The 144,179-nt window shown below is 39.2% G+C and overlaps 1 protein-coding gene across 2 annotated transcripts; it reads right to left on the bottom strand.

Annotated features, from left to right (window-relative positions):
• Positions 1-70,173: 70,173 nt before the first annotated feature.
• Positions 70,174-143,609, bottom strand: SEC23A (Sec23 homolog A, coat complex II component). 2 transcript variants are annotated; one of them, XM_030930000.1, is made up of 20 exons: positions 143,386-143,609; positions 135,426-135,667; positions 132,924-132,981; positions 132,315-132,401; positions 131,246-131,482; positions 126,453-126,532; positions 125,278-125,422; positions 114,236-114,394; positions 112,683-112,798; positions 105,502-105,625; positions 103,286-103,366; positions 101,717-101,806; positions 100,162-100,268; positions 93,766-93,919; positions 87,521-87,598; positions 83,736-83,897; positions 81,372-81,458; positions 79,317-79,472; positions 77,624-77,689; positions 70,174-71,595 (listed from the first exon to the last, which is right to left on the bottom strand). In XM_030930000.1, exons 2-20 carry the CDS (start codon positions 135,644-135,646, stop codon positions 71,506-71,508), a joined length of 2,298 nt encoding a protein of 765 aa, XP_030785860.1. In that variant the 5' UTR covers positions 135,647-135,667; positions 143,386-143,609; the 3' UTR covers positions 70,174-71,505. The 2 variants fall into 2 exon arrangements, with proteins under 2 accessions (XP_030785860.1, XP_030785861.1); XM_030930001.1 differs by having other exon boundaries at positions 143,424-143,591.
• Positions 143,610-144,179: the final 570 nt, after the last annotated feature.

The raw sequence follows: 144,179 nt of genomic DNA, 5'->3' as shown, positions 1-144,179 counted from the left end.
TAGAAGAAATTGGAAGTAAAATTTCCTAAAATTGAATTTGTTATTTTGTTTCAAGAGTACTGGTCCAGTTTTTAATAAGGCAAAATTCTTCAAAAGGACATTACACTGACATTTTAGGAGTTATTTCTCTGGGATTATAACTGACCTTAATAATTCTCTTTGCTGTCAATTTTTATAATTAATTTAATTGATCTGCTGGTATGTTAATAATGCAGATATTTTATTATAACAAACTATCCAGTTTCATTGTTTGCTTTTCTTCCTGACCGTTAAAAATAACACAGTGTACATGATTTTTTTTTAATTTGATATGTTTACAAACCAGACTTTCCATACCAATTTTAATAACTTTCTTCTAACTAGAGAGAAAACTGGAAAGTATAGAAAAGCTCTAAAATAACACCATAATTCTACCTTCAAAAGAATCATGAGAAACATTTTCATGTGTCTTTTTCTATTTAATGCATTTTAAGCAGTCATTTAGGCAATTAATCAGCAGATATTTATTGATTGTCTGCTATGTACTAGTCATTATGCTAGGTACTGGCAATGCCACGACGAACAGAACGAAGATGCCTGCCCCCATAGAATTCACATAGTAGTGAAACAAGCAAATATAATAGAGAAGTATAAATACTCTAAAGAGAGAGGATTTCCGCTAAATAGTATCATTTACAGAAATGAGGAACACTAGGAAAGAAAACATTTGAAGTAGCCAAGAGTCTGGTTTTAGGCATGTTCAGTTTACAAGAGCCATTAGGTCCTCTGGATAGTGATCGTACCATATTGTTTCTAATGGTTTGTGGTCTGCTTCACGTGGCATTTTACGTGTATATCCTCATTTGAAAATTCATGTTTCTGTATGGTGATCTTAAAAATCTATCTAGAAATCCACCAAGATTCTGGCACCCAAAATGAACAAAACCAGATCCCTAGACTCTCTTACAGAATGCCGTCTTACAGGCTTATTTCTCCTGGACATGCTACAGGTGCTCTTCTATATTTATTATTTTATTTATTCCTTACAATAGTCTTATGGATTATCCTGGGACAGACATTTGAAGCCCCAATAAGAATAAGGAAACTGAGACTCAAAATGGATGACCTGTTCAAGGTCACATAGCCAGTGAGTGAGGCCTGGAACTCTGGCTCCTATTCAACCACAAACCCAGTTCTTTTTCATTTTACCAGATTTTTGCACTTCACCATGATTTTAAGGTATATACATATAAATTGTTCAGTTCAATAAGCTTATTATGCAACTTGTTTTTTTAAAAATGGAAGTATCACAGTTGGTCATGGAAGCTATAAAAACTCTCCCCATGGCTTTGAGAGTTTTGTTTACTGCTCATTGATCGCCATAACAATGCTACCATAAATAACCCCAGATAGATTGCTATGTATAATCACAGAAGACATCCATATGCATGAGTCACCTGTCAGCTCCCCAATCCCATCATTTCCAGTACCTGTCAACATGTCATCAAGGACTCTGAGTTTATGACACAAACAAAACTTACTGTCTCAGGAAGTTGAAAATCATGCAACACTACACAGATTCGTGATTGAAGAAAACAAAATAAGCAATGCCCACTATTTATGAGGAAAGATGTGTATGCATTTTTCAGAACTGTTCTTTGTCCCACTTCCATAGTGTAAGGATACAGACTCAAAAATAGAAATTCAAATCCACTTTTTACTTGTGGTTGAACAATACCCACTGATTCGCTTCACATCAACCTCAAGACGCAAGGCATGAAATTCTCTCTCTGAATCTTTTACAACAGACTACCAAATGGCAACTTACTGTTATGTGGTGCATGTCAGCCACAGCAATTTTTCAGGGAAGGCTTTGGTCACATGGACAGTATTCGTTTTGATGGGTCCGTATGAACAAGAAGACATTTAGACTGAGAAGGCTGGCCAGGCGCAGTAGCTCATGCCAGTAATTGCAACATTTTGGGATGCTGAAGCAGGAGGGTTACTTGAGGTCAGGAGTTCAAGACCAGCCCTGGCAACACAGCAAGATCCCATCTCTCAAAAAAAATTTAGATGGAGGAGGCTGTCAATAATATGAGGCCAGAAAGGAATCAGAAGTCAGGAAAGACAGGCCAGCTCCAGGTTAGCAAACTGAGCACTATGTAATTACTCAAACCCAGGAACGGGAAAAAGAATGAGATTACTAACAGGCAAGAGCCAGGAATCAATTAACCACAATGAGAAAAAGGCAAGAATACAGTAATCCATGTAGATAATTCACAGGTAGGAGGAAGCAAGTAGTAGAGGTCCCAGCAAGTAAAAGATCTAAAGCCTGGGGAGACAAGTGAGTCAGTCCAAGGCATCAGTAGTCAAGGCACCATGTTGTAAATCTGACTCTGATACAAGATTTGTCTCATTCAAGGGCCTGTTAGATGCTGCCTGCCAAGTCTCAGTGCACAGCTGCAGAGATAAGTGGCCTCACCTGTCTCAGAGACAGCTTCTGTTGGTTCTGAAAAACATACGCCAAAAATAAAAGCTCAAATAAGAGTAAGTTTGCATTTTCTAATTGATCTAGTAAGTATACACGAATAAATGAATGAGTCATTTAAATATAGGCTAATACATAATACACAAAACTGTACTCCTGAGTCTATTTCACTATCCATAGAAAATGACCAATATGGAAAATAATAATAATGATAGTGATAATAGTAAGAACTAACATTGCTATGTGCCAGGCATTTTTTATACAAGAAAATCACAGTAAGAATACTAATGGCTAATTTTATGGAGCACTTTTTAGCCACCAGGCTCTGTTTCTAGGTGCTTTATGTGATGTCTTTTATTGTTCCCAATAATTCTCAGTGAGATACTGTTATCTCCATTTTACAAATGAGGCACAGAGGCATTATGTAGGTTTCTCAAGATCACACAGCTGGTGAGTCTGAATTTGAACTCATTTTCCAACCTCAGCAGCCACCATAGGAATAAGGGCTAACCAGACACCAGATCTTATGATGGATCAAAAAGAAAGGAAAATGGTTGCTCCATGCTCCAAAATATTCCCTGTTTTCAATTCTGATTCCATCTAGCAAACAGTCTAAAATTCTGAAATTTCCTCCACCATCATCGTCTTCATCTGACATCTGAAGATACTGACGGTAGGAAAGTAGCAAATAACTGACATTTACTAAAAGCCTACTTAGGGCCAGATTCTATGCTCAATACTTTATATATGTGATCTCATCAGCAGCGCCTTTGGGGGAACCTTTAGAATGTTCAAACTTCCAGTCAGGTCCCTCCAGAAACAGGGCAGAAGATCAGAGCATCCCTTTACTAGCAGAAATTGTTGCACAAAGTCAGAGGGCAAGCACCAAATCATGTCCACAGGTCACAGCCAGACAGGTGAGTTTCACAGGGGGAGGTAGGTCAGAAATGGAAGGTAAAAACAGGAAGGGAACTTGTGACAGTCTCAATGAACACTACGGAAGATAAATTCACTGGTGTTCATGAGAGTCCTTGGTCTGAGGTATTCAGAAGGCCTAGGCTTAAACAGACAAGTTCTTTGAACTTCTGAAGACTGAGCCAAGCTTCATGTGTGATGAGTGAGTATCAGGCTCACTCAACACTGTCTTTCCAAACAAGGACAAATATAGGGGGGTAGTAACTCCTTTTCCATAATCAGATACTAAAAAAATTATAACAAACCTATATCAAAAACAAAATGAGGAATGAATATTCCCTTGGTCATGAGAGCAGAGGATACTTAAGTGGCTTTCTCCACTTAATCTGTCTACTCTAACCTTTTTCATGAGGGCATCTTACACATTAAGAAAGGACAAGAAAGCAACCAATTAAACATCTGTCACTACTTTCTTTTTAGTGTTTAATTTGAAACAACTTTCCATTTCCTTCTAAATGAGAGTTGATTATTCAAAGGAGAGTTGGCTGCATTGTACATGACTTTGGCTTGGCCCAGACAAGCATTAATCAGCCAATGCATCAACAGTGAAGCCTGCAGCTTCAACAAGATGAAAAAGGAATGTTTTCACCATAGTTCATCAAAGATGTCTGTGTGAGCATTGCACTCACTGACAATAAATTACAAGATTAATGAATATAGCCACCAGGGTGGTGCTCTGGTTGTTACCCCCAAGCTGATTTTCTAACACTGTTAACAAAGGAGCCAAAAATCACATAATGAAACTATCATATCTAATGCCTATATGGCAACAGACACTGCCTGTCAGTGAATGTGGGAAATGCTTCATGTTTTACTTGAATCTTAATTTTTCAGGTCTTCAGTATAAGGGAGGTGACTACCCCAACTGACTTTGTGACTGACATAAATCTGTTTAGATCATTAGCTCTCACTCTCCTTAAGGAGCCCAAGTATTTTTCCATTTCTGCTCCTTTTGCTTACAGGGCACTTTGGCCAGTATTTATAACCCAAGAGGTATTACACCAAATGGTCATTTCCTTCATGGTCATTCACAGTTACTCAAAAAATGTGCCTCTCTCACTTATCTCCCACCATATCCCCTCACATGCCTTGTCTCCAGCCTCATGGAGAAACTCATCTGTCCCCAAATACACCATGCAGCTTTGTGCCTTTGATCATCATATTAGTCGACTGGGGCTGTCATAACAAAATACCATGGGCAGGGAGGCTTAAACAACAAAAGTTTATTTTCCCACAGTTATGGAGACAAAAAGTCCAAGATCAATGTGTTGGAAAATTTGGTTTCTGATAATGGCTCTCTTCCTGGCTGGCAGATGGCCACCTTCTCACTGTGTCTTCATATGACCTTTTCTCTGTGCATGCATGGAGACCGAGAGTTCTGGTGTCTCTTCTTCCTATAAAGACATCAATCTTATCTGATTATAGCGACTCATATGACCTCATTTAACCTTAATTCCCTCCTTAAAGGCCTTATCTCCAAATAGTTATATTGGGGGTCAGACCTTCAACATATGAACCTGGGGAAGGTGACACACAATTCAGTCCGTAACACTTATGCACTACAATGAGCCCAGAAAGCATTTCTCTCTTCTCCACTGAGAGACGATCCATTGAGGCTTCCAGATTTCATCCAAGCATTCTTTTCCGAGAAGACTTCCCCAATCTCAGAATCCCAGTTGGGAATAATCTATTCCCACTGTGGAATTTATTGCATTCTCCTCCATGTTGTTTCTTGTTAGTTGCTTATGTGTCTCCCTCCACTAAGTACTGTGAGTTTCTTAACAACAAGAACTGTTAGACTCATCTTGCATGGCCCATTACACCTAGACAGTCTTCTGTGTCATGGTCACTCACTCATTCTATATCTTCTGTGCCTGCTTCAGTGACTATACACAGCAGCCACTCAATAGATAAGAATAAATGAATTCTCTCCCTCTTTCCACTACTGACATTTTCTCATTTCCCTTCAGTGCCTTTTTTCCCTCTTCTTGAACTCTCTGATATAGTTTGATGTGTATCCCAACTCAAAGCTCATATTGAAATATAATCCCCAATGTTGAAGGTAAGACCTGGTGGGAGGTGATAGCGTCATAAAAGTGGATCCCTCGTGCCTTGGTACTGCCGTGATAGTGACTTCTCATGAGATCTGGTCATTTAAAAATACATAGCACTTGCTCCATCACTGTCTTGCTCCTGCTTTTGCCATATGACGTGCCTGCTCCCCTTTCACCTTCTGCCATGATTGTAAGTTTCCTGAAGCTTCCCCAGAAGCCAAGCAGACCTTGGCACCATGCTTCCTGTAAAGCTTGCAGAACCGTGAGCCAATTAAACTTCTTTTCTTATAAATTAGCCGTTCTCAGGTATCTCTTTACAGCAATGTGAGGATGGACTAATACACGTTCCCTTTTTCCTCTCCCACAATATGAATTAACATTTTTTCAAGCCCCCTAAAAGTAGAGTTTGCTCTCTTCTCTGACTTCATGTCCTGTATTCTTTGCAAACAAACACTGACAGCTTCACCTATGAAGTTGCACTTACATTCCAGCAATCCCAAAGTGTGTCTGCAGCCCAGCCTCCCTGTGGAGCTTCACTCCTGTATGCCCAGAGCCTTGCTTGGCATCTCTTGGATGTCTCACAGGCAGCCTGAACACAACAACCCATCTGAGTTTAACTCACCCCATACCAAATTAGCCTCCCAGTTCTGTAGATTAGACAGCCCCAACATTTCCCTTTCTGCTACTTCCTTTATTGAGCCAGGATGCTACTTTCCAGGACAATGATAACAATGATGGTGGGTGTGAGAGTGGGGTCAAGAAGGTGGATGATGATGTGATTGGTGGTAGTGATGACAACAATAATAGTAACAACTTAATTATTTTTCCCAATTGCAGGCCTAGGCTCATTTCCACCACTCCCCTACATTCTCTTTTGGTTTCCATCATACCAAATCCAATTTCCTCAATTATATGTTATATTCCCTGCTGTGTTTCTTTCTATACACTGATCTCTCAGTCAGCAGAATCATCCTCCATCTTCTGCATCCAGTTGATTCTCACTCATTCTTCAAGACTTAGGGTCAGCCACCACCTACTTTTGGAAGATTTCCAGGATATCCTTTGAGCTCCAATGGCACAGAAAGCATACCTTTGTTACACTAGTGTTAGGATAAAATTTGGAAAGATAAACCAAGTGTTTTCCTTACTGACTGTCCTAATTTTCCTCTTACACAATTGAGACAGTGGTCTCCATTGACCCAGGAAAAGGATCACACACACACACACACACACACATGCACACCATGAACTAAGAAGCCATATAAATAGAAATTGAGTATCATATTGTTTTCCTCAGTCACTAACTTGAATTATTCAGAGCACATGAGAACTTGGGCTCAACTTTTTAAATATAAAACTATATATTGAGTTATACTAGGTATCATTTTCTTACTTACATTAAGTGAGCAGAGAGCATTTCTTCCTGAGTAAACGAAGAAATGAATGAATCTCAACTAAGAGTTATTCTATAGCACTGAGATATTCTTGAGACTGCCATAGCTGCAGTCAATCTCACAGTAGGTTTAAAAGCAATAAAATATCGAATAGAGTTGTAAAGTAGTCAGGTTTGGATTATATCCTTCAGACCAAGCATTATGTACAAATGATTGTGTGATTGTGAGATCTGCAACTGCCACTGCCAACTCACAGGGCTCCTTGAACAGTTTCATCAACATTGCCAAACACTAAAAGATGAAACAGATCACCCTCTTCCAGGACCTGAAATGTTATCAATACGACAACATAGAAATGAGGTTTATTACATTTTAAAGTGGCTGAGTTTAAGTGGATAACAGCAGAATACGAAGAGTTCTTTGTGTACTCTTATAAGAGAAGACACAGGAAACCCTTAACAAATGGGATAAAACACAGCTTCACAAGCAAGAATAAATTTTGATTGAGCAGCTTCTCTCAGTTCAAGAACTGCAGTAGAACTAAGAGCTGAGGTTTGCTGAAAAAATGTCAGTGCAGGCAGACCAGCCCAAGGTAGTGAGGAATGTGGGAGTGATGAGTTCTATTTGACTAAGATTTCAAGGTGACCACTCATCAATGTACACAAACTGCTTGATAAAAATGCTTCTGAAAGAAACCTATTCAATTGTCAAGGTTTTTAGTATGGATGTAAATTATATCCATACCAATGTATTGTGAAAACAACTATTTACTGTCTAATAACTGGGTTTTTAAAATTTAATTCTACAAGTTACATTCAAACTAATGTTTGATTGCATTTAATCTACATTATCTTTCACAGACTGATTTTCTAAGGCAGAAGAAGGCTAATAGCCCATGTTGCAAAGATCAACAGATGACAATTGTGATGACTCGAGCAAGCCATAAAATAACCCTTCTCAGAGAAGAGTGTGCAAATATTCTTGCAGCTTCCATTACATGTGCAAAAAGTAATCATAAGCAGTACATCACCTTCCCACACAAAGGGTAAAGAGAGCTGTATACACACATAACAGAGATAAGTGTAAAACAACAGGAATAATATTCTTACAAAATTTATAGTAAGTCTTGTTGCTTTGTAATTTTAATAAAATTACCTTGAATTACAAACCTTAACACCAAATAACAAAAATTTACATCATGAGGTATAGGTTACCAAGTTACCAAGTACTTTTTTTTTTTTTTTTTTTTTTTTGAGATGGAGTTTCGCTCTGTTGCCAGGCTGGAGTGCAATGAAGTGATCTCGGCTCACTGCAACCTCTGCCGCCCCAGTTCAACCGATTCTCCTTCCTCCGCCTCCTGAGCAGCTGGGATTACAGGAGTAAGCCACCACGCCTGGCTAATTTTGTATTTTTAGTAGAGACGGCGTTTCGTCATGTTGGTCAGGCTGGTCTCAAACTCCTGACCTCACGTGATCCACCTGCCTCGGCCTCCCAAAGTGCTAGGATCCAAATAATTTCATATATGTTATCTCATATATGATGTTTATAACATTACCCAAAGGTATCATCTCTAATTTCAGCCAAAGAAACTAAACTTCAAAAAGGTGAAGTGGCTTGCCCAAGCAGTCATGCAACTGGTAAAGTCTGAGCCAGAGCTTCACCAATAAGTCTTCCAAATTCAGCATCTTTTTCCAACATACCACTGCTACCTCCGTGTATCTATGTCTATCCAACTACATCAACATCCTAGGAGCCCACTTCTTCAATAGGTTTATTGAATATAAATATAATTAAATGCTGGATATTCAAAGATAATCAGGTAAACTCACTCACCCTCCAAAAGCACACAATCTACTGTGAAGACGGTAACACCATCAGCATTATCAAAAAAAATATTCCCATATAAACTCTATGAGTCAGGTAGTATTAATACCACCCTACAGATTAGGAAATTAAGGCAAAAGCAAACTATTATGAATATTGACAAGTAGTAAAAAGAGTAGTTCAGGCCAGGCATGGTGGCTCACTCCTCTAATCCCAGCAGTTTGGAAGGCTGAAGCGGATGGATTACTTGAGGTCAGGAGTTCGAGACCAGCCTGGCCAACATGGTGAAACTCCAGGGGTTTCACTAAAATACAAAAATTATCTGGGCATGGTGGTGGGAGCCTATAATCCCAGCTACTCAGGAGGCTGAGGCAGGAGAATCGCTTGAACCAGAAGGCAGAGGTTAAAGTGAGCTGAGATCAAGTCACTGCACTCCAGCCTGGGCAATAGGGTGAGACTTCATCTTAAATAAATAAATAAATAAATAAATAATAGTTTGGTGCAAAGACAGCAATAAAGAAATGTCAACAAAGTGGGTACTATTTGAGCTGGGCTGTAAAAAAATGCACTGGGCTGTGAAGGGTTGAAAGAAAGACCCTTATGGGCAAAAGACAGCATGAAAAAGGTAGCAAAGCTGAAGAGCTACACTGCCTCCTCAAATACGTTATGTGCTCTTTGGCCTCCCTACCTGTGTGCTATTCCTTTAGCTAGAATTCTCTTTCCTCTTTTCCAACCTAACTACCTGTCGGGGCTTATTGATTAATTAGATATGGTTGGAAAGAAAAATGACCTCAAGGATGACTCCAAAATATTTGAGTTGAATGACAGGAAGGCTAGAACTGCTAGCAACTGAAATGGAAGACAATGGGAGGAGCCATTTGAAGGGGAAGATGAGGGAAGCTGCAAATGGCTGCACCCAAGCATCAAACCAAAGCTGTGCACCTTCCCCACAGGCAGCATCTGCCAAGAGGATTAGAAGTATTTTTCTAATTTGCATAAAAGCAAATGGTATGACAGCTTTAAGAAAAATCACAGTTTGATTTCACACATGTTAAGGGATTTTTTAATATATATCCAAGTAATGTGTCAAGTAAACAGTTTTGAACAAATTTGGAGATCCCTAAACAATTCCAGAAGAGGAAATATAATTTGGGATTTGCCAGCTTAATTATACTACTTAAATCCATAAGACTGAATGAGTTATCAATGGAGTGGGAACAAATACAGGTGAGCTCCAAGGACTGAGGTCTGGAGTATCCAGTGTTAATAAACCAGAGAGTGATGAGGAGAAAGTAACAAAGGAGACCAAGAAAGAATAACCAGTGAAGTAGGAGGAGACTCAAGAAGTGTCCTGGAAAATGAGAGGACTAATGGCAAATGCTACTGATAGAGCGAGTAAGACAAAGACTGAGAGGTGACTCCTGGAGTTAGCAATAGCCCAGTTTTTAGTAACTTTAAGAACAGTTCTCCTGGAAGAGTAAGAAAGAAAGCTTAATTGGATTGGGTTTAAGAGAGAATGGAAGGTGAGGAGTTGGAGACAGGAAGAAAAGACAATTCTTTGAAAGTTTGGCTGTAAAGGAAAGTAGGAAAATGAAGCAGTTGCTGGCAATGGTACTAACTACCATTTATTATGTTTTAAGTTGGGAGACACAACTGCATGCCTGGAAATACTGGAAATTATCGAGTATAGAAAGGGGAAACGATGATGAAGAACAAAGAAGGGAGATTAGTGGAGTAACGTCCTTGAGTAGATAACAAAGGATGGGGTCTGAGGCACAATTGAGATGACTGGTCTCGGCCAAGAGCACAGACACTTCTTTCATAGGGATACGAGAAAAGACAGCGCACAGGGCACCAATGCAGGTAGGCAGGTAGAAGTAGTGATGGGAATTCTGGCATGTCTATTCTTATCTTTTTTCTCAGAGATTTAGGAAGGTAAGTCATCACCTGGGAGGAAGGACTGCAAAATACTGTAAGCATCATTGGCAAAATATTAAAGTCTGACACACACATAAAAAGGAGTAATCAAAAATGAGGCACAAAAGAAACTCCCATTCACTACTGGTGGTCATGAAAATTGGTAAGCTCACTTGGAAATAGTAACATTATTCAGTAAAGGCAAAGATGTGCATACAGTACAACCCAGCAATGCCATTCTTAGGTGTTTATCTTATAGAATTGTCTGTGCATGATCATTGTCCTGTACAAGAATAATAATGGCATGACTGCTCTTACAAAAGGTGCTTTTAAAAAACTTTTTTCAAAGGAATGTTAACCAATCATCAAGACAGTAGTTACCACTGGGAGGAGGGAGGAGGCTGTGATCATGAATGACCATACTGGAAGATTCTGAAGCAACAGCATGTCCTATTTCTTAACCTGGTTGATTTATTAAAGTCTGCATATATGCTTTATGCATTTTATCCTTATTTTTTGTTTTTTTCTCTCATTTTAGCATGCATCAGAAGCATTCTTATTTAAACTTTTTAAATGTTTAATTTCAACATTAAAAAAATTTTAATCCCTTAGTCATGCCACTTAAAGTAACCCAGTTACTTTTGATTTACAGCTGTTTCACTGAATAAATAGTCTGTCAATTCAAGATTCTCTCCTTTCCCTACACCATGCTTCTACTGCAATGATGATAACATTTCCCAAGGGGTTTATATGAAATCCTGACAGCCGGAGAAAGGCATGTGCTCCACATGTCATTACCTATACTCACCAGCATCTACAAAAGTGTAGCTCACCCCACTAGTCACAGGACATCATGCATTTGTGTCTAATATACATGTATGTACTCAGTTCCTGCCTCAACCCCATGCCAATCTCAAAGTCAGTGCACACCAAATCCTCCTCACTGAGACCTGTCCCCTCTTTCAACCACTCAGCCCTCTCAGCACTTTTGTATGACCCGGCAGGCTCAGGGAATTTCAGCCACTTTCTCTGTGCTGCCCTGTTGAGCACAAGGCCTTAGAGAAGCTGCCCTGGCTCATTCGTCATTTGCTCTCCATCTTCTTGCACCCATGCCATGGCAAGCAAGGAACAAATCTTCATGCTCTGGCCTTCTCCCACATATGCCATGTTTCTCTGGCTTCATCCTCTTCACATCCATTCCCTACAAATACCCACATGCTGAGTCACCTCTATTTTCAGGTTGATTTAATACATTTTGTCCTCTGAGTCCATCAGGCTCTGACTTTTAATATTTAACAACAGAAGCTTTGGGGATCTAGAAATTTCTCAAGTGCCTGGTGTTTGTCATTATCTTTAATTTTTTCCAGTTTGCTTCAGGTACTGTGAAGCTCCGTGATTAACCTTATACTTACTTGTGATTGTCATGTCATCCTTACAGAGTGACCTTTTCAACACTACAAAGTCTACTTTGTCTCTTATAATATCCTTTATCTCAAAACCTGTTTTATCTGCTATTGATACAGTTTACTCAACCTTCTTATTTATGCTTTACATGGTATAACTTTCCATCCATTTATTTTCAATTTTTTTTCTTTTTTTTTTTTTGAGATGGAGACTTGCTCTGTCACCCAGGCTGGAGTGCAGTGGTACGATCTCAGCTCATTGCAATCTCTGCCTCCCAGGTTCAAGTGATTCTCCTACCTCAGCCTCCCAAGTAGCTGGGATTACAAGCACCTGCCACCACACATGGCTAATTTTTGTATTTTTGATAGACTACAAGGTTTCACCATGTTGGCCAGGCTGGTCTCAAACTCCTGACCTCATGATTCACCCGCCTTGGCCTCCCAAAGTGCTGGGATTACAGGCGTGAGCCACTGCACCGGGCCAATTTTCAATCTATTTTAATATTGCCCTACAGGTTGCTGAGACGCTGTTTATTTTTTCCAATCTTTGGAAATCTCCGCCCTTCAGCCTGGGTGATTTCATTTTTTAAAAATTTTGCATTAGGTAATAATAAAAATAATATTAATAATAATAAATAATAATAAAATAATAGCAAAATATATACTTATATATAGTAAAATATATAATAAAGTAAATAAAATAAATAATAAAATAAAATTATTAATAATAATAATGTTAGTCTAAGTAACAAACCCAAAGCAGTCACCAACTAAGAAGAGTTAAAGTTCTAATCTCTGTACCCATACACACAGCCTTTATGCAATCTATCGCACACATTTTTATCCAGAACTGTCTGCTAAAAATTCTTTTTGTTATTTTATTTTGTATATATTTTATTTAAGTCTTTTTATTTGTTACTCTTATCAAAATTACTTGGTGAGTTTTTTGTTTTTTCATAAATAGTTTTTTCCAAAATGCTGCTAAACAAACACATCAACCTTTACACAATGAATTAAAATTAAAATCTAATATCTGAATCATTTTTACGAAAGCAGAAATAGCTAAAAATTGAGTCTCAGGTTAAGTGAGAGGTGGAGGAGGGTTATTAATCTGTATAGAATAATTTGTAATCTGATCAGCAGAGTGACTGAACTTTGAAAGATGGTTCTGCCTGATAAGAACTCATGTTTAAAAAAAATAAAAATAAAATAAATTTTTATTTTTTCATTTGAAAGTAAAAAAAAAAAAAAAAAAAAAAGAACTCATGTTGACACAAACATTCTCTTTGTCCTAAAATCTTTTCTCAAAGGCATGTATAAGTGCACTAAAAAAGAATCACCAAGAGAAAGAAAAGTAAGAGCTGAGTTCCAGCCATGAGTTAGAGTACTGACCAGAGGCAGTCAAAGCAGCCCCCAGCCTCTATAAACTCAGCAAAGGATGCACCGTGTCCTGGCTTGGCTGTCCTCAAAAAAGCACGGGGGACAGGACCCGGAGCAGGGCTCAGGAGGAGACAGCCCCTGTGGAGCTGGCATGGGAGAGAGCCCTATTTGTGTGAATGAGGGGCACTCCCTGCCCCTTGAGGAGTCACCACAGGGGAGTTGGTCCTCCACACAGAGGCCACCCCTTCTTTCAGGTTGCCATCCTCAGTTTATGATCCTGTCTCTGCCCTTTCCCCCAGGCCATTTTCCTCCAGACCTTCCACCTCCTGGGACAGAAAATGGAAGGGCTGGTTTCTTCCTCTTGCTCTTCATCATCTGAATCAGACTCATTGTTATAGAATTAAATCAGGGCTTGCACTGGAAAACTGACCAGCACTTTTTCCCCAGAACACTGCAAATATTCTTGACATTTCAAAAAGGGAAAGTAAAGTCTTATAGGATGCTGAAGCCTGAAGACTTCCTTTAATCCAAAAGTATCTTGATCTCCTCCAGGTTTAAACTGGCTTCCAATTCTGGTCAGCTCAGCATCTGCAGGTGTCAGGATCATAGGTCTCCATGCTGTGAGGCTCTGTGCTGAAGATGGTCCCCAGGACAGTGACAGACGTGTCCCCATGCCTCCCCAGCTCTAACCTATACTCCAGGTTGCCCCTGCACCCTGATCCACTAGGCCCAGTGCGCTCACCAAGATTGGGTGATTTCCATCCATCTATCTTAAATTTCTAACTATGACTTCTATCATCTTCAATCTACTGGTTTTTTGTTGTTGTTGTTGGTTTTGTTTTTTTATATATATTTTTAAGTTTTTTGGGTACATAGTAGGTATATATATTTATGGGATACATGATATGTCTTAATAGTGGTATGCAATGTGAAATAATCACCATGGAGAATGGAGTATTCATCCCCTCATTACACTCTTTATTTTAAAATGTACAATTAAGTTATTATTGACTATTGTCACCCTGTTGTGCTATCAAATAGTAGGTCTTATTCATTCTTTCTAACTATTTTTTGTACTTATTAACCATCCCATCTCCCCCTCAGTCCATCGTCTATGCTCTCGATGTCCATCCTCTATTCTCTGTGTCCATGAGTTCAACTGATCTTTAGTTCCCACGAATAAGTGAGAACATGTGATGTTTGTCTTTCTGTGCCTGGCTTATTTCAGTTAACATAATAAACTCCAGTTCCATTCGTGTTGTGGCAAATGACAGAATCTCATTCTTTTTTATGACTGAATAGTACTCCATTGTATATATGTACCACATTTTCTTTATCCATTCATCTGTTGATGGACACTTAGGTTGCTTCCAAATCTTAGCTATTGTGGACAGTGCAATCTACTTTTAAACCCACTCAGTAGATTTTTATTTTAGGTATTGTATTTGTCAGTTCTAAAATTTTAATTTCACTGCATGTTCCCACTTATAAGTAGGAGCTAAACAATGTATACACATTAACATACAGACAGGAATAATAAGTATTGGAGACTCCAAAAGGCAGGACAAGAGAAGGATAAGGAATGAAAAATTACCCTATTGGGTGCAATGTACAGTATTCTGGTGATAGGTACACTAAAAGCCCAGACTTCACTGCTAGACAATATGTCCGTGTAACAAAACTGCACTTGTACTCTCTAAATCTACAAACATTAAAAATAAATAAATAAAATTTTAATTTTGTTCCTTTTTATAATTTCAGTTTGCTATTATACCTTAGCTACTGGTTCATTGTAAAATATTTTTCTTTTATATCTTTGAATGTAGTTATTACTGCTACTTTGAAATTTTTTATTATTATTATACTTTAAGTTATGGGATACATGTGCCAAACGTACAGGTTTCTTACATACGTATACATGCGCCATGGTGGTTTGCTGCATCCATCAACCCTTCTTCTACATTAGGTATTTCTCCTAATGCTATCCCTCCCCTTGCCCCACCACCCCCAACAAGCCCCTGCATGTAATGTTCCCTTCCCTGTGCCCGTATGTTCTCATTGTTCAACTCCCACTTATAAGTGAGTACATGCAGTGTTTTGTTTTCTGTTCCTGTGTTAGTTTGCTGAGAATGATGGATTCTACCTTCATTCATGTCCCTGCAAAGGACATGAACTCATTCTTTTTTATGGCTGCATAGTATTCCATGGTGTATATGTGCCACATTTTCTTTATCCAGTCTAACAATGATGGGCATTTGGGTTGGTTCCAAGTCTTTTCTATTGTGAATAATGCTGCAATAAACATACATGTGCATGTGTATTTATAGCAGAATGATTTATAATCCTTTGGGTATATACCCAGCAATGGGATTGCTGAGTCAAATGGTATTTCTAGTTCTAGATCCTTGAGGAATTGCCACACTGTCTTCCACAATGTTTGAGCTAACTTAGACTCCCACCAATAGTGTAAAAGCATTCCTACTTCTCCACATCCTCTCCAGCATCTGTTGTTTCCTGACTTTGTAATGATCACCATTCTAACTGGCATGAGATGGTATCTCATTGTGGCTTTGATTTGCATTTCTCTAATGAACAGTGATGAGCTTTTCATCATATGTTTGCTAGCTACATAAATGTCTTCTTTTGAGAAGTGTCTGTTCACATCCTTCACCCACTTTTTGATGGTTTTTTTTTTCTTGTAAATTTGTTTAAGTTCTTCATAGATTCTGGATATTAGCCCTTTGTCAGATAGACAGGTTGCAAAATTTTTCTCCCATTCTGCAGGTTGCCTGTTCACTCTGATGATAGTTTCTTTTGCTGTGCAGAAGCTCTTTAGTTTAATTAGATCCCATTTGTCAATTATGGCTTTTGTTACCATTGCTTTTGGTGATTTAGTCATGAAGTCTTTCCCATGCCTATGCCCTGAATGGTATTGCCTAGGTTTTCTTCTAGGGTTTTTATGGTTTTAGGTCTTATCTTTAAATCTTTAATGCATCTTGAGTTGATTTTTGTATAAGGAGTAGGGAAGGGGTCCAGTTTCAGTTTTCTGCATATGGCCAGCCAGTTTTCCCAACACTACTTATTAAATAGGGAATCCTTTCCCCATTGCTTGTTTTTGTCAGATTTGCCAAAGATCAGATGGTTGTAGATGTATGGTGTTATTTCTGAGGTCTCTGTTCTGTTCCATTGGTCTATACATCTATTTTGGTACCAGTACCATGCTCTTTTGGTTACTGTAGCCTTGTAGTATAGTTTGAAGTCAGGTAGTGTGATACCTCCAGCTTTGTTCTTTTTGCTTAGGACTCTCTTGGCTATATGGGCTCCTTTTTGGTTCCATATGAAATTTAAAGTAGTTTTTTCTAATTCTGTGAAGAAAGTCAATGGTAGTTTGATGGGAATAGCACTGAACCTATAAATTACTCTGGGCAGTATGGCCATTTTCACAATATTGATTCTTCCTATCCATGAGCATGGAATGTTTTTTCATTTGTTTGTGTCCTCTCTTATTTCCTTGAGCGGTGGTTTGTAGTTCTCCTTGAAGAGGTCCTTCATATCCCTTATAAGGGGATGGTCTGAGAGACTGTTCATTATGATTTCCATTCTTTTGCATTTGCTGAGGAGTGTTTTACTTCCAATTATGTGGTCAATTTTAGAATAAGTGCTATGATATGCTGAGAAGAATGTATATTCTGTTCATTTGGGTGGAGAGTTCTATAAATGTCTATTAGGTCCACTTGGTCCAGAGCTGACTTCAATATCCTTGTTAATTTTCTGTCTCATTGATCTGTCTAATATTGACAGTGGGGTGTTAAAGCTTCCCACTATTATTGTGTGGAAGTCTAAGTCTCTTTGTAGGTCTCTAAGAACTTGCTTTATGAATCTGGGTGCTCCTGTACTGGGTGCATATATATTTAGGATAGTTAGCTCTTCTTCTTGCATTGATCCCTTTACCATTATGTAATGCCCTTCTTTGTCTCTTTTGATCTTTGTTGGTTTAAAGTCTGTTTTATCAGAGACTAGGATTGCAACCCCTGCTTTTTTTTTTTTTTTTTTTCTCTTTCCATTTGCTTGGTAAATCTTCCTCCATCCCTTTATTTTGAGCCTATGTGTGTCTTTGCATGTGAGATGGGTCTCCTGAATATAGCACACTGATGGGTCTTGACTCTTTACCCAATTTGCCAGTTTGTGTTTTTTAATTGGGTCATTTAGCCTGTTTACATTTGAGGTTAATATTATTATGTGTGAATTTGATCTTGTCATTATGATGCCAGCTGGTTATTTTGCCCATTAGTTAATGCAGTTTCTTCATAGTGCCGACGGTCTTTACATTTTTGGTTGTTTTTGCAGTGGTTGCTACCGGTTTTTCCTTTCCATATTTAGTGCTTCCTTCAGGAGCTCTTGTAAGGCAGGCCTGGTGGTGACAAAATCCATCAGCATTTGCTTGTCTATAAAGGATTTTATTTCTCCTTCACTTATGAAGCTTAGTTTGGCTAGATGTGAAATTCTGGGTTGAAAATTTTTTTCTTTAAGAATGTTGAATATTGGTCCCCACTCTCTTCTGGCTTGTAGGGTTTCTGCAGAGAGATCTGCTGTTAGTCTGATGGGCTTCCCTTTGTGGGTAACCCAACCTTTCTCTCTGGCTGCCCTTAACATTTTTTCCTTCATTTCACCTTGATGAATCTGATGATTATGTGTCTTGTGGTTGCTCTTCTCAAGGAGTATCTTTGTGGTGTTCTCTGTATTTCCTGAATTTGAATGCTGGCCTGCCTTGCTAGGTTGGGGAAGTTCTCCTGGGTAATATCTGGAAGTGTGTTTTCCAAATTGGTTCGATTCTCCCCATCATTTCAAGTACACCAATCAAACATAGGTTTGGTCTTTTCACATAGTCCCATATTTCTTGAAGGCTTTGTTCATTCCTTCATATTCTTTTTTCTCTAATCTTATCTTCACACTATTTTATTAAGTTGATCTTCAATTTCTGATACTCTTTCTTCCACTTGATCAATTCAGCTATTGATACTTGTGTTTGCTTCATGTAGTTCTCATGCTGTGTTTTTCAGCTCCATCAGGTCATTTATGTTCTTCTCTAAATTGGTTATTCTAGTTAGCAATTCCTGTAACCTCTTTTCAAGGTTCTTAGCTTCCTTGCGTTGGGTTAGAACATGCTCCTTTAGCTCAGAGGAGTTTGTTATTACCCACCTTCTGAAGTCTACTTCTGCCAATTCATCAAACTCATTCTCTGTTCAGTTTTGTTTCCTTGCTGGTGAGGAGTTGTGATCCTTTGGAAGAGAAGAGGCATTCTGGTTTTTGGAATTTTCACCGTTTTTGCACTGGTTTTTCCTCATCTTCAGTGGATTTATCTACCTTTGGTCTTTGATGCTGGTGACTTTTGGATGGAGTTTTAGCATGGTCATCCTTTTTGTTGATGTTGATGTTATTGCTTTCTGTTTGTTAGTTTTCCTTCTAACAGTCAGGCCCCTCTGTTGCAGGTCTGCTGTAGTTTGCTGGGGGTCCACTCCAGACCCTGTTTGCCTGGGTATCACCAGCAGAGGCTGCAGAACAGCAAAGATTGCTGCATGCTCCTTCCTTTGGAAACTTCACCCCAGAGGGACACCAGCCTAATGCCAGCCAGAGCTTTTCTGTATGAGGTGTCTGTCAACCGCTACTGGAAGATATCTCCCCATCAGGAGACATGGGGGTCAGGGACCCACTTAAGGAGTCAGTCTGTCCCTTAGCAGAGCTCAAGCACTGTGCTGGGAGATCTGCTTCTCTCTTCAGAGCTGGCAAGCAGGAATGTTTAAGTCTGCTGAAGTTGCGTCCACAGTCACCCCCTCCCCCAGGTGATCTGTCACAGGGAGATGGGAGTTTTATCTATAAGCCCCTGACTAGGGCTGCTGCCTTTCTTTCAGTGATGCCCTGCACAGAGAGGAGGACTCTAGAGAGGCAATCTGGCTACAGCAACTTTGCAATGCTGTGGTGGGCTCTGCCCAGTGCAAACTTCCTGGTGACTTTGTTTACACTGTGAGGGGAAAACCACCTACTCAAGCCTCAGTAATGGCGATCTCCCCTCCCCCACCAAGTTCAAGCATCCCAGGCCAACTTCAGACTGCTGTGCTGGCGAGAATTTCAAGCCAGTGGATCTTAGCTTGCTGGACTCTGTGGGGGTGGGGTCCACTGAGCAAGATCATTTGGCTCCCTGGCCTCATCCCCCTTTTCGGGGGAGTGAATGGTTCTGTCTCATGGTGTTCCAGGTGCCACTGGGGTACAGAAAAAAGCCCCTGAAGCTAGTTCAGTGTCTGCCCAAATGGCCGCCTAGTTTTGTGCTTGAAACCCAGGGCCCTTGTGGTGTAGGCACCCAAGAGAATCTCCTGTCTGTGGGTTGCAAAGGCCGTGGGAAAAGCGTAGTATCTGGGCCAGATAGCACCATCCCTCACAGCAGGGTCTCTCACAGCTTCCCTTGGCTAGGGGAGGGAGTTCCCTGACCCCTTGCAATTCCCGGGTAAGGCAACATCCCACCCTGCTTCTGCTCACCCTCTGTGGGCTACACCCACTGTCTAATCAGTCCCAATGAGATGAACTGGGTACTTCATCTGCCTTCTGAGTTGGTCTCTCTGGGAACTACAGACCAGAGCTATTCCTATTCAACCATCTTGCCCAGGAATCTGAAATTCTTTTTTGTTAAATCCAACATCTGGTTATCTTTGGGTCAGTCTTTTCAGCATGGGTCACATTTTCTTATATCTTCATGTCCAGTAATTTTGGATTATATCTGGATATTGTGAATGATACATTGTGGAAAATCTGGATTCTGTTCTGTTTCTCCAAAGAGGTTCACTTTTGTTTGTTTATATTGGCAAAAAGTTAACAAGGCTGTACTCAAACTCCAAACTCTGAAATCTCAGTTCTGCTCTTTTGGCCTTGGCTGGGTAGCTTGGAGTCTTCCTGGACATGTGTAGTTCAGGGGTCAGTCAGATAGTTGAGCAGTTGATATACAGGACTTGGGGCTCCTTCTTTGTGGCTCTCTTTTCCAGGATTCCTTCCTTACCTTCAGCTGCTGGCTGCCTCAAACCCTGTCCTCAGTAAGGATGTGGGTTTTCTATCCATGTTTTGGTTTCTTAGTATACCATCTGAGACTTCTCTTCAGGCTAAAATCTATAAGAAATTGGAAACCCACCCAGTGCCACTCCCTTTCTCCAAATGTCCATCCATAATTCACATGCATGTGTCTGCTTTGGCTTGCTTTCTAATGCCTTCCGATGGTTGTGTTTTTATTTTATGCAGAGTTTGTAGTTATTTGAAAGAAGGTTATTCTGACAGAAGCTACAGTACCATTACCAGAAGCAGAAACCAACACTTTCCATTAAAATCCAGAAATTTTCTGTCTATTGCCTCTGGTGTTTGTCTGATTTTTAATCCAGTTAGAAGCTCAATGAAATCTATCCTTCTCTCTGTGCTTCCTTGTATCCTTCCTTCCCTGGGGCTATAAGATTCAACCTCACTGTCTAATGTTAATGCTGAAAGTGCTAAAGAAAATAAGAAAAAACATAGATAAATATTTCAAAATATTCTCATGTAAATGTATGTATATTGTGAAGGAGGTACAACATTAAAACAATAATTTGAACAAATTAGGTGGCCAAAGACGCCCTGAAGAAGGACCCATGAGAAGAGGGAGTGCATAGGCAATAAAAACCCCTAGAGCTAACAACAAAGCAAAACAAAACACACACACACGCCCACACCCCTAGGGCTGAGTGATAGGCAGATGCAGGTGAAATCCTTTAGTGAGGTTGGAGCAGGGGAGAAGAGGGAGACATCTGGCAGGTGAAGGAGATGTTCCAAAGACAGCAGAGAACCCCTCAAAATGAGAAATCCCCAAATTTTAGAATAATCATGTGATGGTACTTTAAGACTGATACTTAACAAATGACCTAAATCTAAAAGCTTTGTTTTAGAGACAAGGAAACTGAGTCCCACACTTTGCCTGACTCATAATTTAGTCAAGATGTCTACTCCTCCCAACACAGTGTTGGTTCTGTCATATTATTTTAAGCAACAGCCTGGTGCCTGTTCACACCTTTTTTGCTTATCCACCATGATCAAGTGGGCTTCATCCCTGGGATGCAAGGCTGGTTCAACATACGCAAATCAATAAACGTAATCCAGCATATAAACAGAGCCAAAGACAAAAACCACATGATTATCTCAATAGATGCAGAAAAGGCCTTTGACAAAATTCAATAGCCTTTCATGCTAAAAAACTCTCAATAAATTCGGTATTGATGGAACATATCTCAAAATAATATAATAATAAGAGCTATTTATGACAAATCCACAGCCAATATCATACTGAATGGGAAAAAACTGGAAGCATTCCCTTTGAAAACGGGCACAAGACAGGGATGTCCTCTCTCACCACTCCTATTCAACACAGTGTTAGAAGTTCTGGCCAGGGCAATCAGGCATGAGAAAGAAATAAAGGGTATTCAATTAGGAAATGAGGAAGTCAAATTGTCCCTGTTTGCAGATGACATGACTGTATATTTAGAAAACCTCATCGTCTCAGCCCAAAATCTCCTTAAGCTGATAAGCAACTTCAGCAAAACCTCAGGATACAAAACCAATGTGCAAAAATCACAAGCATTCCTACACACCAAGAACAGACAAACAGAGAGCCAAATCATGAGTAAACTCCCATTCACAATTGCTTCAAATAGAATAAAATACCTAGGAATCCAACTTACAAGGGATGTGAAGGACCTCTTCAAGGAGAACTACAAACCACTGCTCAACAAAATAAAAGAGGACACAAACAAATGGAAGAACATTCCATGCTCATGGATAGGAAGAATCAATATTTTTTTTTTAATAATCAATGTTGTGTGTGATAGCTTTAGGTCTCAGTCATTCAGGTGATGCTTAAACATGATTGAGAATTCTAATATAGAATTTTTTGTTTTCTTCTAAGTATATCTCAGAGTTTAAATCACAGCAGAGTGAATTACAGCTTGTTTACAATTGTGTAGAATACCTAGGCTGGGACTCTCTTTTCTAATTATGATAAAGCCATGTGGCCTCTCCCGGATTGCTTGGCCTAGTGTCCAGGTATCAGTGGCTCACAGGATTTTACCAAGATTAATTTGGATTAGCTCATAAATTGGCTGAAGGAGGTATCTATTAGGTGTTCCTGTCTGTCTGTGTGGCTGCTATTGACAATAATAAAATGATATGAATTTCAGACTCCCCTGTCCCATATTGCCTTCAGATTTTGTCAGTCAGAAACTGCATTCTTTTCTAAGGTATTTTTTATCATCTCAAATAAGAATGACAAGTTGAGACCATCGAATTTAAAAATATTTATTTTAAATTCTGCTTCTATTTCCACAGGTTTATCCTCTCCTCTCAATTTTGGTGTTGTAATAAAAGTTAACATCTTCTGGACAAATCAATATACATCAAGATGAATAGAACAGTCCTTTTACTCAAAAGACAGAATGTGCATCTAATGACAGCAGTGGCCAAGTGAAGAGAGTAAACCATTGTTCACAACCCAAGGTCAAGAGTTGCTATAGTTTCTTTTGAAATGATGCAGCATATCCTTCCGCCTCCTGCCAAACAATAAGAGCCCACTCATTCAAACGGTAAGGTAACAAATAACTCCAAAGTGACCAGTGTAATCAAAGAGCAACCTACCTTTAAAGGAAAATAAATACAAGCATTAGGGCTTGTTTTTACTTTTTTTCTTAAACAAAAAATATAAATGTCAATATTCTTTTAAAATCTATAATATTCACCATGTTATTTTTGGATGCATAACTCAAAGATAATTTAAAAGTTAGCACTTGGAAATAACAAAAATAGCAGACCTCTTTTAGCACAGCAGACATCTTTTAAGCAACCACTATGTGTGCAGCCAAAGAGCAGAAACCGCATTGTGTCTAACTCACTGGGGAATTTAGGGCCTCTTCTAATATTTTAAGAATAATTTATCTTTTTTATTTTTATTTTTTTGAGTTTTTCAGGTTTAGTATTAGAATCCTCACTAAGAATATCTTCTCCAGTCCCCAGACTACTGTTAGTTGCAGTGACAAGCCTGGTGACCTCTATACTATATAATCTAAATTCATGTATACTATTAATAAATATTTTCTAAATGCTGAATTCTAATCGTTTTTAAACAAAACATAAAATGATTTATTATTTCTAAAACACTACCTATGCAAATATACTACAGAATAAATGATATCTGATTAAACAAATTTACAAAATCACTAACAAACTCCACTAGGCTACGAGATAATATTTGGACACTGCCATCAAAATTCCATGCAAGGACCCTTAACCAATACCAGCGGTCAGCGCCCGTGAGCCAGAGCAGGAGGAGAGGTAAGAGACATCTTTTTGACACTTTCACATCCCTTTGACTCTTGGTTAGATTTTTTTTTTTTCCCCTGCCATGTCCCTAGCAGGTATTGGACACTATCCTCCTTAGCCTGGACAAAGTAAATAATCAATACCGGCCCCCTTTAACCTCCAGACAACTTTATCTTAATATAGTTGGTGTATAATATTAATTGGACACACACCAACTTATTTTTTGTGAGTGTCCTATGGCCAATTTCAAAACCTCTTCTCTAAGTATTGAATGTATTCATTCAATGAACAAATATTTGAGTGCCTGCTAGATGTCAGGCAACACAACAAGACAGACCTAGACAAAGAAGGGGATGGGTGTTCCAGACAAAGGAAGGCCTGTGCATAGTTTTCCTAGTGCCAACCAAGAGCATCTTTGGCTGCTGAGTTGCCCGTCACCACTCAGCACAGTAATCCATCTGGGATCTTGGGTGGTCTTACCTCTGTTAATCTCAATCTTTCAGAGACTTTATATCAAGAAAAATAAGATTGTATTGTATAAGTACTTATTTTAGTGGTAGCTTGTGATTCAACCCATCATGGTTAATCTTTGAAAATTAACCCATCAAGCTAATTTTCAAGAAAACATGTGACAACCACATATTATGATAAGTGTCAATCTGATACTATCTGATTTTTACATGACAGTATCAGATTTTTACATGTAAAAAATGCATTTTTGTATATATGCATCAGTGGGGTTAATAGTATAAACAACAAGTAAATAAAGTACAACTGACAGGTAAGAACAGTGGTACCAATATGGCCTGTAAGATAAATTATACTTCCTTTCATTTGGAATTTCTCTTTAGATACTCATACCCTCTGACCAAATTGCTTGAGCAGATAAATTGTCATCACTAAGATACTTGTAATTTGGGCCTTTTGATGCTTCAGTAACAAAACAAAAGTCAGTTTTTCATCTATCATAATTCCTTTTAGTCTTTGTTGAACTAATTCATCTTAAAGCAAAATGAAAGACATAACTGAGAACTATAGTTGGTTAGATTGGAAAAGAACACATTTGCTTGTAGTTTGGCACTGTAATTATACGTGTCTGAGGGTTTTACATTAGAAATAATCCCCAGGAATCTACTTTAAGACATGAATGCATACAAGTATATAGAATGTATTATTAACACATAAATGTAATGTTTTAGGTTTTAAACAAATTAATTTTGTCCCTGCTTTAAAAATATCTTTTCTTATGTATGATGTCACAAAATGACATTAGAAGTACAATATTTAATATTAAAGCTGAAAAATAAAAATCAGGCTGTCCGAAGTTAGTGAGTTACCACAATTGATTGTTCATAGTTACAGATTTAACTCTTTGTTCTACTCTTTCCCCCTTCTCACTACTGCACTTGACTAGTCTTTAAATAAATAAATAAGTGCAGAAACTACCTCAAACTCATTCCTTTAAGGGGAAATAAAAAAGAAAAATATATAATATAATTATATAGTATATGTAAAAAAAACTAAGGCCAGCCTGGCCAACATGGAGAAACCGCGTCTCTACTAAATATACAAAAATTAGCCTGGCATGATGGTGCATGCCTGTAATCCCAGCTACTCCAGAGGCTGATGAATCCAGAAGGCAGAGGTTGCATGAGACGAGATAGAGCCACTGCACTTCAGCCTGGGCAAAAGAACAAGACTCCATCTCAAAAAACAAAAACTAGACAAGAGTGGTATCAAGTAAGAATACCAGCATGCTGGTGGAAAAATAAAGAATGCGACCTTATTTCAGATTGAAACAAAAACATATTTCCAGAGTTCAGCTCTTCCTACTACAGTTTTCTAGAAACAATTGAGAAGGACAGGGGAAGAAGGGAACTTTCTGACATCCTGTGCTCTGTGGTAGGCTCAGGGGACTTATTAGGGAACAAAGCAGACATGTTCCCTGCCCTTATAGACTTTACATGAGAGAGACTGAGAACTGAGAAAATACAGTCTTACAAACAATGATGAAGCCACCAAGTGCCATGAGAGACAACAATGAAAAACTCTGCTTCAGATGAAGACCTACTCACCACCAGTTCCCAAAGATAAGTACACGAAGCCTTTTTGTTGCTAATTTTAATGTTTTTGTTGTTAATTACTATGAAGCGTGACAAAAATAAATGAGATTATGAAAGTTTAAGAAACCTTACATAGATCTTATAAACATTGTCCCTGGGCTGTATTAGTTCCTGACTTGTTTTTTCTCAAATCATAATGAAGCCCTAGTGTTTACTTCATATTAAAAAAAAAAATTGTGAAGAATAATAATCCATTTCAAGGATGGCTTGTGCATATATTTAACCCCAGCGATGGTACCACACAGAATGTATGGCCCTTGGCCTGGCCAGCATGGAAAATATAAATGAGCATATGTAACACAGTTGCAGTACTCAATCTGGTCTCCTAACCACTAGTTTCAGGCTCCATAAAATCAATTCAACAGAGACAGATATTGATCATGAAGACAGCTAAAGCAAAGAGATCAACTCTGTCCATTTCTTCTCATTTTTCCAGCAGTTCCTCAAGGTCAGGGAACATGTCTACTTCATTCTGTAAATCTTCATTAGGCCTAAGACAGGGCCATTCACAAAAGGAGCCCCTCCAGGTACCCTTGAGGGAAGAGAAGGTATTAAAGGATTCAGTGAGTTATGTTCCCTGAAAGTAAACGCAGCCTCTTGAAACAGTGAATACATAAATCTGACTGAGAAAAGATGCATGTGGCTGGGCACAGTGGCTTACACCTGTAATCCCAGCACTTTGGGAAACCCAGGCAGGAAGATAGCTTGAGCTCAGGAGTTTGAGACAGCCTGGGCAACACAGTGAGGCCCCTGTCTCTACAAAAAATAAACAAAATTAACCAGGCATGGTGGTACACGCCTGTAGTCCCAGCTACTCAGGAGAATGAGGTGAGATGATCGCTTAAGTCTGGGAGAGTGAGGCTGCAGTGAGCCACGATCACGCCACTGCACTCCAGCCTAGGCAATAGAGTGAGACACAGAAAGAAGAGAAAAGAGAAGAGGAAAGGAGAGGAGAGGAGAGGAGAAAGAAGAGAAGAGAGGAGAAGAGAAGAGAAGAAGAGAAGAGAAGAGAAGAGAAGAGAAGAGAAGAGAAGAGAAGAGAAGAGAAGAATAGAAAAGAAAAAAGAAAGAAGGGAGAAAGAAAGGAGGGAGGAAGAGAGGGAAGGAGGGAGGGAAAAGAGAGAGGGAGGAAGGAAGGAAGGAAAGAAGGAAGGAAGGAAGGAAGGAAGGAAGGAAGGAAGGAAGGAAGGAAGGAAGGAAGGAAGGAAGGAAGGAAAGAAGGAAGGAAGGAAATGTGAGAACGTGGTGGAGACGAGATAGATGGTGGATTGGGGGATGGCCTGAGAAAGGCCTGGACAACCAGGTCAGGGAGCTGGAACTCTGTAGAAAATAAAGTCATTAAAGGGAACTCCAGATGCACTACTTAACGCTGGAAGGAGGCTACAGGGAGCTTGGAAGGAAAGAGAGACAGAATCTACAGAAACTGTCAGGATGTGATTAAGAAAGAAAGTGGAAAGGGATGATGATGGCAGAAGGTATGATGATAGCTGAGTCATAGTGACTAATGATAAAGAATATAGAAGAGTAGAGGAAAGTAAAGATGACTGCAAGGCTCCCACTCACTTGTCTGAAAGAAGAGTAAAGCCACTGACAAATGGGATCTCATGGAAATCAGGAGGGGAGTTGGTTTGGAGGGACGATGATAAATTTGGTTTTAACCATGTTGAGTTTCAGGTGACACTGAAGATCTTAAATGGAAATATTCAATTGGCAGTTGGTTATTTATTTGGAATTATAATCTGCCTCCTTTTTAAAAAGATTGAATTAGTTTGATTAAATTCAAAACAATACAAGGTACAATTTTTTTTAATGACAGCAATGCAAAAGTCCACTGAAATAATTAGAGGAATAGCCATTACCACATATCAATGAGTTAATTAGGAAACAACTGGAAGCTCAGAGCTGGAGCTCAGGAGAGAGGTAGCTTTAGAACTATAAATGCAGGTGTCATCTGCATACAAATATTTTTAAGAATTCTAGGTCAGTCCCTGTGCTCTTTGAGGGATATCCAAGGGAGAGAATACAGTCATGGCTTCTTAGCTTCAGTTTCTGTTTCTGTTTGGGCCAGTAAAGCCCTTTCCTCTTCCCTCTTTTCTGTTTATCACTAGAGATAGAAACTAAAAACCATGGCTTCAACGCTGCTAAAAGCCTAAAACAAAGCAAAACAGAACAACAACAACAACAAAATATGGTGGGTTGGACAAGCTTGATAGGATGTGTAGGAGGAACAACAGAGGCTCCAGAATGCGATTAAGAAGGTGGTCGGGTGCAACGACTCACACCCATAATCCCAGCACTTTGGGAGGCCAAGGTGGGAGGATCTCGTGAAGCCAGTAAGTAGTTTGAGACAAGCCTGGTTAACTAAAGGAAACTTTGTCTCTACAAAAAAAAAAGAAAAAAGAAAGCAAAAGAGAAATAACTGGAGCCCAGAGGATTTTTCTTGAGGCCACGTTTGCAAAAAAGAGCACTGGGTTTTGTTTGTTTGCTTGTTTGTTTTTAAGACTGAAAATTTTTTGGTAACAGGAAGTATAAAGCTTCCTCCCCAAATCACCCCTTGGCTCTAACAATGGTGCTGAACAAAGGAAGCCCTCTGCCCTCAGGGAGCTAACAGACTAGTCTAGAAAATAAATCATTTTGTAATAGAAGGTAAAAGGTAAGTCAAAGAAGAAAAATAAATTATGTAAGAGAATACTTCAGATGAGATGGGGGACATAATGCAGATTATAAAAATCAAGAAAGGCCATCTAAGTGATGGCTGATCTAAAGCCTGAAGAATGAGTTAGAGGGAAGCCAGAGGAGAGAGATGTGCAGACAGAATGGCATGTGCAAAGGCTCTGGGAAAGAAAAGGTCTTGCCATTCTTGAGGAGCAGGGATAAAAGGGCAGGTGACCGGTTCAGAAAGCAAACAGGACAGGGCACAATACTGGGTTAAATAGGTAGTAGACATTTTACAGATGAGTCCTTTCTGAGGACTCTTAACCTCAGGAAAGTTAAGTAACACACCCAAGCTTACCCAGCTGGAAACTGAAAGCCAGTCCCAGAATCCAGGTCCGTTTGACTCAAAGTCTATACTCCTATCCCCTCCAGCAGACTTCCCAAACCTTCCAGATTTTAAGACTTACTTGAGGTGCTTGTTAATATACAGTTTCCAGGCCCTATCCTAAAACTCTAGAATCAAAATTCCATGAAGAGCAGCATCAGGTAGAGTCCCTCAGGAAAGAGTACATTCAAAGTGGATAATTTGAGAAGAGTTTAATAAAGGGCCTGGGTTAGTCCCTAATACAGGAGGGAAGCCCAATCTCCGAAGTCTTCTGCTTCCCCCACTTAAGAATGTACAAAACATGCACTCACTGAACCAAAGATGATGCCTGTGAGTTCAGTGCCATCATTCTGTCAATTAATTTGGCTTTCACATAAGGGGCTGTTTTGCTAGAATACAGAATTACTACATTATGAAATGCTAATTGTTTTTGTTATCCTGCAAGACTTGTCTGGAATATGAGATGTGAATTAAGATATAATATAATTGTGGCTGCTCTTACCCTATTCAAATGTATTTTTCATCTCCAACAGGCTCAGGTAAATGGCCCTTATTTTTTTAATTTCTAGCATCCTACTCTATCTCCCACCTCTTGCAGCCTAGGGACTCCACCCTAATATTAAAATAATAGTGAGACTTCTTGTTTTAAACAAACATATTAGAACTTCTGCATGCAAATAAGTCTTATCTTTCTAAATAATCACCTTGGGAGGCTCACATGGCTGCATTTTTATACCAGTGAGCTCTCATTAAAATACCGTATTAAGATAAACCCTGAAAGAGAAAAGAAGACTCATCAGAAAAGAATGACATATATCAGCTTGGGAGCTATGTGTAAAGGCAGGGCTATGTTCTGCATTAACGGCCATGGAGAGTTTACAGGTAAGCAGAACCCTTGGTTCTTCTTTACCACCAGCTGGTAAACCCTCCTCTTAGCCTCCTTGCCAGCTGCCCACTCTGATTCAGTCCCATTACCTGATCATGACAGAATGAAATACATTACTGATGGAAGCGTTGCTTAAAAAATGAGGTGAAGAGGAAGGAGGGGGGGGAAGGAGGGAGGGAGGGGGAAGGAAGGAAGGAAGGAAGGAAAGAAGGGAGGGAGGGAGGGAGGGAATCAAGGGGAAATAAATGCCTTTTGGAGAAGTACCTGAAATTCTGGTGTCAATAAGACATTGTTAAGCACTCATGTTGCAGAGTGTGAGTTGTTTATACTTGTAAATACTTGAAGCTGCTGAAGTGTTCAACCACAGTGGGTTGGTTCAATAAATAAATTATGGACTATCCATATGAGATGCAGCAGAGGCCCCTCTTAGGGGCCTGAAGGACCCCCAAGCATAGAAATAAAGGGAAGTCTTGAGTTCCTTCAAAGGAAATTCCAAGCGCCAAGGAAGTCCTAAAAAGTAAATAAGTAACTTGATCAGCAAGAAGATAATAGTAGCTTAAAACAATATGCAAGGAAGTTTGAATCACAGGTTGTTTGGTTCCTCTAAACGAACTGAAGATAACATCTAACATATGTCCCTGAGTTGTTTTTCAGAAACCTGGACCACCACCAAACAGATGCACTGGCACACAGACCTCAGATAAAGTGGAACTGAGAACTGAAGTCTGACCATCATTCTTTGTTCTAAATTTCTTTGTAAGTGGCCTGGAGGAAGTCACACCCACAAGCCAGATCTAATATTCTTTTCTGCTGACCCCAAATTTTTAAAGAAAGCTTCTCTTCCTTAACCAGTTGCAAATCAGAAAACCTTTGAATCTACCTATTACCTGTAAGCCCCCACGTCAAGATATCCTGCCCTTTTAGGCCAAAACCAATGTGTAATAACCATGTATTGATTTATGATTTTGCCTGTAATTTCTGCTTTCCTGAAATTTATCCCTGCCTTTAAAAATCCTCTCTTGTAAGCCATCAGGGAAGTCAGGACTTAAATGTGAGCTTCCGGATTCTCTTTCCTTGGTATCCTGCAAATAAATGCCCTCCTTTCTCAAAGAACTAAAAACAGAACTACCATTTGACCCAGCAATCCCATTACTGGATATATAATATATACTGAAAGGAAAATAAGTTGTTCTACCAAAAAGACACATGCAGTTGTATGTTCATCACAGCACTATTCACAATAGTAAAAATATGGAATAAGCCTAGATGCCCATCAAGAGTGGACTGGATAAAGAAAATGTGGCGTATATACACCATGGAATACTACACAGCCATAAAAAGGAATAAAATCCTGTCCTTTGCAGCGACATGGATGCAGCTAGAGATCATTATCCTAAGTGAATTAACATAGGAACTGAAAATCAAATACATGTTCTCGCTTATAAGTGGGTAGACACTGAGTACACATGGACATAAAGATAGCAACAATAGACACTGGAGACTACTAGAGAGAGGAGGCAGTGAGGGGGTAACACTTGAAAAACTACCTTTTGGATACTATGCTCACTACCTGGGTGACAGGATCACTCATACACCCCTCAGCAACACGCAGTTTGCCCATGTAACAAACTTGCACATATACTTCTTGAATCTAAAGTAAAAGCTGAAAAATAAAAACAATCACACTCCTTTCTCCCACAGCAAATCTCAATGTGGATGTTTGGTCTCACTGTGCTGGGTGAGCAGACCCCAGTTTGGTTTGATAACACATACAATGGAACAGTTTGCCATGATTTAACGTTATGATATAGACCTATCTTCATTGGCATAAAAAATTAAGTGATAAAAGCAAGTTACAGAACTATATATATGTGATCTCATTTTTAAAAGATATATGTGTGTGTGTGTATATGTGTGTGTGTGTGTGTGTGACTGTGTGTGTGTACACAGAGAAAAGGAGAAAGGAGAAAGGGAAAATTCTCGTTAAACATCAAGATGTAAATATATATTTTTGAGAGGGAAAAAATATGGATGATTTCTTTCCTTTTGCTTATTTCTATTTTCTAATTGTTTAACAAGGAATATGACTTACTTGTACAAAAAGTGAAAAAGGCTGCCAAAAAGAATACCGAGCAGCTGTGTCTGAAGATTATCATCCAAGTTAGTACTCAACATTTACTGTTCTATGTCATCTTTTAAAAGCAGGCAATATTATGCCATAGATACAGTGATAAGGTTCATACACAAATCTCTGAAGTCCACATCTAACACTCTTAAAATCATCCGACTTTGCATCTCCAAAATATATTATTTATTAACTGAAAAAAATATATTATTAACTGAAAAATAAATAAATAAATAAATAAAAATGCAGGGAACATACGGAGTATGAAACCAGTTTTTTGCAACAAATGTTTACTTTTTAATGCAGCATAATTTTTAATTCATCTTTTGTACTTCTCACTAACTTATGTGTTCTATCACGTTTTCCCAGGATTGCACCTCTGTAACTGGCTTAGTGATTTAGTCTTGATTTAACATTAATTATATTCAAATATCCATATGCATTTTTTTTAACATTTCTACTGGCCTCTTTTCAAATATTAAAGAAAGATGACCAGGGTAAAAGTGAGCAGTATCAGCACCTAACAGCCAAACTGGTGAATATTTTTTCTCCATTCTTGTTAACAGGAGGTTAACCAAGTAAGTCATAAAGAAAATAAGCCACAATTGAGAGTTTGTTGCTAACAGGCATGTAGGAGGCACATATTCTTATTCATTATTCTATTTTGGATTCAATATTAACTTCTCTTGGATCACAATGCTGCCTCTTTTGTTTCTCCATTAACACGGTGCACCCAATGGAAACATCTGCCCAACACTAATGAGCTATTCACAGGAGAAACAAGAACAGGGTACCAGGAGCCAGAGTAAAACAATTAGAAGGGAAGGGAGACAGTTGGCTCCTGACCTCCATTGAATTGCTTTTAAGAGTCAGAAACAGATTTTTAATTATGTAATCCCTTTGTTCCTCATTTCCTTTAAAATGGAAAGGTCAAATACTCCTCGCAAATGCTGAGGGCCAGAGCTGATATTTTTGTGTCTGTAATGACTGGCTGGACTGAAACCAAAAGAGGCACCCTGTTCAACCGGATGGATGCAAAGCATTTTTTCTTCTTTGTTATTACCCAAGGTTCTGTTTGAAATAATTAGTTAATAACTACTGTCTTTCTCCCTTTTTTAGCTCATTTTTCTTTCCAAACACTATTCTAAGAGAAATTTAGTCTGCCTTTGCTAAGAAAGAGAACTGTTCAAAGGCATACAAATTTGGGATAAACAGAAGCCTAATTAAATTTTGTTTTGTTTTGTTTTTGTTTTTGGCAAGACTTCACTTTGCTCCGAGGTTGCTTTAACCTACTTTTTCTCATATTTTATTAAGTTTGCATTAAATAATGGAAGAGATTTTTCTTCTCACACATTTTCCCTCTTCCCTTTGTTCCTCAGTGCCCACCCCCATAGGAGCCTATACTTAAATCCTTCAGAGCCCAGCTAAGTCCACCTCTTCAAAAGCGACTTCCCCCGTTGTATCAGTTCCCTCTAACTTGCTCTTCTCTGATTTCCCGCATATTTCTCTTTATGTTATTCACCCTAGCACTTGAGCCCACATTATCTCATCTTCCATTGGCAAGAAATCTAATAAATGAACTGATTCAGCTCACATGACAGGAAATAAAAGGAATTAAAGCACCTGTGCCCAGATGTTAAGTCAGTGTCATTGAACTCTCTCCTTCCTTCTCCATATCTTGGCTCTGCTTTCCTTCTGTGCAGTCCCTTTCTCAGACAAGCTCTCCCCAAAAGGAACTTACACAATCCTAGCAGCTGGAGACCCCAGGAAAAGAAGTCCTCTTTCTCAAAGTTCTAGGAGAAATCCCAGGAATGATGGTACAGACCCAGCCCTGAGTTACATGCTCACCTCTGAAACAGGGGTGGAGATCAGCTCCACCCAGAATTCACATTTTGTGAAGAAAAAAGGAGTGGATCCCAGAAAGAATGGCGGGATTCTGGCACCAGATAGAACAATGCTGGATGGACATACACACACCAAAAAAAAAAACAATTTTTTTTTAAGTCCCCTATGACGTAGCACCATTACTGCCCCAGGTTTATGTGTGTACATCTTTCTTTACCTGCCTAGAGAGTAAGTTCCTGAAGATCAGAAACTTTCACTGCTCTCCAGCATCTGGCCCAATGTGAAGTACATCATTAGTGAATGACGTGTTTCAATATCATTCACTTATGATTATGTATATATAACATTCACTAATGATGGGTATATTATTAAGGGTTCTCTAGAAGGACAGAACTAATAGTATATATGTATATATGAGAGAGAGTTTACTAAGAAGAATTGACTCACACAATCATAAGGTAAAATCCCAAGATAGGCCTTCTGCAAATTCAGGAGCAAGGAAGCCAGTGGTGGATCAGTCCAAGTCCCAAAACCTCAAAAGTAGGGAGGCCAACAGTGCAGCCTTCAGTCTGTGGTCAAAGGCCCAAGAGCACCTGGAAAACCACTAGTATAAGTCCAAGAGTCCAAAAGCTGAAGAACCTGGAGTCTGATGTTTGATGGCAGGAAGCATCCAGCACAGGAGAAAGATGAAGGTCAGAAGACTCAGCAAGTCAAGTCCTTCCATCTTCTCCTGCTTTATTCTAGCCGTGTTGGCAGCTGATTAGGATGGTGCCTAGCCGGATTGAGTGTGGATCTGTCTCTGCCAGTCCACTGACTCAAATGTTAATCTCCTTGGGCAACACTATCACAGACACACCCAGGAACAATATTTTGTATCCTTCAATCCGATCAAGTTGACATGAAATATTAAGCATCACAATGTGTTTTATACTGGGCCATATATATATACACACACACACACACACACACACAGCATTCACTAATCGGTGTGTGTGTATATGCATACCTATATATACAATTTTTTTCACTGAATAAGAAAATTCCTCTTGCCAAAAAAAAAAAAAAAGAAGAGAAGCTCAATGTGAACCTTAGTCTCTGTAGGGCTAAGAACACTTTTACAAGCACAGAAGAGGAAATTCCCATCTTTGAGGCCAATAGACAGTGTTTTCAAAGGTGACAAAGGTGACAGGCCCCAGCTGCTCCTGATTCCCTGAAATCTCATATTGTTGGTCACTTCTTATGCTGTGGGGAAAATTCCAAATGTTCTGCTTCCGTTTTGAAGAGCCTAGAGCAGGAATCCGTGACCCTTTTTCTGTCACGGAGCAGATATGTGAGCCATGTGGTCTGTTGCAGCTATTCTACTCTGCTGTTGTAGTTCAGAAAGAGCAGTAGACAATTCTTAAATAAATGAGCATGGCTGAGTGAGTTCCAATAAAATTTTATTTATGGACACTGAAATTTGAATTTCACATCATTTTCATGTGTCATAAAATATTGCCTTTTTTTATTTTCTTTCAATCATTTCAAACTTAGAAACACATTCTTAGCTTGTAGGCGATACAAAAATAAACAGGGATCCAGAATTGGTTCATAGACCATAGTTTGCCTAGAGTATTTCACTTTTTTCTAGAAGTACCTTCTTATGAGTTTACTGGCATAAGATGGAAACAAAAACCAAATTTGGCAAGTTTACATTTTTCATTTTAGGTTAATGTTTTGATAGCTGATAACCAGTTGAAACCTCAGTGTGTATGGTACTTCAGTGTACTGAAGTCTTTCGAATCAGTTCTTAATCTGAGGGCCTGCAAAAACAAACAAACAAACTTTTTATGTATTTATTTATTTATTTATTTATTTATTTTGTTTTGTTTGTTTTTTGTTTTTTGTTTTTTTGAGGTGGAGTCTAGCTCTGTCGCCCAGGCTGGAGTGCAGTGGTGTGATCTTGGCTCACTGCAAGCTCCGCCTCTTGGGTTCACGCCATTCTCCTGCCTCAGCCTCCCGAGTACCTGGGACTACAGGTGCCCGCCACCTTGCCCGGCTAATTTTTTGTATTTTTAGTAGAGACAGGGTTTCACCATGTTAGCCAGGATGGTCTCGATCTCCTGACCTCGTGATCTGCCTGTTTCAGTCTCCCAAAGTGCTGGGATTACAGGTATGAGCCACCGCGCCCGGCCTAAAAACAAACATTTAACTGTGTTCACGGGAGTTTTCTAGAATTGACGCCGTACAAGCTTAATAGCAGGAAAAAAATCTGCAGATTTAAAAGTCTTGTCTCTAACATACTGGTTATTGGATTACCAAGGGATATATGGACAATTTAGCTAACATTTACATTTCCATTTATTCAGCCCCAAATTGATCAAGACACCTAATTCATGGGGAGGAGGGGTTCTAAATTCATATATAAATTCAATCAACATATATTGAATACTTACTATGCTCCAGACATTGGATAGCAGCCACCATGAATATTTTATTTTATTTCACAAAGGAACTGAAGTAGCTAAATAACATTTACGTAATGTTTTAAAATTATCAAATTGTTTTGAGAATTATTGTGTCATTTATTTGTCATTATGTCATTTAATTCTCTTCCTAACTTGGTGAATCAGCCAGAAACATTTACATTTTCATGTAAACCTATTTTACTACAAAGAAACAGAGACCCAGAGAACTTAAGCAACTTGAAGAATCAGAACTTGAACCTGGGTTCTTTGGCACTAAATGCTTTTTCTTTCAATGTTTTCTGCTCACAGAGAGAAACTGTTTCAGGCCCTTTGTGAACATGAAATATCTATAGCATACCTGAAATTTTAAAAACTACACATGAAGACAGATAAAGAGCAGTGAGGCTATCAGTGTCTTTGCAAGAACAGAAGTTTAAACTGAAAATCCTATCTCATGAGGCAAATAGAATTTCCAGAACAGAAAATGGTCCTAATTACTATGCCTCTGGAAAACCCCAACGATGGAAATGCAGGCAGCGTTCCTACAGAAGATACAAATACATTTCCCCATAAAGGTAGATCAGAAATGTTAAAAGAAAAATCTTAGACAAATTCAATTGAGGCCTGGTGTGGTGGCTCATGCCTGTAATCTTAGCACTTTGGGAGGCCCAGATGGGCAGATCACTTGAAGTCAGGGGTTTGAGACTGGCCTGGCCAAAAAGGCAAAACATTGCACCTACTAAAAATAAAAATAAAAATAAATAGCTGGGCTCGTGGTGCACACCTGTAATCCCAGCTACTCGGGAGGCTGAAGCAGGAGAATCTCTTGAACCCAGGAGGTAGAGATTGCAGGGAGCCGAGATCGTGCCAGTGCACTCTAGCCTGGGTGACAGAGCAAGATTCTGTCTCAAAAAACAAAAAAAATGAATCAATTGAAGAAAGTTTAAAATTGAACAAAGTTTAACTGAGCAAAGAGCAATTTGAGAATCTGGCAGCCCCCAAACCAGAGCAGGTTCAGAGGGGCTCCAGTGCAGCCACATGGTGAAAGATTTATGGACAAGAAAAGCAAAAACGGAAGTGAGGTACAGAAACAGCTGGATTGATTACAGTTCTGCATTTGCCTTATTTGAACATGGTTTGAACAGTTAATCACCCTTGATTGGCTGAAATTCAGTGATTGGCACAAGAGCAGGTTACAGTCTGTTTATACATCCAGTTAGGTTGCATTTTACTGTGTATGGAGAAATCTTTAGGCTGAACTTAAAGTATGTAAGGAGGCAGCTTTAGTCCAAATGTAATTTAATAGAAATAACAGATGGTCTCATTCTTGCTTCCACTTTGCCAAGCCTTATCCTCTTTGCTATTGCCACACGCATGCCCACATATCTTTCCCTCCTGAGCTAATGTCTGCCCAATAAATGAGAAGCTATCTAAGCAATGGTGGTGGCCTAAGACTCTAAAACAAAGCGGCTGTTCACAAGGCACATCAATCATCCCAGGTGTGGAACATGAACTATTACAGAGCCCAGTGACCCAGAAGGCACACAGCAAATCAGCATCCTCCCCAGGAAACTCCTACTCTCAAAAATCACCCTCATTCACCAAGCATCCATGGCCTTGCTGGAGCATTCTATCCCCACACAGAACCCTTCTCTTAGCACAAATTTGGCACTTGAGTAAGGCCTGATGCCTTAATTCAGTGCTATTTAACAGTACCCATATATTCACCACATCACTAACTAGAAGGTAATCTTCTGACCATCACTTTCACTTTCTTATATCCCCGCCCCTTTGTTAATATCTACCACAGCAGTAGGCATTGTGAGAGTCTATTGTATCAGTGGCTCAATTCATACAAGTATTCACAAACTGTGTGCTTCCCCCACATTTAGTTGGGGTTCTCTGTGTGACTAGCTTTAATCATAGAATGACAGTGAAAGTGACACTGTGCCAGTTCCCAGCCTAAGACTTGAGATAACCTACAACTTCTGCTTTGAGATCATGGGAATTCTGAGGTACTATGTAACTTGAACTACTCTGCTGGACAGAGAGAGAGGCCCTGCCCTCCCAATGTCCCAATTTAGTCAGTCCCAACTTACCCACAAGAAGTGACCATCAGTAAGATCAGCAGAAGAACTATTCGGCTGAGCCCATATTGCAGAACCGTAAGAAAATTAAGTGGCCGGGCGCAGTGGCTCACGCCTGTAATCCCAGCACTTTGGGAGGCTGAGGCGGGTGGATCACAAGGTCAGGAGATTGAGACCATCCTGGCTAATACAGTAAAACTCCGTCTCTACTAAAAATACAAAAAATTAGCCGGGCGTGGTGGCGGGCACCTGTAGTCCCAGCTACTCCGGAGGCTAAGGCAGGAGAATGGCGTGAACTCGGGAGGCGGAGCTTGCAGTGAGTCGAGATCACGCCACTGCAGTCCAGCCTGGGCGACAGAGCGAGACTCCATCTCAAAAAAAAAAGAAAGAAAGAAAAAATTAAGTTATATATTTTTAAGACACTAAATTTTGGGTTTGTTATGCAACAATGAATAACTGAAACAGGTAGTTGGAAAATGTTTTTTGACTCAATAAATGAATGAATAAAGTTCGTGATTTATTCATTGCTTTTGCTATGAAGCTACCATAGCAAAAAATGTGACATTAAAAACTCATAAAGAGGCCGGGGCAGTCACTCACACCTGTAATCCTAACACTTTGAGGGGCCAAGGCAGGTGGATTACCTGAGGTCAGGAGTTCGAGACCAGCCTGGCCAACATGGCGAAACCCCATCTCTACTAAAACTTAAAAAATTAACTAGGCGTAGTAGTGGGCGCCTGTAGTCCCAGCTACTTGGGAGGCTGAGACCAGAGAATCACTTGAACCCAGGAGGCAGAGGTTGCAGTGAGCCAAGATCATGCCATTGCACTCCAGCCTGGGTGACAAGAGCGAAACTCCGTCTCAAATAACAAAAAACAAACAAACAAACAAAAAACTCATAGAGTGATTGCAAAAAGGAGAGTGCCTGAAAAAAAGAAAAAATAACATTTATTTAGAACTTTCTACGCCCTAGTCACTATACCAAGACATTTTCACATTCACGTTTCATTTTCTCAACAACAACCCAATGGGGTAGATATTATTTTCCTGTGTTTTCTATTGATGAGAAAACTGAAGTTCTGATCAAATTAATTTGGTCAAGTTCAAACAGCTAAAAAGTTTAAGAACTGGATTCAAATACACATATTTGTGTTTACAATAGCCATACTTTTTCCACTCCACTGTACTGCTCCCATAGACATTTGTATCCATTGGGGTATAACTATCAGCCCAAGGTTCATCACTGGTTTTCTTTTTTTTTTTTTTTTTTAAGACAGAGTTCCACTGTTGCCCAGGCTGGAGTGCAATAGCGCTATCTAGGCTCACTGCAACCTCTGCCTACCAGGTTCAAGCAGTTCTTCTGCCTCCCGAGTGGCTGAGGCTACAGGCATGAGCCACCATGCCTGGCTAATTTTTATATTTTTAGTAGATATGGGGTTTCACCATGTTGGCCAGGCTGGTCTCAAACTCCTGCCCTCGGATGATCCACCCACCTTGGCCTCCAAAAGTGCTGGGATTACAGGCATGAGCCACCACCCCCAGTCTCACCATTGGTTTTTCAATGGAATTTTGAGCTTCTTCTCTGACCCCATACACTCAGGTTTTAGCTCCCTATGCATGACATTACGAAGCTGATCCTGCTGCCCCTTTCCTAAAATCCATCCTAACTCCCAGAATGGTTACAAAATTCCAGCAACTTTTCTTGAATGATAGTTGCTTATCTCTTCAGAACAGTCTGGGTGAAAGAAGCCCTTGGAACAAAATCAGACCTGAGACCAGACTCAATGATCCTTCTGGAAGAGATATACCTGTACCAGTAGTGTCCCAGAAGCTTAGAAAAACAAGAGAAAAAGGGCTGTGCCCCAGTCCAATGGCACCTCTTTAAATGCACTCCCATACTCTGGTATACCCATGGTATGCCAGCTCAGTAAGTCTGAGTGTGACAGCAAATAAGTATGCATCTGGAAATGCTCTCCAGTGGATTCTGATGCACAGCCAGGTTTGAAAACCACTATTCTAGTCCATTTAAGAATATAACTAATTAAAGAAAAACTATTAGTCTTTACTCCTCAGACTACATATCACACTGATGGTGTGTGAAAAGGTCATGCATTTTTAAATATGTGGATCATCTATCTTGGCATTTTCAATTCACTAGATGTCATCACCTTCTTCTTTAATGTTGACTTGTATAAAAACAGTTTAATATCACAAAAAATGAGTTTTTAAAATCTCAGCAGTAATCCTAATATTGACATCATTACCCCATATATGACAAGGTAGATTTAGGTTTGGTTCTTTGAACAGATACTATTACACCTTTACTATAACATTTCCAGCTAATATAGTTCAATAGATTTAAGAATATATACCCTGCCTTCATGTTTCTTTACTTTGCTTATTAAATGAAATACATTATGACTTCCAAATCAAAGTGTAATCTGGCTAACATCCTCCCATAAAGTTGCTCCTATGTTTGTACTGGAAGTATCCTTGAGAAATATAAGACAAAACCCACCACTCATGTAGCTACATGATCAATAATCTCCATTCCAGAATCCTAGTAGAATCAACACAAAGCCCAAGGCATTTGGAATTGCACTGAGAAAAAAATTACCGATTGTTTGGCAGATCACATACTCTGGTTTGCTACATGAAAAAGAAGCCATTTGGAAAAGAAATGCACAAACAAAAAATATATTTCTATTCCCCCACCTCCAATCCCCTGAGTCCAAAAGAAACACAGCAACCAGAGAATAAGGCAGCTGTCCTCTGTTCTCCCTTGAGTTCTCCTTCTCTATGTTGCAAACACAATACTCTCCTTCCCAACCCACTCCTCCAAATCTCTGCATCCAGGCAGAGATTACAAATTCGAGAACACAGTGAAGTGATTACTGTGTGTACAGAGGTAGGAGACACTAGAAGGGACTAGTGGCAGCTGGTGGCTTCTGGCTTCTGCCATGGGAACAATGATTGCTGGGGATTGTGGTTTTTTGTTCATTATGATGGTTCACATATCATAGAATCAAGCATTTGAGATAGGTGTCACATTAAACAAATGCCCCCTAAGAACTGGGAAATTTGATTGAAAGCTCAGTGCATTAACCTCCCTTCACATCTCTTAAAAAAAGATACTGCATCAACATATGTTTGTGAAAAACATGGGTAAGGAGGGAATAAGAAAATGTCTTATATACATTGTCTGATGACAAACATGGAGTCTGGCTTCATCTCACATTATTCAGGAAAAAAAATATCAACACAAGTCTATGGGGAAAAATTACAAGTTAAGGAAAGAGAACAATATTTAAGAGAGCAAGAAAAAGAGCTAAACTTTGAAAATAAATGCTTTTTATAATGCAGAAGAAAATTTCCAAACTCTGATTAATTTCTTAGGCATGGTACAAAAAGGCAGAGTTTTTAATAAAGAGAAGGAGAACAAGGAAATGAGATGGTAAAATGATGAAAGATTTTAAGGAAATTAAAAATATTATAGCATGCAGCACAGTTCTGGTAAATGGTTGGGCAGTATCTAGTAAAGCTGATTATATATATGCTCTATTATCCAGCCAACCCTCTAGCAGGTATATTTTCCCTAAGAAACTTTTCAGAGGCATCGAGACATAAATTTCAACAATGCTTATAGCAGCATTGTTTGTAGTAGCCAAAAACCATAGAAAACCCAATTGCTCAACTGTTGAGAGGGTAATATGGTAGTATACACAAATAATGACATGCTGTACAAAAAATGAGCAACGTATAGCTAGTCTCAACACATACAAGTGTCACAAACATAATGACTTGTGAAAGAAGTCAGACCAAAAATTCAAACTCGTTGATTTTATGTATCTAACGTTTAAAAACTAAACAACAGTATTTAGGGATGCACCCTTGGGTTGTCAAGCTGCTAAAAACGAAAAGGTCAGGGGGAGGGAGGAGAACACAGAGGTTGGTTGATCACGGGGAACTCACCTGAGCGCTCCCGGAGCTTGGGATCTGGTCCCTGCTAATCCTCAGAGCCGGTGAACACTGGTCATAGGATAAAGAAGCAGCCAAGTCTGCAGCGGGCAGAGAGGGGAGACAGGAACTGGAGAGGACGCCAGTGGCGGGCAGCGGGGGCGGTGTGCCGGGTGATGTCCACCCGGCAGAGAGGTTTCCTTGTACCCCGGAGCCGAACACAGGAAAATCAGCTGGAAGCCATTGAAATGAATAAGGAGCTGTTGAAGTTGCCAGCTCCCTTGAGTAACTGTGTAAACCTCAGGTCTTCTATTCTCATGGCCAATAGTGCTTTCAGTGGTCAAAACTCAGGCCTCAAGGTAAAGCATGTAAATAGCCTAAGAAGAGCAGTGTTGGTGCCCAGAGGAAAGGAGCCAGTCAGGGCCTTCAGCTACCCAAGGGGACTTGGATTGCATAGAATTTAGCGATCTCACTTTGTAGCGTGTCCTTCAGCAAGTCACTTACTCTCTCTGTGCTCCAACTTTCTCCTCTGAAAAACTAGAGAATCTTAACCGGATCATCTCCAAGATCCTTTCCAATTGAGAAATTCCATCACCTGTGATGATTTGTCTGCACAATGCAATTTGAGAAGGAAACTAGCATTTATGAAACTAGCATTATGATATGTGTCAGATCTTTCACATGTATTGCTATTTCCATTTTAAGTGTAAGAATTATATCAAGTTCAGAGACGTGAAAGAAGTAGTCCAAGATCAATCATCCAGAACCTGGAGGACTCTAGATTCAAACCCACATTTATCAGACTGTAAAACCATTGCTCTTTTCATGATGCCATGTTTTTAGGGACTGTCCATCTAATGGTTCCTTACAAGATAGAGCTGCATATAGAGGGGGAAATGTAACCTACTCTATATGCAGCTATAAAAACAAATAATCTGGATTCTAACCACTTAGCTTCTCCAGGGTCATAATGTGTTAGGAAGGAGTGAATGAGAAAGAATTGTATTGCCTCTCTGGTCTCCCATGTGACTAAGAGATTGCCTGAGATGTGTGTGCAGACTCTCAAGGAAAAAGTTGTATAATTGTCAGGCATTGGACCTTGTTGTCATCTGGGTAAACCAAATCCTGGATATGCAATACAGCTGCTATCTTAGCAACTGGTTCCAGCTTGGGATGTGCTTGTGTCCAGCGGAGCCCACAGCAGCCTTATGAAAGCCCTGCTGAGCCTGTTTCCAGAATCTCCTCCGAGTCCATAAGAAACCGTCCAGAGCTTAGCCCTTCAGCCCCGCTGACAGGCTGGGCCAGTCTCCACCAAGTCCAGGCTCCACCAAGGCCTGGATTCTGGCTCTTTCACTCAGTTCACTCATCTGCCCCTGAGTCTTCCAGAGAAAGAAGTCTGGGGAGAGTCTGGAGCAGACAGCGAAGCAGGGAATCAATGAAGCTCTTGGCCAGCTTGCCGGCAGCCCAAGTCCTGGCATCCCACGGGAGAGGAGAAGGGCCCCTGCCTTTCCAAGCCAAAGGCTCACAAGAGTGAAGGATGGCCTAAAATCCTCACTCTGAAAGCAACTGACCAAGGTCCTCCCACCCAGCCCCAGCCCCATGCACAACTGATAAGACAAATGCTTCCTGTCTTGAGTTCCCCATTTGGGTAGTTGTCCCAGGGGTCTGATCTTCTCCTCAATCTCCCAAGCTTTGAGCAGGTCATTGGGCCCTCATCCCTGAAGTCAGTCACTGGGCTGGATCTATTCTGGCTTTAGGGTTCTGAATGTGTGATGCCTCATCTTCTGCTGAAGGGTTTTTCATGGAGTACTAAAAACTCTTAAAGCAGAACATTTCAGAGTGTGTTCTGTGACTTGCAAATTATTCTGTGAGGAGAATACGATGATGGGGGAGGCATAGAACTAGGTTTCTGTGGTCAGTTAAGTTGTGGAACTACAGTAAGATCCATCCGTCTTTTGGAATTTTGATCTACGTGAACATAGGAAAGGTTCTGAGAAGCTCTTCATTCACAGACACACACACACAAATGGACAAATTGGACTTCAACACAATTAAAAACATTTGTGCTTCAAAGGACAATATTAAGAAAGTAAAAAGACAACCCACAGATTAGGAAAAAAAAATTTGCAAATCATATATCTGATAAGGGTCTAGTATCTGGAAAATATAAAGAACTTCTACAATTTAACAATGACAAAAAATTGATTTTTAAAATAAGCAAATGACTTGAATAGACGTTTCTTCAAAGAATATATATAAATGGACAACAAGCATATGAAAAGATGCTCAACATCACTAATTATTAAGAAATGCAAATCAAAACCAAAAGGAGATACTACCTCACACCCAATAGGATGGCTGCTATCAAAAGCACAGAAAGTAACAAGCATTGGCAATGATACGGAGAAACTGGAACAGAATCTGTGTGCAATACTGATAGGAATGTAAATCAGTGCAATAGCTATAGAAAGCAGTATGACAGTCCTTCAAAATATTAAAAATAGAATTGCCATATGATTCAGCAATTCCACTTCTCAGTATATGCCCAAAAGAATTGCAAGCAGAATCTCAAAGAGATATTTGTACACTCATGTTCATGGCAACATTATTCACCATAGCCAAAGGTAGAAGCAACCCATCTATCTGTCGACAGATGAATAGATAAACAAAATGTGATATGCAATGAAATATTATTCAGCCTTACAGAGGAAGGAAATTCTCATACATGCTACAGCATGGATGAACCTTGATGAAATGCTAAATGAAATAAACAAGCCACAGGAAAAAAAAAAAAAATGAAAAGATCACATGGTGATTACCATCAAAGTCAGAAGAGTGTTGCTCTTAAGAAGAGCAAAATATTGCAGTTGAGAAGAGCAAAGTATTGCAGTTAAGAAGAGCATCCTTGGTGTGAGGCATGTGGGGAGCCTATGGGATGCTGTAATGTTCTGGTTTCTTTTTTTGGAGTCTTGTCCTACTATCCAAGCTGGAGTGCAGTGACACAATCATAGCTCACTGCAGCCTTAAACTCCTGGGTTCAAGAAATCCTCCTGCCTCTGCCTCCCAAGTAGCTGGGACTACCATGCCTGGTTAATTTTTTTTATCTTTTGTAGAGATGGAGTTCTCGCTATATTTCCCAAGCTGTCTTGAACGAAGTCCTGAGCAATCCTCCTGACTCAGCTTCCCAAAGCACTGGGATCATGTGTGTGAGCCACCACTCCCAGCCTGCAGTGTTCTGTTTCTTAACCTGAGGTGATAAACACTTTATTCTCATGATTTCTCAAGGTGTATATTTAGGATTTATACCCTTTTCTTCATGGACATGTGTTTTTATTATTTTTAAAGTTTTATAAACATATTAGCAGAATTAAAATCTAGGTTGAGGAAAAAAACAGGTTTAATAAAGGAAAAAATGAGGATAAACTTGTATACTCATATAGAATATAAAGGAAAAAACTAAAGAGAAAAACAGTGAGAAATAAGATGATGGCCACGAAGGAACGAGAATTAAGAGATGGAAATTTAGGCAACTGATGTTCCCAGAAAAAAAAAGTCCAAAATGAAACAGAAAGGTATAATAGGTACTAAGCTTTATAACTTTATAGAATTTATAACTTTATAGAATTAATTCACTTAACCCTTACAATAACCCTATGAGGAATACCATTTTTAGGTTCTTTATACTAGTGGGAAAACTAAGGTCAAAATTTCCCAAGGCCTTATGACTGGTAAGTGAGAGAAGTAGGTCAGTGGTAGACAGAGGCCTTGAACCCCTCCCTGTCTGTGAGATCCTAAAGTCAGCTCTCTGAGACACTGTATCACACTGTCCCTTACTATTTCCTGTTCCAGATTAAAATATAGTGTGCTGCAATATTCCATGCCAAAGAATGGCAGTAAAATATTTTAAAAGACTTTAGGGGAGACTCACATTTTGATCTAAGAATTGTATATGCAGTTGTCTTAGTCCATTCTGGTTGCTATTATACAATACCATAGACTGGATAGATTATAAACAGCATTTATTGCTCACAGTTCTGGAGACTGGAAAGTCTAAGATCAAAACACCAGCAGATTCAGTGTCTGGTGGGGCCCTGTTTCATCATAGGCAACCTTCTTCTCACTCTAATCACACATAGCAAAAGGGGCAAAAGGGTCTCTCTTGGGCCACTAATCTCATTCACGAGGGCTCCACCCCCATGACCTATTTACCACCCAAAGGCCCCACCTCCTAATACAATCACTTTGTGGGTGACGATTTCAATATATGAAGTTTAGGGGGACATAAACATTCAGACCATAGTAGCAGCCAAGTTGTCTCACCCTTGTGAAAGCAATAAGACAAACTGAGATATCTTAAAAAATATACCCACTCATGTGTAAATCCTTTTTAAGAAGATGTGTGAAGACAAATTTCAATTGATTGAAAAAAGCCCTAAAAGGAGGTGAAAATGAAGAAGGAATGACATTACTCCCAGACCTCCAAAATGACTGGAACAAAGATACATTACATTGTAGGAACAGGTTTTTTTAAAGAAGAAAACTAGGATGAGCCTGGTGGCTCACGCTTGTAATCCCAGCACTTTGGGAAGCTGAAGCAAGTGGATCATTTGAGGCCAGGAGTTCATGACCAGCCTGGACAACATGGTGAAACCCCATCTCCACCAAAAAAAAATAATACAAAAATTAGTTGGGAGTGGTTGTGTGCACCTGTAGTCTCAGCTACTCGTGAGGCTGAGGCAGGAGAATCACTTGAACCGGAGAGGCGGAGGTTGCAGTGAGCTGAGATTGCACCATTGCACTCCAGCCTGGGTGACAAGAGGGAAACTCAGTTTCAAAGAAAAAAAAGAAAAACTAAACTAGAGCAATGTCAAAGCATTCTTAATGGATACAATTTTTTATATTTTTATAATAATCTGGATTTTTTTAAATCTAGGTTTTTACAATTAAAAAAAGTTTACAATAATCTAGACTACATTAACAAAAATGGGTAAATGAGGAACAATGAGCAGCGAGAAGGTGGAAGATAGTGCAAAACATGACTTTACTCTTTAACAACTGGAGAAATGTAAGTTAAAAAGTGCTTTTGGAAACTAAGTACTATAGCAAAATTTAAATGTGTGTTTATCTCCAAAGAAGGACAAATGAGATCCATACTTCAAAACAATAGAAATGCAAAGAACTATCAAAACAAAACTTGAAACAAGATGACAAGTAAGACCAAATGCATTAAAGTCAAAAGGCTGCAGATTGAGTTCAAACTGCTGTTTTTAAGAGACTGATATAACACAAAATGCCATAAATGGGATAAAAGTAAAAGAAAAGGAAAATATATGAAGGATGAAGGCAAACAAAAGAGAAACAGAAAAGAAAACACTAATTTCAAATTAAAATGAATTTAAGGCCAAAAGCTTTACATAGGGCAAATACTATCATTTTATATTAAGCTTCCTTAATATCACAGTAACAGTCCAGTCCTTATATGCTGACTATAATTGTATTGAAACACATACATATTTCTTAAAAATTCAAGGATACATTTTCAGTAACTCAGTCATAATAGGAGATTCTGACAGTCTCCGCCTTGACAAATCCAGTAAGAAAAAACTAAACATGAGACAATGTTTTTAAAAATACATAATAAAATTTAATGAATATATATCAAATTATGTATGCCACAAAGCACCACCTTCTAAAAACCTTCTAAGTAAAAGAAAAAAGTCAAAACTACTGTTACAATCAATTTGGAAATAATCAAAATGAGAACACTGCAGTACATATAAAATGACGAGGGGGCAGAGCAAGATGGCCAAATAGGAACAGCTCCAGTCTCCAACTCCCGGTGTGAGCGACACAGAAGACCGGTGATTTCTGCGTTTTCAACTGAGGTACTGGGGTCATCTCACTGGGGAGTGCCGGACAATCGGTGCTGGTCAGCTGCTGCAGCCTGACCAGCGAGAGCTGAAGCAGGGAGAGGCATTGCCTCACCTGGGAAGCGCAAGGGGGAAGGGAATCCCTTTTCCTAGCCAGGGGAAATGAGACACAAAACACCTGGAAAATCGGGTAATTCCCACCCCAATACTGCGCTTTAAGCAAACGGGCACACCAGGAGATTATACCCACACCTGGCTGGGAGGGTCCCACGGCCACGGAGCCTCCCTCATTGCTAGCACAGCAGTCTGCAATCTAACTGCAAGGCAGCAGCGAGGCTGGGGGAGGGGCACCAGCCATTGCTGAGGCTTAAGTAGGTAAACAAAGCCGCTGGGAAGCTCGAACTGGGTGGAGCTCATAGCAGCTCAAGGAAACCTGCCTGTCTCTGTAGACTCCACCTCTGGGGACAGGGCACAGCTAAAAAAAACAACAGGGAAAGCAGCAGAGGCCTGTGCAGACCCGAACGACTCTGTCTGACAGCTTTGAAGAGAGCAGTGGATCTCCCAACACGGAGGTTGAGATCTGAGAACGGACAGACTGCCAGCTCAAGTGGGTCCCTGACCCCTGAGTAGCCTAACTGGGAGACATCCCCCACTAGGGGCAGTCTGACACCCCACACCTCACAGGGTGGAGTACACCCCTGAGAGGAAGCTCCCAAAGTAAGAATCAGACAGGTACACTCGCTGTTCAGCAATATTCTATCTTCTGCAAGCTCTGCTGCTGATACCCAGGCAAACAGGGTCTGGAGTGGACCTCAAGCAATCTCCAACAGACCTACAGCTGAGGGTCCTGACTATTAGAAGGAAAACTATCAGACAGGAAGAACACCTATACCAAAACCCCATCAGTACGTCACCATCATCAAAGACCAGAGGCAGATAAAACCACAAAGATGGGGAAGAAGCAGGGCAGAAAAGCTGGAAATTCAAAAAATAAGAGCGCATCTCCCCCTGCAAAGGAGTGCAGCTCATTGCCAGCAACGGATCAAAGCTGGTCAGAGAATGACTTTGACGAGATGAGAGAAGAAGGCTTCAGTCCATCAAACTTCTCAGAGCTAAAGGAGGAATTACGTACCCAGCGCAAAGAAACTAAAAATCTTGAAAAAAGAGTGGAAGAATTGATAGCTGGAATAATTAAGGCAGAGAAGGTCATAAATGAAATGACAAAGATGAAAACCATGACACGAGAAATACGTGACAAATCCACACGCTTCAGTAACCGACTTGATCAACTGGAAGAAAGAGTATCAGCAATTGAGGATCAAATGAATGAAATGAAGCAAGAAGAGAAACCAAAAGAAAAAAGAAGAAAAAGAAATGAACAATGCCTGCAAGAAGTATGGGATTATGTAAAAAGACCAAATCTACATCTGATTGGGGTGCCTGAAAGTGAGGGGGAAAATGGAACCAAGTTGGAAAACACTCTTCAGGATATCATCCAGGAGAACTTCCCCAACCTAGTAGGGCAGGCCAACATTCAAATTCAGGAAATACAGAGAACGCCACAAAGATACTCCTCGAGAAGAGCAACTCCAAGACACATAATTGCCAGATTCACCAAAGTTGAAATGAAGGAAAAAATCTTAAGGGCAGCCAGAGAGAAAGGTCGGGTTACCCACAAAGGGAAGCCCATCAGACTAACAGCAGACCTCTCGGCAGAAACTCTACAAGCCAGAAGAGAGTGGGGGCCAATATTCAACGTTCTAAAAGAAAAGAATTTTCAACCCAGAATTTCATATCCAGCCAAACTAAGTTTCATCAGTGAAGGAGAAATAAAATCCTTTACAGATAAGCAAATGCTTAGAGATTTTGTCACCTCCAGGCCTGCCGTACAAGAGACCCTGAAGGAAGCCCTAAACATGGAAAGGAACAAGCGCTACCAGCCATTGCAAAAATATGCCAAAATATAAAGACCATCGAGGCTAGGAAGAAACTGCATCAACTAACGAGCAAAAAAACCAATTAATATCATAATGGCAGGATCAAGTTCACACATAACAATATTAACCTTAAATGTTAATGGACTAAATGCTCCAATTAAAAGACACAGACTGGCAAACTGGATAAAGAGTCAAGACCCATCAGTCTGCTGTATTCAGGAGACCCATCTCACATGCAGAGACACACATAGGCTCAAAATAAAGGGATGGAGGAAGATTTACCAAGCAAATGGAGAACAAAAAAAAGCAGGGGTTGCAATCCTAGTCTCGGATAAAATAGACTTTAAACCATCAAAGATCAAAAGAGACAAAGAAGGCCATTACATAATGGTAAAGGGATCAATTCAACAGGAAGAGCTAACTCTCCTAAATATATATGCACCCAATACAGGAGCACCCAGATTCATAAAGCAAGTCCTTAGAGACTTACAAAGAGACTTAGACTCCCATACAATAATAATGGGAGACTTCAACACTCCACTGTCAACATTAGACAGATCAACGAGACAGAAAGTTAACAAGGATATCCAGGAATTGAACTCATCTCTGCACCAAGCAGACCTAATAGACATCTACAGAACTCTCCACCCCAAATCAATACAATATACATTCTTCTCAGCACCACATCTCACTTGTTCCAAAATTGACCACATAATTGGAAGTAAAGCACTCCTTAGCAAATGTAAAAGAACAGAAATTATAACAAACTGTCTCTCAGACCACAGTGCAATCAAACTAGAACTCAGGACTAAGAAACTCAATCAAAACCGCTCAACTACATGGAAACTGAACAACCTGCTCCTGAATGACTACTGGGTACATAACAAAATGAAGGCAGAAATAAAGATGTTCTTTGAAACCAATGAGAACAAAGATACAACATACCAGAATCTCTGGGACACATTTAAAGCAGTGTGTAGAGGGAAATTTATAGCACTAAATGCCCACAAGAGAAAGCAGGAAAGACCTAAAATTGACACTCTAACATCAAAATTAAAAGAACTAGAGAAGCAAGAGCAATCACATTCAAAAGCTAGCAGAAGGCAAGAAATAACTAAGATCAGAGCAGAACTGAAGGAGATAGAGACACAAAAAACCCTCCAAAAAATCAATGAATCCAGGAGTTGGTTTTTTGAAAAAATCAACAAAATTGACAGACCGCTGGCAAGACTAATAAAAAAGAAAAGAGAGAAGAATCAAATAGACGCAATAAAAAATGATAAAGGGGATATCACCACGGACCCCACAGAAATACAAACTACCATCAGAGAATACTATAAACACCTCTATGCAAATCAACTAGAAAATCTAGAAGAAATGGATAATTTCCTGGACACTTACACTCTCCCAAGACTAAACCAGGAAGAAGTTGAATCCCTGAATAGACCAATAGCAGGCTCTGAAATTGAGGCTATAATTAATAGCCTACCAACCAAAAAAAGCCCAGGACCAGATGGATTCACAGCTGAATTCTACCAGAGGTACAAAGAGGAGCTGGTACCATTCCTTCTGAAACTATTCCAATCAATAGAAAAAGAGGGAATCCTCCCTAACTCATTTTATGAGGCCAACATCATCCTGATACCAAAGCCTGGCAGAGACACAACAAAAAAAAGAGAATTTTAGACCAATATCCCTGATGAACATCAATGCAAAAATCCTCAATAAAATACTGGCAAACCGGATTCAGCAGCACATCAAAAAGCTTATCCACCATGATCAAGTGGGCTTCATCCCTGGGATGCAAGGCTGGTTCAACATTCACAAATCAGTAAACGTAATCCAGCATATAAACAGAACCAAAGACAAGAACCACATGATTATCTCAATAGATGCAGAAAAGGCTTTTGACAAAATTCAACAGCCCTTCATGCTAAAAACGCTCAGTAAATTCGGTATTGATGGAACGTACCTCAAAATAATAAGAGCTATTTATGACAAACCCACAGCTAATATCATACTGAAGGGGCAAAAACTGGAAAAATTCCCCTTGAAAACTGGGACAAGACAGGGATGCCCTCTCTCACCACTCCTATTCAACATAGTCTTGGAAGTTCTGGCTAGGGCAATCAGGCAAGAGAAAGAAATCAAGGGTATCCAGTTAGGAAAAGAAGAAGTCAAATTGTCCCTGTTTGCAGATGACATGATTGTATATTTAGAAAACCCCATTGTCTCAGCCCAAAATCTCCTTAAGATGATAAGCAACTTCAGCAAAGTCTCAGGATACAAAATTAATGTGCAAAAATCACAAGCATTCTTATACACCAGTAACAGACAAACAGAGAGCCAAATCAGGAATGAACTTCCATTCACAATTGCTTCAAAGAGAATAAAATACCTAGGAATCCAACTTACAAGGGATGTCAAGGACCTCTTCAAGGAGAACTACAAACCACTGCTCAGTGAAATAAAAGAGGACACTAACAAATGGAAGAACATACCATGCTCATGGATAGGAAGAATCAATATCGTGAAAATGGCCATACTGCCCAAGGTTATTTATAGATTCAATGCCATCCCCATCAAGCTACCAATGAGTTTCTTCACAGAACCAGAAAAAACGGCTTTAAAGTTCATATGGAACCAAAAAAGAGCCCGCATCGCCAAGACAATTCTAAGTCAAAAGAACAAAGCTGGGCATCAAGCTACCTGACTTCAAACTATACTACAAGGCCACAGTAACCAAAACAGCATGGTACTGGTACCAAAACAGAGATATAGACCAATGGAACAGAACAGAGTCCTCAGAAATAATACCACACATCTACAGCCATCTGATCTTTGACAAACCTGAGAGAAACAAGAAATGGGGAAAGGATTCCCTATTTAATAAATGGTGCTGGGAAAATTGGCTAGCCATAAGTAGAAAGCTGAAACTGGATCCTTTCCTTACTCCTTATATGAAAATTAATTCAAGATGGATTAGAGACTTAAATGTTAGACCTAATACCATAAAAACCCTAGAAGAAAACCTAGGTAGTACCATTCAGGACATAGGCATGGGCAAGGACTTCATGTCTAAAACACCAAGAGCAACAGCAGCAAAAGCCAAAATTGACAAATGGGATATGATTAAACTAAAGAGCTTCTGCACAGCAAAAGAAACTACCATCAGAGTGAACAGGCAACCTACAGAATGGGAGAAAATTTTTGCAATCTACTCATCTGACAAGGGGCTAATATCCAGAATCTACAAAGAACTCAAACAAATTTACAAGAAAAAAACAAACAACCCCATCAAAAAGTGGGCAAAGGATATGAACAGACATTTCTCAAAAGAAGACATTCAGGCAGCCAACAGACACATGAAAAAATGCTCATCATCACTGGCCATCAGAGAAATGCAAATCAAAACCACAATGAGATACCATCTCACACCAGTTAGAATGGCAATCATTAAAAAGTCAGGCAACAACAGGTGCTGGAGAGGATGTGGAGAAATAGGAACACTTTTACACTGTTGGTGGGATTGTAAACTAGTTCAACCATTATGGAAAACAGTATGGCGATTCCTCAAGGATCTAGAACTAGATGTACCATATGACCCAGCCATCCCACTACAGGGTATATACCCAAAGGATTATAAATCATGCTGCTATAAAGACACATGCACACGTATGTTTATTGCGGCACTATTCACAATAGCAAAGACTTGGAATCAACCCAAATGTCCATCTGTGACAGACTGGATTAAGAAAATGTGGCACATACACACTGTGGAATATTATGCAGCCATAAAAAAGGATGAGTTTGCGCCCTTTGTAGGGACATGGATGCAGCTGGAAACCATCATTCTTAGCAAACTATCGCAAGAACAGAAAACCAAACACTGCATGTTCTCACTCATAGGTGGGAATTGAACAATGAGATCACTTGGACTCGGGAAGGGGAACATCACACACCGGGGCCTATCATGGGGAGGGGGGAGGGGGGAGGGATTGCATTGGGAGTTATACCTGATATAAATGATGAATTGAGGGGTGCTGACGAGTTGATGGGTGCAGCACGCCAACATGGCACTAGTATACATATGTAACAAACCTGCACGTTATGCACATGTACCCTAGAACTTAAAGCATAATTTAAAAAAAAAAAATGACATGATATTACCAATGAGGCACTCAGGGAAAAAAATTATAAGCACTTTAAATATTAAGCAATTTTAAGTGTCAAAATAATGAACTGAGAACTTACAAGAAAATAGTGAGGCCAGGTACAGTGGTGCATGTCTATAGTCCTAGCTACTCAGGAAGATGACGTGAGCCCAGGAGTTTGAAGGAGTGTGAAGGAGTTTGAAGCTATAAGACTCCATGACTGTGCCTGTGAATAACCATGGCACTCCAGCCTGGGAAACACTGCAAGATTCTGTTTCTAAAAACAAATAAAAGCAATAAAACCAGTCAAGGGTAAGCACAAGAAAGGAATTAATGAATAGTAAAAGAAGAAAGTAATGAATAAGAAAATAGAAAAATATTAAAACTGATGTATAACCCCCAAAGATGGTTCTTTGAAAGAACTGATAAAAGAGACAAACTTCTGTTCAATCTAATTAGGAAGCAGACAGAAAGTACTCAGAGAAGAGTACTGGATTCACATCGGAAATCCAGATACGAAAACTTTTTTAAATGAAAGATTAAAACTTTTAAAACTCTGGATCAAACAATGAAGTACTATTTCACACCACTTAGCCTAGCAAAAATTATAAAACTCTAACAATAACAAAGGCTGTGCATATGTAGTTGAATAGCTAGGCTAGACCACAGCAAACTGCTTTGGTTCTGAGGATAAGCAAGCCTAGAGACGTCAATTAGTCCAAAGTTGCTTTTATTTTAGGCTACTATGCAAACAGCAAATACACAGTGTGGAGGATGTCTATCTGAGATGCAGGTGGGTGGATGTGGCTCCCTGTTACTTCCCTTGCATTTCATGGTGGCACACTGGAACTTCAGTCCATCAGGTCAGAGGACCATAGAATAGAGGGGTCCCTGATTCTTTATATCCCCAAACACATTAATACCCAGAAATAACTTTTTTTCACTCAAAAAGCCAAAGTGCCTATGCCTAGTGTTCAAACTCCATGACTTGACATCCTTGATGTGGCAGCTCTGGGGCAATGCCCATTGTCTGCACTGCAGGATCCAAGAGTCTTCCATTTGTGTCCTCTCAGAATTTTTAATGCAATGGCTTGGCCATAATATTTCACAAGGTAACCCACTACCCCATCCACTTTTTATTTTTTTAATTCATTTATTCAACAAATATTCGGCAGCCTTTTATGTGCCAAGCAATGTAATAAGTTCTGGGAATACAAAAACTTTGAACAAAAATAACTGCCCTCAGTATGGACAGCACATTCTAGTAGGAAAGACCAATATTGTGGAAAAAAAAAAATGTATAATATTGACTGTGTACAGATAGCCATGATAGTAAGCCATGGGAATTCAGAGAAGCCTTCACTGGGAAGGTACCTTTAAGATTGAGCTTTCTAGCCAAAGAGAGGTGACTCCAAGTGGAGCAGCCTTCTTCTCTCCAGATCCTATCACTTCCACAGGCCTCCTCGGAACATCATCTCTCTTGTCTAAATGACAGGTATTTCCCAGACACCTCCTTGTTGCTTGCATTCAGCCTGACACTCTTCAGGCTTCTCCATTCTGTACATTTCCCTGCTTTATTCTGCCATGTGATGCTCACTGCCTTCAGGAGAAAATCTAAACTTCTTCACCTTATTGATATGGTTTGGATGTTGTCCCGTCTAAATCCCATGTTGAATTGTAATCCCCAGTGTTGGAGGTGGGGCCTAGAGGGAGGTGATTCGGTCACAAGAGTGGATCCCTCATGGCTTGGTGCTATCTTCGTGACAGTGAGTGAGTTCTCACGAGATCTGGTTATTTAAAAGTGTTTGGCACTTCCTCCTCCCTGCTTGCTCTGGTTTTCACCATGTGAGGCACTCGCTGCCTCTTTGCTTTCCACCATGAGTACAAGCTCTCTGAGGCCCTCACCAGAAGCCAAGCAGATGTCAGTGCCATATTTCCTGTGCAGCCGAAGAACTGCAAGCCAATCAAACCTCTTTTCTTTATAAATTACCCAGCCCCAGGTATTTCCTTAGAGCAACACAAGAACAGCCTAACACATCTGACTTACATGGGTCTTCAAGATCTGGCCTGTGTTTACCTCACCAGTATCATTTACTGAATTTTCCCAGTGTATTTAATTGGGAGATACAGAAATTACTCAACTAAGATCACTGCCTAGACTCTTGCAAGTGAATTGCTTGCTAGATTTTCTTGAAGCTACCAACATTCTCTTTGCAACCCATGCCTGATATAGGACCAGAGCCTGGGAAAGTGCTATACACTTTCAGTGATGGTGATGATGCAGTTGGGAATGAGGTGCTGGAAGTAGACTATAGGTCCATTAAAAATAAATGAATCAGGGCCGAGCGCGGTGGCTCATGCCTGTAATCCCAGCACTTTGGGAGGCCGAGATGGGTGGATCACTTGAAGCCAGGAGTCGAGACCAGCCTGGCCAGCATGACGAAACCCCATCTCTACCAAAAATACAAAAAAAAAAAAAAATTAGCCTGGCGTGGTGGTGCATGCCTGTAATCCCAACTGAGGTACGAGAGGCCGAGGCACGAAAATCATTTGAACACAGGAGACAGAGTTTGCAGTGAGCCAAGATAGCACCACTGCACTCCAGCCTGGGTGACAGAGTAAGACTCTGTCTCAAAAAAAAAAAAAAAGAAAAAAGAAAAAAAAAAGAAATCAGGAGCTTCAAAAGAGAGAGAGAGGAAAGTAGGAAATGGTTAATAGAAAAAGAGGGAGATTTGGAACATGTCTGAGGCCTTGTGCCTCAACCTAGTATCAAAATGCCTGGTGGAGGAAATAAATAGTAGAGATTCCAGTTAAATGAAAATCTCCAACCAAAAGGAGCTTGTATTTTTCTTCCTGCCTGGAGTTCTATTACACCAACAGACAGCTATACAAGTAGATAGTAGCAGGGAGAAGGCCTAAGAGAACACCTGCTCACCCTCACTCACATGTACCAGAGTATGGCTGGGGAAGTGGGAAGAGCTTCAAGAGGTTTCAAAACCCTTAGCAAAGGGTCCAGAAGGTGTCTGAAAATTACAAGACAAAACATTGAGCTTAACCCAATTGAGCAGTGGTGTACAGCACACAGCCAGTGGCCCAAGGGCAGACCAGATGAGTTTTGGAAGACCAGCAGGGTCACTGTGAGCAGATGTGGAACCTAGCCAGCAGGAGGCCATGGCTGGCCACTCCTGGAGCACCCCCAAGAGAAACAGCCCACAAGATACAGGAGTAATAGATAGTGAGGAAAAGGCTGATGGCCAAAGGCAATAGCCTTCCGGCCAAAAGCCAGTGATGACCAAATGCCTCTTCCTTAATCTTAGACCACATGAAAGCTCCACAAGCATTTGATCACTCTCAGGGAAAGGGGCAGAAAAGGGGCACAGATATTAGAGCAAACCACTTGGGTTTACATCTCATGTCTGCCAGTAAGTGCTATGTGACCTTGAGCAAGTTTTTTAAACAATCTGTGCCTTAGTTTCCTCATTGACAAAATGGTAATAACAACGGCACCTATCTCATGGGTTATCCTTTGCACGCAGAACCATGCCTTGTACAGGATAAGCACTCAATTCATGTTGCCAGGTAGTAATAAAAACGTTATTAGACATTATTAGTAAAGACATATTAGTAATAAAGACATTATTAATGCACGTGGTGATGTATTTGTATACAATCTGTACAGTGCAATCTGTGGGTGTTACTACTTACCATTTGTGCAACCTGTCATAAGGTCTTTGAGCCTTAGTTTCCTGGTATGTAAAATGTAGATAATAATGTGGATGTAGGGGTATCAGGGTCAGGCATGGTGGCTCACACCTGTAGTCCCAGTGCTTTGGGAGGCCAAAGCAGGGGGATCACTTGAGCCCAGGAGTTCAAGACCAGCCTGGGCAACAAAGTGAGACCTTGTCTCTGCAAAAATAATAATTATAATGTGGAGTACCTGATAGAAAATGAAGGGTTGGAAAATAATGCCTCTCGTTGGAATGATGACAACCAGCACTTACAGGGCATATATTAAGTGCCAAGCAGTGTTCTAAATATACTATAGGTACTCAATTGTTCAATCTTCATACAACGCTATGAAGTAGGTGCTATGATTTTCCCCATCTTGCAGCTAAAGAAGCAGTCTCAGAGAAGTTAAGAAATGTGCCCAGTGTGACTCGTCTGGGAAATGGTAAAGCTGCGCTTTGAATCTGTGCAGTGTTCCAGAATCTGCGCTCCTGTACATTTCACCCTGCCATTCCTCTGTTGTTTGCGTTTGTACTTAAAGTCAACATCAGTGGAGTCTTTTCCCCTAAAAGATATGGACTCTATCTGTTTTTCCTTCTTCGCTAGATGAAAATATATTTGATTGTACTAAAAAAAGAAAATGTCTGAATCTAAACTCTGCTGGATTACCTCTACTGGAAATAGCAAATACTCAGACATAGATACTTAGAAATAGCTGAGACACCACTATTTCTAACGTTTACCAAGCTGTTTATCCCCACGGAATAAGCTCTCCGCTCAGATAAGTAATTCATTCAAGCATGGAAACTGAGTAAAAGAGAATTTTTAACATTTTAGAATCTTCCACTAGATATCACTTTCTGACATAAATTCCTCTGAGTATGGGTCTAGTACTTTTGCTGGATCAAAAGTATTACCATACTTTAAATCTATACTTAGGTTGTGACCAAAATGAAAATGTGGCCAAAATATTAAATATTCTGCAAGAAATAGGTTAAAAATGTGGTCACAGGTGAAGATGCTAGGATGAGGTGACCTCAAAATCCCACCCAACCTTTCTTGTTATGCTATAGAATCCATAATTGCTGCCTTTAAAAAAGTTGACTTACTGAGCATATAAAGAATTTCATTTATTTATAATTTTTTACGGAAACTCAGACTTTGAAAGTCTTTCATGCATGGTGTGCAGCTACAGTCATTTGTCAATTTTGTATCCTTTCGGCAAACTATGTTTTACTTTTGGGGTCCAATTATTTCAGACATGAGCAAGGATTACCTTTTAAAATCAAGGACTAAAGCATGGGTGTTGATAGAAAAAAATCACATAAAGAATTATTAATAGAAAAGTTCAGAATTTAAAGTGGAGAAAAATACTAAAAGCCTTGAGTTTCCTATTACTGAAGGAGCTACTGCCTCCCTGCGGTGATGAAGTGTCAATGCCGTCAAACTACATTTGTCTCTTGATTGAAGTTTAGTTTATCCTTAGCATTTTCTGACATGAAAAGCTTTCCTCTATCTGCTTAGTTTATCCTTCTCGAATTTCTTTCTTTGGTCATTCTCTTATTTGTTCAAAGAAGCTCTAATAATATTTTTAAAAACAGAGTAAATTAAAATGTTCACTCAGTTCAAAAGCTATTTCAGCAATCCTACAAATAAGTAGAAAGTGAAAATAATAGGGAGAAATGTAATATCTCCCAATAGAACAGAAAAGCGCAGAATAATTTGTGCCTCCCAACACAAATTTTCACAACCCTTCTAAAATTTAATAGTAAAGAACACTTGGCTAGAAATAAAATTGTAATATTAATTTTTTTAGATCACAAGATTCAAAAATGAGGGACAATATATGCAATGTATAAGTCATCTAACACATGGAAAAATCTTTCATTGATTATTTGAAATGAAATTACAATTTTCTTTCCAGGGAGTGTTTTGGGAAGATAATTGATTAAATCCCATATGCTTCTCTCCCTGCAGATATCTGAGTGGTAGGTTAGTTCTAACTTTCTAGAATCATGAGCAAGTGCTATTTTTAGTACAAGGTACTACTCCATAAGTCATATTTATCCCTAGTCTATCAGCAGGTATGTAACCTACATACTATTGCATATAACATTATTGAATGATAATATCCCTGAGCTATTTTTTTAGCCGCAACTGCCAAATAATACTTACTGATGTTATGCAAGATGTTATAAAGTTGTGCAAAGGAGTGTCCATGTTTGACTCAGACTCCAGGCGAGTAGGGAATTTCTTCACTAGAACACCCTTCCTGTGGCTACAGCCCACAAAAAAATCCCCACACTGCAGACTGGACCCAGCAGGTAGAAAGAACATGAACACACAACACTGCAGAAAGCTGTAGTAGCATCTCATTATTTTTATTGACAAAAATAGTAGACAGATGGCCTCATTCAGCATTTTGGAGACAAGCATAGCCTTTCATCAGAATCCATTGATAAGGATTCAGCTCTTAAGGTCTCTCTCTCTCTCTCTCTCTCTCTCTCTCTCTCTCTCTCTCTCTTCACAGGTTCTCACTCTGCTGCCCAGGCTACAGTGCAGTGGCATGATCATAGCTCTCTTCAGCTTTAAACACATGGGCTAAATCGATCTTCCGCCTCAGCCTTCCAAGTAGCTGAGACAACAGGCATGCACCACCATTCCTGGCTCAGCTGCTAAGGTTTATTTGGGGGCGGGTTTTAAATAAATCCTGTGAATAAGACTAAAGGTCTGGGTAAGAACTGTATATCCCAGAGCCAACACTGTGGGGCAAGCATTGAGTGGGTGGGGCCTAGGAGAAACTCTCCATGTGCTGGGGAAAGAATACCTCAGAGGACAGAATCATTCCCAAGACATACTGATTAGCAAGTATCCCTGAGAGAAGAACCAGAGAATGACAGTGGAATTCTCCATGTGTGTATCATTTATACTTCTCTTGTGGATAAATGTATAACAAGTGGCTTGGACTAAGATGCCAAGATAACAGATAGCAAATTCCAAGTGAGCTATAAGATGACCGTGGAGAAAAGTAGATGAGGTGGTGCATGTTTCCACCTAGCACAGGACCTGGCCATTGTTAAACGGGGTTATGTCTATGGCTTAGAGTGACCTTTAAGTCTATTAGATAAAAGTGACCCAAAATCAGTCTGCTAGAGTCTTTACCAAGTAGTTGGGGAGACTGGAAACTACACACATTGAGCAAGTTTAAAGGGACAGTTGGAGACAAAAATACAATAGTTTTCAGAATTTTAGCCCATGATCCCTGCTCCTTCAACACACTATTTAAAAGAGTATGGAGTGAGTTACAGGTAACTCCATTACTTATTGACATTAAGGTCTTCTGGCCTCAGAAACCTATACATTAGTAATCTGACTGGATATTATTAGAAAGACACCTAAATCGGGTGAACTTTATCCATCCTGAGTGGACAGATAAGGTAACATAGTGCATCTTCTGGAATCTATCCCAGTGTGGCACCCATCTCACTTATTATTTGTTTTCTCAATATTTAATCCCTATTTTTTGCAACACAGATCAAAAAGTAAATCCTCATGGTCACTGCGATCTTTCTTTCATAAGTAAGTTTCAGTCATCTCAAATAATGGAAACTTATTATACCAAATGAACACATTTGGGAGTAAGGGGGAAAGGATTCCAAAAATGGCCATGTTTCAAGATGCAGGGCAGTCTAGAAACTACCTCCCAGCATAGTTAATGAACCTTCATCCTAATGTTCCACCATCAGGACACCTCTTCCACCCCTTGTCTGTTCTTAGTCATTTTTTCTCTCATTACAGAATGGCTGCTGCTATCTGAGTCTTTCAACTTTTCAAGGAGGAGAGTATAATTAGTCTAGGTAATTATCATTATTCTTACTAAGGAAACTTTTTCCTATCAAGTCATTTCATAGGTTCAGCAACCAGTCTATGGATTAGGTGCCCTTAGGAAACTTGATCCCACCCCTTTGCTTAAGGAAGAGACGAAGGCTGGCTCCTTAATCCAGCAGAGAGATGCAAGCAGGAGGACGTGGACATGCTGATTGACATGACTAGTATACTAATATTAAGGATTAGGGTTTTCTACTCCGTACAGACAACTTTAGACTTTATTGATCAACAGATCTTATCTGCTATGGGAACAGATCCAAATTTAACACATAGCGTAGCTACATTATTATTAAGCACATTTTGTGATCATGTCCTTCTTAATAAATAAAAGTAAGCTCTGAAACATGTTTAAACATGTTTCTATTTGACAATCACAGCTTCAATGATCTATTTAATCATAAGAAATCCCCAAATCACTCCATAGAGCTATTATTTTGTAGAAAGTCTTGCAGAAAGGTGAGGATTTTCAACCCAGTTATCTATCCTTCAACAGATACAGGCAGATTCTTAAGTGTTACAGATAGCTAATGATATCGACTTAAAACGAAAAGGTGCAGATGGGGAAGCAGATGTAGCTGTCACCGTATATATAGGCTGAGTACGCACAGCAGGTGCACTGAATGTTCTTGCCAAAGAACCTGCAATAATAAAACATTAGCTCCCTGAAACCGTGCTGGACTTTAGACTCCAAATGGAAAATAATCATTAGAGTCGTTTACAACAAGCCATGTCAGAAGTGTGTATGGTACTCAATAAGTAAATATAATTCAAAAGGCCCAATGTAAATATACAATAAGATAAGAAGAGTCACCACACAACAAACACAAAAATAGAAGTCTGTTGGTCCAAAGTCTGCTCAGAGGCTGTCGCATTTACTTCTCTAACTCCAGGCACAGCGATGTCTATCTACACCATAATAGTTATCTAATCAATTAACAAACATACCTAATTAAGAACATTGCATAACATGCCTTGGCAATGTATTTTATAGTCCTAAAAAGTGGGAGACATCATCCTTAAAATAATTAAAGACTTTTTTTTTTTTTTTTTTTTTGAGATGGAGTCTCACTCTGTCGCCCAGGCTAGAGTGCAGTGGTGCAATCTTGGCTCACTGCAACCTCCACCTCCTGGGTTCAAGCAATTCTCCTGCCTCAGCCTCCTGAGGAGCTGGGATTACAGGCATGCACCACCACGCCCAGCTAATTTTTGTATTTTCAGTAGAGACAGGGTTTCACCATGTTGGCCAGACTGGTCTCAAACTCCTGACCTCAAACGATCCAACTGCCTCGGCCTCCCAAAGTGCTAGGATTACACTTTGGGAGTAAACTGAGCCACCATGCCCGGCCGAAAGACAATTAGTAATCAAGCCATTTCACAATTTATTACTCAGAATCTTGTTTTCTCAACATTCCTATTAAAATAAAGAACCTAACTCTGGGTTTGCATCAAAATCCTGAATTCAATAACATTCTCTTCAGTTACATGATATTGTACTACCATTAATATTTCAGCAACCTGATGGCCTTTTTAATAGAAATACTTCCTTGCTGAAAAAGATATACTTGATAAATCAGTAGGCTTAATGTTCTCATTAAAAATAGAATTTTAGAATTAAAACATTGCAGGAGGCCATACAGGATGGCATAATCTGTGCTGGACAGAGAAGGATTGTGTCTGACTCTGTGCTCCCTAACTACCTTATTAGTATTTAGTAAGTAATTAAAGAAGAGCAATTTCATCTATTCTCATAACTTCAACTATTATTCTATGCTTATGGCTCCCAAAACTGAGTCTCCTGAGTCCAAAATGCACATTTCCAACTGACTGCTGGACTTCTTCCTATGGGAGTCCCAAAACATAATGCTGCTCTTGGCTGACATTGCCATTTAAACTGTGGCCTGCCACAGCAGCAGCACTGGTATCACCTGAGAGCTTGTTAGAATGCAAAACCTCAGACCTACTGGATGGAAATCTGCATTTTATCATTATTCCATGAGGATTCACGTTCAAGTTTGAGAAGCACTGCTCTATGATTCTTTCATCTCTTCTTTACTAATGTTTTCAAACATGCAGAATACTTAACCTATTAGCATCTCACAAGGATTTGATAAAGATTAATTTTAAAACCTCTGCAGATCAAGTTACTTTTAAATTGGCTTGAAGAAAAGGCTCTAAGCCACTAAATAAAGTGAAATGTGATCCTTCCTTATTGGAGGTTCTTTATTCAGTATACTTATCACTTCAAAGGGACATCTTTACTACTACTCATAAGTAATCTCCAGATTTGCTATTCTTAGAAAAAGTTCTAATTTCTACAAAAATTGTTGATTTTGTCGATTTTCCTAATTTGCTAAAACAAACAGTGCAGTACCCAGAACAGGTTAAATGTATACACAGGATCATTCTGTAGATGCTTCACCCTGTACCCTATGAAGGCAGTTGAACAAGATCTCGACCAGAAAAGAAAACAGCAGCTTCCCCAGCACAGCAGGCCACACTTTCCACAGGAAACAGACTCATAACACCAAGCTCTACAATGTACTTTTATCCACTTAAATACATGGTTATTGCAGTTGGAAAATATACAGTTCTGTGGTGAGTGTGTCCACGATGTCCTGCTTGAGAGCATTCTTCTAATCGGCAAACATCTGCTACGTAACTGTCTACCCACTTCCTTTTTTTTTTTTTTCTGAGGCGGAGTCTCGCTCTGTCACCCAGCCTGGAGTGCACTGGCCAGATCTCAGCTCACTGCAAGCTCCGCCTCCCGGGTTCACGCCATTCTCCTGCCTCAGCCTCCCGAGTAGCTGGGACTACAGGCGCTCGCCACCTCGCCCGGCTAGTTTTTTGTATTTTTTTTAGTAGAGACGGGGTTTCAGCGGGTTAGCCAGGATGGTCTTGATCTCCTGACCTCGTGATCCGCCCGTCTCGGCCTCCCAAAGTGCTGGGATTACAGGCTTGAGCCACCGCGCCCGGCCTACCCACTTTCTTTTAATGACAGTATCAAAGACTGCCAGATGGCCTTTTAGGTGAAAGTTCATAGCCCCTCAGATTGTGTTATCGTGTAAAATGGAGTTAAGTATTTCCTCATAAAATTCTGGTCAAAGTTTACTTTGGTATGTCATATACAAATCCTTCCTAACTCAGCAACATTCTTTTCTCTAAAGGTGTAAGTCACTCACAGCATTCAGCAACTTACAGCTGTTGTTTGACTTGTCACTGAAAGTATTTTACAGAGATCAGGTGACCAACAGTGATATTGTGGAGGGATTCTTGAATGAATTGGGTAAAGAAATAGGACCTAATGATTTCAATTGACCCTTTTAACTCCAAAAGTCCAGTTTCCCAAACTGCATTCACGAGTGGTGAATGTATGACTGTTACATCAAGTCTCAGTTGAAATTCATTAGAGGAAAAGTAGATGAATCTTGATCATTAAATAACTAAGCAATTATGCTTCTTAATTGGCCTGGGCAAAAAACTTTGAATAATTTTTAAGACTTTCAAAAAAAAAAAAAAAACACATGTATTTTACACTTATCAGAAGAATTGATATTCAATTTTCTCCTTAGCTTTAGAAATGGATTAATACTTTCAAACTATCACTTTTTTGCTTTTATGAAAGTCTCCATTGATTCGCTTTGTTCATCTCATTAAACATTGTGTTCTACATGGAACTTAATTCAGAGAACCCCCAGTTATACAATGTGGCCTGAACATACATGGATACCCTTACATTTAGAAGGTAAATTAGTAACAATTTTTGAATAATTTCCCCTCTCTTAGAGTTGCAGTTTGTGTCTTGAATACCTATGGCACTACATTTTTTGTAGTGTTTTGAACATTTTGAACTGTTGTTTAAAACTAAAGGATTAACCAAAAAAACCCACAAATCATTCCATCAGTGGTGCAATTTAAGTTTTTCCTGCTGTGAAGTTTTAGATAAGATTAATCGAAGACCAAAATATTTGCAAACAGTACAAATCAGGCTTGAACAATGTAGAGTAAAAACTGAGCTTTAAAATTGCTCCTTGAAAATTAGTACGCAGAAAATGTAGAAAAAGGTAGGCAATAACAAAATGTAAGAAAATAGACACACAGAAAAAAAAAAAACCAGGTCTCAAAGAAAAGCAGCTGAAGATGCTGGTCAGTATAATCCATAGGTAGGGAAGAAAAAAAAAATCAAATATATTTAGTAATGTAACTTCACTGTTCCATACCTTAATATTATTCTGTTCACTGGAAAATAATACATTAAGCCTAGAACAGCAGTTGTTTCAATAGATAAACAAAGAGGAAGAATGAACAGAAGAAAGGAGACTTAATTTCATAAACTATTAAAAAGCAAATAAGAAAAATAGAAACATCTGTAGAATAACTTGACAAAATCCTCAAGATGAACGCAAGTCAAGCATATATACAAAAAGTATATATGCATGTATAGTGGATACATGGGAAATGAAAATAAAAATGTAAAGACGGATGTTAGAAAGGAAATAATCCGGCTGGGCGAGGTATCTCATGCCTGTAATCCTAGAACTTTGGAAGGCTAAGGCAGAAGGATTGCTTGAGGCCAAGAGGTCAAAACCAACCTGGCCAACACAGTGAAACCTCATCTCTATTTTTTTTAATTTTATAAAAGATAAAGGAAATAATCCTAATTGGTCTGCAGTTTGAAAATAACTGAAAAAAATATCATGTTCATTTAAAATAAAAGCAAGTGCAATAAGCCTTGGAATTTAATTTGTAACAGCCAGTAGAGAATGCATTTGCTGGGCCGGGCGCGGTGGCTCAAGCCTGTAATTCCAGCACTTTGGGAGGCCGAGACGGGCGAATCACGAGGTCAGGAGATCGAGACCATCCTGGCGAACACGGTGAAACCCCGTCTCTACTAAAAAAATACAAAAAACTAGCCGGGCGAGGTGGCGGGCGCCTGTAGTCCCAGCTACTCGGGAGGCTGAGGCAGGAGAATGGCGTAAGTCCGGGAGGCAGAGCTTGCAGTGAGCTGAGATCCGGCCACTGCACTCCAGCCCGGGCGACAGAGCAAGACTCCGTCTCCCAAAAAAAAAAAAAATGCATTTGCTTTTGACACTAAATAGATACCAAATACAACACCTAAATTTCATGCTTGGGTACAACTAGAATCCCTCTCCAATACACCTTTTCAGTTGTGTCTTTTATACCGTTTTTCTAGCAGAGAACTGGGGTATAATCTGATATATAGTATACAATGTTACAAGGCCAAAGTGTTTGGATTTTATTGGGAGGGCAAAAGGAAATGACTGAATCGGACTTATATTCAGAAATAGCACTATTGTTGCAGTGTGGAAAGTGAATTGAAAAGAGGAATAGAGACAAGGAGATTGGAGAAAGTAGGCTCGTTAGGAGGCTATTTCACCAAGCCAGGTGAGATATAATGAAGGCCGAATAACAGTAGGATAGAGAACTGGAAATAGATTATGGAAATACTAGAGAGGTTGAATTTTTACAATGTGGTTACCAAAGATGTTGAGAAGAGTAAGAGTTGAAAATGATTCTTTGGTTTCTGGCCTGAGCTAGACAACTAAGTACACTCATTAGATGCAGTCTCTGAGTCTGGGGATATGAGAGGGAAGTCTATCAAGTGGGGAACTAAACAGAGAAATGTCAGCTCAGTTTCGGAATCTGCCAATAAAAGAATAAATTTATCCTGTTACATCTGTGTACATAGATGATGTCTAAGATCATTTTTAGAGATTATGCCAATAGAAGTAGTAGATTCAAAAATAAATTCCAAAATAGTTCTGGGTAATATACCAAAGCTACTCGGTGCTGCTATTTAGCAAATATTCTTTATCCATCCTACTGTATTAGTCTGTTTTCACACTGCTATAAAGAACTACCTGAGACTGTATAATTTATGGAGAAAAAAGGTTTAATTGACTCACAGTTCCACAGGTTTAACAGGAAGCATGACTGGGAAGCCTCAGGAAACTTAGTCATGGCAGAAGGCAAAGGGGAAGCAAGCACGTCTTACCACGACAGAGCAGGAGAGCGAGCGAGCAAAGGCGGAAGTGCCACACACTTTTAAACGATCAGATCTCACGAGAACCAACTATTATGAAAACAGCAAGGGGAAAATCTGCCCCCGTGATCCAGTCACCTCCCACCAGGCCCCTCCTCCAATTTGACATGAGATTTGGGCAGGGACACAACCCAAACCATATCATCCACGTTCTTTAAAAGAGTGCTGTGGTCTAAGCGTTTGGGTTCCCTCAAAGTTCCTATGTTGAAACCTAATCTCCAATATGACATTTAAGAGGTGGTGAAACGGGAAAATTTCCCTTAACCCCCTGGCAGGGTGTACGATGAGGGTGTGGCTCGCTTCTTCAGTTCCCCAATGCTCAAACCTCTAGGGGGAGCATGCAGAAAGGCAGGTGTGGGGCTCCCACCCCACAGCAGTGTTTAGGGGTGAATGTTCACAGCTGAAGCCCCACTGGGCATGTGTTACAGTACGCTCTTTCAGTTTAGGCGTCTGTAGGCGGCTTGTGTCAGGTCAATTAGACCACCTGCCTTATCGCAAGGACAGAGGGCTTTCTGTATCCCAGGGTTTCTTGCCTTGGTATACTGGGAGAATCAGATCCCACGTGGGCTTGAAGAATGAGTGCAAGGTTTTATTGAGTGAAAGTTCTCAGCAGATGGATGGGGAGCCAGAAGGGAGATGGAGTGGGAAGGTGGTTTTCCCCTGGAGTCAGGCAGCTCAGCAGCCCGGGCACTCCTTCGGAGCCCCAGCCCAACTCCCTGTCCTTCCACTGGTTGGCCTGCCGGTGTCTACTGGAGTCTCCAGTTGTGCTCTTCTGCCGACCTGCGCCTGTCGACGTCCTGCTGTTTTTGTGTTCTTCCGCCAATGTGTTCCTCCTGATGTCCGGCCGCTTGTGTGTGCCCGCTAGGGTCTCCAGGTTGTTAAAAGCACAGGATGGGGGCATGGTGGGCCAGGGTGATCTTGGGAAGTGCAACATTTGGGCAGGAAAACAGAAATGCCTGTCTTCACCCAGGTCTGTGGGCACAGGCCTAGAGGTGAAGCCCTAACCAAGGACCATGTCCTTCCCTTCCTAGCACTTCTCTGCCTCCCTCCCAGATCAGTGGGGCCTTTAGGAAGTGATTAGAGAATGAGGGGTACACCCTCATGGATGGGATTAGTGCTTTTACAAAAGGTGCCTGTGGAAGCTTGTTCATCTCCCTTCCTTCCACCATGTGAGGACACATAGAAGGTGCCATCTAGAAAGCAGAGAGCCATCACCAGACACCAACTCTACTTGATTGTGGACTTCCCAGCCTCCAGAACTGTGAGAAATAAACTTCCATTGGTTGTAAAATACCCAGTCTAAGGTATTTTGTTCTAGCAGCCCAAATGAACTAAGACAGGGCTAAACATTCAACAGTCTATGTAAGTAGATAATTTAGAAACAGATAAATTATACACAAAAATGATCCCAGGTGATTGCTTTTAAATGGTAAGCTAAAAGGGTATGATGATATATTTGTTCATCCTTATCCCTAAATTCAGCTGTAATTGATTTAGAAGTAGAGGACAGTTTAGGGCTGAGTACCAAGACAAGAAACAATGGCACAACACCATTCTTAAAGGATATAACTTAAGAGAACAGGCAAATTAAACAGGTGTCATCATTATAATGTCTTTCCTCAATTCAAAATATGTGAACTTGGCTGGGTGCAGTGGCTCACACCTGTAATCCTAGCACTTTGGGAGGCCTAGGCAGGTGGATCGCCTGAGGTCAGGAGTTCAAGACCAGCCTGGCCAATATGGTGAAACCCCATCTCTACTGAAAATACAAAACTTAGCCTGGCGTGGTGGCAGGCGCCTATAATCCCAGTTACTCAGGAAGCTGAGGCAGGAGAATAGCTTGAACCCAGAAGGTGGAGGTTGCAGTAAGCCGAGACTGTGCCACTGCACTCCAGCCTGGGCAACAGAGCAAGACTCTGTCTCGAACAACAACAACAAAAAACTACATGAACTTCTATCTCCCTTTTTAAAAACACACTAGCCTTATGACAAAAATGAGTAACTATTGGGAGTGATAAAAAATACTCTAAGATTGATTGTGGTGATGTGATTACATAACTTCATGAAAATATTCAAAATTATTGAATTGTGTACTTTAAGTAGGTGACGTGTATGATGTGTGAATTATATCTTAAAGTTGTTTTTTTTTAAAGGAGTAGCTTTTAAATCTAATGATTTTAAATACTCTAATTTCACATTAGGCTTCTCAGGTTTTACTAGATTTCAAAATAGCCAGAAAAACAGTGAAAAGTATATTTTATTGGCATTTAGGCCTAGCACAGTTCAATTCAAATAAAATATAACAATGCAATTTATTTAAGCTAATTGAATACAACATATAAACAATTTTTTCTTAAGTTTCTGTTTTACCATCATATGATTGTGTTCATGCAAGTACAATCATTAAAACTGTCCTCCTAAGCATATATCATAGCACCACCTTTTATTTGCAGTGGTGTATGTACTTGATATGTAAATTTCATTGTCAAAACATATCTGGCTTTATCAATGTAAACATATTTGCTACAAGTAAACTTTAAAGGTAAAAGTGAATACCAATGAATAAATCAAAATAGAACTGAGCATCACATGATATAATTAAGCAAACATTATATAATACTGTTATCAATAAGAACCACAACTTAATAAATTTCACAAAAAGGAAGCAAAAACAAAAAGTAATGTGTAAACTGCCAAAGTAGTGTTAAAATACTGAAGGATATAATACAAAATTTACCTCAGAAAAACAAGGGAAAAACAACAAAACTATGCTGTGAAATCTAAATTTGGTTTAGTAGTTACAACAGTCATTTTACTGCAAAGGCTTACTAAAATGCACTCCAACAAAACCATTTATTTTCTATCTCCCTTTAAAAAAAAAACTGTTGTGTTTAGTCACATAGGTTGGATATTTTGTGGAAATTTCACATTTATTGTCAGCTGCGGGATTGTTACCCAAAAAAAACTTTCATCTCTAAAGTATCTTTCCAAATAACCAAAAACATTATCATCATGAAAATTACCATTATAAAATCAAATAATTCCTAAACAAATCATAAAAATAAATCTGCCTTACCCTAGTAAGTACATAAAAAGTGTATACATAAGTGCTGAAAATTACAGAAAAATATTCAATGAATAAGCAAAAAATGTACACATTTATCATTACTAATGTTTTTTAGTTTTCTGGCTAAAATTAACGAACAAGTTTTTAAAAGGTGAGCAAGGAAATTCAGTGCCACTTTGGGTCTGTCTGCATTATACAAATAAATTACATCTGTAGTACAAGGCAGACTCTATTTTTATTAAACATAATTAAGTTATAAAGACCTCAAATTTCTAGAACCAGTTATAACACTGTGGTAAGCAAAATAAATTTGTTCTTATTGCTCTCATTATAATTCCAGCTTAATCTACAAATGTGAATATTTTCCCTATGTTGTCTCAAACCATACTAATACAAAAAAATATAGAGCAATATCTGTTGGTTTCCACAGATAAATGGAAAAAGGAAAAAATGAAATTTGAATATTATTTCATCTTCTTAAGTGTCTTTAACATGTTTAGCACTTCAAGCAGCACTGGACACAGCAAGTTTCTTCAAGTGATCCATAAACACTTGTAAACTAACATCATCTGTAAGAATAGGTGCTCCAGACTCCTACAGGAAAAAAAGTATTTGTTATGATTAAAACATAGGGTGATACCATGGAATTTACACACAAATGTTTAAAATAGACAAGGAAATCCTTTGAAATAGAACAATGCCTATGCTCCTATTAAATAAAAAGAATCTAACTGGCCTCCGTCCCTGGTTCCTGGGAGGGAGACTCTACATCCTTAGAATTCCCTGATAATAGGAGTGTCTTTATTCATAGGCTGATGGGATCACATATGAGTTTATGCTATGAGATGAGATGAATCAGGATGGTGGCTAGTCACCACAAAGACTAACAATGTAATTAGAGGCTTGGGGCTTTAAAAGAAAGCCTGACCTCCAGACCCTTTCTCCCTGGTATTTTAACAGAAATTCCAGCTGGAAGGAAGCAAACTCATAATATCATTTTAAAAATAAACTATGCTTCTCAACTTTTCAGGTCATTTTAATTGATTTCTGTAGGTTCCAAGTAATTAACAAGAGTTAGGGAAAATTCCTATTATCCATTTTAATAAAAACTGTGTTGACAGAATGATCCTGGTAACCCAATCCATTAACAATGAAATTTTACTTCAGCAAGAGAAGGTATTTCTAGAAGATTTTTTATCTGAATTTTATATTTTTCTTCTTATACTCAAGTTCTTATTAATTATAAATATTCAGAGTCTAAAACAGGGAAATTAAGTAATTTCAGCAAATGAATGGCAAATGTGAGACGAGAACTTACAGCTCCTGTGATTCTAGTCTGGCATAGCCACAAACATGCCATAACCTCTCCTGAATAAAGGGAAATCAATTTTATCATGTTTATTCAAAAGAACTTGAAAGATCTGATAATGAAGGGAGGCAATCCCTTACTGGGATTAAGGGCATAGAGTCTGGAGCCAGAATGCCTAGGCTCAAATTCTGGCTCTGCCACTTCCTACCCATATGACTGAAGAAGTTACTTAAACTATGTCTTGGTTTCCCCACGTGTAAGACAAGGATAACAGGACCTGTCTTACACAGGTTGTTGTAATGATTAAATGAATTAAACTCTAGAAAGCAAACAGAACAATACCTATAGTATACACAGTAGACATACAACACGTTTTAGCTATTTTTATTGGTCCTTCTGTTGAAAAATCTGCAACAATGAAATACTTTAATCTAGAATTACAAGTCTCAAAACTGTAACCTAAACCAATAACAACCTCATGGCTCTTACTTTTTCTTTCTGTTACTATGCCTGATTTTTTCATTTTACAGTGTTTTCCATCTCAAGTCACGCAATCTCAGAGCCATTTCTCCAAGTCAAGACAAAATATGTGGATTTCCTAATTTACATAACACAGAGCTCCTACTTGAAATTATAAATACCAATGCTCAATTCAATTTTATAAAAATTAGCAGTTAGCTGATCTCAAATTTTCAAATGGACCCTTTTTCTATTCAAAATATATCCAAGATTAAGCAGAAAGGTACAAGCTTTATATTATTCAGTATACGAAGTACTACAGCAACAGAGGCCTCCAGCACCGTCACAGAAGTGTTGCAGTGGCGCCCTCTTACGGCCGTTCATGGATAATACTTATCATAGGGTCCTCGATTTCTGACCCCCTAAAAATCCTGTGAGCTATTAGAGTCCATTAATTTTTAGTAAAATGCTTGTTTACTAAGTTATTTCCCTTAAATGCAATCAGCAAATTAACTTAATGATTAAAAATTCAGAATCTGGAGTCAGACAGACCTTGGCTAAAATCTAGACCCTGCCACAGTTTAGCTACATGATCTTGCATAAAATACTTAATCTATATGAGTCTCAATTTCCTCTCATGAAATATAGGATTACTAGTATCCACCTTATAAAAGTTAAATGAGAGTACACTAAAAGCATAGTGACTAAAATGTAGTAGATTCAGTTTATTAGATATCATGATTATTAAAATGTTAACATCATTACTCATAAAAATCTTAAGAAAGACCTGAGCACTCTTATTTATGCCTGTAATGCCCCTACTTCCAGGCAGTAACAATTACACTTCATAGTTTAAAATAGGTTTCCTTTCCCATGTTAAATATAAGAAGTGACTTTTTTTCCATTGATAACAGTGAAAACTAATCGCTAATATTTACTGAGTATTACTGTCCATTTCAAGCACCTTTTATTAAACTCTATAGACAAGGAAGTGAAAACAAAGAGAAGTCAAGTAACTTGCAGAGTCTGCATTTTCCATTACCAGCCTTCCACCCTTCCAAGATTAGTCTCCTTTACTTGTTATAACCTCCCCACCTTTTAGAACTTTTGGACCTTGGATTCAATTTATTTATCTATATTACAAAAACTCCTCAACTCCTAACCACCTCCATAGATTTCCAATATTCTAATCTCTGCTCTCTCCTGTCCAGATCTATTGTATTCAATATATGCTATGTTTAAGGTGCTATGGAAAATCAAAAATGAAAATGACAGTTATTGCCTCAAGTAATGAATAATCTAACAGGAGCAATGCCATAAGAAATGGAGGGGGGAAAAGGGATGACAGGACAGGGATATTACACAAATTCAATCATGCAATTGTAGGATGGTGCTATGGTTTGAATATCCGTCCCTTCCAAAACTCATTTTGAAAATCCCCAATGTGGCAGTATAAAGGCAGGGCCTTTAAGAGGTGACTGGGTCATAAGGCCCTCATGAAACAATTAAAATCTATTCATGGATTTTCCCAGGCCCGGTGGCTCACACCTGTAATCCCAGCACTCCGGGAGGCCAAAGTGGGCAGATCACGAGGTCGGGAGATCGAGACTATCCTGGCCAACACGGTGAAACCCCGTCTCTACTAAAAATACACAAAAAAATTAGCTGGTATTGTGGTGTGCACCTGTCGTCCCAGCTACTCAGGAGGCTGAGGCAGGAGAATCACTTGAACCCAGAAGGCGGAGGTTGCAGTGAGCCAAGATCACGTCACTGCACTCCAGCCTGGCAACAGAGCAAGACTCCGTCTCAGAAAACAAAACAAATCAAAACAAACAAACGAAAAACATTATGGAAGCATGCTCTAGAAATTTTTAGTAAATAAAATGGGCCCTCACCACTGCTGCAAAAGTCTTTTATTAATCTTCAGTTGATTTTTGTATTCTTTACAACTGTTTTTAAACTTTTCTAGTTTTTTTGGTCCTTAACTCCAGCCTTTTTCACTCCTAAATAATCTCATATTATTGAAAAGAAACAGGCAATTATCCAATGTGAGTTTTCACTCCAGCTAAAAAACCTTTCTGTCTTCACTCTTCTTACCTTTTGCTTTTGCAGAAATAAGTGTCCTGCCTCCTTACCAATGCTTAACCTCCATATAGTGCTTATGATCATATTCTCTCCTGAAGATCTTAAATATCTGTTCTTTTGTGTCTTTCCTATACTGGTTCTTTATGCTTGGTCTCCAAATAAGTTCTATACCCTTACTGTAATAACAATCATCTGCCTATCCTACTGCTTATTCTCAGGTTAAATCTGCAAAAGAATCATTCATACTTTCAACCTCCGCTTCTTTGCCACCCACTAATTCCTTATAAATTTGTCTTCTTACTCAACCACCATACTAAAGCCGCTTACAGAAGGCCACAAATAACCTATCCATCAAATCCAAGCACCTTTTCTCACTCTGTATCCCCCTTCAACTGTCTGCAGCATGTCTGTTACCTCCTTCTTCTTCCTTCTATAGAGTCACCTTTTATGACACACTATTCTTTTCATTCTGCCTCTCTGATAATTCACTAAACACTCCTACCACTTGTACTCCCCTGAAGTTTTTTGTCTCATCTCTCCTTTACCTCTTTACTCTCTCTTTAGACAAGCATTTACTGTGATGACTTCAAGTATCACCTTTCTCATCCTTGCCCTGACCATCAAACCCAAATTGCCAACAGCCTACTCAACATGGCCATAATCAATATGGTCATTTTATTGTGGCTCAATAAGGCCTTCTAGATAGTACCTCAAACTCATTGTCTAAACCAAACAATTTCTCTCCACTATCTCATTTATTGACACATGTTCTCCTGGTCACTCAGGCTCAAAACCCCAAAATACCCTGTTTCCCCTCACCTATTTTTTAAAAATTCAAGACTACTACATTAAAGTTGAGAGAGAAGTACAATAAACACCCACAGAGCATACCTAAATCCTAAATTAACTGTTAACATTTTGCCACATATGCTTTATGTTTCTACACTATTTTTCCTTTTTTCTTCTTTTTGTTGAATAACTTCTGGAAATTGAAGCCATCATGACATTTTATCCCTAAATACTTCAATATGTATCTCCTAAGCATCAAGAAGAATCTCCCACATAACCACACCATTATCACTCTCAAGAAATTTAATAATTCTGTACTAGTTATCTGATATATGATCTATATTCAAATCTCACAAATCATCCCAATTATATTCTTTATAGCTATTCTCTCCCTCTAATCCAGGATCCAATCAGAATTCAGATTTTGTGCATAGTTGCCATGCCCTGGAATAATTACTTTCCTGCAACTTCTAATCAAGTCCTATTGAGTCTACTTTTGAAATATCTCCCAAATCTATTCCTTTCACCATCTTGTCTTTATTCCCTCTCACTTGGATTATTTTCATAAATATACTTTCAATCTACAGATTGCTTCCATTTAATCAATGGTATAGATTCAACTATACTATCTAAGACTCAAATCTGCCCCTCTGTCCACCTTCAATGACTCTCCATTACTTACCAAATAAATACTCAACTTCTCACTCCTCAACCTGACATTCAAGATCCTCCACAATTTAGTTGTACAACACATTTCCGTTTTATGTTCTTCTAGTCAGCTCTACATGTAGTCTTTTATCTCAGCCCATACTATTCTCTACCTAGATTTCCCTTCCTCATGCAATTTCCAATTACCGAAATAACCATTCTTTAAATGAAATGTTTCTTTTTTCTGAGCTCTTTTCTGATTACATACCCTCTTCCTGCTACCACCATGTGACCTCCTTCCATCTTCCTCTTCTAACCTTTTAATGCTTGATAGTTTTTTTGGGGTGGAGTCTCGCTCTGTTGCCCAGGCTGGAGTGCAGTGGCGCGATCTCGGCTCACTGCAAGCTCCTTCTCCCGGGTTCCCGCCATTCTCCCGCCTCAGCCTCCCGAGTAGCTGGGACTACAGGCGCCCGCCACCACGCCCGGCTAATTTTTTGTATTTTTAGTAGAGACAGGGTTTCACCGTGTCAGCCAGGATGGTCTCGATCTCCTGACCTCGTGATCTGCCCATCTCGGCCTCCCAAAGTGCTGGGATTACAGGCTTGAGCCACCGCACCCGGCCAGTACTTGATAGCTTTCTAAGGACAAATATCCCATTCTGCCTTGTCATTTACACAGGTATGTATCTTATCTCTAATATTAGACTACAAGCTCTTCAAAGGCATGGTTAATAACTGCACCCTAAAGAGCCAATACAAAGTCCTAAACATACTGGACATTCAATAAATGCTGATATATTATACCAAGAGGTTAATACTTTTTTTTTTTAAGAGATGGAGTCTTGCTATGTTGCCCAGGTTGGTCTCAAACTCCTGGCCTCAAGTGATCCTCCTGCCTCAGCCTCTCGAGCAGCTGGGATTACAGGCATAAGCCACCACACCCAGCAGGACTTTTACCAAATTAAACTATACCAATAATGATTTGCAGGGTTCCTGCCCCTCCTGCTCAACTATGATTCCTGGCCTCTCTTGGCTTATTGTGGCCTTTTGTGGTTCACAACCTAGCATTAAACTTGAGTCACCACTTCCTGTCTTATACACTTTATTGCTTTTTGTCTCAAGGGTATAGTGCTAAACTTGGAGTCTATTTGATAGGATCACTTTTTTCTATGGTGTCACCAAATATTAATTCTGTTTCCTACTCTCATTTTTACATTACTTTTCCAACAGAAATCATTACTAAATACACAGGGAAAAAAATGTAGCTTTCACTAAAATAGCAAACAATAAATACACAAAGAAATAATTTCCAAGACCTGCTATTTAAACTTACCTGCCCCCAGGCATACATATTATTATGAGTCTGTGAAGGGTTGACTTTTGAAAGGAGGAAACGGGCCTTAAAAGCAAAGAAGAAATAACATTATCCACAGAAAATTTCAGTCAATATCAGCTGAATAATTATATCATGCAAAATCAATTTTATTTAGTACGTGTTGGTAAAATTAATTTTATTAAATTAATTTTTAAAAGATTAAACTTTGAAATGTATAGGTCACTATGTGTTACAAATAAATAATAAATGCACCTCTTCTCTCCAAATCACACATCCAAAATAACAAATACATTGTTGAATCCAAAACTCAGCATATAAAAATTATGTGTGCAACAATTATGACAAGGTTAGTGTGAAATTACAAAATATTCGGTCAGAAGTTCAAAATCCCAAATAATGATAAAAATAAAAGCCACAAAAATCTGTGTGTTCTTTTGCTTAAAATAATGACCCTTACGCTTTCTTAAACCACAGGTGATTCTATGAGACAAGTGATCCAACATTTCATCCTTCTACCCACTATGGCTTATCATCAAGAAAATAATAACCAGAGTAAAAAAGGAAATATAAGTGAGATGTCAATGAAAGAACCAGTAAGATTTTTAATTCGTAATGGAAGCACATAGACAGAAACATCTTTTGAAGTTTAGTATCATACAAAATCTTTTTCTACTCTCTAAGGAATCAGTTTAACCTAACAGTGAAGAGCACTGGCCCTGGAGTACCGGACTCAAATCCCACTCCTGCATTTACTGTGTTTCCTTGGCCATAAGTAACCTAGATCTCAGCTTTATTATCTGTTAAATGAAAATAACACTAGAATTCTTATGCGGATCAAATGAGGTAACGCACGCAGAAGTACTTTTGTAAATTCTCAATACAAAATAACTCATGTAAATACAAAATACTCATGTAAAACTAATAATTATCATTTCTGAGTAACAGTTATTGATATTTGCTACCTATTTTATAATACCGTACTAGGCATTAGGGAATACAAAGCATAGTCCCTGCCTTCAAAGAGCAAGTAAAACAAATGAATAACAACTTACAATTAATTTATTATAACTCTTTTAAGAATTACAAAAGAGAAGTAAGAAGTATTTTATGAGAGTATGTTAAGAAACCTAACTTAGAATTCTGAAGGTCTCAAAGCAACTGTGTAGGTATGTACATGTATCTAATGTATATGTATCCTCATAATCCTAAAAACCACAAAACCTTTTCATAATACCACAGTGTTTTCCTATTACATAAAATTTTCTTTTCTAGAAAACTGGAATGATAGAATGAAGACAATGGAAAAATGTAAGTTACCACAAATGTCATATCCATAGACTTTAAGAGTAAATAAAGAGCTTTAAGAAAAGTATATTATTTTCCAAGCTGCTCACATCTTCTTGTTCAGCCAAAGCTAGTGTATCACCATAATGCCATCCTGGCCCTGTTCAGGAAGTTAGGCTAGAGACAGGAGATGATGGAAACTGCCAAGTTTAGGCAACTAGTCAATAATCTTACTGCCTTGCTCTCAAAAGCTAATGCAAAAAGTAAGCACTAATACCTTCCCCTCCTATCTCCTTACCTTTCTGTCCGCTTTATGAAGCAATCTATTAAAATCAGAAGGCAAGGAGGTACACCTCACTGCAAACCTAACAACAAACAAACACACAAACAAATTAATACTACTTACCTGGCTGCCTCCATGTTCAGTGTCAATGTATCTTGGCATTGGAAATCTGGAGTGAAGAATTTCCTGTGCATCATCCACTGGGGCTTGCAGAAGGTGGCGGAAATTTTCATATTCAGGCATGTCCTGGTATCCTGACTTCCGCCACTGTGCTATGGTCTAATTTTAAAACAATTAAAGAAGTTACTTTAAATTTCTTGCCCATCCAAAAATCTTGAGATTTTTCCAAAGACAGTAATCTTTAGAAACTAAGAAAATTATAGACCATTATTCCATTTACCTCAACTTTTTAAAAGTTAAAAACATTAATTTCAGTAGAGAAAATATTCTTAATAAATATAAAATTAGAGTATTTCTTCTCCTTTAAAAGTAAAATGAAAGAATACATAGGTAAGTCAGAAAATTTTTAAAACACTATGCTTATCAAATGAATGTTAGTTAAAAGCTATCTACCTAAGCTTATGATGCGTGACAGCAATTTAATCAATCCATTTATTAAGGTAAGTAGCTCTAAAAACCATGTAACTAAATCATCTAAAATCTTATGCCTGGTTTATTTTCTAAGTTAGCTGAATCAGTCAACACATTCTTCTATAGCTTTATACCTCTGTATAAAACGATCATGTGCATTGCTGATTTCTCCTTTAACAAACTACTTGAAAAAGTAAAAATCACCATAAAACAAACAAAAAGCAAAAAAAAAAAAAAGCTCTGTCAGTATTACAGGTTTTTTTATTTTTTAACAGAGGCAACGAAGTTAAAACAGGTAAGGGCATTAGAAACTGGTATCAACTAAAAATAATTTACAATAATAAAAATAATTAAATCTTTTAAAAGTCCTGGGTAGGTCAGGCGTGATGGCTCACGCCTATAATCCCAGTACTTCGGGAGCCTGAGGCGGGCAGAACACCTGAGGTCAGGAGTTCGAGACCAGCCTGGCCAACATGGTGAAAACCTGTCTCTACTAAAAGTGCAAAAATTATCTGCGCATGGTGGCGTGCGCCTGTAATCCCAGCTACCCAGGAAGCTGAGGCAGGAGAATCGCTGGAACCCAGGAGGCAGAGGCTGCAGTCAGCCAAGATAGCTCCACTGCACTCCAGCCTGGGTGAAAGAGCAAGCCTCAGTCTCAAAAAAAAAAAAAAAAAAAAAAGTCCTGGGTAGTACTACTTAAAAGAATATTTTGAGCAATGCCTTTATTATTACAGTACAAATCTTTTTTAAAATTTTTTTTGTAGAGAGGGGGTCTCACTATGATGCCCAGGTTAGTCCTGAACTCCTGGGCTCAAGTAATCCTCCTGCCTTGGCCTCCCAAAGGGCTGGAATTAGAGGCATGAGCCACCACACCCAGCCACAGGGCAAATCTAAATTCATTTACAATTAAAGCAACTGAAAAAATTAATCTACAGAAGTTACTAAAATACTAGACTAGAAGTTTGAGAGCAGACCTGTGAAAAAAGAACATCTGTATCTTCCAAAGCATCCAAAGGAAGCACTTAACAATTGGCTGAATGAATAACTGAAGGAATGAATCAAGGTCTGCTAAATATCTGGATTAAAGCTTAATAGCTACTAAAATCTTCTGCTCTCTGTAATCATTTACCATTCCAATTAAGTGAAGTTACAAATTTTAATTAACATATGCTTTAAGTGAGTTTTCAAGATCATGCAGAACACTTAATAATAACTTATAATGATTGCATAATATAAAAGGAAAGCCTGCCCACTGACGAAGACTGACTTTTCCCCTCTTAATGTCTTCAGGTAAAAGCCAAAAGTGCCCTTTGTCTATGTACAGTCAGTGTTCTTACTTTCACAACACTATGCTTTGTGCAAAATCCAATCGTGTGTGGATGAATGAATAAAATAATCACATGTGGGTAAATTGCAATTGAAGCCTAAAACCTTATAGTAGGCAGAATAATATTTTATATATACTTCATAAAAATGAAAATCAAAGTTTATCATAGATGAAACACTAGCCATACAATAAGAGGGAAGAAAACTTTTCTAAGTAAAAAGACTTTACATGCATAGCTTTAAATGCTATTGAAATCTTACCTCACCATGATAAATCAAAATCTGGAAGAATGTGTCCATGAGAAGAATACGATCTGCAAGAATGCTACTGCTATCAAGAAGAACCGGCTAACATAAAGAAAACAATGAGAAATGAGGAAAAAGGAAAAATAAACTACTTAACAGTATAAAATAGATGTTTCCAGGTTATTTTCCAAGTTTCCTTTTTCTTTTTCTTTTTTTTTTTTTGTAGACAGGGTCTTGCTCTGTCATCTAGGCTGGTGTGCAGTGGCATGGTCTCAGCTCACTGCAGCCTCAAACGCCCAGGCTCCAGCAATCCTCCCACCTCAGACCCCCGAGTAGCTGGGACTACAGGTGTGTAACACCACGTCCAGCTAACTTTTTCATTTTTTTTTTTTGTAGAGACAGGGTCTCACTGTGCTTCCTAGGCTGGTCTCAAATTCCTGGATTCAAGTGATCCTCCTGCCTCAGCCTCCCAAAGGCTGAGATTATAGGCTCAGCACTAAATTTGAAATTTAGGCCACTACACATGGCCTAAACTTCAAATTTATATTTTATTACTTAACATCTCTTGCTATTATGAATTCTTATAGTATACTTTAATTTTTTAAGGAATCTCTTTAATCTGAGGTAAAAAAGTCAAGAAGAATTCAAGGATAACTCCTAAGCCTAATGGGGAAAGGCCTGGGATAGAGCAAATTTGGAGCACATGGGAAAATAATTCTGCATATGAAATGAAAGGGAGTAGTCTGAACTGATGACATGAATTTAGGTCTCACATGCACAAAGATGTTAATTAAAGCAATGGGATTAGACTACATCACTGAGAGAGAAGGAAGACAGGGAAAGCCAGAAGATTGATCCCTTAAGCATGTCAACACTCAGAAGTCTGAAAGGGTAAAACTAGGAAAAGACTGAGAAGGAATGGTGAGTGAGTTAAGAGGAAAACCAGGAAGGTATAGTAGGTGTCACAGAAGCCTAGGGCAAAAGGTTTTCAAGGACTGAGTACTAGTGAGGACTAGGTAAATACTGTTGAGAGCTCTGGTGAGATGTAGGACATTGCTGGTCTTTAAAAGAGCCATTTCAATATAATGTTAGGGACAAAAGTCTTACTTACATAGGTTGAGAAGACAATGTGAGATGAGAAAGTATAAACAACAAATAACTTTTTTGAGTTCAACTCTCACCAGGAGCAGAGAAATGGGGTGGTAGTTATAGAAAGCATGGGTCATGGTGGGCGGGTTTTGTCCGTTTTTTGTAAACATGAGTGTTGTTATGGTTTCTATGCTATTTAATAAGAATGATCCAGATGGACAGAAAGTAATGATATAGGACAGAAAGAAGATAACTCCAAAAGCAAACCCCTAAGAAAATGAAGCTGATAGGATTCATGGATTAAATGAAAAGGTTGAAATTAATGGGAGCAGGCACTAGGGATAGTGGGATTCCAACTTTCTTCTAAACACTATTCTACATTTTTCAGATGTCTACAATGTATGTGTATTGCTCAGAAGAAAAAAAAAAAGTTATTTCTAAAACATTCCTGATTCAAAGAATATGAGGCCAAAATACATACAGCCAAACCAACATATTAAAAGTATATATTTTCCTAGAAAAATAGAAACTATTTGACAAATTACAAAAAAAATATTGTTAACGAAATAAAACATTTTGCCCATTATTTTACAAAACCGTGAATAATAGTATCATGAGGGATCATTAATCAATAGGTATTTTAAATATTCTCTTTATATTGACCTTACTATTTTCAAATTCAGTAACTACATACTTACAAGTAGTAAAACAGACCATTTTAACTATAGAATGGAAAAATGGCTCATTTGCTGACAGTTTAAAATAAGTGGAACAGTCTGCTAAGAAGGTTAAATGGATAACTTTATCAATCTTCTAAGCATATGTCTTTACAGTCAACTATTTTTTATGTTCTCAAAAAAACAAAGGAAAATGAGATTAAAACAAATGACTTTGTTTAGACAGAATGTCATAACTGTCATAGATATTAAATTCTGGAATAAGCTACAGTCTACAGAATCATAATCACTTCTGGATATTGTTAAAGACACAAAGAATAATCATATGCTTTGGAGGATCTGATCAACCAAATGGCTGGACAAAATGATCTAAAAGTCTCTTCCATCTCATTAAAAAAAAAAAAATTTAAGGATCTTCTAATACAGCCTACGTGGTATCTAGCATATAGTAAATATTCATAAATATTTTAAGTGAATATATAAATAGGTTGAGATGTCCATTCATTTAAATTCTCATATTTAGTAACTATATCTATTTTTTTAGTTGTTTTCACTTTTTTAATGCCACACATTGCAATAACAAGACCAATTTATTTTTTTCTGTCCCTCTTACCTCTGGTGGTCCACTAAAAGAATATGCATACAGGATAGGCTGAATCATAATTAGAGACTGGGTCAGATCCTGACGCATAAAATGGTGACGATAATATGAACTCTCATCAGGACTATTGTTAAAAACTTGCAGGAAAGAAGATCTTCTTAAATGAAACATAAACTGTAAGATAAACATGTGAGATAGTTGTTACTAATTTTAATATTACAACAGGTGTTTACTATTAGCAAAAACATTTGATTACAAACTATTAACAACATAACAAAACATGTTATTACAAGAATTTATATCCCTCAGAAAGGAATCCTATTCACGAAATTTATCAACAGCCTAAAAATAAAATTCTGGCCGGGAGCAGTGGCTCATGCCTGTAATCCCAGCACTTTGGGAGGCCAAGGCAGGTGGATCACCTGAGGTCAGGAGTTCGAAACCAGCCTGACTAACATGGAGAAACCCCATCTCTCCTAAAAATACAAAAAATTAGCCAGGTGTGGTGACGCATGCCTGTAATCCTAGGTACTCAGGAGGCTGAGGCAGGAGAACTGCTTGAACCCAGGAGGTGGAGGTTGCAGTGAGCTGAGATTGCACCATTGCACTCCAGCCTAGGCAACAAGAGCAAAACTCCATCTCAAAAATAAATAAATAAATAAATAAAATTCTACAAGAAAAAAATTAAAGTAAGAAAGAAAAAAAAATTTTAAGTTAAAGTAAGAAAAGGATGGCTGGGCATGGTGGCTCACACCTGTAATCCCAACACTCTGGGATGGCTTGAGGCCCAGGAGTTGGAGACCAGTTTAGGCAGCATAACAAGACCTTGTCTGTATTTAAAAGAAAAAAAAAAAGACAAAAGCGCCTTGCTCAAATCTAAGTTATTCAGAGGCTGGTGCCAGGTTCTTTGTTTTTAATCCTCCCCACTCTGACGATATCTTTGGGCTTTTTTATTACTACTCATTACCAACACCAAAAGATTCTAAGAAGATATAAAAATAAATTACAGATTTTCTACTTTTTATATGACTGATACGATTTGACTGTGTCACCACCCAAATCTCACCTTGAATTGTCAATTCAAGTTTACTTGTCAAGGCAGGGCCAGGTGGAGAGAAGTGAATCATGTCGGGGGGCAGTTTCCCCCATACTGTTCTTGTGGTAGTAAGTCTCAGGAGATCTGATGGTTTTATAAATGGGAGTTCCCCCGCACATGCTCTCTTGCCTGCTGCATTGTTAAGATGTGTCTTGCTTCCCCTTAGCTTTCCACCATGACTGTGAGTCCTCCCCAGCCACGTGGAACTGTGAGTCAATTAAACCTCTTGGCCAGGCATGGTGGCTCACGCTTGTAATCCTAGCACTCTGGGAGACTGAGGCAGGTGGATCACCTGAGGTTGGGAGTTCAAGACCAGCCTGGCCAACATGGTGAAACCCCATCTCTACTAAAATTACAAAAAAAGATTAGCCAGATGTGGTGGCACGCGCCTGTAACCCAGCTACTCGGGAGGCTGAGGCACAAGAATTCCTTGAACCAGGGAGGCAGAGGCTGCAGTGAGCTGAGATGGCATCACTGCACTCCAGCCTAGGTGACAGAGTGAGACTCTGTCTCAAAAATAAATAAATAAATAAATAAACAAACCTCTTTCCTTTATAAATTACCCAGTCCCAGGTATGTCTATTAGCAGCATGAGAACTAATACAATGACTTAAAAATTGTACTGGGAAGGGTCTACACTGATATAAAACACACACACACACACACCCATATAATTTCTTAATATTTAACGTTTTCCCTATACCTAAGAAACATTCTCCAGATTTTGTTTCACTGCTTCTTTCTCCTTTCACTTTCTTCCCCTCCACCTACTCCTTACATGAAAGAAATCAAAAAGAGTCTGAGTTAGACCTGAATAATGGATAGCTACATTGGGTCTTTGATAAAACTGATTAAGATCAGCCAGAAAGTATTCCCACTTGTCTTTAGACACTTCTCTTAAATTCCTCCAACCCTCAGGTCCCAAGTGCCTATATGTTGCTCCTGTCTGGGACTCACTCAACAGTTTTCTCCCAACATGTCACTCACTGAAATTCTCATTCCTATTTTGTTTTCAGGATCCATAATTCATTGAGAGGCTCTTGCATCCCTTACTACTTCAGTCATTCCTGTTTACTCACAGAAATGACTAATTGGTAAATGTTAGGTAATATTTTGGGGATGAAGACTTCCCTTAAATTTGGTCTATGCCATCTTTTAGAAGACTATCAGACTTTGAAAACCCAAGACAAAAGGTATTCCAGGGTCCTCTGCTTCCTATTTCCAGGAAAGGGAGAAAGATGGAAATGTCCAGATCTCTCTGAAGATCTAAAAGCCCAACAAGAAGGCTTGAGGCAGGGAGAGAAGAGAAAGAAAGGAAAGTGTGGAGATACTTAGTCAAATACTTAGGCTAATGTCCTCAATCATTTTCCTATTAGCTTCTGCTACAAAAATGACAAAACAAAGAATTTTACATGCCTTAAGACAAGCAGACCTTGCCTTTTCCTGGTTCTCCAAAATCTCACCAGAGGTTTTAGGGAAGTCTCCCCTCTATAAGCATGGAGTTTCTGGGTTATAGATTAATCAACAATAAAGGATCCTCAAAACAAAAAAACAAAAAACCAAAAAACAGAGCAGCTCTGAAAAAGAAAGCTGATGCTTTAAACAAAGTTCTCATGGGCAAAAATACGAATTTCCACATCTCAATATTAATCATCCTTCCAAGTTAAGCTAAAAGGCCACCTCCTCCTTCAAAAGATATATAAAATCATCCATTTAGAAGGATTCCTTTAAGTTTCCTTTAAATTCTGTATATCTCTCATAGCATTTCTCAGTTTCTGTTCTGTGCTGTTTATGTGTATTTCACATCTCGCCCTTTAGACTAAAAGCTCCTTGCAAGAGGGATCCATCTCAGTCACCTGTATCCTCCTAAAGTTCCTTGCACATAGTACTGTGAACATAGAGACTTAAAAATATCTATCAAATCAACAGGAAGATGGAGGGAGAGATTCCACTGCTCCAGGTGGAAAATATTCTGTAAGGTAAATCAAATTAGTTTCTTTTCTATTTATCTAGTCTGGCCCCATAAAATTGTTCTCAGGTGATGGTACTATACTGTAAGACTAGCTAACTGGTAAAATTACCTCAGATGAAGTCCTTCTGGTACCACTATAATTAGGTCCCCTTATGTCAAATGGAAAACTAACCAGCCTGACACCTAATTCTGTCCACTGCAGGGTTCCAGTGTAAGTCTCTATTCACCACAAATAAATGACTATGTGCAAGGCCAATATAAAAATACTATATACTTTTCACCAACTACTCACAGCACAATATTAATTTCTTAGCTATCTCAAACTTACCTAACAAAAAGAATAACTCAATAAAATAGGTACTATGAAAAGAGTAATAAAAAAGGAAAAATGAGGCTCAATGCTACTGGCCACACAAGAAAAGAATATGGGTCTGGCTGGGTGTGGCAATCTTAGCACTCTGGGAGGCCAAAACAGAAGGACTCCTTGAGGCTAAGAGTTCAAGACCAGGCTGAGCAACATAGCAGGAAACCATCCCTACCAAAAAAAATTAGCTGGGCATGGTGGTACACACCTGTAGTCCTGACTACTCAGGTAAGCCCCAGAGTTCCAGGTTACAGTGAGCTATGATGGAGCCACTACACTTCAGCTTGGGTGACACAGTGACAGCCTGTCTCTAAAAAAGAAAAAAAAAAAGAAAAGAAAAGAATACGAATCTTTTACCTACTTACCTGTGGATAAAGGGAGAAAGTTTCTGAAAATCTGAAGGAACTTGGGTCATCTTTATGATATTCTCCAAATTTCTGACACTAAATAAAATAAAATGTGTTAGTAATTTATTTCCTGGAATAAGAGCTAACACTGTTGCCTATAAATATTCTATTTACAAGAAGTTACCAATCATCAGGAAGCAGATACTTGATAAAGGATAAAATCATAGTATTACTTATAGACTTACCAAGAGACAAAACCAAAGAAAAAACATTAAATTTCAGAAACAAACACCACATTGTCCCAATGTAATTAATAACTCACCTTAAAATATTTGGATATTTTTTAACTAAGTGTCTCTCACAACAAATAAAGAGCTCTTAGATAACAACAAAAAAGCTCAACATGTGCCCTGAAACACCAAAAAGGCTGGCACAGTGACTGACGCCTGTAATTCCAGCACTTTGGGAAGCCAAGGCAGGAGGACTGTTTGTCCCTAGGAGTTCGAGATCAGCCTGAACAAAATAGCAAGACTTCCATCTCTATTTAAAAAAAAAAAAAAAACATTTGGCGAGGCGCAGTGGCTCACACCTGTAATCCCAGCACTTCGGGTGGCCGAGGCAGGCGGATCACAGGGTCAGGAGTCCAAGACCAGCCTGGCCAACATGGTGAAACCCTGTCTCTACTAAAAATACAAAAATAAGCCAGGCATGGTGGTGCACGCCTGTAATCCCAGCTACTTGGGAGGCTGAGGCAAGAGAACTGCTTGAATCCGGGAGGCAGAGGTTGTAGTGAGCCAAGATCGCACCACTGGACTCCAGCCTGGGTGGCAGAGCAAGATTCTATCTCAAAAAAAAAAAAGTTTTGAGCCAGGTGTAGTGACTCATGCCTATAATCTGAGCACTTTGGGAGGCCAACACAGGAGGATCACTTGAGCCCAGGAGTTTGACACCATCTTGGGGAACACAATGAGATCCTGTCTCTACAAAAAATTTTAAAAATTAGCCAGGCATGGTTGCATATGACTATAGTCCCAGCTACTCAAGAGGCTGTGGTAGAAGGATTGCTTGAGCCTAGGCGGTTGAGGCTACTCTGTAAGCCATGATCGTGCCAACGCAAGCCAGCTTGGGAGACAGAGCAAGATCCTATCTCGAAAAAGAAAAAAACAGTTTTTTTGAACATCTGTAAAATGCTCTAGTATCAACTACTTGAGTCATGAGGAGCAGTCCTTATTTACAATCCAACCAAAACACTAATACCAATGGGAAATAGACTGAAGCATAAAGAAGGTATATCCAAGACCCACTATTTGAGTTATTCAGAAGTAATAAAACTGGGCAGATAAAACAACAGTAATATGATTTTCTTGAGGAAAATAACATCCCTTACAAAAAGGCTAATTCCTTCTCTAATTCAGTAATTATTTATGCATAAAGGCAGCCACATAAAAGGACCCTAGAGGTCAGTGCCTAACCTCTATAAGAAAATGGTCATGACAAAAGTGGTATCTGTAAAAACAGCAAAACTAAAGTGCTTCATCCCATTGGTGCAGCAAGAGAAAACCTGGCTTGCAGGGAAAGTCTCAGTAGTCTTAAGACAGAAGATTTCCTGAGCCAAGTCTGAATAGATGAAATGTTTACCCATGATGGCTAGCAATGCAGCTAAAGGGAGAATACAATTAGTGGTTGAGGAGTAAACCCAAGGTTTCAAAGATGAATCAGCCATTAATTTTAAGTCGTGAAACAGAAAAGGCCAGGAGTCAAAAAGGAAGCCAGGAGCAGTGGCACAGGCCTGTAGTTCCTGCTCCTCGGGAGGCTGAGGTGGGAGGATCACTTGAGCCCAGGAGTTCAAGTCCAGCCTGGGTAAGTAATATGGCAAGACCCCATCTGAAAGGAAGGAAAGGAAGGAAAGGAAGGAAAGGAAGGAAAGGAAGGAAAGGAAGGAAAGGAAGGAAAGGAAGGAAGGAAGGAAGGAAGGAGAACAGATCCCTGAAGCTGGATGCACAATGGATCTGAACAAGAGACTGAGAATAGAGGCAGTAAATCATGTGTGGATACCAATATGTTATGTGATAAATGACTTAGGTGATAACGCACTTTGGTTTCAGTAGCTATTCTAGGAGACTCATTTTCTTGTACTGATAACTTCACTGCTGAATTTTTAGCTATTACAACAACAGCAACACAAATAGAGAAAACATAAATACTGTTTAGGTATTAAAACTTTTATAAGTTTTTTCCTAATAAAAAATCTAGGAAATCATACTAACAAATTTCTTTGCCTCAATTTAGCATAGTAATATAAGTGTTTTCTTTTCCTTGATGACTTACTAGAGTAACTTCAATTAAAAAGAAACATCATTTTTTGTGTACTGTTTTGGAGACAGTGTGCATTAGAGAGCCAAATTGGTGCTGGCACCATATCTGTTTTGGACATCTTTAACATGACAGATAAACCCTTGCTTCCTTCAGTCATTATCATAAAATGGGGTCACAAGACTCATCTGGTCTCTAGCCCCAACTGCCCTGCTGCTGTTGTAAATGCTGCAAATTGCAGAATGTGTAAATTAGAAGTAAAGTACGTTGTGAGGTTTATGTAATTTTGTACTTTTTGCAGTCGTCTCGTTTAATTAATTACTAGGCCCCTCTGTTTTACATTAGTGTTTATGTTTTACAAACATGTCAAACAGTGTGGCAATTTTTGAAACTGAGGTGTGAGACAAAGTCATGGAATCAACCTAAATGCCCACCAATAGATTGGATAAAGAAAATGTGGTACATATACACTACGAAATACTCTGCAGACATAACAAGGAACAAGATTAGCTGGGTGTGGTGGTTCATACCTGTAATCCCAGCACTTGGGAGCCCAAGACAGGCAGATCACTCAAGGCCAAGAGTTCAACACCAGTCTGGCCAAAATGGTGAAACACTGTCTCTACTAAAAGTACAAAAAAAAAAATCACCTGGGTGTGGTGGCGCACACCTGTTATCCCAGCTACTTGGGAGGCTGAGGCAGGAGGATTGCTTGAACCTGGAGGAGGAGGTTGCAGTGAGCCGAGATCGTCCCACTGCACTCCAACCTGGGTGACAGGGCGAGACTACGTCTCAAAAAAAAAAAAAAATGGAGCCAGATCATGTCCTTTGCAGGGACACAGATGTTGGAAACCATTATCCTCAGCAAACTAACACAGGAATAGAAAAGCAAACACCACATGCTCTCACTTACAAGTGGGAGCTGACTGATGAGAACACATGGACACATGAGGGGCAACGACACACATTGGGCACCTGTGGGGAGTGAGGGGAGGGAGAGCATTGGGAAGAATAGCTAATAGATGCTGGCCTATAATACCTGGGTGATGGGATATCTATGCAGTAAACCACCATGGCACAGGTTTACCTATATAAAAAACCTGCACATGCTGCACGTGTATGCCTGAACTTAAAAGTTGAAAAAAAAAAAAAATCTTGAAGTTGAGGTGTGAGATAAAAGATATAAAAGAAAATAATTCTAGACATAAATCTCCAGAGAATCCTGATAATTCTGAAGAATTACAATCATCTGAGTCATTTCAGTGTACTCATGCAACAAGGGAAACACACAAAAAATCCACCTTAACAAGAAAATCAGTGGGTTTTACAGGGGACAGTAATGCAAGTTGTACTATTCAATTTTGTGTCATATGTGACAACCTACAAATTCAGCAATGCCTCTGGCAAAATGGAAAAAGCCCTTTACTACAAATCACAGCCATTTGACTAGCAAAAGGTGATAACTACACCAAGCAGCTTTTAGAATCTCTAAACAAAAAGCATTTGTTGAGACAAAGTCACAATTAGTGAAAAAAACTAAGGAAGCAAGCTATTTCAGAGCACAACTTATTATCTAGAAAAGGAAAAGTCACACAGTTGTTGAGAAAAGAATATTGCCAATACGTAAAATCATAGTAAGTGAAAATGCTCGGACAAGATGCTGTCTGAGGCCAGATGCAGTGGCTCACGCCTGTAATCCCAGCACTTTGGGAGGCCAAGGCAGGTGGACCACCTGAGGTCAGGAGTTCAAGACCAGCCTAGCCAACATGGTGAAATCCATCTCTACTAAAAATACAAAAAATTAGCCAGCATGGTGGTGTGCGCCTGTAATCCCAGCAGCTCCAGAGGCTGAGGCAGGAGAATTGCATGAACCTGGGCGGCAGAGGTGGCAGTGAGCCAAGGTTGCACCATTGCACTCCAGCCTAGACAACAAGAGCCAAACTCCGTCTCAAAAAAAAAAAAAAAAATGTAGTCTGAGAAATTGAAAAGGTCCCATTTAAACCAGTACAATAAGTCAAAGCACTGATGACATGTCACATGATGCTGGAGACATCTGTGTATAATAAGCTGAAAAAAACAGATTCTCTACAGATTGACAAATTAACAGGTTTTACTGATATCTTGTCAGATTTCTAAATAACAGTGTAATTCAAGGAAAATTTCTGCTACAAAGAGAAACTTTTCTGCCGTCCTAAATAAGCAAGGGTCAAAATACATTTAGTGTTATATCTATCTGGAAACAAAAGATTCACCTTGAAGGAACTGTGTTGGCATTTGTGCTAATAGTGTCCCATCAATAGTGGACCCTGTGAGAGATTTAATCTCTCTTGTTCTTAAGGTAATATTGTCATAAATCTGCTTTTCTCAAAGAGGTACCAGTATAAAAAAACTCTTGGAGGTGAAATGAAAAAAGTTATGAATGATGCCACAAAAACAGCTAGCTTTTTAAAACAAATCTAGTTCACTCAAGAATTTTTAAAATTACATGAAAACCTACACCAACAACACAAAAAACACCAGACACAGAAATTCGATAGCTTAGCAAATAGAGTTCTCAACAGGGTATTTAAGCTAAAGAGTGCATAAAGAAGTACCTTCAAACAATTAATAAGCCAGAGGTTGCTGACTAAAAATGGAGCATTAAGAACTGGGCTTAGCTGGGTGTGGTGGCTCATGCTCGTAAAATCTCAATACTCTGGGAGACCAAGGTGGTAGGGGTACTTGAGCATAGCAGTTTGAGACTACCTTGAGCAAAATAGTGAGACCCAGTCTCTACAAAATTTTTTTAAAATTAGCCAGGTATGGTGATGGTGGCTCATGCCTGTAATCCCAACACTTTGAGAGAATGAGGTGGGAGAGTCACTTAAACCCAGGAGTTCGAGACCTCTCTTAGGCAACATAAGGAGACTCCATCTCTACAAAAAATTTCTCAATTTGCCAGGTGTGGTGGTGTGTGTCTGCAGTCCCAGCTACTCAGGAGGCTGAGGTGGGAGGACCACTTGAGCAGGAGAGGTCAAGGCTATGGTGAGCCATGATCATCTCAATGAACTCCAGCCTGGGTGACAAAGTGAGACCCTGTCTCGGAAGAAAAAAAAGAAAAGGAACTAAGCTTAATAAAGTGCTCTATGTCATAATGCAAGTACAGTAATGGTGTTCTGGCATGTTAAAAACCCAAGTAAATCAACGCTACTAATAACTTTATTAGTCTGCGCGTTGGTAATGTAGAACCAGATAATACAGACTTGTCTATATTTTGCATGTTAATAAGTATAATTTTTCTACCCTGGTTCATTTCTTTTTTGACACAGGGTCTCACTCTGTTGCCCAGGTTGGAATGATCACAGCTCACTGCAGCCTCAAACCTCCTGGGCTCAAGTGATCCTCCCACCTCAGTCTCTGGAGTAGGTGTGACTATAGGCACACAGCACCACGCCTGGCTGATTTTTTTGTATTTTTTGTAGAGATGGGGGTTTCGCCATGTTGCCCAGGCTGATCTTGAACTCCTGGTCCAAAGTGCTGGGATTACTGCCATTAGCCACCATTCCTGACCTAATTTCTTTTAAAAGATGCATACATAACAGTTCCATTAAAATGAAAGTAAAAAACTAAAGCCACAGCAATGAAGAAATATGTTAAAAAGCAATAAAAATTGTTACAATAATATAGAATTAAATTTGGAACTAACCTCATTCCAGCCAATAAGAATAGAAAAATAATAGGTTACTAAATTGTCACTCTTAGATTTTAAGGAAAAAAGGCAATCTAGTTTACTGGAAGAGATTACTGAATTCTACTATTCATTACTGTGCTACTGTCTCAGTAATTTGAATAGGATTTTCTCATACAGTATTTCAGATACACTGTTAAGTACTTTGAAAGAGATTATGCAACAAACATTTACTATAAATGAAAGCATACAAATTTAGAAAAGTACAGTGTTTACTTCTTACCAGTCGAATGAGCTGTCTGTCCAGCCACCTAAGCACATCTGGACCTTCTTCTGTTTCTGCTCTATATATTGCTAGTCGGGCCATAAGAATGGCAGCTGCCTCCTGGTCAAAAGATGCAGCAATGTTTTGGATTTGAGTTTGAGCATCTGCCCAGCTAAAGACAGTAAGAAAGCATAGAAATGCTGCTGAATTATTATATCCACAGTGTCATAGTTGGCTACCATACAAATTTAAATTTAAAAGATAAAAGATACAGAAACTAATATTTCTTTTTTTTTTTTTTTTTTTTTTTTTTTTGAGACAGAATCTCACTCTGTCGCCCAGGCTGTAGTGCAATGGTGCGATCTTTGCTCACTGCAACATCTGCCTATTGGGTTCAAGCAATTCTCCTCCTTCAACTTCCCAAGTAGCTGGGATTACAGCGCCTGCCACCCATTCCAGTTAATTTTTTTGTATTTTTAGTGAGGCAGGAAATTAAACAAATAAAGAAAAATAAAATTAAAAAGAGAAGGAAACAAGCTTTAGGTGTTAGGCTAACTCATCCCAAAGGCAGTAACGGGCAAAGCCCAGATCCAGGCAAAGTATCGATAACATTATCCAAGAAGCCAGGGCTCAAAGGAATGTGCTCTGGAGACTCTCCCAGCACTCCCTCAAATATAGGAAGAAGAGAAACAAATTTTCCTCTCTCTTATGATATGAGTAAACCTATGAGTTTACAGATTCCTGTTTTCTATAACTAGCAACTTCAAGTAGTCTGTTTTATCTGAGCAACACAGCAGAGGTCACGAGACATGCCTGAGTGGGCCTGGATTGCAACCATCTAGGCGCCATAGCAAAGGTTATAAGATAAGCCCGTGCAAGGCTCTTGAGCAAAGCTAGATAACAGCCATCCAGGCTACATAGCAAGAGTCACTCATAAGCCTGCATTATGAACCTGTCACAGTTTAATTAACTGCCTTTGTTCTGCCTCTGTACATGAGCTTTCACGCCACTATGCTTCACGCCACTATAAGCTTGTTTCAAACTAGTCAACCCCCTTTCAAAAGTGTGTATATAAGCCAAGCCCTGCCTTTGCTTGGGGCCCAGTCTTCGGATGTTAATCCACTGGTTCTAAGTGTACTCAATAAAATCCTCCTGTTCCACCTACTGGTCTCTCCAGTCTCCTGATTCCCGTGATATTAGTAGAGAGGGGGTTTTGCCATGTTCATCAGTTTAGTCTTGAGCTCCTGACCTCAAGTGATCCGCCTACCTAGGCCTCCCAAAGTGCTGGAATAACAGGCATGAGCCACCACGCCCAGCCTACTTTGATATTTCAAAATTCCAATATTACTTAAACAAATTAGCTTTTTTTTTTTGGAGACAAGAGTCTTGCTCTATCACCCAGGCTGAGTGCAGTGGAGGGATCTCAGCTCACTGCAACCTCTGCCTCCTGGGTTCAAGCAATTCTCGTGCCTCAGCCTACCGAGTAGCTGGACTACAAGCTCTGGCTAACTTCTTTGTATTTTAGTAGAGACAGGCTGTCACCATGTTGCCTATGCTGGTCTTCAACTCCTGAGCTCAGGTAATCTACCCACCTGAACGTCCCAAAGTGCTGGGATTACAGGCGTGAGCCACTGCATCAGGCTCAAACTAGCATTTTTTTAAATCACTAATAGCAGTTTTAGTATAGCATTTATTTTCAGAAAAATATAACCAAACCTAAAGAAATCTTCCAAAGTAAGTGTAAAGGCAGCTCTCCAACCACATTCCTTAAAACATTAAGATTTTTTACTAGTCCAGTCAGCATGGTCGCACATATCTATAGTCCCAGTTATTCAGGAAGCTAAGGTGGGAGAATCACTTAAGCCCAGAAGTTTGAGTTCAGCCTGAGAAACAGCAAGACCCTATCTCTAGGCTGGTTGCAGTGGTTCACACCTGTAATTGCAACACTTTGGGAGGCTGAGGCAGGCAGATTGCTTGAGCTCAGGAGTTCAAGATCAGCCTCGGCAACATGGTGAAATTCTGTCTCTACTAAAAATACAAAAATTAGCCAGGCATGGTGGCACATGCCTATAATCCCAGCTACTCTGGAGACGAGAATTGCCTTACCCTGGGAAGCAGAGGCTGCAGTAAGCCAAGATGGCCCCACTGCACTCCAGCTTGGGTGACAGTGCGAAACTGTCTCAAAAAAAAAAAAAAACTTTAAAGACATAAAATAAGGAAGTTTAAAAAAAAGAGAGATTTTTTTAAGAGACAAGGTCTCACTCTATCACCCAAGTTGGAATGCAGTAGCATGATCATGGTTCCAGTGGCACAATCATGATTCACCTCAAACTCCCGGGCTCCAGCAATCCTCACACTTCCGCCTTCTGAGTATCAGGACTACAGGCGCAGACCACCATACCCAGCTAATTTAAAACCATTTTTTTAGAGATGAAGGTCTCACTATGTTGCCCAGGTTAGTCTCCAACTCCTGGACTCAAGTGATCTTCCTGCCTCAGCCATCCCAAAGCACTGAGATTATAGGCATGAGTCACCACACTTGGCCAATAAAAGATTTTTACGAGTAAAAATAATTGCATATATGTGTGTCCCCACACATAGATATGCAAGTCCCTATATCCAACTTTAAAATTTCATTTAATTTTTTAAATTAAATTTTAAAAAATAATTTTGTATTTAAATATAGAAATACAAACTATACAAAAATAAAGGTTTTCTCTCAACCTAAGTAATTCTTGTTTATTCCACTGGAAAATGAATTAAGTGTCAGAAGTTTCTCATTAGTCTTTCAATCATTAGTGATAAAAATCAAGTAATTAAAATTACTTTGTATTCTTTTATTTCCATGTTAATACACTGCCTAAAAACCAATGAAAAGTTAACAAGTAAAAATTTCAGTCTAAGGGAATAATTTGATATTACACATAAAATAGCAGCAATTTATTAAATCCAAATGCTGTATAAATCCAATCTAGTCAAACTGATCCTGGGTAGACTCAGCAATACATTTTATGTTTGTTTGTTTAATATTTCAGATATAGTGACTGGCCAGACATACTTATAGACTTCTTGAAAATAAATGCTGAACCACTTTTACATGTAAGAGTGATCCTAAGGGAATTCAGGCAGTAGCACGTTTAAAACTCTTCTCCCTTCTTTCTGTATTTTTAATTTTCTTTCAATAAGCAAATAATTATTAAATGTTTTGCAGATGGTTGAAACGTGTGAATTATCTCAGTGTGGTAAACAGTAAGAAGCAAAAAAGAACGAGAATGTGTAAAAGAAGACATTAGCAATTTTGAAAGTTATGTTTTAATGCAATTTAAAGACTTCATGATTATACTAATAGTTTGGTTTAGTGTTTTATTAATTATTTTAATTTTAATTTTAAAAATCAAAGAATTAAAAACAACACTGTTTGAATCAGTACTTTCCAAACTTGAATGACCATATTTATTTGCTTTAAACTGAACTATGAAGGTGATTTTTTTTATTCTGAAAATATAATGGTGCAATAGAGGAAATACATTCCAAGTGAACACATGCAAATTTACTACTTATTATTTGTTTAGACATAAATTAAAAGGTATGTTCTTAAAGTCAAGTTTAAAGGGCTTCTTGACATTGTAAAAATCGGTATTCTACATTTCCCATACCCCTTCACCGTGATTCTTACAACTAGTTTAAACCAAAATTCCTGGATCAAAGTTATTTTCTATATGAAAAATAGAGTAACTTTGTCTTCTCAGGAGCCTTTATTTTCATATGGCTTATTCACTTAACAAAAACACTTGTCTAGGCCCCTATAGTCATAGTCCTAGTTTAAAAAAAAACAAAACAAAACAAAACAAAAACACACAACTACAACAAAAAAAACAAGATGCTCTGATCATTGGAAATGGTTGGGATAAGTTAACTCGAAAAGATGGATGCTTTTGGTAAGAACAATGCTATAAATGGCACCATAACACACATATCTCTCTACAAACAGCCTCATAAATTCTGTGCAAACTGAAAATATATAAGCCCACGATATTTCTCACAAGACAGCAACCTGTCTCTTGAAAGAGTAATCTAACCTTTTAAAACTTTTCATTTTAAAAATATTTCAAACATAAAGACAGTAAGAAGAGTGGAATAAACTCCTATATATCCATCACCTAGATTGATCAATTGTTAGCATTTTAACACATCTGCATTATCATTCTCTCTCTCCATTTATATACACATTTTTTGCTGAACTTTTCTAGATTAAGTTGGAGATATTATGACCTTCTGCCCGAAATACTTCAGTGTCTATCTCCTAAGAACAAAAAATTATCTTATATAGCTCCAATTATTAAATTGGTGAAATCTAACACTGATATAATGTTATTATCATATAGAAAGAGACCATATTCATATTTACCCAATTGTCTAATAATAGCTTCTAAAGCGAAATTTTTCCCTGACATCGCATTTTGTCCAGGATCACACATTGGCATTAGTGTTAATATTTCTTTAGTATCCTTTAATCTGGATCAGTTGCTCAGACTTTGTCTTCCAAGACATTTTTAAGTAGTATAAACCAGTGACTCTGCAAAATGTAAAAACTCCCTCATTTGGTACGTCGTTGTTTCCTTAAACAAATGTTCTGAATGTCAAATTTAATGTGTGCGCACACGTGTCTGTGTGTGCGCGCACACATGTTGAGAGGCATAAATAAACTGAGAAGTTTGCCAAGAATCAGTACTTCCAAGTTCCTTATCTGAAATCTGAACAAATCTAAGGGAAGGTTCAGTTGACATTTTTTCTTCAAATGAATAATGTATCCCCGTGACATTGTTCCAGGACATGAAGTCAAAGCAAGGTAAAAGAACAGGACAGTCAATCTATGTACAACCCTGTGCTAAGTAATAGATCATCCAATACAACTAATACTCAGTTCAAATGTTGTGTTCATGTCCATCACTCACCAAAAGTCTTAAGATTTTCAAGAATGAAGCTAAAGTTTAAGTACAGTTAATGAAAATGAGAGCTACAAATGCCTTCCTTGTCCATTGTCTAGACCATGACTAAACTGGGTAAGTTTACTGATCAACACTTTCCCTATCCAGACAACCAAGTTCAAGACAAATAGAAATAAAGACCAAAGCCTGTTCATTTATAGATTCACCTCATCTAAAAATCTCTTCCCAACTAAACTCATTCCACAATTATTTTCCTTTTGTTTTATACTTCACAAATACATAGAGATACCAAAGTAGCAGCAAAATAATTTATTCCTAATTCTTAATAAAAAGAAGAGTACTAAATTCAATTAAATTTGTTGTCTCTGCAAATCCTGGGCAAAGAGCACATGAACAAATACATGCCTTATTCGGAGAATCTATCACAAAGATAGGAATAAGAAAAGGTATCTGTTGGGCCTTTTATTCCCTTTTGGGGACCCTGCCTATAACAACAAATTAGAAAATGACTATGCTACACAAAATACTACCCTATAATTGAATCTGTTAGATACAGACTTTACCTTTTGTGGTCTCAACAAGTGCTAGTCAAAGTGTGGTATGTGAACCAGTGCCATGAAGTCAATAGAGGAATTGACAATAAATATTTAGAAACTGAGCGACTTCACAGAATAATCTTGTATCTTATTAATCTAATAACATAAAACAGGGAGTTTGTTTTAAATCACTTTTTAAAATTTCATTGTTCTAGTAATTCATTTTTATTGTATTTAATAAAAGCATCTGTACCCGAAGGATTAGGGAAAAAACCACTGTCTGTGGTCCTTTACCACAGACAGTGTGAGGACTACTCTATACCACACCGTCATATAGCAGGAGGCTAAGTATGTTCACGGCTTCTGCATTCATACTCTCCCACAACAGAACCTACTCCACAAAGCAGAAGCTGAGTAATGGCTTAACAGATGAATTAAATGACTAATAAAACTTGAAAAAAATAGCTAAGAATTTTTATCACTAGTTGAAAAGTAATGTGATTAATTAACGTGCTATCATATATATAATGGATTATATATATTATTATTGACTATTATAGGTAAATGTTTGATTTTTCTCCTCTCACAGGAATGAGGTAAATAATATTTTGAAGGCTGTGTCTTAGAAGTACTTTTTTTTTTTTTTTTTAATTATTATACTTTAAGTTCTAGGGTACATGTGCATAACGTGCAGGTTTATTACATATGTATACTTGTGCCATAGAAGTACTTTTTAAAATTGCTCTTACAGTTCTTAGTAATGAATATTGTAGCAAATAAGCTGGGTTAGAAAGAAATAAATAAAATACTATTAGTCACAAATATTCACTTGCTAGTCATGGATGTCACCCAAAATAGGAATCCACTTTGGAAACACAACTCAGATAGTTGTGATATGAAAATCAAATCTCTTAACAAATACAACTTACTTCCTAGCAATGGTGGTCACTCGGATGCGTCTCTGCCCACTTGAATGCTGATACTGAGTCACAAACTGGATTGCACCACGCCCTCCTTGAGGAATTGGAGCATTATGCTGTATAAATACAATGGAGTAAAACCTAAGCAAATTTTACTATGTTGTTGTCATATAATCACACGCTGCATGTCCTAGCACTAAAAATAATTCATTCTAAAATTGATTAGGAGGATACTTCATTTCCAAAGCATTCAAAACAGTTATAATTTGTCACACAGAAATTAATTTGGGAGAGGAGAAAATACTCAAGAATGAGAGAAGTCAGTCCCGCTAGGAAATCAATTTTCAAGTAATATATAAGCCAGAGGGACATGAAAGAACAAAGAAAAGGGAGAGCACAAAGAAATTAAAAGACAAGACCTAAGTGAGGTCATTTAAGCCAAACTGCACAGTTTGGATATCCCTTATCCAAAATGCTTGGGTCCTGAAATGTTTTGGATTTTATATTTTTTCAAACTTGGGAATATTTGCCTTATACCAATTGAACATCCCCAAATCCAAAACTCCAAAATCCAAAATGCTCTCCAATGAGCATTTTCTTTGAGTGTCATGTCAGCGTTCATAAAGTTCCAGATTTTGAAACATTTCAGATTTCAGATTTGAGATGTTCAACTTGTAACTGGATAAAGAGAAATTGAGCTAAGTCCTCGTCCCCTAGGTATAGAAGATGAAAGCAGAACTTTAAGGAACATAATCATATGATGAACAACCAACCAATGAAAGATTAATAATGAGAAGAAACTAATAGCAATATATAATAATTATCATCAGAAAGAAATACAAGTAGTCAATAGGAAAACTTTATTCATGCCTTCTGACAAGACATTCTTGCTTTGTTTTTGTGTGTCATTTTGTTTTGCTTTTGTCAATAAGAGTCAGTATATTTCTTATAAATTTTAATGTTTAAAAAAAAACTATTGCACCTGCCTTAGGAAAGCTGATTGTTAATATTTTATGGTTCATTTTATGCCTAAAAACTATTAATAAATAAGTCAGTAATTTATATTATTCTTCAATGTGATTAATTACCTCCTGTGGCAGAAAAAAAAAATTCTTCCCAAATATGATTACTTTCCAAACTTTTTCTATGGATTTTGACATATGAGACCTTCCTGTAGGAAGACTCATGTATCATATATACTTTGTGACAACTAGAAAAAGCTAGACATCTAATTGCAAAAATGTGTAAGTAGAAGGGAATTTTAAGTAACTGCATTTATCCTTCAAGTTTATATTCAAAAAGAAAGAAAGAAAGAAAACAGACTAAAAGTTGGGCTATCCAAGGTTTGGCGTTCATAGGTTTCCCTGCATTTCTATTACAATATGTCCTCTCACCAAGTAGTTTAGCCTTGAAAAATATAAAATATATATATATATAAATTCCAATACAGAAAATAAATTTTGGGTTATATCTACTATAGGAAAAAAATATATGAACTATTCATGGTCTAAAGTAAGTACTTACTCAAATGTACATTTTGATATTCAGATGTAGAAAGTCATACCTGATTGACAACCTCAAAATATATGGCCAAGGTTGTAGTGGGACTAAGTCCACATATCTTCCACTGACATGTGCCACCTGTTCCTATCTCCTGTAAAATAAAATAAAGCATGTTTGAAAGTTAGAGACACAATTTATTAATTTTATATTAAGGTGAAAAAGGAAAAAGACCATAGGAAAAAAGAAGTCATGTTTCAAACTAATTCAATAATGTTAAGAGCTTAAAATATGTTAAGACTATAAGTATATTATAAAATAAAGCATTTTTTACATAATAAAAACAAAACAATTTTTACATAATAAAAGTAAAATTCAAATTCTTGCTAAGTAAATTACAAAAGCATTAATATAAGTTCTTCATACTGTTGTCTTTAAAAACATATGCTATTTGGCCAGGCGCAGTGGCTCACACCTGTAATCCCAGCACTTTGAGAGGCTGAGGCAGGTGGATCACAAGGTCAGGAGATCGGGACCATCCTGGCTAAAACGGTGAAACCCCGTCTCTACTAAAAACACAAAAAAGTAGCTGGGCATGGTGGCAGACACCTGTAGTCCCAGCTACTCGTAAAGCCGAGGCAGGAGAATGGCATGAACTCAGGAGGCGGAACCTGCAAGTGAGCCGAGATGGCACCACTGCACTCCAGCCTGGGCAACAGAGCGAGACTCCATCTCAAAAAATAAATAAATAAAAAATAAAAGCATATGCTATTTAATGAAGTAGTTGCAACTAACATTATCCTTCTATCCAACTACTTAATCTATATAAAGAGGAACTGATTTAACGTATAATATATGCATTTACGAACACATGTTCTCTGGATGAGAATTGTTAAGCACTCTGATTCCCAAGAAAACGTCATAGATATAGATAGACCTTTACCATGCAAACTGCTTATATATATTAATTTTTTAGCTTTGCCATTTTTAAAGTTGATTACCCACTTTGTATTATTTGTCCCATCATCCTCTCTACAGCTACATTTTACAGTGCATTATACTTCCATTAAATTGGATAAAAATAACATAAAGAACTGAAATTCCAAATCTGGCTAATTTGGTTACTTTTTTTGAAAATTCTGGTAACAAAAATCAATTTAGAGCTAATTTTGACTTTCAGAAGTCTCCAAATTTCCAAATCATTAGTTGTTTTTTTTTTAGGTACACTGGGGCAAGACATAATTTAGGCATAAAAAATAGAAGACTGGTGACAGTACAAAAGTTTTAATTAGGGGTGGATGGGAAAAGGGTATGCAGAAAGAGCAACCACGAATGGAGGTATACCAATGTAAGCTGAACTACATAAAACAACCAATATAAGAATTCTGAAAGGAATGCTATAGGCTGCCATCCCAAGTTCTTGTTGATGCTATCCTGTGCATTCACTGTATCTTTTTTTCTTTTTTGGCGGGGATAACGGGTGGGGAACAGGGTCTCTCTGTGTTGCCTGAGTTGGTCTCTAACTCCTGGGCTTAAGCAATCCTCCTGCCTCAGCCTCCCAAGTAGCTAGGATTACAGGTGCAAGCCACAGTTTCTGGCCCTATATTTTCTTTTTAGAATAAACACAACTTACATTTTCAGACACACAGGGTCCTTTAGAATTAAGTGACACACAGGGTCCAATGGCTCCTGAAATCTTTATTTCCCTTGAGGTCTGCAAAATAAGAATATAGCATATTCGGTTTCCTCAAAGGTAAGTTCAAATGTTCAACTACAGGTGTATAAGAATATAAGATATTCATCTATATTTAAAACTCAAAGCCAATGAAAATATACTAACATGAAAAATAATCAATGAGCACTTCTATGCTCACTGCCAAATTAAAAATCTGGCACCGACCTAATTTTAATCTTCTATTTTCATTAGCACATAGGAGGTCTCCATTTGGGAACCTCATCCTGACTTCACACTCCTACCTGCTCACCCAAAATTCACAAATCCTAATCCAAAACCTTAGACACCCTATTCTATTTTTCCTCCCAAAGAAAATCTGTCACCAAGATTGGTCTCTACCCAGTCTCTCCTGCCACCAAAATTTAAGCTATCACAATACCTTCTATCTAAAAAAAAAAAATTAGAAAGCCTACTATTCTTACTTGAGATTCTTTTACCTGACATACGCAGAATAGCACTGTCAGATGAATCTTACACAAAATACCTAATATGACACATATGTCTGCACACTACAACCAGCTCCCACAAATTTAAGCTATTTCCCCTCATTCCAATACAAAGCATCTACTCTCACTGGGCAGTTTTCTCAAACATACAATGCTGATTCTCACCTCTATGCCTCTCCTCACACCAGGTTCCTGAATAAAATGCATTATCCTCTAACATCTTTTAAAAAAAAAAAAAAAAAACTGTGCCCAGGCACGATAGCTCATGCCTGTAATCCCAACACTTTGAGAGGCTGAGGCGGGTTGATCACCTGAGGTCGGGAGTTCAAGATCAGCCTAACCAACATGGAGAAACCCCGTCTCTACTAAAAATACAATATTAGCTGGGCATGGTGACACATGCCTGTAATCCCAGCTACTCAGGAGGCTGAGGAAGGAGAATCGCTTGAACCCAGGAGGCAGAGGTTATGGTGAGCTGAGATCACGACACTGCACTCCAGCCGGGCAACAAGAGCGAAACTCTCTCAAAAAAAAAAAAAAAAAAAAAACTGTAAGTCACACTCCTCTAGAATAAATTGTGTCCTATATATGTTCATTTTTCTTCTCTAAACCTTTATAGCGTTTTTATAATTATTATGTCATTCTGTCACATGCACTGTTTTATTTTCCTGCCTCTCTATCAAGAGAATGCTAAGTGTCTCTACAGCAAGACATGTACCTTAGATATCCCTAGACATCTCTGTAATTTCCCACACAATGTTGGGCATATAGCAAGCATTCAATAAAACAAGTTTAATAAATATTTAATGAAAATTCAAAATTAATGTGCTTAGAATTAATTTAAAAATAATCAATTAGGATTAGAAGCACTTAGCCTTTGGGTATTTTAACTCCAAATTTGAAATAAATGATAGAATTATGTAGTAACAACTAATCATAAAACAATTACTGATTATCCAAAGGTAAAAAACAGTTTCCTCTTAAGTTAGATAACAATTCCCATCATTAACCTAGCACTAACATAAATAGATTTGGCTCTACAAAAGATAAAACAGGCCGGACATGATGGCTCATGCCTGTAATCTCAGCACTTTGGAAGGCTGAGACAGGCAGATCACCTGAGGTCAGGAGTTTGAACCAGCCTGGCCAACATGATGACACCACATCTCTACTAAAAATACAAAAATTAGCCAGACACGGTGGCACACACCTGTAGTCCCAGCTACTCAGGAGGCTGAGGCTGGAGAATCACTTGAACCTAGGAGACGGAGGCTGCAGTGAGACAAGATCATGCCACTGCACTCTAGCCTGGGCGACAGAGGAAGACTCTGTCTCAAGAAATTAAAAAAAAAAAAAAAGAAGAAGAAGAAGATAAAACATACTTTAAAGAGTTAAGCCCTTTATAAAGAAAAAAATAAAAGTTAAAGAATTATTTTACCAATATTATTCTACTTTTCTAACAATTGTTCAGAAATGCTCAAGTAAAGTCTCATACATTGAATGATGACACTCTTGTGGTGAAGAAAATCTCTAACTCAGGTTTCAATATAAAATAACCACAATTTTGAAAGCAAATACTAAATTTGATTAATGACATTTTAGAATTATACTCAAGCCTATAAGTTGTCTCTTGATAACATATCACACATGCCAAGTTTTGGTTCTTACCTTTATTTCTAGTGTACCACCAAAGCCCATTTTAAACTGTCCATGCATGTCTTTGGTAAAGACTCTTTGAAAAGTTTGTTTGAATAAGGAAGTATTGAAAGAATCACCCATTACCATGTATCCTCTGCATGGAAAGAATAAAAATAAAAAAATAAATAAAAAATAAAAAAAATCATAGAAGAAAATTACCTCTCAAGACTACCAATAAATTTTAAAGATATTTCCCAAAATGTGCTGTATTACTCATTTTTAATATTCAAATATATATGAGAATATCCTCACCCCACAAACAACCTCAATTCCAAGGATAACAGAGTGCCCCTAACAGGTGCATTTGTCTTTGGTAATTTTTTAAAAATTCTTCTTTAAATAGGCAATATATCCACTATATTAAAAAATTCAAAAGGTACAGAAGAGTATATAGTAACAAATGTTCTCCATATTGGTAAAGGTACCTGACAGTTTCCAGCATGCATTCTCTCTTTTTTTTTTTTTTCAGACAGGGTCTCACTCTGTCGCCCAGGCTGGAGTGCAGTGGCACAATCACGGCTCACTGCAGCCACAACCTCCTGGGCTCAAGCCATCCTCCTACCTCAGCCTCCCAAGTAGCTGGACTACAGGTTGCACGCACCAACATGCCCAGCTAATTTTTTTGTTTTTTTGTAGAGATAGGGTTTTGCCATGTTGCCCAGGCTGGTCTTGAACTTCTGGGCTCAAACAATATGCTCACCTCGGGCTGCCAAGGTGCTGGGATTACAGGCATGAGCCACCCAGCCGGCTCATTCTCACTCTTAAAAATGAGTATGTGTGTGTATGTATATGCATGTATTGCCTGTGTCACATGAAATATACATGTTATACCGAGCAAATGAGAATGGAAGAAAATTAAGAGAGTATTTTCACTTTATACACTTACTTTAAATTTTTTTCAATAAGCATATACCTACTTTTTTAATTTAAAAAATTTTTAATATTAACTTGAAAGTTAAAAACCATTTTGATACCATTCCTTCTCTAATAGATTGGCAAAAATCAGTTTGACAGCAACATATTATGTTGGTGAAGCTATGGAAAAACGGGCACTCTCATACACTTCTGCTAGGACTGCAAAATGGTACAACCCCAGTACAGAGCAACTTGATAATATCTAACAAAATTATATATGGATTTCCTCCTTAATCCAGCCACCCCACTAATAGTAATCTATTTCAAAGATACTGTAACAAAACAAAAACAGAGAAACAAAATACAGTCACAAGGTTATTCACTGAAGCACTATTTGTAACAACAAATGTTTTTTGTTTCCTTTTTTCCTTGTGTTTGAAATACCGTATTTCAAACACAAACTCAGAATAACACAAAACTGAAAACAATCCAAATAATCCTGTAATTAGAGACTAGCTGAAAAAATATTACATCCACACAATGGAGTAATACACTGCTACAGACTGATTTCTAGGATATAAGTGAAAAACACAAAGAGGTGAAAGATGTGTAAAATATTCTGTTTATATAAAAGGGGGGGTACATATAGGCATACAAATATTTAGACATACTTGTTCACATTTTTAAAATACTTTATTACTTAAACATCAATAAAAGATACAATCAAAAATTGAAATAGGCAAAAGAATAAAACTGATGAGTTGTAATTAATTGACTATAATTTTATTTTCGATATCATTAAAAGTTTTTATGTTATCTCTGATGCTTATTAGAAATTGCATCCTTTTACGTTTTTTAATGTTACTGGTACATACATTTATAATTAAACTTTGTACACTGACCTTGATCCAGAAGTCTTGCCAACTTCACATATTAATATCAATAGTTTATAGATTATTTCAGATTTTCTACAAACATGTTATCTATGATGATCTAACTCTTCATTATACCTGATAATACATCCCATTTCTCTGCTCCCTTTTACAGTAAACCTCTATGAAGGAATTGTCCACACCCTTACATCTATCTTCCAAATAAATCCAAAATCCAACTACTTCCCACCATCTGTACTACCATCACTTGGTATTCTTACATCCCTATACTCTACTAAAGACAAATGAAGTCAGCGATCTTTTTAAACCATTAAGTCAGATCATCAAACTCCTCTGTTGAAAACTCTCCAATGCCTTCCCATCTCACTCAAGGTAAAGTCCAAAGCCCTTTAAACAGGCCTTTGTAACCTACCCTCCTCACTCACTCCATTCCAGCTACTTTGTTCTCCTTGCTATTTCTCAACATCACAGGTACATTCTCTTTTTTATTATTATTTTTTGAACCCAGGTCTCACTCTGTCACCCAGGATGGAGTGCAGTGATGCAATCATGGCTCACCATAGCCTCGACTTCCCAAGCTCCAGCAATCTTCCCACCTCAGCCCCCCAAGGAGCTGGGACTACAGGCACATACCACCATGCCCAGCTAATTTTTGTATTTTTGGTAGAGACAGGGTTTCACCATGTTGCCCAGACTGGTCTCAAACTCCTGAGCTCAAGCAATCCACCCACCTCAGCCTCCCAAACTGCTAGGATTACACAGGTGTGAGTCATAGCGCCTGGCCCCAGGTACATTCTCAAATTTGCACTTGCTATTCCTCGCTTGGAATACTCTTACTTCATATACACACATGACTGTCACTTCCTTACATCTTTGCTAAAATATCACCTTCAATAAGGCCTTGCCTATTCATCCTATTTAGAACTGCAAACCCCAATTCTTCTTTCCTGACCTTTTTTCCTTCCCACTGCTATCACCATCTGACATCCTATCTACCATACTTATCCCATCTCCTCTCATTAGAACTGTACAATCTAACATGTGGCTAGTTACATTTAAATGTAAAGCAATTAAAATTAAACTTTTACTTCCTCAGTCATACCACATTTCAATGGGATAGCACAAAGAATATATCCACTGGGAAATTACACGGAAGAGCCCTGCACTAGAAGATAAGCTTCATGAGGGCAAAGATTTTTATGTTTGGTTCACTGCTTTACTTGCAGTGCCTTGAGCAGTTTGCTACATAGCAGGTGCTCATTCATTTTTATTAGATGAATGAATTGAATAAATAAACCTGAGAAAGGGTGACATATCTAATAGATTTTTAAGCCTAATTATTTCAAAAATAATAACTGCTCATGGAAGAGGAAAGAATATCTCCCAAGTCATTCTATGAAGACAGTTATCCTGATGCCAACACCAAACAAAAGAAAACTTCAGGCCAGTATCTCCTATGAAGACAGATGCAAAAATCCTCAACAAAATGCTAACAAATTGAATTTAGCAACAATAAAAAGGATTATACACCATGACCAAGTGAGATTCATCCCAGAAATTCAAGGTAGGTTTAAAATCCAAAAAGCAGTGCAATATACCATATTAATAAGGACAAAAGCCACATGATCATGTCAATAGCTATAGAAACAGCATTTAACAAAATCCAAAAACACATTTTCATGAGTTTTTGGAAGGGAACTTATTTAATCTGATGAAATCCACAGCTAGTATCTTCTAATGGTAGAAGACTAAACAGGGCTGGGCTCAGTAGCTCATGCCTGTAATCCCAGCACTTTGGGAGGCCGCGGCGGGTGGATCACCTGAGGTCAGGAGTTCAAGACCAGCCTGACCAACATGGTGAAACCCCATCTCTACTAAAAATACAAAAATGAGCTGGGCATGATGGTGCATGTCGGTAGTCCCAGCTATTCGGGAGGCTGAGGCAGCAGAATCACTTGAACCCAGGAGGTGGAGGTTGCAGTGAGCAGAGATTGTGCCACTGCACTCCAGTTTGGGCAACAAGACGGAAACTCCATCTCAAAAAAAGAAAAAAAAAAAAGACTAAACAACTTCCCCCAAAGATCAAGAACAATACAAGGATATTCACTCTCATCATTTTTAATCATTTTTAACAGACATTCCAGCCAGGGCAATTAGGCAAGGAAAAGAAAAAGCATGTAGATGGGAAGGAAGAAGTAAAACAATACCAATTTGCAGATGACATGATGTTATATAGAGAAAATCCTAAGAAGTCCACAGAAAAACTATTAAAACTAATAAACAAGTTCCGCAAGTTTGCAGGATATAAAATCAACATATAAAAATCAATTGTTGGCTGGGCACAGTGACTCATGCCTGTAATCCCAGCTCTTTGGGAGACCAAGGCAGGCAGGTAACTTGAAATAAATATGAAAATTAGCCAGGCAAGGTGATACATGCCTGTAATCCAGATACTTGGGAGGCTGAGGCACAAGAATCACCTGAACCTGGGAGGCAGAGGTTGCAGTGAGCTAAGATCGTACCACTGCACTCCAGCCTGGGCAACACAGCGAGACTCTGTCTCAAAATTTTAAAAATTTAAAATTTTAAAACTCAAGGCATGGTGGCTCAGGTCTGTAATCCCAGCACTTTGGGAGACTGAGGTGGGCAGATCACAAGGACAGGAGTTCAAGACCAGCCTGGCCAACATGGTGAAACCCAGTATCTACTAAAAATACAAAAAAAAAATTAGCCGGGTGTGGTGGTAGGCTCCTGCAGTCCCAGCTACTTGGGAGGCTGAGGCAGGAGAATCACTTGAACTCGGGAGGCGGGTCCAAGCCTGGTGACAGAGCCTGGGTGACAGCAAGACTCCATCTCAAAAAAAAAAAAGAAAGAAAAAGCATGAACTAGGTTTCATCAAAATTTAAAACTTTTGTGCTGCAAACAATACCATCAAGAAAGTGAGGGAGGCCGGGTGCAGTGGCTCACACCTGTAATCCCAGTACTTTAGGAGGCCGAGGTGGGTGGATCTCTTGAGGTCAGGAATTCAAGACCAGGCTGGCCAACATGGTGAAACCCTGTCTTTACTAAAAATATAAAATAGCCAGGCATGGTGGTGCACACCTGTAATTCCAGCTACTGGGGAAGCTAAGATAGGAGAATCACTTGAACCCAGGAAGCAGAAGTTGCAGTGAGCCTAGATCACACCACTGCACTCTAGCCTGGGCGACACAGTGAGACTCTGTCTCAAAAAGAAAAAAGTGAGGGAAAAAACCCGTAACAGAAAATATCTTTAAGTCATATATCTGATAAAGGAATTTATATCCACATAACAAACTATTTTAACAATAAAAAGAAAATCAAAAAAAAAAAAAAAAAAAGAAAATCAATAGCCCAAATTAAAAATGGATAAAGAATCTGAACAGACATTTCTCCAAAGATATACACATGGCCAGTAAGCACATAAAAAGATGCTCAACATCATTAGTCTTCAGGGAAATGCAAATCAAAACCACAATGAGATATTACTTCACACCCACTTGGACAGATATCATCAAAAAGACAGACAATAGGCTGGGCACGGTGGCTCACACCTGTAATCCCAGCATTTTGAGAAGCAGAGGCAGGAGGATCGAGCCCAGAAGTTCAAGACCAGCCTGGGCAACAAAGTGAGACCTCGTCTCCGCAAAACAAAAGTATTAACAATTAGTTAGGTGTGGTAGCATGTGCTTGTAGTCTCAGTTACTCAGGAGGCTGAGGTGCGAGGATTGTTTGAGCCCTGGAAACTGTGGCTGCAGTGAGCTATGATTGCACACTGCACTCCAGCCTGGGTAACAAAGACCTCATCTCAAAAAAATTAAAATACAGACAATAACAAGTGCTTACAAAGATGTGGAGAAACTGGAATCATCATACTTTGGTAATGGGAATTTAAATTGGTACAGTCACTTGGGTAAACCGTTTGACAGTTCCTCAAAATGTTAAGGACGGATTACTACATGACACAACAATTCTGCTCCTAGATATATACGTAAGAGAAACGAAAACACAATCTCCACACCAAAACTTGAACACAATGTTCAAAGGACCATTATTCACAGTAGCCAGAAAGTGGAAATGAAACATTCATTAGCCGATGGATTCCTAAACAAAATGGGGTGTATCCATCAAATGGAATACTATTAAATGCACTTTGATCCCTTGTTCCCTTTTTACTCAGCAATAAAAATAAAATAAAATATTAGTACATTCTACAATATGGATGAACCTTGAAAACATTATGCTGAGTAAAAGAAATCAATCACAAAAGACCATTTGATTCCTTTCTTTTTGAAACAGTCTCACTCTGTGGCCCAGGCTGAAGTGCAGTGGCACAATCTTCTTGGCTCACTGAAACCTCCACCTCCAGATTCAAGTGATTCTCCTGCCTCAACCTCCTGAGTAGCTGGGATTATAGGCAAGTGCCACCACGCCTGGCTAATTTCTGTGTTTTTTAGTAGAGATGGGGTTTTGCCATGTTGGCCAGGCTGGTCTTGAACTCCTGACCTCAGATAATCCACCCGCCTGAGCTTCTCAAAGTGCTAGGATTACAGTCGGGAGCCATGGCGCCCAGCTCTGACTCCTTTTTTTGTTTGTTTTTTGAGACAGAGTTTCACTCTATCTATCGCCCAGGCTGGAGTACAGTGGCACGATCTCGGCTCACTGCAACCTCTGCCACCCCGGTTCAAGCAATTCTCCTCCCTCAGCCTCCTGAGTAGCTGGGATTACAGGCGCCTGCCACCACGCCTGGCTAATTTTTGTATTTTTAGTAGAGACGGGGTTTCACCATCTTGGCCAGGCTGGTGTTGAACTCCTGACCTCATGATCTACTCGCCTCAGCCTCCCAAAGTGCTGGGATTACAAGCGTGAGCCACTGCATCCAGCCTATGATTCCATTTTATAAAATATCCAGAACAGGCAATTATCAGCTGTCTAAGGATGAGAGGGTGGTGAGAAGAGAAAGGAGGGAGTAATGGGAAGTAACTGCTAATGGGTACATAGTTTCTAGGGTAATGCAAATGTTCTAAACAAATTATGGTGATGGCTATGCATCCTGTAAATATACTAAAAGAATCAAATTGACATTTTAAATGGTAGGTTTATGGTATGTGAATTTTATCTCAAAAATGCTGTTAAAGTAATAAATCAAAATAATAACTTCAAAATATCAAAGTGAGCTTTAGAAACAGACCTTTATAACTCCATATTTTTTAAAACATTTAAAAGTGTGCTTTACTGAAAGGAATATCAAAAACTACTAACAGATGTGTTGCCCTGAAGTACTGGGGAGATACCATTTTTCCCTAAACGGTCATTATTGCTTTATATCAGTAAATGTCATCATTTGCTTGTAATTACAAAAACTGTAAAAATTTAAATACATACCCAGTAAGGTTGGGACAGCATTTCATCTCCAGGAGACCTGTCTGATCTAATGCACATGCATAGATATCAATAACATGGCCAGTTGTAGCAGCTCGATTAGCCAATGCTTCAAAATGCTACAAAAGATTTTTTTAATTAAAATAATATACAAAATCGTCCTATACATCTTTTTTCAATTAACAAATCAAAATGATCTAAGAAGGACTAAAAGAATAACTCATCATAATTTAAATTATGGTTTGCTATTTAACTTTCTGTAATGTTAATAAAATTATATAACAACTTCTGTGAGTCTGACATTTTCACATTTTTTTTCCTTAAAAGCCACTCTTTCTAGATAAACCCCTAGATGAAGCCAAATTTAAAGAAAGGCATCTTGCATATTTTGTTCTTCACACACAAACATAATAGAAAAACAACAGGCCGGGCGTGGTGGCTCACACCTGTAATCCCAGCACTTTGGGAAGCCGAGGAGGGCGGATCATGAGGTCAGGAGATCAAGACCATCCTGGCTAACACAGTGAAACCCCGTCTCTATTAAAAATACAAAAAATTACCCAGGCGTGGTGACGGGCACCTGTAGTCCCAGCTACTCAGGAGGCTGAGGCAGGAGAATGGCATGAACCCAGGAGGTGGAGCTTGCAGTGAGCGAAGACTGTGCCACTGAACTCCAGCCTGGGCGACAGAGCAAGACTTTGTCTCAATAAAAAAAAAAAAAGAAGAAGAAAGAAAAACAATGGAGAACTCTCTTTCCTGGCTAAATCCATACCCAAGTAACAAAAACATCCAAAAATAAAGAAAATACAAAAAGTAGTAAGATAAACGAACCTAAAACTTTTTTGAAAGGTTTTAGAAGCTGTAACCAAGAAAAATTCCAAGTTCATAAAGGAAATTAGTTGGCAAGAAAGAAAAGCATCCATTAACAGTGGCAAAAATTATGTCATAAATTACTTTCAAAAATATAATACTGATGATATCAAAAAATACATGATACAGCACAAACTAAACTAAAACTGAACTCTAGAGAATTAAAAAATTAAGAGATATTAACAAATAGAACCAATATAAGAGAGTCAAAAATCAACATTAGTGAAATGTTCTTACACAAACCCAAAAAACAGGAAGTTAGATGAACATAAAACAACTCACAAGAAAATGATGGACTATTTAAACTATGAACAATATTCATATCTAAAGGAAAAATTAAGGACTGCCTCTTGGAAATGAAAAACTGAAAAACGTAAAAACAACTTTTCCTAAACAGAAAGACATTCTTTAACATGAATATTTAAGAAGGCATAGAATTTTTCTCTCAGTAATAATTTTTAAGGAAATACCTACTGACACCTACTATGAAGTGTTTAAATATTTCAAACCAGAAAAAGTATAACAAATTATCAAGAAAAAATGAGTATTTCTCCAACTCTGAATACCAGTTGTAGTATCAAACTGTATAACATCAATTTCTATCAAAAACTATTTGTATTCTTCTTCTGCCAGCAAATGAATACCTGTTTTCTAATAAGGCAAAAAGATTTAAAAGTCGAAATTACCTTAGTTCCCTTTTTAACATATTTGGCATTGTCTTTGTCAATGTCATGCCACGATCTTATAGGTATCTTCAACTCATCTCCAACCACCATTCCAGGCCCCTGAGTAGCAGGACCGCCGATGAACATCATGATGCGAGCACCAGTGTTGGGAAAAGTACACTATTGAAAAAAAAAGTCCAGAGTTTAAAACAAAACATATGGATATACATTTCTGACAATTTTTTATATATTCCTTCTAAATAAGAAAAAAGCATATATTTTCTAAGCAATAAAATAATCAAATGTTTACAATGAAATTTAAAAACAAAGGTATCTGAACAACTTTCTTTTAAAATCCTGTGGTAAATAGTAGTACATTCCTAATTCTAAACTAATCTATGAGCCTAATCCCTATAAACATGGATATTTCTCCTGCTTAACTCATCTTAGACTGGGAAGAGTAGAGAGAGAAGTGGAAGAGTGAACATATTTTGTTTTGTTTTGGGTTTTTAATTTTTTTTTTTTAACTATTTTTTTTTTTAGAGACGATCTCACTATGTTGCCAAGGCTGGACTTGAATTCCTGGGATCAAGTGATCCTCCCACTTGAGCTGGAATGAGAAGTGCATGCCACTGCACCTGGCTCTTCTACTTTTTTGTTGGTGTTTTACTTTTGTTTTCGATGTTTAGAACACAAGTATAATCGGAAAAAAAAAAAAGGCTGGGCGTGGTGGCTCACACTTGTAATCCCAGGACTTTGGGAGTCCGAGGCGGGTGGGTTACCTGAGGTCAGGAATTCAAGAACAGCCTGGTCAACTTGGTGAAATCCCATCTCTACTAAAAATACAAAAAATTAGCCGGGCATGGTGGCAGATGCCTGTAGTCCCACCTACTCGAGAGGCTGAGGCAGGAGAATCACTTGAACCCAGGAGACAGAGGTAACAGTAAGCCAAGATCACACCGCTGCACTCCAGCCTGGGAAACAAGGTGAGACTCCGTCTCAAAAAAAAAAAAAAGAGGCTGGACATAGTGGCTCACGCCTGTAATCCCAGCACTTTAGGACGCTGAGGCGGGTAGATCACCTGAGGCCAAGAGTTGGAAACCAGTCTGGTCAACATGGTGAACTCCTGTCTCTACTAAAAATACAAAAATTAGCCAGGTGTGGTGGCACATGTCTGTAGTCCTGGCTACTCAGGAGGCTGAGGCAGAAGAATGGCTTGAACCCAGGAGGCGGAGGTTGCAGTGAGGCAAGATTGCACCACTGCACTCTAGCCTGGGCGATGGAGCAAGACACCATCTCAAAAAAAAAAAAAAAGAAAGAGGCCCGAAGCAGTGGCTCACACCTGTAATCCCAGCACTTTGGGAGGCCAAAGCGGGTGGATCACAAGGTCAGGAGTTCAAGACCAGTCTGGCCAATATGGTGAAACCCTGTCTCTATTAAAAATACAAAAAATTAGCCGGGCATCGTGGCGGGCGCCTGTAATCCCAGCTACTTGGGAGACAGAGGCAGAGAATTGCTTGAACCCGGGAGATGGAGGTTGCAGTCAGTCAAGAATGTGCCGCTGCACTCCAGCCTGGGCAACAGAGTGAGACTGTCAAAAAAAGAAAGAGAAAGAGAAAGAGAGAGAGAGAAAGTACGTATGATTTATACTTCTAGTCCAAGTGAATGGATTGAATACCCCAATCTACTTCCACTTCCTCACAAGATGTCAGTGAAATAAGAGAAAAGTTGTTGTTTTAGGTGGATAACTTGAGGCCAGGAGTTCGAGACCAGCCTGGCCAGCCAACATGGCAAAACCCTATCTCTACTAAAAAAAATACAAAAATTAGCCAGGTATGGTAGCGCACACCTGTAATCCCAGCTTCTCAGGAGGCTGAGGCAAGAGAATTGCTTGAACCCAGGAGGTGGAGGTTACAGTGAGGCAAGATCACACCACTGTACTCCAGCCAGGAAGACAGAGTGAGACTCTGTCTAAAATAAAATAAAGTAAAATAAAAAATAAATAAATAGGCCAGACACCGTGGCTCATGCCTCTAATCTCAACACTTTTGGGGGCCAAGGTGGGAGAATCACTTTAGCCTAGGAGTTCAAGATCAGCCTGAGCAACAAAAGGAGACCTTGTCTCTAAAATAATAATAATAATAATAACAAAATTAGTTGGGTATGATGGAACATGCCTATAGTCCCAGCTTCTCAGGAGGCTGAGATGAGAGGATTGGTTAAGCCAAGGAGTTTGACACTGCAGTGAACCATGATCATGCCACTGCACTCCAGCCCAGGCAACAGAACTAGACTCTGTCTCAAAAAAAAAAAAAAAAAAGTACATAAAATTTAAAGATAGGAAATAATGGAAGCAGTAGACCAGAAATTTTGAGGAATTCAAACAATAGATTGTACTGGATTATCAAAAGAATCAACAAAACATATCACAGATATCAAAAGTAAGCCAGATCTTCCCCAAGGAGGATGCCCAAAAAGCTCCATATTTGGAGTCAAAAAATACAAAAAGCAGCCATAAACCAAAGAAGAAATAGTGTTTATCTGTACCTCCAGATACAGCAGCTGATGACAGATTCTGCCATCAGCAATTCCTAAGAACCGCTCTCTGTAGAAAGTAGGCCATCTGCCTGGAGAAGGGTCTTTGCACAAAAATTAGAGGCCGAGAGATACAGAACCAAGCACATATTACAATGGATATCACAACAAACATGACAACTCTCAAAAGTTTCTGGAATTAAAAGCATTAAGAAAAAGTTTAAAACCTCAATGGATGGGCCAAAAAGCATGTCTGAAGACTGAGTTAGAAATATGCAAAACCAAAGCTAAGGAAATCTCATATAAATAGGAGCAAAGAAAGATATGAGGAAAAAAATAAATATATAAAGAGACATAGAGGTCCAGCATCAATGTAATGAATATAGAACAGAAAAAGAGAAATAAATTAAGCTGAAGAATGACAACAGACTCCAGAATGAAAGGGTCTACCAAAACCAAACATAAAGAAAGAAAAAAATCAAACCTAAATACAGCCTAACAAAATTTCGGAACTCCAAAATTAAAGAGAACATTCTAAAAATGTCTAGTGAAAATATAAGCTTTCCTAAAAAAAGAACAAGAATGAGACTACATCCAATTATCATCAATAAACTGTATGTCTATGTCAGAACACTAGAGAGGAATGACTTAGATTTCCAAGGGAAGATTATTTTGAAAGTAGAATTCTATAGCCACCCAAAATACCAATGAAATGAGAGGGCCATTTTTTTTAATGTTTGAATATGGAAGAACTCAGAATATTTATAAGAAACAAAAGAGCAACTGGGTATGATCCAAAAGAAGTGACAGGATCCAGAAAAAAATGTAAAAGATATCCTGTGACTTTTATATATGAAAGTATCCTTCCCTGTGTATAATCACTCTACTTTATTCCATAATTAATATTTGTATTGTCATATTAGAAATGCTATTTTATCTGTAATTTCTATAAGTAGTTATTGGACAAAATAGAGTACATTTTTTAACCTACACTACAGCTTCAGAAGAGAATGTAAATGATATAAACTTCATGATAATTTTTTTTTTTTTTTGAGACAGAGTCTTGCTCTGTTGCCCAGGCTGGAGTGCAGTGGCGCCATCTCAGCTCACTGCAAGCTCTGCCTCCCGGGTTCACACCATTCCCCTGCCTCAGCCTTCCCAGTAGCTGGGACTACAGGCGCCTGCCACCACACCCGGCTAATTTTTTTGTATTTTTAATAGAGACGGGGTTTCACCATGTTACCCAGGATGGTCTCGATCTCCTGACCTCGTGATCCGCCCGTCTCGGCTTCCCAAAGTGCTAGGATTACAGGCGTGAGCCATCGCACCCGACCTTTCATGATAATTTTTAAAGTCACATGATTAGCCCGGCACAGTGGCTCACACCTGTAATCCCAGCACTTTGGGAGGCTGAGGTGGGCAGATCATCTGAGGTCAGGAGTTCGAGACCAGCCTGGATAACATGGTGAAACCCTGTCTCTACTAAAAATACAAAAAAATTAGCCGGGTGTGGTGGCGGGTGCCTATAATCCCAGTTACTTGGGAGGTTGAGGCAGGAGAATCGTTTAAACCCAGGAGGCAGAGGTTGCAGTGAGCTGAGATTGCGCCACTACACTCCAGCCTGGGCAACGAGAGCAAAACTCCACCTAAAAAATAAATAAATAAATAAATAAATAAATAAATAAATAAATAAAATAAAATCATATGGTTAACAAATCTGGAGAACAAGGAAAGTTGTCTTCTACTTATTTGTATACACCATTGCATACTGTTTGAATGTTTTCACAAGGTATGATTATTCCTTCTATAACTTTCTTAACTAATAACAAAAATACCCTCTTCATTCTGGGTATCTGAGATAATAGCAGTCATGTAAAGCTGAAAAAGTGAAGAAAAGAGCAAATAAAACTATATACAGATACTTTCATAAAATTATGACACAAAGAACATCCAAACTTCAAATGTCCTATAACTGGAGAGAAAAACCCACTAAATCCCTGTGAACTATATCTCTCATGCTCTCATTACAAGTCTCCAAGAAGATCAAGGGCAGTTTGGGAAGAAGTACACGGAAGAGAGAAGAGGGAAGCAAACAGCAGGCCTAGAAGAACAACTACAGATTCAAATGAAAACTTAGTAAGAGGCACTAAAGAAAAGAAAAAAAAAACCAAGAGAATGAAAATGAAATAAAGAAATAAAAAGATGACTGAAATAAAAAGCTAGCAAAGAAGAAGTCAATTTATATAAAATGGGAGTTTTTTTGAGACAGAGTCTTGCTGTTGGCCAGGCTAGAGTGCAGTGGCATGATCTCAGCTCACTGCAACCTCTGTCCACGGGTTCAAGCAATTCTCCTGCCTCAGCCTCCCAAGTAGCTGGGATTACAGGTGTGTGCCACCGTGCCCGGCTAATTTTTGTATTTTTAGTAGAGACGGGGTTTCACCATGTTGGCCAGGCTGGTCTCGAACTCCTGACTTTAGGTAATCCGCCTGCCTCGGCCTCCCAGAAGTGCTGGGATTACAGGTGTGAGCCACCGTGCCTGGCCGGGAGTTCTCAAATAAAATAAAACAATGGAACAGAACTACTATTTAAAGCTATAAGACAACTTTATAGGAAAAAATACATGTAACAAGGGCCTACCACATACTAGAGAAAATTAACCTGCAACAAAAACCCTACAACATAAAGAAAAACTCTTCAAGACCTTCAAGCAAAATGATCAAAAAATTTACAAGGGCAAGAAAATAAGACTGGTATCAGCCTTCTCAAAAAACATCAGCCAAGGTGGGAGAATCACTTGAGATCAGGAGTTCAACACCAGCCTGGGCAACATGGCAAATTTAAAAATTAGCTGGGCATAGTGGCATGGGCCTGTAGTCCCAGCTACTTGGGAGTAGTCTGCGGCTGGAGGATTGCTTGAGACTAGGAATTTGAGGCTGCAGTGCTGCAGTAAGCTATGATCATGAACTGCACACCAGCCTGAGCAACAGAGGCTCTGTTTAAAAAAAAAAAAAAAAAAAAATCAAAACACATCAAGGTAAAAAAATAATGAAAAAGCATTTTCCAAAAACTCCAGGAAAAAAACAATCAGAAGCAAGGCTTTTTATATCCAACCAAGCTATTCTTCAACTATCAGCACCATAAGAAAAAAGTGTAAAGATTCAACAGCCCAGGAAATTCTGTACTCTTAAGTCTTCTTAAGAAATTTACTAGGAAAGCCGGGCGCAGTGGCTCATGCCTATAATCCCAGCACTTTGGGAGGCTGAGGTGGGTGGAACACGAGGCCAGAAGTTTGAGACCATCCTGGCTAACATGGTGAAACCCCGTCTCAAATAAAAATACAAAAGGCCGGGCGCGGTGGCTCAAGCCTGTAATCCCAACACTTTGGGAGGCCAAGACGGGCGGATCACGAGGTCAGGCGATCGAGACCATCCTGGCTAACACGGTGAAACCCCGTCTCTACTAAAAAATACAAAAACTAGCCGGGCGAGGTGGCGGGCGCCTGTAGTCCCAGCTACTCTGGAGGCTGAGGCAGGAGAATGGCGTAAACCCGGGAGGCGGAGCTTGCAGTGAGCTGAGATCCGGCCACTGCACTCCAGCCTGGGTGACAGAGCGAGACTCCGCCTCAAAAAAAAAAAAAAAAAAAAAAAAAATACAAAAAATTAGTCAGGCATGGTGGCGGGCACCAGTAGTCCCAGCTACTCAGGAGGCTAAGGCAAGAGAATGGCGTGAACCCAGGAGGCAGAGTTTGCAGAGAGCCGAGATAGAACCACTGCACTCCAGCCTGGGTGACAGAGTGAGACTCCGTCTCAAAAAAAAAAAAAAAGAAAGAAAGAAATTTACTAGAAGATACAAATAAAAACTTACAGCAAAGAATAACATAATCACACTAAGGGCAGTGGAGGGGAATAACCCATTTAACTTATGAACATTATATTTTGTACTATATATTCTCAGAACATTAAACAAATATTGAGCTCTAACTCCTAAGCTTGTTTCTAATAGAGGTATGAGCCAGAAACTCTGAAACTATTCTAGATAATCTAGGACTAAGCAAATAAGTAAATATATTTGATAACGGGAGCAGGTTTCTCATAGAGAACGAGTTACAAATATGGAAAAGCGGGAAGGAGAGAATAAACCCTGTGGTATTGAATTGAACATACTTGAAAGAATTACTGGTTTTTAATATAAATTTTTTTATTTTAATAGAGATCATACATGTATATTGGAGTATGTAGACATACATGCACACATAATTTTATATACATACACAGATAAACATATATGCACCTACATTTTTTTCTTAGCTCCATCCACTTGGACCTAAAATTAATGACACCCAGGGTAAGGGTGCACATGAAGCATTATCTTCTACTTGGTAGAATCAAGGCTAATAGGAAACAGGGCTCCTAAATGGTTCCTTTCAGGTCCAGAGCAGGAAAAGGATAAGATGAGCCCTGAACATCTTACTATACCAGAAACGAAGTATTTAAGCAAACATGCAGCATTTAATAAGGACCCAGAAGCAGCTTGAAGAGGCTCCCACTAGCCAAATCTGGGAAAACCTAAGCATCAAAGTAAATAATGACAGTAAAGGAATATATCTTGTTGTATAAAATAAGAATGTAAGAATCCACCCAGTGTGTATTCTGTATGTATTTACATATATATGTGTGTGTGTATAAGTTTATATATATATAAAAATACGTAAATGGGAGAGGAGAAAAAGCTCTTCCTCAAGTACAAAGCCAATTAATAAACATAGAAATGATGGAATTAGAAAGCCACTATTTGGCATGCATCATAATAATAATTGATTAGAAAAGAATCATCAATGGATGCTAAACTAGTGAGTAAAACTTTGCTGAGTACACTGGTTATTCACATATCTTCAAGGTATCTCCTAATAAGATATTTATAATTACAATAGGAAAACCTGTAACTTTACAGTGGCAAAAACAACCTTAACCAAGTAAGGAAAGTTAACATCAGCAGTAATGAAACAAATCAGCATGGGGGTTTCTAATATTTTGCAATATTTATTAATTACAAAGGGGTAAAAAAAGAGCAATTTTAAAGTGGAGAGCCCTGGCAGATACAACCTTAATGAATGACCAAAGTGAGTATCATCAGTAATGGAACAAATGAAAATCATGTGCCACCTGTAAGATGCAACAATAAGAACACAGCATTACTTCTGTGATATTCCTCCCAAAGATGTAAGACCCAAACCAAATTACGAGGATACTTCAAGACAAACTCAAATTGACGAATGTTTTACAAATAACTGGTCTGAATCTTCCAAAGTGTCAAGATCAGGAAAGATTAAGGAACTGTTCCAGGCTGAAGGAGAGTAAATAGATATAGCCATAAATGCAGAACTGAACTAAATCCTTTCAGTAAAGGAAATTATTGAGACAACTGGTAAAACTTGAATGGGGTCTGAGAATTAGCTGGTCATAATGTATCAGTGTTAATATTTTGATTTTAATAGTTTTATATTATGGTTATATAGGAGATTATCCTGGTTCATAGGAAATATAAAGTTTCAAGAGGTTGGGACTATCATACCAGCAACTTAATCTTGTGAAAGGAAAATAAATCTTGGGACCCCAAAATTATTAAACGAAAGGGAAAAGTCAAGCTGGAAACTGCTTAGGGCAAACCTATCTCCCATTCTATTCAAAGTCATCCCTCTGCTCACTAAGATAAATGCATATCTGATTGCCTCCTTGGGGAAAGGCTAATCAGAAACTCAAAAGAATGCACCTATGTGTGTCTCTCACCTACCTGTCTCTCACCTACCTGTGACCTGGAAGCCCCTCCCTGCTTGAGGAGCTTCCAGGTCCCACCTATCTGGATGGAACCAACATATATCTTACATATATTGATGATGTCTCATGTCTCCCTAAAATTTATAAAACCAGTTGTGCTCTGACCACCTTGGATGCATGTCATCAGGACCTCCAGAGGCACAAGTCCTCAGCCTTGGCAAAACGAACTTTCTTTTTTTTTTTTTTTTTTTTTCTTTTGAGATGGAGTCTCACTCTGTCACCCAGATTGGAGTGCAGTGGCATGATCCTGGCTCACTGCAACCTCTACCTCCCGGGTTCAAGTGATTCTCCTACTTCAGCCTCCCAAGTAGCTGGGAATACAGGCACCTGCCACCACACCCAGCTAATTTATTTGTATTTTTAGTAGAGACAGGGTTTCACCATGTTGATCAGGCTGGTCTCAAACTCCTGACCTCAAGAGATCCACCCACCTCGGCCTCCCACAATGGTGGGATTACAGGCGTGAGCCAATGCACTAAGCCCAAAATTAACTTTCTAAATTAATTGAGATTGTCTCAGATATTTGGGGTTCACAATCTCAAAGTTAGAAGAAAAAAAAAATTATTTATACACTTCTCGCACCTTTTCCGTAAATTTGATACCATTTCAAATTTTTTTACAAACATTTTAAAGAAACTATTTTGTTTTGTTTTGTTTTTGAGATGGAGTCTCTCTCTTTGCTCAGGCTGCAGTGCAGTGGCATGATCTCGGCTCACTGCAACCTCTGCCTTTCGGGTTCAAGTGATTCGCCTGCCTCAGTCTCCCGAGTAGCTGGGATTACAGGCACGTGCCACCACGCCCGGCTAATTTTTTTTTGTATTTTTAGTAGAGACGGAGTTTCACTGTGTTAGCTAGGATGGTCTTGATCTCCTGACCTCATGATCTGCCCTCCTCGGCCTCCCAAAGTGCTGGGATTACAGGCGTGAGCTACCGCACCTGGCCACTATTTTGTAATTCTAAAACTAAGATACGTATAGTATAAAATTTTCAAATTCTATTAAAACCCCACTTACTGCACCACTGTTAATATCTGAGTGAACTTCTTTCCAGAATCATGTCTGTACAGGATATATGCAAAACAATACATAAGACAATACGCTGTAGGAAAACACTTCACATAGATAAAATCATACACTCACTGTCCCATAACTGATTTTTTTTGACTTAATATTCTCTTATACATACCATTTCCTATAATACTGGGAAATATATTTTTTCCTCTCCTTTCCTGACACAGCTCCTAAAAACCTTGGAATCTGTAGAATGATAAGAGTACCTTTTATTTTTTGTTTTTGTTTTTTGAGACAGAGTCTCACTCTGTCACCCAGGTTAAAGTGCAGTGACACGATCTCAGCTCCCTGCAACCTCCACCTCCTGGGTTCAGGCAATTCTCCCTGCTTCAGCCTCCCAAGTGGCCGGGATTATAGATGCCCACCACCATGCCTGGCTAATTTTTGTATTTTTGGTAGAGATGGGGTTTTGCCATATTGGTCATGCTGGTCTCGAACTCCTGACCTCAGGTGATCTGCCCACCTCAGCCTCCCAAAGTGCTGGGATTACAGGCATGAGGTGCCCAGCCAAGAGGGCCTTCTGTATGCTAATAAAATGACTCCCACATAGCTTCAAGATGGGGCCTGGTCACCGAAAAGACTAAAGCATGATCAGAAGGTTGAGACTTTCAGTTCCACACCCCCAACTTCCAGGAGAGAGGGGATAATGGCTAGCGATGTAATCAATCATGCCTATGTAGTGAAGCCTTCATGTAAACCCAAAAGAACACAGTTTGGAGAGCTTCCAGACAAATGAATATGTGGAGGTTCCTGGAGGGTGGTACCCCAGAGAAGGCACAGAAATTTGGAACCCCTTCTCTCACACCTCAGTCTATGCATCTAGTCCATCTGACTGTTCATCTATATTCTACGTAATATCTTTATCATAAACCAAGAAACATAAAGTGTTTCCTAGAGTTCTGTGAGCCATTCTAGCAAATGAATCAAACCCAAGGAGAGTGTCCAATTTACAGCCAGTCTGTCAGAAGTATAGGTGACAACCAGCCGGGCGCGGTGGCTCAAGCCTGTAATCCCAGCACTTTGGGAGGCCGAGATGGGCGGATCACGAGGTCAGGAGATCGAGACCATCCTGGCTAACACGGTGAAACCCCGTCTCTACTAAAAAATACAAAAATCTAGCCGGGCGAGGTGGCGGGCGCCTGTAGTCCCAGCTACTACGGAGGCTGAGGCAGGAGAATGGCGGGAACCCGGAAGGCGGAGCTTGCAGTGAGCTGAGATCCGGCCACTGCACTCCAGCCCCGGCGATAGAGCGAGACTCCGTCTCAAAAAAAAAAAAAAAAAGAAAGAAAAAGAAAAAAAAGAAGTATAGGTGACAACCTACTACTTGTGACTGGCACTGAAGTGGGGGGCAGTCTTGTGAGACTGAGCCCTCAATCTGTGAGATGTGATGTTATCTCCAGTTAGATAGTGTCAGAATTGAACTGAATTACAGGACACCCAGCTGGTATGGAAGGCAGAACTGCTTGGTTGGTATGTGAGGGAAAACCACAGAAGTATTCTTTGTTGATGCTGAGTGAGAAAATAGGGAGGAAAAAAAGCACTTTGGTTCTTCCTATATCCTTACAATTACACACACGCGCACACACACACACTTTACATTCCAAAACAAAACCATCTTCCCTACCTCCAGCAGTCCTACAGCTATGGAAAGTGCCACTCCGGAGGAACGCAAAGGTCTCTTTCCCTGTGGTACAGGCCAAGGGTCTCGCTGGAGTTCTCCCAGAAGATCTGTGAGATTCATGTCTATTTTCTGTACTGGTTGTAAGAATCTGAGAAACAAAATTAAATAAAAAGTCATTTATAAATGTTTATGGGTGAGAGTTCAAGAAACAAATTTCACTTTCCTAAAAATAGAAAACAATACTCTGAACACACAGCAGACCAATGGTTCTCAAACTTTCGTGTACATGAGAACCAGCTGGAGGGCTTCTTTTAACACATATTGCTAGATCCCAGTTCTAGAGTTTGTTTCAGTAGGTGTGGAGTGGAGCCCAAGAATTTGCATTTCAAACACATTCCTAGGTAACACCTGATGATATCAGCTCCAGAAACCACATTTTGAGTACAACTACAATAAACGAAACACTCAAACCAAGTACTACTTCAGGATTTCATCTTTCACTTACTAGTCTAGTCAGTTTTAGGTTACTGAAATAATTATGAGAAAATACATCAACTCAATTTTAGTGATACTACCCCTGATTAAAAAGCTTAGGGGAAAAAGCTAGCAGGGCGTGGTGGCTCACGACTGTAATCCCAGCACTTTGGGAGGCCGAGGAGGGAGGATCACAAGGGCAGGAGATCAAGATGGTGAAAGTCCGTATCCACTAAAAAAACAAAAATTAGCCAGGCATGGTGGTGCATGCCTGTAATCCCAGCTACTCGAGAGGCTGAGGCAGGAGAACTGCTTGAACCTGGGAGGCGGAAGTTGCAGTGAGCCAAGATCGTGCCACTGCACTCCAGAAACCTTAGGGGAAAAAGCTACCTCTAAAGCTAAGAAGAAAAAATAAAAACCTTGGCTGCCCTAAACCCACACAAAAACAAGTTTTTTCCAAAGTTCAAAATAAAAAATAAGGAAAATAACAAAACTAAAGTAACTCTTTACATTGTTACAACAAAAAACAAACCATTTTAATGGCATGATTTTGCCTCAGTTCTTTAAAAAGTATGTTAACACAATTTACTTATATTCCTAAAAATATTTAACAATATAGTATCACTGAATGTCTATGTTCAAGGGTATGGAATGTTTAAAATACCTACAGAAATGGTCAAATTCTCTTCATCATATTTAATTACCTGTTGGAAGGAGGTGGCTGCTGTACCTGAGGACCACGTGTTGCTTGAGTAACTGGTACTTTAGAGAGCCCCAGCATTTCCTGTAAAGAGATTACTTGCACAATATTCATTTAATTACTTTTACAAAGATTAATCAACTATTTATCATGTATAAAATGCGGTGCTAGACATTAGAAACACAAAAATAAAAATTACAAGGTCTCCTTCCTCAGAAAACAAAGAGTCCAGTGGGAGAGATTATCAAGAAAACAATAACACAAAATAATCATCATGAGAGAGCAAAGCACAAGGTGTTATATAACCAAAGAGGAAGCATATTAGCTCAGAAACACTGTATTTCTAACTAACAGTCAAAATAAATTGTTGTGTAACTTAAATGTCCATACTTCTTAATTTATATTCATTCATCCCTTTCAGTAAACTATATCATAAGCACTTGCTATGTGGCAGAAATATAATGGTAAAAACTAACTAGTCCCTTCCCTCATGGAAATTGAAATCCAGAAACAGAAATTAATCAAATCAACAGATAAATAAATGTAAAATTGCAACAGTAATAAGTGTTATGACATGGGGAGTTTTAAGGTTCACATACTTTGTGTATATATACATCTTCATTTTCTAACGTAATTCATAACCAAACTGCCACCTTTGTTCTGAATTTCAGATATGCGCACAATTTCTCTCCAGACAAATGAAAATGTTATACTAAATTTTTCTTGAATCTAGAAATGCTTAGTCATGAAGTACTGGAGTTATAAAACTGTGTAACAGAAAATAGAAGTCTAAAGATGTACAAAGATAAAATTAGTGAACTAATCCTGCAATATTTCCTATACTGTTAGCGGAAACAACAACTCTTTACTAAGAACTTAACATGTTCCATATTCTATGCTAAAACCTTTATATATACTATTTCCTCAAAAAACAATAATGAAATAGATTTCTTCTTAATTTCTACTTTACAAATGAAAACTGACAATCAAAAAGACTAAGTAATTTGTCTGAAGTTACACAACCAGTAAGTAACAAAGCAAGATTTTAAATCCAGGTTTTTCTACAAAGCCCTATAAGGGTTTACACCATACTGAGAATTCTCATATTTAGTACTAATAACCTGGCAAAATAGATACTGTTTATTCCTTTCTATGAAGGATGAGATAATTAGCAAAGACATAAACCCAAGATCATACAACTAGAAGAGTTTAAGATTTGAATTCAGGACTATTTGGGGAGCAAAGACCAGGCTCTTTTCAACGAGATGGATAGGGAAAGAAAATAAAAATGTTTCAGTGGAGGAAAAAAAAAATTAGTCTGCAGGCATTCACTTGCCTATTGAAAAAAGAAGATGTGGCCAGGCGTGGTGAATCACGCCTGTAATCCCAGTATTTTGGGAGGCCGAGGTGAGTGGATCACCTGAGATCAGGAGTTCAAGACCAGTCTGGCCAACATGGTGAAACCCCATCTCTACTAAAAATACAAAAATTAGGGCCAGGCGCGATGGTTCACGCCTAATCCCAGCACTTTGGGAGGTCATGGTGGGCGAATCACGAGGTCAAGGAGTTCAAGACTAGCCTCGGTTAACATGGTGAAGCACCATCTCTAACAAAAATACAAAAATTAGTCAGGCATGGTGGTGTGCTCCTGTAATCCCAGCTATCTGGGAGGCTGAGGCAGGAGAATCTCTCGAACCCAGGAGGCTGAGGTTGCAGTGAGCTGAGATCGTGCCACTGCACTCCAGCCGGGGTGACAGAGCGAGACGCCATCTCAGACAAACAAACTAAAAAAAGCTAGGCTGGCCTCGGTGGCTCACGCCTGTAATCCCAGCATTTTGGGAGGCCGAGGCAGAGGGATCACCTGAGCTCAGGAATTCAAGACCAACCTGGCCAACACGGCGAAACCTTGTCTGTACTAAAAAATACAACAATTGGTCAAGCGCGGTAGCTCACGCCTGTAATCCCAGCACTTTGGGAGGCTGAGGCAGGCAGATCATGAGGTCAGGAGATCAAGACCATCCTGGCCAACACGGTAAAACCTCGTCTCTACCAAAAATACAGAAAAAAAAATTAGCCAGGTGTGGTGGCACATGCCTGTAGTCCTAGCTACTCAGGAGGCTGAGGCAGGAGAATTGCTTGAACTCAGCAGGCAGAGACTGCAAGATCATGCCACTGCACTCCAGCCTGGGTGACAGAGCAAGACTCCACATCAAAAAAAAAGAAAAAAGGAAGATGTTTTACATGCTTCACATGTATTACACAATTTAAGTAAAAGGGACTCTACAATCAGAACAGTAAACCATTCTAAATAAATTCATAATTTAATAATAACATTAATATAGCAAACACATGTACAATTCACTTAATTCTCATGACTACACTATAAGGTAAATACCATTGCTATCTCTATTTTACAAATGAAAAAAACTAAAGCACAGAGATTTAAACTGGTTCACTTTCTCTCCTGTCTCACGGAAACATGATTCTCCTCTCCGCTTCCTGTGCTCCTGAAGGAATCCCTACTGTGTCTTCCTAAACCTCACTTTCCTCATCTCACTCTTGCTTTCACTCACCCTCTTTAGTCTCTTTCCTTTCTCCTTCCTCCTTCCTCCTAAAGTACATCTCTTTAACTCAGTTCTCTCTCAAATTCCCATGCTATCTCCTCCTTCATTACTTTCAACAACAAACCTCTTAAAAGAACAAACTTCAGGCTGAGCACAGTGGCTCACACCTGCAGTCCCAGCACTCTGGGAAGCCAAGGAAGGCAGATATACTGAGGTCAGGAGTTCAAGACCAGCCTGGCCAACATAGTGAAACCACGTCTCTACAAAAATACCAAAATTAGCCGGGCATGATAGTGGATGCCAGTAGTCCCAGCTACTCAAGAGGCTGAGGCAGGAGAATCGCTTGAACCTGGGAGGCCTCTGAGTGCAGTAAGCCAAGATCATGCCAATGCACCCCAGCCTGGGAGACAGAGAGAGACTCTATCTCAAAAAAAAAGAACAACCTTCAACTTTCTCTACCTTCTCAAATCTTATTCACCACTTATTGACTAACGCATTCATTACTCATTATCCTCCCCATTTAAGCCTGCAAATTCCCCTAGTATGTTCTCTAAGTTAACTGTAGCACCACTACCTCAGTCTGCCAAGTTTCAAATTAGACTCACCTTCAAAAATCTCTTCCTTCCTTCTTCATTTTGGTCTACCTGGAAGCCTCTGAAGTCTGATTTTACATCTGTCAACTTTATGCCAGGCTTATCTATCATTTTCTAGGGTAACTGTTCTCAACTAGGAGTTGCACCAGAATTACTTAGAAAGTTTTTTCAAAGTACCTACATGAACAACCTTATATTATATATATAAGGTATATATACCAACCATCTCCCAATACAAATAGACATTCACTTATTACTCTCTTACGGACTATCAAAATCTCTGGGCAGAAAAAAAGATGTTCAGCCGAGCAGATGATCCTAGTATGCTACACATAACTCCTTTGCCTTGGAAGAGAATGCTTCAATTTGTCCCAATGATAAAAACCACTAAAATACATATGCAACCATAGTTCATAAACCAAAAATTGTCCAGTCTCAAAATAACTCCCCTTGCCAAACATACTAAAAGTATTTAGTTCCTAAGTGAAACGTTAAGAAACAAAAGCTCTCTCCTCAGCAGCCACCAAGGTGATCGGTTCTTATGAGGAAGCCAAGACCACACTGGGGTGAGGCCCTCACTTCATCAGGTGACTAGCACCGTGTTGGGCAGCACCAGTCCTGCACTTGACCACACCATGGCCTCCATCTCAAGTTCTTCTGCATCTAATTGGACTTCATTCTGCATGACAATGAGGTGACCATCACAGTGGATTAGATCAATGCCCTTGTTAAAGCAGCTGATATAAATGTTGGACCTTTCTGGCCTGGCTTGTTTGCAAAGGACTGGCCAATGTCAACATCAGGAGCTTCATCTGCAATGTAGGGGCTGCTGGACCTGCTCCAACAGTTGGTGCTGCACCAGCAGGAGGTCCTGCCCCCACCACCACTGCTGCCCCAACTGAGGAAAAGAAAGTGGAAACAAAGAAAGAAGAACCTGAGGAGTATGACGATGACATGGACTTTGGTCTTTTTTTTTTTGAGACGGAGTCTCACTCTGTTCCCCAGGCTGGAGTGCAGTGGTGTGATCTCGGCTCACTGCAAGCTCTGCCTCCCGGGTTCACGCCATTCTCCTGCCTCAGCCTCCTGAGCAGCTGGGACTACAGGCGCCTGCCACCACGCCTGGCTAATTTTTTGTATTTTTAGTAGAGATGGGGTTTCACCGTGGTCTCGATCTCCTGACCTTGTGACCTGCCCACCTCGGCCTCCCAAAGTGCTGGGATTACAGGCGTGAGCCACCGCACCCAGCCGACTTTGGTATTTTTGACTAACTCTTTTATAACATGTTCAATAAAAAAGCTGAACTATTAAGAAAAAAAAAAGAAACAAGCTAATATTCTGCGGTTGCTCTTCTTAGCCTTCAGCATGACTCTTCATAAGCCCTTCAAATCTCTAGTAAAAGACCTTTGGTTTGACTTTAAATTTTAAAGATACAGTTAAAAGTGAAGGGTCTTTAATCTGTATAACAATTTAAGGCACTTGAAAAGAAAACTGAGGCCAGAACTGAATTTAAAGCCTTTGTTATAATACCATTATATTAGTTATTCATAATAAAAATTTGTCCTAGAAACATATAGAAAGCATTTATAAACATCAATAGAGTAATGTTCAGATAGGTGAAAACTACCATTCTTGTTGTTTACCTGCAGTTGTTTGGCTGACAAATCTTTTGTTCCTCTGAAGACATAGCTTTTTGAAATGCCTTCACATCCAAGTTCATGAACCTGAACCATTCTCCCAAAAGTAATAAGTCCAACCAAAGCTGTAGGTGGTAAAAGACTTAATGACATCTGCATGGATTCTTTCAGGGCTTGTAAATCTTCATCTTCCATGCAAGTATCAACCACATAGAGGAATATCAAAGGCATCTGAGGACCACGCTTTTAAAAAAGTCACCAAAAAGAAAAAATACATAGTTTAAAGCACAATATACAAGACAGTCAACAGGGAACTAATTAAATAACGGAAACAAAAGTATCCTAGTAAAGCCATTTCAGAAATGAAACAGGTTATTTCTACTGTCATGGAGAGAGATTGAAGACATATCATCAGATGAAAAAGTAAGATTACGAACATTAGGTATAGTTACACAGAGGGGACTTTCACTTTCCATTTTATTTAACTCATGCATAAGGTTTCATTTGACTCTTATAAAATAATTAGTAAACCTGACTTGAATTTTCAGAGAACTAGAAACTAGCCAGGCTGAACAAATTACTAAATGGTCCAAGTGAACCATAACTGTTTTCTCTAAAACATTCATAAAAGATATTACTTCCACACTTAAACATGCAAACAACTATGTTAGGTATTCAGAAAGAAAACAAAAATGATTTCCCTAAGAAGGACCAATGCAAGATTATTTTCATTAATTAGACCTGGGGGATACATTAGCCAACTCCAGCATCATATTGACTAAGTATTTGTTAACTGAATTTCCTACTACAAAGCAAGATTGATACTTTATTGTTTACTGATCTACTCAGTATAGTAAATCACACCACCCTACCCAGTATCTTAGCCACCCATCAAATTATTACAACATAGGAATTACCCTGCTCAAACTGACCTCAACAGTTTACCTTTGAAATGTTCTATCGAATCAATCAATTCCATCAAATTAAGCATGATTGCTTCCAAATTATCACAATTTAACAATTATTTCAGTATAAATTTTAAAACTTTCTTAAATATTTGTTCTTATGTTCTTACCAGAACTACATATTCAATGCTAGAAAACTGAGGTAAAAGTTCAGCAGGCTGATTCAGTTCAGATATACCAGCATAACTAGGTGGAAACTACAAATAGAAAAAAAAAAAAATGTTTAACAAATTATAGGCTAGAAAGATTAATAAAATTTTAAACTGAAAGCATTTCCTGATCATTTAATTATTTTTAAAAAGGCATTTTCATTAAATGAGAAATAATTATTTGTATCTTTTTTTAAATATGCATTTTTCTACATGACTAGTATTTTGGCATTAACATCTGCAATGGATGTTTTACGTTTTTTTTTGAGACAGAGTCTTGCTCTGTCACCCACGCTGGAGTGCAGTGGCGCGATCTCGGCTCACTGCAAGCTCCGCCTCCCAGGTTCACGCCATTCTCCTGCCTCAGTCTCCCTAGTAGCTGGGACTACAGGCGCCTGCCATCAAGCCTGGCAAACTTTTTTTTGTATTTTTAGTAGAGACAGGGTTTCACTGTGTTAGCCAGGAGGGTCTCGATCTCCTGACCTCGTGATCCACCTGCCTCGGCCTCCCAAAGTGCTGGGATTACAGGCGTGAGCCAACGCACCTGGCATGCAATGGATGTTTTCTTACCTGATTCCTTTGGTAACAAAAGTTGCAAGCCCAAAGTTTTGCTCGATAATCCACTTGACTGTTTTAAAAAAAGAAAAGATATATCAGTTCATATTTCAGTTCAATTTTACAAAACTTCAAATTTCAATAAAATTGATTTCTTCCTAAAACATGAACATATTCAAATTGAAAGTAAAAGTAACTTTTAAAAGCCATGTAGTTTTAGACACTACCAATATCTAATTCATACTTTAACATATACAAGTTTACCTAAATGGTGAATATATTATAACTTTTAACATACAGTAAATATTCACTGGGTGCAGTAGGTCACACCTGTAATCTCAGCACTTTGGGAGGCTGAGGAGGCAGATGGCTTGAGTCCAGGAGTTCAAGACCAGCTTAGGCAATATGGTGAAACCCAGTCTTTACAAAAAATACAATCATCCAGGCATGGTGGCGCATGACTGTAGTCCTAGCTACTTAGGGGCCTTAGGTGGGAGGATCATCTGAGCCCAGGTGGTCAAAGATACAGTGAACCAGAATCACAACACTGCACTCCAGGCTAAGTAACAGAGTGAAACCATCTCAAAAATATATATACACACACATATACAGCAATATCAATAAAATTAAAATAATCCTATTTTTTTCTTCAAGTGACTTCAGTAACATCTACACTCAGACCTAGAAAACATTTATTCAGGTCAAAAATATATTTACTGAATGCCTAATAAGTACCAACCATTATTTTAGGTGCTGGTGATACAAGAAAAAGAGAACTGCTCTCATGGAGTTTGCATTCTAGAAAAGACAGACAAAAGACAAGCAGATGCACAAACAAGAAAATACGTTTGGTTTTTTTTTGAGACAGGGTCTCGTTCTATTGCCCAGGCTGCGGTGCAATGGTAGAATCATAGCTCCCTGCAGCATTGAACTCCTGGCTCAAGTGTTTCTCCCATCTTCAGCCTGCCAAGTAGCTAGGACTACAGGCACATACCACCACACTCAGCATATATACATAAAATATATACATATATATACACACACACACACACACACATACATATATATATTTTCTTTTTTTTTCCCCTGTAGAAATGGGGTCTTGCTTTGCTGCCCAGGCAATCCTCCTACCTTGGCCTCCCAAAGCACTGGGATTACAGGCATGAGCTACTCCGCCCAGCCAAAAATACTTTCACATGGTAACAACAGATTAAAGAAAACAAAGCAGAATGTAAGAATGTGTTTAAGAGGGCTGCTTTAAAAAACAGCCTTCTTAATTAGACAACTAAAGTATGACCAGAATGAAAAGGAACCAATCACAAGAAAATCTGGAGACGGAAGAATCCGGGTAGAATGCACAGCTACTATACCAGTGTCAAGGCAGGAATAAGTTTGGTATGTTCAAGAATCAGAAAGAGAGTAACAGGGTTAAGGTATTATGTAGATGATAATAAGGAAAATGGATAATACCAGATGAAGGCAGAAATATATACAGAGGCTAGATCACACAAGGCTTTACAGATCTTGATAAGTGGTTTGGATTTCTCATTCCAAAAATAAGAAGCTACTACTGGAAGATTTTAATAATCTGAGTTTCATTCATAAAACTCTAGCTTCTGGATGGAGAACAGACTGCTGAAAGACAAGAATAGAAACAGGGAGAGCAGGTAGGAGGCTATTGAAATTGCCCAGGAAAAAAGACAGTGGTATCTTGAAGCAGGGTATACTACCAGAGATGGAATAAGAGGCTGTAAGAGACAGAATCTGTAATGTTCTAAGGTAGATCACCTAGATTTGCTAGTGGATTGGCTGAGGGAGAGGGAATGGAAAGAGAAGTAAGAGATGATTCCTGAGACTTTGGCTTAAGCAACAGAAATCACAACATTTTTGTAACATCATGTCACTCAATCATGACTTTCTTTTTTTTTTTTTTTGGAGGCGGAGTCTCACTCTGTCGCCCATGCTGGAGTGCAGAGGCATGATCTCAGCTCACTGCAACCTCCGCCTCTCAGGTTCAAGCAACTCTCTGTCTCAGCCTCCTGAATAGCTGGGACTACAGGCACATGCCACCACACCCAGCTAAGTTTTGCATTTAGTAGAGACGGGGTTCCACCGTATTGGTCAGGTTGGTCTCAAACTCCTGACTTCAGGTGATCCACCACCTCGGCCTCCCAAAGTGCTGGGATTACAGGCATGAGTTACCGTGCCCAGCCAATTATGACTTATCTAATGACACAAGATGGGTTGATACATATCCAGCACCACTATTCAGAAGACACTGATGGGATCTAACAGTTTTTATAGTGACACTCTTACATTTGGTCTCTTTATATTATCAACTCACTACAACTAGAATGATCCTAAAATTTTACAGCTCTCTGGATTTTTCTGACTGTCCTAATTTGAAAAGATTACTATGAACAAAAACAAAGGGATTTTTATAAAAATATGAAAAAAAAAAAACCTTGCATTTTTAAATCTCTTTGCCACATTAGTTTCTCTATATATTTTACTTACCATAAAGGATTCAAAACTGCACGGCAAGTGGTCCTACTACACAGAACAGGTTCATATTGAATAGGTGGTAAGTCAGGTCTCTCTTTCAGTGGTGTAAACAGGGCTGCCACAGGAACAACCATTCTTGTAGCTTCCAGTCGACTTGATGGCCAAACATTCCAACTAAATCGGACTCCATCTCGTTCTTCATTTTGTTGAATGAATTCCAAATAGGTTGTCATTGTGGAGTTTGATTCTTATTTCTGTATCAAAATTTTAAAATATTTTAAAATCCAGGATCCTCTTAAGAAGTTTCAAAATAAGTATGTTTTCCCCCTATTCAGCAATATTAACACATTAGAAATCAGAACTGGCTGGGCACGGTGGCTCACACTTGTAATCCCAGCACTTTGGGAGGCCGAGACAGGTGGATCACCTGAGGTCGGGATTTGGAGACCAGCATGACCAACAAGAAGAAACTCCATCTCTACTAAAAATACAAAATTAGCCAGGCATGGTGGCATGTGCCTGTAATCCTAGCTACTCGGGAGGCTAAGGCAGGAGAATCTCTTGAATCCTGGAGGCAGAGTTTGTGGTGAGCCGAGATCATGCCATTGCACTCCAGCCTAGGCAACAAGAGCAAAACTCCATCTCAAAAAAAAAAAAAAAAAAAAAAAAAAAAAAAAAAAAATCAGGACAAAATGAAAATATTTATCTCAGAAAAAAATTAGCAAGCAACTAATAACAAAATAATTAATGGCTCTACCCAATGTCCAATGTCCATGAGGCCCAATAACAGGTATTTAACACTTTCCTATTCACTCTGAAAGGTGATGGTAAAAAATAGTGTCTTATTTCTTTAAGGGTATATAGGAAAGAAATGCAAAAACAGGGGGAAAACCTAGATCCTATGTTTTCCATATCAATTTTGAAAGTTACATGAATTCATATAAACAGATTTCAAAATTATACAGTTCTAAAACTCACACGGTTTCTATCTAAAAAATAACAAGTTTCCACTAAACTTTATAGAAGAGAATGTTTAATACTATATAACAAAGGCCGGGTGTGGTGGCTCACACCTGTAATCCCAGCACTTTGGGAGGCCGAGGCAGGTGGATCACGAGGTCAGGAGACCGAGACCATCCTGGTTAACACGGTGAAACCCCATCTCTACTAAAAATACAAAAATATTAGCTGGGCATGGTGACGGGTGCCTGTAGTCCCAGCTACTCAGGAGGCTGAGGAGAATGGCGTGAACCCAGAAGGCAGAACTTGAGCCGAGATCACACCACTGCACTCCAGCCTGGGCGACAGAGCGAGACTCTGTCTCAAAAAAAAAAAAAAAACAGAAAAAAAAAAAAAAAAACACAGAAGATACCTCCACAGAATGGATAAAATTTAAAAAAAAAAAAAAAGTATATAACAAAAAGATTTTCCTAAAACTGGGCACTTCTGCTTTGGACAGGTAATTTTCTTATTGTGCAAGTACAGGCTATTTGTGACACAATAAATAAAATGCTTGATAAGTGCTGTTCCCCCAATTCCCCCAATTTATATATCATTTAGACTCTTCTGCAGAAACTTACTTCAGAATATTTTGAACATTCCAAATTATGAGGGCATTTTAAACTCCAATTTAAGATACAAAATTTCAGTATAATAATTTAAGTTTACTAACCAGGGGAAGAGGATGCACTCTGGGAAGGGTCCAGTATCAAAAGACAGCTCCATTTTTACTGTCTAAATGCATAGATAGGATGCCAGCTTTCCTACACAGGCAACAGCTCTATATCATGCTCTCAAACTGCAACAGTGGTTAGTCATGGAAGGAAGCTGAAGAATTTAAAGGTGTGGGATGACAAAGACATTCAAGTGTTATGTAGCAGACATGAAGGAGGTCAAGTTGAAAGAAGTGTACTGTGAACCTAGGGTGCCTGGAAAACCCAACATGGATGTTTAAAGTTGCTAAGAACAATAGTGGGACAAGAAACTGATTCTAAAATTTAAGTGAAGAAAGAAGAGATATTATTTCGGGAGAAAAAGTTAGATATAACAATTTTAATTTTAGAAAAATCTTTCAAATAAGTTTTGATAAAACAAATGACAGAAATTGAAGCTTAACAAATCTAAGCATTCCAAGCAGTTAAGAACTTTCTCTTCTTTAAACAAGAAAGCAAAAATTAAAGAAAACATTGTATTTCCTCCAATCGTGCCAGAATCTTGGAGACAGCTAGAAAATCTTATGCTAATCAAAAAAGACTGTGGATTTTTCAAAGGCGCATAAAGGGTAAAGAGAAATCCCAAGACTAAACTTGTTTAGAAAAGACTATCTTGGGCCGGGCGTGGTGGCTCAAGCCTGTAATCCCAGCACTTTGGGAGGCTGAGGTGGTTGGATCACGTGAGATCAAGAGTTCAAGACTAGCCTGGTCAACATGGCAAAACCCCGTCTCTACTAAAAATACAAAAAAAAAACTAGCTGGGCACAGTGGCATGTACCTGTAATCCCAGCTACACAGGAGGCTAAGGAGGAGAATCACTTGAACTGGAGAGGCAGAGGTTGCGGTGAGCCAAGATCACACCACTGCACTCCAGCTTGGGCGACAGAGCAAGACTCCATCTCAAAAAAAAAAAAAAAACTATTTTGAAGGTAAATATAGAAGACAGCTTTGAGAAGGGTGGTATGAGCTTTCAAGGAAAAGTGTTGAAAGATAATGATAAAACAAAGGTGTGGGGTATTCTGCGGAGAGTTAGAAGATGTCAAACCCCACTGTAACACAGGTGGCAATAAAGAAAAAACAACCAGGATGTGGGGGTGAGGGGGGAATTACAAATCCAGTTTTTAGCAACAGCTTCCATGGTACTATGGAATGTGAATATAAGTTCTAAGACTATGCAAACCTCTTCCACATGTATTATACACAACATAAGGCAAATAAAATTGTGTTTACTACTTAATTGCTCCTATAATTTAAGATCTATGTATACACCTACTATGTACCCACAAAATTAAAAATAAAAATAAAAAATTTAAGGCCAGGCACAGTGGCTCACGCCTGTAATCCTAGCACTTTGGGAGGCTGAGGCCGGTGGATCGCTTGAGGTAGGAGTTCAAGACCAGCCTGGCCAACATGGTGAAATCCCATCTCTACTAAAAATACAAAAATTAGCTGAGCTGGCGGTGGGTACCTATAATACCAGCTACTCAGGAGGCTAAGGCAGGAGAATCACTTGAACCCGGGAGGTGGAAGTTGCAATGAGCAGAGATCGTGCTCTCGCCTGGGCGATAAAGTGAGACTCCTTCTCAAATAAAAAAAAAAAATTTTAATAAAATAAAATGAAATCAGAACAGCAATGACTACATTTGACAAAAAATAAGTCATAAGAAATCTAGTGTAGTTAAGAAAAAATAAAAATTCTAATGTGTCATAAAAAAATAAAATAAAATGCATCTAAAACACATCTGCAAAAGGCATTAAAATAGCTGAAACACAAAACAAAAAATGTTTTGAATGACTATTTTCTCAATTCTCCCAAGGATAGTACATAACTAGTACTCACGTATTATAGATATTTTCTCAAAAATGTAAGAAGTAAACCTATCACTTTATATAAAACTGATAGTATTTTTTGCCAGTGATAAAAATTGGAGTTTTCAAGCAAATATTAAATTGTTTTTTGGTTTTTGTTTTTTTTTTTTTTGAAACGGAGTCTCACTCTGTTGCCAGGCTGGAGTGCAGTGGGGCAATCTCAGCTCCCTGCAACCTCTGCCTCCCAAGTTGAAGCGATTCCCCTGCCTCAGCCTCCCGAGTAGCTGGGACTACAGGCGCGTGCCACAACCAGTTAATTTTTTGTATTTTCAGTAGAAACGGGGTTTCACCATGTTGGCTGGAATGGTCTCCATCATCTGACCTCGTGATCCGCCCGCCTCGGCCTCCCAAAGTGCTGGGATTACACGCATGAGCCCTACCGCTCCCCACCATTAAATTGTTTTAAAACTTGTGCCTGCTACCATAAGCTTGACAAGTTTCTAATATGTAAAGATTTTTCTGATGAGATCAGTGTTGGTATTATTCTAATTTGTTTGATAGTATATAAAGAAATGTATTAACATTTAGAAGATATACATTACTCAGTGAAGCATTATCTTCCAAACGGTTTGTGATGTTAAAATATCATGCAAGGGTAGATGATCCATTCAAAGTGCAGAGTAGGCCAATGAGTTTGAAGGTAACAAAGTTCAAAAAGTTCACTCCTAAACTTTCAGATTCCACACTGCAATTAACTTTTTCTTTTCTTTTTTTTTTTTTTTTTTTTTTTTTGAGACGGAGTCTCGCTCTGTCGCCCAGACTGGAGTGCAGTGGCGCAATCTCGGCTCACTGCAAGCTCCGCCTCCTGGGTTCACGCCATTCTCCTGCCTCAGCCTCCCGAGTAGCTGGGACTACAGGCACCCGCCATCACGCCTAGCTAATTGTTTTTGTTTTTGTTTGTTTGCTTGTTTGTTTTGTTTTTGAGACAGTGTCTCGCTCTGTCGCCCAGGCTGGAGTGCAGTGGCCAGATCTCAGCTCACTGCAAGCTCCGCCTCCCGGGTTCACGCCATTCTCCTGCCTCAGCCTCCCGAGTAGCTGGGACTACAGGTGCCCGCCAGCTCGCCCCGCTAGTTTTTTGTATTATTTAGTAGAGACGGGGTTTCACCGTGTTAGCCAGGATGGTCTCCATCTCCTGACCTCATGATCCACCCGTCTCGGCCTCCCAAAGTGCTGGGATTACAGGTGTGAGCCACCGCGCCCAGCCTTAACCTTTCAATTTCTTAATTAATCCTTCATACAATTCAACCAAAACAATGTATCACAATAAACTGCAGAAACAGATGTGAAAACCCACCTGTCCTCTGTTTAGCCATTTTTTTCTCTCTCTCTTTGGATACTCAATGTTTAAGTTAGGGGTTCTGAAAACAATTGCCTTAGGACCATTAGGAAACCGCAATACGAAAGGTTCCAGGATTCTTAGCAGGAAGACATTCACACACAGACAATAGCCAGGTTTAACTTTCAACTGGTTAACAGGCTGGACTGTATCTCTACACCCTTACTTCTTAAGACATACTAAGTATCACCTGATTGATATTTGGGCACAACTCCCCTTCTCTTCTTCACATTTTTTCCTCTCAATCTCCCTGCTCTAAGATCAATTTGCTTGCTAAATCACATCTATTATACTTCTTACATTCCCACTTTCCAGCAGTAGTTTGAAAAAAGTCCTACCTGTTTCTTAATTGGTCCAATTACTTGGTTATGCACAACACTTCCCTGACTTCCCTCACCTTTCCATAGTAGTAGTCACGCAATCTTAAAATCACGAATTCAAGGACGAAGTTTGCTAGGCTTAGTCCCATGTCCAACAATGGCATATCTGAAATAAAGTCCTTTTACAAGCCAACTTTTCTTTTTTTTTTTTTTTTTTTTTTTTTTGAGACAGAGTTTTGCTCTTGTTGCCCAGGCTGGAGTGCAATGACACGATCTCGGCTCACCGCAAACTCCACCTCCTGGTTTCAACCAATTCTCCTGCCTCAGTCTCCTGAGTAGCTGGGATTACAGGCATGCGCCACCACACACGCCTATTTTTGTATTTTTAGTAGAGATGGGGGTTTCTCCACGTTGGTCATGCTGGTCTCGAACTCCCGACCTCAGGTGATCCACCCGCTTCGGCCTCCCAAAGTACTGCCATTACAGGCGTGAGCCACCGGGCCCAGCCACAAGCTAGCTTTTCATAAAATGATATTATTTGATAAGTACTCTCTCCCCTAATACTAACAGGTTTGCATAAAAGTATTAAACCAAAGAAATATTATTCCACACACTATATTAGAATGCAGACTTAGCATACTAGTCTCTTTTATTTTTGAGATGGGAGTCTCACTCTACCACCCAGGTTGGAGTGCGGTGGCGCCATCTCGGCTCACTGCAACCTCCACTTCCCGGGTTCAGGCGATTCTCCCGCCTCATCCTCCCGAGTAGCTGGGATTACAGGCGCGAGCTACTATGCCCCGCTAATTTTTCTATTTTTAATAGGGATGGGGTTTCACCTTGTTGGTCAGGCTGGTCTTGAACTCCTGACCTCAGGTGATCCGCCCACCTCGGCCTCCCAAAGTGCTGGGATTACAGGCGTTAAGCCGCTGCGCCCAGCCACTAGTCTTTTTTTCTTTTTAAGTGATACAAAACACAAAAGACTATTCTAAAGAAATGTCCGATTTCAGTACAATATACTTTAGTTAAATAATTTTATCATAATAGAGCTAAAAGCTAAGAAGCAAACCATTATGTCACTTTAACCTAGTATATCAAATATGTGCCCAAGTAGTATTTCAAAAGACTTCCCTGGCCAGGCGCAGTGGCTCACGCCTGTAATCTCAGCACTTTCGGAGGCCAAGGCGGGTGGATCAGGAGGTCATGAGATCGAGACCAGCCTGGCCAACATGGTTAAATTCCGTCTCTACTAAAAATACAAAAATTAGCCAGGCGTGGTGGCGGGTGCCTGTTAGTCCCAGCTACTAGGGAGGCTGAGGCAGGAGAACAGCTTGAACCTGGGAGGCGGAGCTTGCAGTGAGCCGAGATCCCTTCAGCTGCACTCCAGCCTGGGTGACAGGGAGAGACTTCATCTGAAACAAACCAAAATGACTTTCCCTATGATAGTTTCTCATATTTAAGCCCTTTTATTCATACCTAATTGAAAATTTACTTGACAAGTAAATTTGCGTTCCTTCCAATTAGATGTATTTTTTAGTAGCCAATTAAATTTGTCTCCTACTTTTCACTTGTAAAATCCTCAATGAACTGTCTTCTTATGATCTCGGACAATTTAACCTCTCTGAATCCTCTGTTTTTCTCATCAGCAAGGTAAGAGACTTGGACTAGAAAACCACAAGGTCCCATCTAACTCTAAAATTCTGTAAATTAGGCCGGGCGTGGTGGCTCACGCTTGTAATCTCAGCACTTTGGGAGGCCGAGATGGACGGATCACGAGGTCAGGAGATCGAGACCATCCTGGCTAACACAGTGAAACCCCGTCTCTACTAAAAATACAAAAAAATCAGCCAGGCGTGGTGGCGGGCACCTGTAGTCCCAGCTACTCAGGAGGCTGAGGCAGGAGAATGGCATGAACCCGGGAAGGTGGAGGTTGCAGTGAGCCAAGATCGCGCCACTTTTGAAATGATGTTCATTCACTACCAGAGGAGGAAAAGAAGGAAAACTTAACACGCACTTATACTTTAATCTAAAACCTTTTTAAACCAAGTTAATTTGGCTAGTTATCCATGGCTTTGGAGGGTAGAGGTTGAGGGAGTTCACGTGAAAACGAGAATTCCACACACCCCCTCCAGTGATTGATGTAGATTTACTATTACTTTCCTCAGGTAGTACCTTAACCACCAAATCGGGAAACACTACCTGCCTTAGAAAGAAAGCCCAATGGGATAGGATTGGTCCTGCTGGAAAACTGAACTCTTTGTAATCAAAACCTAAGGCATTATCTTTACCTAGCTCTTTTCTCCTTTAACCCCTTTAACTTCCAAGGCTGAATTACGGGTGACGTAGTCAACTGGGTTCAAAGTCTAGGACACTCCAGATCTGGCAAGGACTGAAACAGAAAGTCCAAGGGCCCAGAGGCGATGACGGGCTTGGCCCAGGAGGTGGAGATGGGTGGCCCAGGAGGTGGGGGTGGGTGCTGGGCGAGATGCTCCAACCACCGTTTTCCACACGACTCCCATCTTTCCACCGAATCCAGGGGAGCTGGAGGATGAGGCTGGGCCCCCGGCCAAGCGGGTGAGAGAGTGGCAAGCTCAGCGCTCAACGCTCCCCGCGCCGGACCGGGCCTCAGCCTCCGGCACACCTCGCGGGCCCCAGGGCACCGAGAGGGCAGAGCCGGGACCCCCTCCCCCCCCAGGACCCCAGCCGCCAGCCCGCACCCGCTTCCCGCTGCGCACCTGAGGTCCCGCAGGAGCGGAGACGAGGCGGCCCTTACCTCACTGTCCCCCTGCCGGACCCGTCGCAGCCTCCGCTTTGCAAAATCAGTCCTCTCCGCCCAGCAGGAGCAGTCCGTGGCACCGCAATCAGGGCTGGCGCCACCCCGCCCCGGGCCTCACCGAAGACCTCCGCCCGGCCAACATGGCTGGCGCCGCCTCTGCCACGTCAAGAGGAGGGGACGGGGCGTGAGGGCAGGAAGGGGGCAGGAAGGGGCGGGCGCAGAGTTACCCGGGCGGGCCACCGTCCCCTGAGCTTAATAACCGGAGGATTTGAGAAAGGCGCGCGGCGGGCGAAGGTACCGAGAGGGGAGAAGGGAGGAGAGGTAACGTGGACCGAGCCAGAGGGGCGGAAGAACCCGGACAACCCAGGCAGCCAGGCGGCTGAGGGGCGTGGGACCGGGCACAGCGGGACGGGAGCGGGAGCGGCGCCGGGGGAGCTCTTTTACCCCACTCCGCAGAGCCACAGCGTATCCCACTACCTGCAGGTCGCAGGAGGAGTGGAGCACTGGTGCCACTCAGACACCTTAACTTACCGAGAGAAATGGAGACGGCCTCCAGGACATCTTAAGGACCCTGGTTGATTCGGAGAATCACAAAAAACATCTCTGAAAAAGAGAGAAGTTCATTCTTTCACTTAGTGCAACAAATGTTTACTGAACACTTACTATGTGCCAGACACAACTGAGATGCTGGTGATATGATGCAGGCAAGGTAGGCCCAGATCCCTGGCCCGAAAGACTTCACGTACTATTTAT

The sequence above is a fragment of the Rhinopithecus roxellana genome, chromosome 5, assembly GCF_007565055.1.
Source record: "Rhinopithecus roxellana isolate Shanxi Qingling chromosome 5, ASM756505v1, whole genome shotgun sequence".
In the NCBI taxonomy this organism is placed as follows: Eukaryota; Metazoa; Chordata; class Mammalia; order Primates; family Cercopithecidae; genus Rhinopithecus; species Rhinopithecus roxellana.
Note: the sequence above shows the minus strand (reverse complement) of the source record. Positions and strands in the feature narration are given on the sequence as shown.

Excerpts from the sequence above, each read along its gene's own strand:
- SEC23A (XM_030930000.1), bottom strand. The coding sequence starts at position 135,646 with ATGACAACCTATTTGGAATTCATTCAACAAAATGAAGAACGAGATGGA. Across the intron at positions 131,483-132,314 it reads GCATTGAATATGTAGTTCTG|CGTGGTCCTCAGATGCCTTT; the intron begins GTAAGAACATAA and ends CTTTTTTAAAAG. Across the intron at positions 83,898-87,520 it reads CTTTCTCCCTTTATCCACAG|TTTATGTTTCATTTAAGAAG; the intron begins GTAAGTAGGTAA and ends TTTATCTTACAG.